General features: G+C 39.0%; 5 protein-coding genes and 4 non-coding genes across 9 annotated transcripts; 1 reads left to right on the plus strand and 8 right to left on the minus strand.

Moving 5' to 3' along the window:
- Positions 1 to 14,566: 14,566 nt before the first annotated feature.
- On the minus strand, positions 14,567 to 21,592 carry LOC135465617 (toll-like receptor 4). The gene has a single exon (XM_064742894.1). It carries the CDS (start codon positions 21,303 to 21,305, stop codon positions 19,362 to 19,364), a length of 1,944 nt encoding a protein of 647 aa, XP_064598964.1. The 5' UTR covers positions 21,306 to 21,592; the 3' UTR covers positions 14,567 to 19,361.
- A 10,320-nt stretch (positions 21,593 to 31,912) lies between these two features.
- On the minus strand, positions 31,913 to 32,019 carry Trnai-uau (transfer RNA isoleucine (anticodon UAU)). The gene is made up of 2 exons: positions 31,982 to 32,019; positions 31,913 to 31,948 (listed from the first exon to the last, which is right to left on the minus strand). It is a non-coding gene; the product is annotated as a tRNA-Ile (tRNA).
- A 1,539-nt stretch (positions 32,020 to 33,558) lies between these two features.
- Trnai-uau (transfer RNA isoleucine (anticodon UAU)) lies at positions 33,559 to 33,664 on the minus strand. Its single transcript has 2 exons — positions 33,627 to 33,664; positions 33,559 to 33,594 (listed from the first exon to the last, which is right to left on the minus strand). It is a non-coding gene; the product is annotated as a tRNA-Ile (tRNA).
- Positions 33,665 to 36,172: 2,508 nt separating this feature from the next.
- On the minus strand, positions 36,173 to 36,279 carry Trnai-uau (transfer RNA isoleucine (anticodon UAU)). The gene is made up of 2 exons: positions 36,242 to 36,279; positions 36,173 to 36,208 (listed from the first exon to the last, which is right to left on the minus strand). It is a non-coding gene; the product is annotated as a tRNA-Ile (tRNA).
- A 6,458-nt stretch (positions 36,280 to 42,737) lies between these two features.
- On the minus strand, positions 42,738 to 42,844 carry Trnai-uau (transfer RNA isoleucine (anticodon UAU)). Its single transcript has 2 exons — positions 42,807 to 42,844; positions 42,738 to 42,773 (listed from the first exon to the last, which is right to left on the minus strand). It is a non-coding gene; the product is annotated as a tRNA-Ile (tRNA).
- Positions 42,845 to 55,806: 12,962 nt separating this feature from the next.
- Positions 55,807 to 59,456, plus strand: LOC135466041 (chymotrypsin-like serine proteinase). The gene is made up of 6 exons (XM_064743439.1): positions 55,807 to 55,877; positions 56,945 to 57,144; positions 57,455 to 57,541; positions 57,996 to 58,164; positions 58,918 to 59,066; positions 59,256 to 59,456. The coding sequence occupies exons 1-6, from the start codon at positions 55,817 to 55,819 to the stop codon at positions 59,394 to 59,396; spliced, it is 807 nt and encodes a 268-aa protein (XP_064599509.1). The 5' UTR covers positions 55,807 to 55,816; the 3' UTR covers positions 59,397 to 59,456.
- Positions 59,457 to 77,777: 18,321 nt separating this feature from the next.
- On the minus strand, positions 77,778 to 86,704 carry LOC135466055 (phospholipase A(2)-like). The gene is made up of 5 exons (XM_064743464.1): positions 86,201 to 86,704; positions 83,505 to 83,653; positions 82,940 to 83,099; positions 81,553 to 81,693; positions 77,778 to 78,047 (listed from the first exon to the last, which is right to left on the minus strand). The coding sequence occupies exons 1-5, from the start codon at positions 86,395 to 86,397 to the stop codon at positions 77,945 to 77,947; spliced, it is 750 nt and encodes a 249-aa protein (XP_064599534.1). The 5' UTR covers positions 86,398 to 86,704; the 3' UTR covers positions 77,778 to 77,944.
- Positions 86,705 to 92,094: 5,390 nt separating this feature from the next.
- LOC135465428 (carbohydrate sulfotransferase 11-like) lies at positions 92,095 to 94,927 on the minus strand. Its single transcript, XM_064742667.1, has 4 exons — positions 94,915 to 94,927; positions 94,397 to 94,419; positions 92,363 to 93,450; positions 92,095 to 92,182 (listed from the first exon to the last, which is right to left on the minus strand). Exons 1-4 carry the CDS (start codon positions 94,925 to 94,927, stop codon positions 92,095 to 92,097), a joined length of 1,212 nt encoding a protein of 403 aa, XP_064598737.1.
- Positions 94,928 to 136,685: 41,758 nt separating this feature from the next.
- LOC135465429 (uncharacterized) lies at positions 136,686 to 138,410 on the minus strand. Its single transcript, XM_064742668.1, has 3 exons — positions 138,305 to 138,410; positions 137,421 to 137,614; positions 136,686 to 136,901 (listed from the first exon to the last, which is right to left on the minus strand). Exons 1-3 carry the CDS (start codon positions 138,408 to 138,410, stop codon positions 136,686 to 136,688), a joined length of 516 nt encoding a protein of 171 aa, XP_064598738.1.
- Positions 138,411 to 144,179: the final 5,769 nt, after the last annotated feature.

Consider the following 144,179-nt stretch of genomic DNA (forward strand, 5'->3'; position numbering starts at 1 on the left):
TTCAGGACTGCAATGCAACAAAGCCTGATCGAACGAAGGAAACATTTGATACTCGTTATACTGGAAGACGTTCCCAAATCGGAGCTAGACCCTGACCTCCGAAAATGTTTGGAAACTTTCACCTATATACAGGCGGGAGAGACGTTATTCTGGGACAAACTGAGATATACCCTATCAGTTCGGAGTAAGCAAAGATCCACCAGGCGTTCCTCTTCATCGAGCGCTAAGCCCAGTCAGAAGGAGATTCTGAAGTCATCAACCATCCAAAACATTGTTTGATACCTTGCAGTGGAAAACTGTTAGCTTCATATCTTCATATTCTGTAAGGGGCCTCCGTGGCTCAGTTGGTTAGCGCGCTAGCGCAGCGTTATGACCCAGAAGATCTCACCAATGCGGTCGCTGTGAATTCAAGTTCAGCTCATGCTGGCTTTCTCTCCGGCCTTAAGTGGGAAGGTCTGCCAGCAACCTGCGGATGGTCGTGGGATTCCCCCGGGCTATGCCCGGTCTCTCCCACCATATTGCTGCCGCCGTCGTATAATTGAAATATTCTTGAGTACGGCGTAAAACACCAATCAAATAAATAAATAAATAAATAAATGTTTGTTTTATAATGTCAGAGAATATTTTTGTGCATGTTTATTCATTTCGTGAGTGTTCTTTGCCGTATGCGGCTAACAAAGTTCATGGGTGGTGGAATCGTAGGCCAAACGTGCGAGAACGTGATAAGAACTTTAGACGTCTCAAGTCGTATGCCGACCCGCAGTTTAGATAACAACGTTTTATGCTAATGAAACAACGTTAGGAATTTCTGAAACTGTGTGTGGTAAACGGGTCAAACTTTATGCATTTAAATGAACAAACAGGCAGTGCACTGCACGTAGAGTCTTCCGCTCCCACTGGGCATGGGAGGCCATGTCCAAGCTGTGCAGGCCTATTCTGTGTTATTCATCTCTGTCATACTTCCCGTTTTTTTAATATGTCGTTTTGCTGATCTAGTGATTATGTAGCATAGACACGTACAACAACGACGGCATACAAAAGCTCATTGCACACGCCATTTTTTGGATGCGAAAATAGGTCAGTGCTACCAATAAAATTAAGACGTATAGCACAGAGAGAAAAAAAATGAGAAGAGACGACAGTGTGATATCTGGCAAATGGTAACTCGTAACCGGTGAAATTGTCATTTTATCGCATTTATGGTTTTATTCTATCTGTTCATGTAAATGCATAAATAGTACCAAAGGATACGATAAGGCGGAGAATCGGCCCCAGAGAGGTATGATAAGAAAGTGTAAATTTCAAAACACCACCACAATTTTGTAAATTTTCAAATCAGAATTATAAAACTTGGTCGAATCACCCATAAAAAGTTATAATGCGATAAAAGAGATGGTTGCTTATTAAAAAAAACGCACTCTCGATCAAAAACGCCAAGTTTTCGCTCAAACGAGGAACTGTGATTTTAATTTACGGTATGAAAATCAACGTTAACCGGAAAAAATATTTTTAATGAAACCTTCATATGTGTATTTCAACGTGTTGTACAGTGGGCTAACGAAGTTTCCAAGGAGAACAGGTTGCATATCGGGAAAGAGTTCAATCTATGTGGCTCTTCTTTTTATTCCTTTGGAACATACTTTTGTGTGAGTAAAGATAAAGGCCATCTTGCATTAGATAAGTGTTATTATGAATTACAAAGGATAAGTTATATTATTACGTAACATTTGGCAACTATAGGGAAATCATACCTGAATCCTGTTGAGAGCACGTGGTCCTCTGCTATCATTAACACTAGCACGTTATGCACACCGGAAGTATAAGGTTGAACATTTGTTATATATTTATTTAATTGATTGGCGCATAACTACGCCCTCAAGAATTTTTCAGAAAGTTACATTTTGGTGATTTTTATGAGCTGTACATCGCTTTAATGCATGTTTGGAGCTTTATAAGCCGCATTCTTGCTTTATAACAGGCAAAGACGAGTAAACAGAATTGAAAACATAAGAAGCCTTATGAGGGTGTAAGCAGCTGTCACTCACATCTATAGTTTCGCCACTTCAGGTGCACAGTTTCTTGCACTGGGGCCGATTCTCCGCCTTACCGTACCATGCCCTTACAAGCCCACTAGATTAAGCAGAATTAGGTAAAAAAAATTGTATTGATGTTATATCTAGTTGATTGCTTTCTTCGTTCACATCTTGAGCGTCTTTCAGAGTAACTAGAATGTGAATCCGAGTAAAAATTTCTGAGTATTTCCGAGTATTTCTGGCCACTTCTATGAAACTGACCTCATATTTACAAGTTACTTTTTTGCTGGAAAATGAAATGCCTGTATTTATTATTATTTGATATGACGTCTGAGTGTCCCGATAGGATAACATGTTTGTTATTTTGTGAAGACTGCACAAAAGTCACGTGGTTTACTACAAAGCTACGTTGAGGTATAATGACGAACAAAACATTCTGCACATGTTGAATTCGGTCATTTAAGTATCACCTCTTGGTGCAATTGCGCATGCGAATTAAAATTATCATATAAGTACATATATTAGCAAATTAGGAAATATATATACAATTCATATTCCCACAATCAGTTTGTGAGAGATTTTCATGTAATTCAGAATGAAGTGTTTTGTCAACGGAGGGAAATATGATCCAATTTGTCATGGGAGGATTCTTTGTCATCATTATGTTTTGACGGCGTAAAGCACCAATCAAATAAATAAGGAAATTATATCTGTTTTTTTTTAGGAATATCAGGATTTCTTGTGCTGAGCCATAGCAGGGGATGGTATTAACATGGTCTCCGCATATACAGATCTGTATATGTCCCAGGATATTGTTTGGTTTCATTATTATCTTTCTTGGAATCTGGAAAATACAAACTTTTGTTTTGTGTCTAGATTTTAGTTTTTTGGAATGAAGTTTAAATATGAGGATATGATAATACCTTTTTATAGCATTTATAGCATTTCTTCCAGCATCCCTCTTTCCGGATGTTGGCTGTGAATGGCTTCGGTAATCCAGGGTTATTTCCCTTTAAAAGGGTAAAGTAAAAATAAGTCTTAAACTTAGTTAATAGTTACACTAGTGACAATACAAGGCTTATAGTAATAGTAATTATAGTTATATTATAGTAAAGCTATATAGATGATACAAGGTATTCTTCCAATGAAAGCTCAGTGCGGCCAAAATATATTGTGCCAACTACATTTATTGTCCGTTCGAGTCGAAGTGCCAAGTGTTAGGTTTCTATTGCAGCTATGTTAGAATAACGTGTGGTTTACTCTGTAGAACTGCCTGTATAGATGGTAAACCCAGCTGGCGGTCGACATGGCATTGTTGGTGGAATTGTTGGTGGCAAACAACAGGGTGAAATGTGTATTGCTTCGTAATAAATGTTTATTAAACACAGTGCAATATATTCACGCTATAATTCGTAAGACAAAACTTGTTTTAAATACCAACGTTATTGAGGGAAAGGGATATTATCTTATGTATTTAACGGTATACACTTGGCTGATGGTTAGCAAAAAAAATGTTAGTTGGTAGACCGTCCGTTTAGGGAAGCGGTACATCTTGGGTCAATCCTGGGTCGGGTCACACCTATGACCTTAAAAGAGGAAGTTATAACTTCTTCGCTCGGCGTTCAGCATGAGGGGGATAGTGCAACGACTGGTTGACCCATATTGATATAATGGCTCGGGCGGGGCTGCTTACTTGCCTTCAGTAAGTCGTCTCATTGAAGAAGCACTAGATAAAAGAGGAAATCCGTCCTGCAACAAGGAGGCACATTACATGCACTCAACGACTCCTTCGTCGTCATATGACTGAAAAATTGTTAAGTTCGGCATTAACCCCTAAGCAATCACTCTCTTACGCAACAGATATTTTCAGCTATTTTTATCAGTTACACCTGTTACAAGACAGCTTCAACCGCATAACGGGGAAGCCCCTGCGTCATTTCCCAGAAAATCTGACCGTGAGCAGATTGGCAATCGGCCTGAACGACAGAGGGTGGGGTGTGGTGTGAGGGAGGGGGACGATTTTTCATCTAGTTGCAAGGGGTCCTGTATTTATTTAATTTTTATTTATTGGGGCCTCTGTGACTCAGTCGGTTAGCGCGCTAGCGCAGCGTAGTGACCCAGAAGCCTCTCACCAATGCGGTCGCTGTGAGTTCAAGACCAGCTCATGCTGGCTTCCTCTCCGGCCGTACGTGGGAAGGTCTGTCAGTAACGTGCGGATGGTCGTGGGTTTCCCCCGGGCTGTGCCCGGTTTCCACCCACCATATTGCTGGCCGCCGTCGTATAAGTGAAATATTCTTGAGTACGGCGTAAAACACCAGTCAACAAAAAATTATATATTTATTTGATTGACTGATGTTTTACGCCGTACTCAAGAATATTTCAAGATATAACGACGGCGATCGGCATTATCGTGCGAGGAAAGCAGGGATCCTTGAAATTGGGTGTGAACACTATTACTCCAATGCAGTTACCTACCTTGTGATGAAAAATCAGCCTTTTCAGTAGTTACCCAATGGTTACCCAATGGTTACCCAATAAAACGTCACATGAAACTCTTGGAATTATAATCAGTACAATAGGAGAGGAGCTTTTTAAGTATACTAAAACTAAAATGCGACTAAAGTAAAAAAAATGCTTTAGGTTTTCAGTGAAACGTACTTTAATTTAAGTTTTACTAAATCATGCATAATCACTAACAGTTGTTGTTGGTTTGTCCACATTTGACTTGAAGAAGTCTGGACTATACAGTCTTCTACACGATGCTAATTGTGATAATATTCTCTCCTAGGTAGCAGTGGTCCGACAAATGGTTCTTTATAGAGAAAAAGATTTTGAAAATAATTTTTGTAATGTGGGAACGTGGGACCAGTCTTTAGTGTATATTGCCTTTGTGTAACAATATTATAAATGATGATGTAACACATGTTTAATATATATCTTTGTACTAGAATCTGATCTCAGCCAACAAATGTGTTAAAGCTGGATTCTGATAATATTTACATTTTTAAATATATTCATAAATATTATCATAATTCAGATTAAATGCATGTGTTTTGCTATAAACAACAAAGGATCGCTTGTAGCTTAATGGGAAATTCGCAGCTAAGGCCAACGTGCTCACAGTGACAGATCGTCTGCGAAATGACGGAAGGGAGTCCCCGGTATAAGTAATGTAACAGGTGTAGCCTACGGTGGCTTATAGTGGCCATTTTCACCGCGCCTTTCGTGCCCCTCTCAACACTCCATACCCCCCCCCCCCTCCCCACCACCACTACCACACACACACACACTCCTTGTTTTGTCTCGCCTTCCGCGACCTCTGCGCCCCCGCGGAACACATATCAACGCCTTTCGCGTCCTCCACGTCTCCCTGTTAATTTCTGCACATGCGTATCAGTCTGACAGTTTTCTGCACTGCTGAGTAAAAACACACTGACAGACGATTATTTGTTATTGTCTCTTTCTTTTAGCGAGGCGCCTATGTTCTGCTGTCTGTAAAATCAATCATGCCTTTAGTCAATGGCACGTAACAACAAAATCTCTACACATTGATATGTTGAATATCCTTATTATTGCAAAGAAATTGCAGTTAAAATACTTTTTCTAAACCATAAGGTTAACCTCCATTAGATCAGTTTCGACACCAAAAACTCATTGCCTCGGGTAATTATTCAAAAGCAAGTTGCATGCTGGACAATGGGAGTGGAGAGAAATTTGTTTTACAATGGCTGCCAGCTCATGCTGGCGCTTCCTCTCCGGCCGACAGTTGCAAGGTCTTCAGCAACCTGCGGATGGTCGTGAGTTTCCCTTGGGCTCTGCCCGGTTTTCCTCCCACCATGATGCAAGCCGCAGTCGTATAAGTGAAATATTCTTGAGTATGGCGTAAAACACCAAATAAATAAATAAATAAATAAATAAATAAATACAATGGCTGCCTCAACAAGCGGTTAGAACAAAATCCGTGCAGCAGTACAACCTACACTTCTGTCTCTGCGAATAGACTACATCGCTTTAATGTCCCAAAATCCGTCTCTTAATCTATACTGCCGTGGCCGCCGTCGTGTAAGTGAAATATTCTTGAGTACAGCGTAAAACATTAATCAAATAAATATACTGCAGTGAGATCATATACTATAAGAGGTGAAATAAATTTCACTATCGGCAGGTTGCTGGAAGACCTTCCCACGTACGACCGGAGAGGAAGTCAGCATGAGCTGGATTTGAACTTACAGCGTCCGCATTGGTGAGAAACTCCTGGGTTATTACTCTGTACTAGCGCGCTAATCAACTGAGCCACGTAGGACCTTAACTTTGATTTATTACAGTTATATTAGACTAAAGCATGTGAACAATTTCAAATATGGCAGTGTCAGTAACAGGGTTTACCGTTCAGTCGATAGCAGTTTAGGTAACTGGTGTCGCCCTGAGTCAAAACATGCTGAGCTTCGCCCAAAATCCAGTTTGCCACTGGTTTCTTAAAATAATTATGACGTCACCCGAGGCAATGGGGTCTTGTTGTCAAAACCGAGGTCATGGACTTTAACATCATGAATTAGAAAAAGTGTTCTAACTTCATTATCCTTGCCACGATATTGACCTGCAAACATATCAATGCGTAAAGCTCATGTTGTTACGTGTCACAAAACGTAAACGTCACTGACTAAAAGCAATGTTGGTAGTTTTTTTTTTTGATTGGTGTTTTCTCAAGAAATATTTCACTTATACGACGGCGGCCAGCATTATGGTGGGCGGAAACCGGGCAGAGCCTGGGGGAAACCCACGACCATCTTCAGGTTGCTGACAGACCTTCCCACATACGGCCGGAGAGAAAGCCAGCATGAGCTGGACTTGAACTCACAACGACCGCATTGGTGAGAGACTCCTGGGTCATTACGCTGCGCTAGCGCGCTAACCAACTGAGCCACGGAGGCCCCGCAATGTTGGCAGTGAATATGACTGATTTTACACACAGCTGAATGTAGGTGACTCTCTGAAAGAAATGGACCGTAGTCAATGAACCCTGGGGCTTTATTTTGAAGCAAGGCAATCGGCAATGTGTTATTGTTGTTGATGAATATACTGGCTTCAGACAAGCTGGAGAACTGGAGTGGATGAAGCACTACAAGATATACAACACGTTGTACGGGGTAAGTGAACGATTAAAAGTATATGACCAGGTCCGGAAATGAGACGTCTTCCTGAAAGACGAACTAACACACTTCATTTCCCGCCTCCAGGATAGGCCTACATATTTGTGACCTGTAAAAGTGTTTGTACTACATTAAGTGTTTATGATATATTTGGTGCATTTAACTACACTGAAGATTATTTTACGATGATGAGACAAATACGTGGATGAACCAACCTCAGCTCTCCACGCAGTACTTGTAACGGAGTCTTTGCCTCAGATCTAGTTGTATCAAGTGAGAACCCAACAGAGTGGTTGGCCATTGAAATCGTTTAAAATAATAAATCAGTGCTGTTTATGTCCATAAATGCTTTATCAAGTTCTTTTAACATTTTGTTTCACGTGAGAAAAAGACAAACACTGCAAAAATGATTTTTCTCACATGTGTTGTCGTAACTTTAATTCTTTGTATCATTTATAAATCAAAAAATAATAAGCCTATTCTTTGTATAATGAAAACATACATGGTTTAATAGGTGGAATTCTGTCAGGTACGTATTGATGAGGATCCCGGAAGTACTGTTTCATTTTGAATATTGGTACTGGAATAATTGGGTATGCAAATTAGCAAATGGTAACTTCATATATGTTTTCATATATGCTTTATATATGAAGTACAGAGGCATGCCATTCAAACCAGTGTGTAAGGAAGGAATTATTCTGAGCGGACACTGCTGTAGTATTTAGCAAAGGGGAAGAAAACATAATCAGATGAAAACGCGTGAAATCTTATTTGTAAATACGGTCTTTAATATATTTGTCAATTTTTATTTCAGAAGAAAAGGGTATTTTTGAATGGTGGGTTTTTGGGAACACAATTTGGTATATATATCGTCTTTGCGTAATAATTTCTAAATAAGAATGTGATGCATGTCTAATAAATTTATTTGAGAGTAAAACACACGGATTTATCCGAATTATGATAATATTTATGAATAGTTTAAAAATACAAATATTATCAAATTTCAGGTTGATCACATTTGTTAGAGGAAAAGACCAAATTCTAGTGGAAATATATTTATTAAACATGTTTTACATACTCATTTACAACATTATTGCAAAAAGACAATATACCAAGAAGTGGCCTCAAATAACCACCATGCAAAGAATATTTACAAGTGTCTTTTTCTCTTGAAAGAAAAATAAACAAAATGTTGAAGACCACACTTAGAACTAACTTTTCGCCCTCTTTCGCCTGAAATTTATGTTTTCTCCACCTTTAACGAACACTTGTAATATCAAAACCCGAACACGGTATTATATACTATATCCGTGACACTCAACACTGTGGCATGGACTGCGATTGGTTCAACGGTAAAATCCACGTGATTGTTCACTTTACCAACAGTCTGTTACCATGGAGGCCCAAAATCTAGTTTCTGGAAATTAAGGTATCTGAAAGAATGCAAATAGAAAAATGGCGAATAGAACACAGTCAAACCTATGGGTTTTGGCGGGTTTTACAGCACTTCTCTGCTTTTCAGAGGAAAATTAATTCGTATGGCATACTTTACAAGTGTGAGATTTTCAAAGTTCTTGATTTCATTGAATAAATGTTCAATATGCACGATTAGGAAAGTTGATACGAAGAATTTTGATGGTATTTTGGTGATTTGTGTTGAACGTTGTTTCGGGTCCTGCGGTTATTTATTTACTTATTTATTTGATTGGTGTTTTACGCCGTACTCAAGAATATTTCACTTATACGACGGCGGCCAGCATTATGGTGGGAGGAAACCGGGCAGAGCCCGGGGGAAACCCACGACCATCCGCAGGTTGCTGCCAGACCTTCCCACTTACGGCCGGAGAGGAACTCACAGCGACCGCATTGGTGAGAGGCTTCTGGGTCATTACGCTGCGCTAGCGCGCTAACCGACTGAGCCACGAAGGCCCCCCTGCGGTTATTGATTGACATACAAATATCCTGGTATCGGTTGGTATACGAATGTTTTGACGCCTAGATTTGTCAAGAAGGTAGAGTACGGCAAAATAGTGTGTGTGTATTGAGACACTTTCTACAATGTACCAAAATGTCAATCTGACCCTGTTTACTCCATCCATAAAGCTGACAAAAGTGAAATATCCGCAAGCGAGACAAAGACCACCGATCAGATAAACAGCATTGTTGTATATATGCATGATATCACGTCTCATATATCGTGTGGCTGTGCGAGAAGGTTAGAGCGTGCCGGAAAGAAAAGAACGATCCCTAGGAGGCGTGATCTAGGGATAAGCGAACATTAACCTACTTGACTGGAGACGGAATCAGGGGGTGAGGATATAAAACCATACAGATGTGCATTTTGATTGGTTGACTAAAAATGAAATCAAAATAACAGCATGATATCTAAAATGGTGCCAAAGAACAGCAAGAAGATCCCCCCTACCCCCTAAACAAAACAACAAAATCAACACTAGAATAAGTCGATTGTGGCGGTGTTGAAATGTGTCGAGATGAAAATCCACATGGCATTTTCCAATAGCATCTGAATGAATTTATTTCTGTCACATCTTGCCTTTGCCTGGTGTTCGCGTGTTAAGAAGTTCAACTCCTACTCCACCAACCTGCAAAATGACTATTGAAAAGTTATACTTTTGTGTGAAAGATTCGGCGACAAGGTAGCGTTTATGAATCAAATGACACCAAGATTAAAAAGCGTTTTTGAAAAGAGTTGCATATCGGTTATAAGAAGCTTAAAGAAATTTAGCTTTTTGGAAACCGGATAAAGCTGATATTTTTTACTGGAGGCTGACCTCATGACTCCATGCCGTCACAAATGACAGCCATGATGGCTAAGCCCGCAGTGTCCAAATGCTAGGAGTAAAGTTGGGAAAACATTTACAGTTCTCAGGGACTCAAATTAAGAAAACACGTCTGAGTAAACAGTGGTTACACAACATTCAGACACAGGTAGTGATGACATGACGACATAATTTTGACGGCCTATTGCATTGAGTGAGTTTATTTGTCCGGCAGAATTTAGTCTTTTTTCTTATGATATATACACATAAAAACTTATGGTCTCAGAGATTTTATTTGAATTCGTAGTAACTTTTAGCGAGTTACAGCAAAAGTTCTTGAGTTTACCTTTAAACTCTTTATTACAAAAAAAAAGATTAATCCGGACGTGGATGCATGACACAATTCATACCTGTAAAGTACGTACATATGGGCCTATATTATATTTACTTATTTGCTGTTGACTGCCATAATCAAAAATCTTTTGCTCAAGAGATGGCGATCGTTTTTTTTCATTGATTGATACGGCAGTGACCAGAATTGAACAGACCAGAGTTTGGCAAGTTATACTTACGGTTTGTCACCATAATATATAAGTGACAAAGTCTTGAGTAATAATTGACCTCCTTGCATAAGTGACCAATTCTAGAGTATGGCGTTAAGCAAAAATGTCATAAATATTTAAATAAATAAAACAATAATCAAATCAGTCAAAGCTATAGGTAGGGAGCGTTATGGACGTTCCGCCCAGTTATCTCAAATGACTATGGGCGTCAAACCTTCTTGACTTCACAGCGAGGAAACCTGCGAGCTTTATCGTCGAGTTTGCTCCTACAATGATTTGCTACATGCCATAGCTTGAAACCAGTCTTTGTCAACGTTTACCAAATTGTTTAAATGTACTAATATTTTTAAAAACGAATAGCACAGAGAGTAAGACAGAGCACTGGCGACGGTGTTATAGCTGGAAAATGGTCACACGTTACCGATGAAACACGACCTCTTGTTAATTTATTTCAGACAGGGTTTTATTCTGACTGTTCATGTAAATGCATAAATGGTAACAATTTGCGCCCTCTTCCCCCTTACTAGAACCATGGCAAGATGAATTAGGTAAAAAATATAGTGATATTAATTACAATTTTTTAGACCTTACTAAATTCGTTTCGAATTACTCAAAATGTCATCACATTTAACATACAATCACATCAAAGCTTATGAACTTTACGGTATATCACACCACTGTCAAACAAGATTACACACCGAGTATATAATATTATGATCGCACAAAGTGGTTTGCTAGGTCAAATTGTCTGCCAGATAGGACAAGCAGGGGCCTCCATGGCCGAGTGTTTAGCGTGCCACCTCGGCGCACTAACCCCACAGCCTCTCATCAAAGCGATCGTTGTGAGTTCAAGTCCAGCTCATGTTGGCTTCCTCTCCGGCTGTACATAGGAAGGTTTATCAGCAACCTATGGATGGTCGTGGGTTTCCCCAGGGCTCTACCCGGTTTCCTCCCGCTGACTGCCGTTATATCAATGAAATCAAATAAATAAACAAACAAACAAATAAATAAATAGGACAATGATATTCCCACTTTCACTGTTCGTGGTCTCGGTGATAGTAAGCTGTCCATGACGCTCGTCTGTCCGTATGAGCAGTCAAAAGTGGGTCGAAGATCACCTGTCTTTCACCAATATCTGTACGTCACACATGGGGAAAGTTCTTTAGTAACTTGCCAAAGAGCGGTGGTTTAGCCAGAACAGTCGTACAGGTATTCCCGCTACCCTCAAAAGTGGCTGCCATCATCTATATGAAAAATTCGTTTGAGTAAGCAAAAATCTGAATAACCATGATGAATTCTCGTCAAATAATGTACGGGACCTGCGTCGTGAGATTTTGAACTTCCGATCAATTCGTTGAAATAAAAGCTCAGAAACAAGTTTCAACACACCTTCAACAGAAATAGTTTATTCCTTGAATTGCGTTGTTTTTTTTAGAAATCTGATGAAATGTACATATAACAGTGGATATACCTTCTTGATTTCCAGCACAAGAAGTTTAAGTTTCCAGTAAATGCGTCTATGACATTCAACGGCACTAAATCTCTGTACCGTACGTAATTTCCTTGTTGCGGTTGTAACAAAATCTATATCGGCGAGGCAGGCGATACATGAGGGAATATGGGTCGAGTAGACATTCCACAGCTCCAATTTCTTAAACCCTATCAAGAGAACAGAAATAAAGTGCCAAGGGAACACGGTGGCCCCCTATATAAACGCCTTACACCCAACTTACAGGCCTATCCATAACCAATTTGAATTCTTGTTTACTCTATTCGCATGTGCAACTATTCGTTTGCATTGTTTAATGTGATTACAGCATGATACAGCATTTTGAGTAATTCTAGACCAGTGACGTCTAATAAATTTCAATTAGCATCACTGGATTTTCAAGACATGGTTCAAGGGTGCGTGTAAGTGGTTACTTTTTAAGCATTTGTATGAACAGTTAGAATAAATCCCAAACTAGGGTAAATTTACAAGAGGCCATATTTCACCGGTTACCTGTGACCATTTGCCAGATACCACACTGTTATCACTGCTCTGATTTTACTCTCTCTGCTGTACATCTGTAATTATGTATGATTGGACTATCAGTCGTTTACAGAAAGAAGACAATGAATATACTCAAGAATATTTCAGTCACACTCTGACGTCCGAATTCAGAAATAACTGATCCAGTATTAAGACTCACTCAAAGTTTAACTGGGGTAGACCCAGACTCGACACAGTCTATGAGTACAATGTTTGTGTATATCACGTACAAGTATTTACTTGATTTATTCATTCGATTGGTATTTTACGCTGTACTCAAGAATATTTCACTTCTATGACGGCGGCCAGCATTATGGTGGGAGGAAATCGGGCTGAGCCCGGGGGAATCCGACGACCATCCGCCGACCTTCCAAGAACTGCCGGAGAGGAAGCCAGCATTATGGTGGGAGGAAATCGGGCTCGGGAAGCCCACGACCATCTGCCGATCTTCCAAGAACGGCCGGAGAGGAAGACAGCATGAGCAGGACTAAAACTCACAGCCACCGCATTGGTGGGAAACTCCTGGTTCACTGAGTCGCATTGCCGTTCTCACCCCCTCGACCACGGAGGCATGGAGATTCAATCTATGCATGACAATGTGTCTTTAGAAATATTGCTTTAGGTTGTTACTTCCTGCGACCAAGTACGTGTTAACGACGTTTATCATACTGTTCCAGGAAACTGGGTAAAGAAAATAGCTCTTGTTATATATTATAGCAATCTTAGCTTCCACAGATCATCGGGCCACGTTTTATTTTCGTTGAATTCCGTTGAATTACTAACAAACGAAAAATGAGCAATATTTCTTCCTTCTTCATATAGACTGAGTAAACGCTTACAGAACAGATACAGAACACAATGGGAAAATGATTACAGTAAATAATGTATTAAACGATTTATTTATGTATTCATTAATTAATTTGACTAATGTTTAACACCGTGCTCAATAATCTTTTACTTGTGTAACGGCGGTCAGAATTATGAGCGGAGAAAAGGGAGTCAAATCGCATATAATTTGTCTTCCTTTTATGTATCTAAAACGTCAAAATTTATAAATAACCATTTCATTCTTTGATAACATTATTTCTGTTTTATCCCGTCGGCGTCTGATTGTACTAAACAGTTCCTGGGCCGTTTTCACAAAGCTGGTTTTGACGAAAGTCAACATTTTAAATCTGATTTTAAAGCTTATAAATCTGTGGACCTTAGGGCATTAAAATGGGTAGGTCTAGCAAGTGTTCATTTAAGACAAAGCCTTCGTAATTTCAACCTTCTGAACCAAACGCTATGCCCAGTAATTTGAACTTTCAAAGTTTGACTTAAGCAAAAAAATCGCTTCTTGGACTCAGCCCCTATGCATTGAACCTCACCGTACTACCTAACTACAAGATGATGCTGAAGACACCAGACTTGAGACTTATGCCATATATATCTGATTTTTATTAATTTAAAAGATAACTGATACGGCCTACTGAAGAATATGTCGCTTATACGACGGCGGCCAACATTAAGGAAACTGAGGCAAAATTCGGGGGAAACACATGACCATCTGCAGGTTTCACATGACCATCTGCAGATGTTCCCACGTACGACCAGGGAGGTAGCCTACATGAGCTGGATTCCTGACTCACCCTTTAACAGGGAACATGTCTTAACTGAGGTAAATCAGATCAAAGAAGTGTTGCCATTGAGCCTAAAACGACATTCAACTCAATGATGATGTGAGTGCCAGTAACGATATGTGATAAAGGCTTTGGTATATTCGACCTGGTACTGGGTAGAATTTATCTATATAGTATTTCTCACGCCGTATTCAAGCACGTTTGACAGACACAAAACTGGCTTTTCGAAAACAAAAAAAGAAGACAGTAACAACGTGTGATTATACTAATCTTTCATTTATTTGCATATTTAACAATATATATATATATATATATATATATATATATATATATATATATATATATATATATATATATATATATATATATGTGAGTGTGTGTGTGTGTATATATATATATATATATCAAAAATACAGTTTAGAATCCCAAATATAACAATGATATCATGTAGATATAACATACCAAAAATATACATATTATCAAATAGTCTGATTTCGCAGATTTGAACAATAAAACTTTTAAACTTGTCAGAACTATATATTATATGTGGACAATGTGAATGATTGTATGAAAACAGAAATCTACAAGAGCTGATGATGCTGTTGTAACATATATACTCAATGACAGTTTTAAACCGCTGATTAGGAAGCTGTTCAACTCATGCAGCTTTCTGTGCTACATATTATAAAAGATTATAGGATTGCGCACGGTGAAAAGTTAACTGATAATGTTAGATTGATTGGGGTTTATAGCCGTACTGGAATATTTAACTAACACGACGGCCAGCAGGTTTATTGGCGAAGGAAACCACCCCGAGACTAAAGGAAACCACCCCGAGGCTAGAGGAAACCACAGTCCCTCACCAGGTACCCGCGGCCTATCCAGCGAGGTGTTCGACGTGCAAACTTCGACGTGGGAGCGAACATCCGATAAGTTGTAGAGAGAATAATCCCCCAAAATAAAACTGGAGATCCCATGGTCCATTATCACTAACCGAGATCCACGCTCTTTAAAAGAATATCATATAACAGTTTTCCAGTGAATTCAAAACAAGTTTAGGGTCACCAAGGTCCCACACTGAAAGACCTTAGGCTTGTAATTAGATCACGTGAGAGATTAGAGCTTGAAATACAACCCAGGGTCCGCCCTTTGTGACGGATAAGGATTTGTGCCAGCACTGGTACAACAGATGTCGGCCTTGCATACTTGTAACAAGTAGACATCCGCTGTACAGGACCGCCACTTCTTCCTGGACATCTGACAATGAATATTCATTGGCTAAGAGAATTAGGTCACGTGTTAAGTTCTGGGAAAGCTGACATGGTATGGATGATCTCGTGAGAGTACATACACATAACGACAATGACGTGACCAATCTGAAATGGTACTGATGATGTCTTGAGATCACACATAACGACAATGAAACCACCAGACATGATGATCACGTGAAAACCACACACGCACAGCGATAGTGACGTCACAAAACTGACATGACCTCTCAGGAGGCATAACGACAATGATATCACAAATCTGACATGATACTGATGTAGTTTGGTTCCCTGGCGTATTCGGCGTAAGTTGAATGTGAAGCTATTAGCGCCATCTAACGTCAGGCGGAGGGACAACGACAATAACGTGCACAAACGTGCACGCAAAACGTCACAAAACAATAGTTCTTCGTCAAAGCAAACATTTAGTATAAGTATATAATATAGTATAATATTATACACATTTATATATTCATAAATAACAGGCAGTTTAAAGCCTATTATATTTCATGAAAAATACACAACTATTGTCTACATGATACAGGTGATAGTCACAGATCTCGCCTCTGTAGTCTAGTCAGACTCACATTTCGTTGCGTCAAATTTTAAGTTTTACATGGCTAACTTTTCATGTACTTTCTCGTGCTAAGATGATTTACAATATATTATATCATACCCAGTTTAAAAGGACAACATCAATGTTGGTATATACAGAAAGCGCTAACCTAAAATTCTTCGACCCACAGCATGAAAGAATAGCAATTTAATCCGCACTGTACTGAAATGCTAAAGGCTTGAGAATGTGAAAAGACCTATAAATAGGAGCGACACGACGACAGCTGCCATCATATCGTCGACAGTTTTAAATGTTGACACACTTCCACAGTACAAACCAGATGTACACGTAATACAAAACGCCCGCATAGAATGTATGTAATGCATATCATAGATTCATAGCAGGGCCAGGTGGGGCATTCATGTTGTCTAGCGTAGGACTTTACTTACATTAGAACAGACCTATGTGAAGTACCCATATATGCACAGTAACGGGTTCACGTAAAGCCTCAGGCGACTGTACTATAGTACAGAAGTTCGTCGGGTAATTTTTCGTGTTTTTTTTTTGCATATCTCAGTTTACACAAGAGGGCGTTTAGAAATACTTAGTATGTCTACTTTGGCACAAGATGGCGTTCGGACATACTTAGCATGTTTAGTTTTACACAAGATTGCGATCAGAAATGTTTAGTATGACCAGTTGTGCATAAGATGGCTTTTAGACATACTTAGTACGTCTAGTTTTGCACAAGATTAGAGATTAGAAATACTTTGTGTGTCTAATTTTTTTACACGATGGCGTTTAAACATATTTAGTGTGTCTAGTTTTACACATGATGACGATTAGAAATACAGAGCCTGTCTAGGTTTACACAATATTGCGACTGGATATACAGAGCATGATTAGTTTTACAAAAGATGGCCAAATACTTAGCGAATCTAGTTTTTCGCAAGATGGCGTTTAGAAATACTTTGTTTGTCTAGTTTTTCGCAAGATGGCGTTTAGAAATACTGAATTTGATTTAACTAACATACCCAGCAGAATAATTTGTGTAAAACTGCACTCCATGAAAATACAGGCCTGAAAAAAACTGTGCAAACATATGTATGTGGGCAAACAGTACAGGGCGTGTCTGACAAAACGAATGAAAGGTGTACAGCCCTGAAGAGTATATAACACCTTAGGTATTATGTAAAGGACTTATAAAGATTGAACAAACAATAAAGTATGTCACAAGCAATACAATTACATGAAAAGGCGTTTCAAAAAAAGCTATCAAAATGCAAGTGGCTTGAATAGTGTATAACACCATTGGCATACATGTGCTGGGCCCACAAGGGACTTTCTATACATAAGAGATAGAGCTGACCCGGAAGCTGCCGCTCTTATTCACATATATAAATACCTAATAGTCAAGTCTATATCAATCTTTTCTTTAAAATCAAAAGTAGGTTCTGAAAAAATCTTTGGAACCCCACTTGAAAATATTTGCACTTTTCCTTTTTTTCACATTAGTAAAAACAGTAAAATCTATACTTAAATATGAGCTTTATGGACCATGTCATTTGCTTTCGTTTCGACGACGTCCTATTACATGCATGTACGCACTTTTTTCTTCACTTACTTCAACATTTGAACAAAGTTTACAGTGCACTTTTTTCAGCGTTATGTTAACTACTTTGTTACAAAATTGCTGTTTCATCAAAAATAGAAAGTGTAAGGTTAAAGGTCACTGTGACGTCACAGGATCTAATGCTGTTAATACGACCCACATTATTAACCTTAAAATATATGCAATTTAATTGTAAAAAAAAAATAAATGAAGCATGCAATAAATTTCAATTTAATGTTTTCCAGTGGTCTATGAGACTACTGACGTTTACAAGATAATTAAAGACATAGAGCAATAAAAGTAAAACCGGAGAAGCGACGAAAGTGTAATAGCTCGCAAATGACCACACGTTACCGGTGAAATATAGCCTCTTGTCAATTTAGCTCAGTCAGGGTTTTATTCTAACTGTTCATGTAAATGCTTAAACAGTAGCAAATTACACGCCCCTTAGCTTGCCCAAGGATTAAGCAGAATTAGGTAAAAAATGCAATGTTGTTAACTGAAGTATATTAGACGTCGCTGATCAAAGAATTACTCAAATTGCTGTGTTGTCATCATATTTAACATACAATCACATTAAAACAATGGAAATGGGCCCATTTGTCATTATAACCTAAATAAGGAAGAGGCTGAGACATTACTGAGATCATTTCGTCAACAATATAGTTAACAATCGGTGCTACGATCAGTCTGTTTTCTGGAGTTCACTTCTTAACAATGCACTCGCCATTGTTCACGCTGCAGGTCACCAGTTTTGGTGATTAGGGAGAATTTGCCATTCTCCAAGTTTTGCTCTGCATTTGAAAATCAAATGTGCGATAAAGGATTACTGTCATTAAGCTCGTATAGGAGCCAGCCAAGAATAAAGGACACACTGTATCCATGAGGAAATGAGTAGGCATGTGCTAATACCACAGCAACTACGGTTATACGTTGACGCTTTCATCAAACAATTGTCTTGTTCAGAAATACCGATTTTTAACAGCCAAATTATTCATTACACATCTCTAAATACTGGATTTAGCACAAGCTCTTGTGAATAAAGAAAGCATACATATCATCTTTATAGCATAGATATAGTGCGGAGAAATATCAATCTACAAAAAAATGTTTGTAAAATTACAGTTAACCTTGATAGAGATCTTAAGGATTTCAAAACTTTCTTAAAGTCACCGTTGGATATTAAAAGAAGGTTCTCAGGCATGAAATACGCTGATGACCAGTAAAGAAATCTGCATACCACTACAAGTAGTACATTCTTCAATCAGAGAGAAATCAGGCACATGCTGTTCAGTATTATCCCTTTCAGTATGACAACGCAAAACCGTCATAACACGTAATAACTTCCGAAGAACGTCACAGAAAACACGAGATGAGTGCCACAGAGACTAGCCCTTCACAACTTGGGCCTAACCCCGTAAAAAGCTCAGTTTGTAGCATGTTACGTCACAGCTAAACTCTATAACATCAGTCTCAAATTTTGCATTATTTTGCTTCTTTCCGTAATAGCATACTTCAACGCTTTGTTAAACAAAACATCAGATCCTAAGTATCAGTGCTGCCAACGTTATAATGAAAGTAGATGAAGGTAGCGGAATTGCAAAGCACCAGATAGGTAATCTTCTACGCCACAACAAGCGTCTCTGGCTTGACGTCCTATGCAGGACATGTAGATGCTGCAAATGGAATGAAATAACACCCACACTTAATATATATACGCGATATGAGATCATTCCAAATCCAAGTTATACAATATTGTTGTTGGTTGATGATTTGAGAATCTCCGTTTCACTGGGCTTGCTGCTCGATGAAGAGGAACGCCTGGTGGATCTTTGCTTACTCCGAACTGATAGAGTATATCTCAGTTTGTCCCAGAATAACGTCTCTCCCGCCTGTATATAGGTGAAAGTTTCCAAACATTTTCGGAGGTCAGGGTCTAGCTCCGATTTGGGAACGTCTTCCAGTATAACGAGTATCAAATGTTTCCTTCGTTCGATCAGGCTTTGCTGCATTGCAGTCCTGAATTCATAGATACACCACTCACTCTCAACGAAATTTCTCGACAGCACCATAACGGTGTGACGACTGGACTCCACACTCCTCACCACGTTATCTGCAATGGCCGCCCCAATCTCGAAATCTCGATGATGTACACAGAGTTTGAAGCCTGACCAACCATCCTCCTGATTTTCCAGTTTCTTCACCAGCGTCTCCAAGACCCAATCGTCATCCTTGCTGCTATAGGAAATAAACGCGTCAAAATCTTTGTTTCCCAAATTGTCCTCAGCCTGACAAGGCAACAGTATATTAAGTCTCGTGTAGACGAGAATCACGACTTCCCGCCTAAATCTCCAGAGTAATATGACGATAATAGCAAGAATTAAGACGAGGGAGCCCAGCACACCTGTCAGAGCGAATAGGCCTTCTGTACACTGGGCCTGCATTTCTGTCAGGTCGCTGACTCTTTTGCCGCTATATTTCTCCGGCCAACCACAGCGCAGATCTCGCAAATACTCGTACCTTCCGAGATCTGGAGCTTTTAGAAACTCGTGAAAATCTTGTAGCATTTCGCAGGAGCAGTTGATCAAGTTATTGCGGATATCTATGGTGGCTGATTTCATTCGCCGAAGAGTGTCTAAATCACTTTTCCTCAGTTGCCTAATCTTGTTGAACTGAAGATTGATAATGCCGATTCCGTCTTCGGCAAACCCAGAATCAGTTAAATCAATTTCAGATATGCTATTGTGGGAAAGATCTAAATAAGCCATTTTATCCATCGAGCGCCTCCATTCTCGAAGCAGAATAGGTATGCCGTCGAAGTCCACGTGAGACAAGTTATAAAATTCCAGCTTGGGATAAAACGACTTTGCTTGAATTGAGAAAATATGTCTACCTGACATACTCTGGAAATAACTTTCGTCAAGATAACGTAACTCTTGGAAGTCACATTGGTGATTTAGCTTTCGATATTTTTTCCAAAGTATCTCGCTGTAAGAGTCCAATTGATCATACATGTCATAATCAGAAATCTCAATGAAGAATTCAATGTTGCTAAACGCAAACATTTCCAGACTCAGGGGGCCACATTCAACATCCCTTGAGCTGTTTTGTAGGTTTCTAATGCGGTAAAATATTTCCTCCAAAGTAGTTTGAATCACACAGTTTTTGAGATCTAGTACACGTAATTGATCTGGAATAGTTGTTATACTTTGATCGAAGTACTCCGAGTAATAATCTAGTAATAAACAGTTACGAACCTCTAAGTACACTAAATTTCTGACTTTCATTGGCCAAGGCACGTGGAACGCACTGCTGAAATTTTCATCGCACACAACTTTAATCGCCATCTTCGAACGACCCCGTAACGTGAGGGTCCAGTTACGAAAAGCGGTAAACATCAAATGATCGCCTTCTTGGAGACGGCAGGAAATCTGAGTTATCCCGCTTACTTCATCAGGCGACAGTGTGCTAAAATTCCAACTCACAAAAGCCTCTGATGTCGTACAGAACTCTTGCCAGCTTTCTGGGAGGTCAGCAGTTGTTGTCGTTGGAGTGGAGACAGTTGTACTGGTAACAGTGGCGTTCCCGGCGCTCTTCATTGCCGCTGTGGTCAGTGAAAAACAACCAAATACCATTAGTCCCATCCATAACACACACAGTCTTTTTCCACGGTAAGATATCCCCGCCATTATGATACCGACCTATCAGGCTATGCCTAGGGCAAACTTATATAGACAAACAAAGAACACCGTGGCTATGAATTCTCTCGAACTGTGTCGCTCTGGCTACAGCGTGTCAGTCCGACTCTCTCTCGCTCTACATGTTGTCTGTCTCACACGATTGTCACTCATGGGACCTCAGTTATCGATGAAAATTTGGATGAAGCTCTGTCCACTCATCACTTTAATCACCTATAACTTTTTGTGACATAGGCAAAGTGATACGTCTTAACTCTCTGACCGCCGTCTCCCTCCTCCCCACAGCCAACCAGCTGTATATAGTGACGAAGGTTCTATGTGTCACACAAACAGAGCCTGACCCAGAAATAAGCGAGTATCCGGGTCATAGTGTAAACACGTCGTGATTTGCTGGTTAAGTTAATCTAGGCTTCACTCACGTGGTGTAGCGAACAATCCCCGTTGGCTTAAGCGTGTATATAAACTGTTCGGTCCACAAATTTATGCAGTTGGCCTTAAGGCTGGGCTCGTGCATTAGATTTAAAAATGTGCGCAAACCGTACAGAATATAATGTCCGAGGGCCTGAGGCTGATCATATAAACCCGTACGTGCCACACAGCGTTATTTAGTTGCTGGCTACAAGACTCTAAGGCTCTAAGGTTGTTGGTATACTTCAATAAAGAAATCGAGGTATCTCCTTGTAAATTTACGTGATGATGACTCAGCTTCACGATAACAATTTATTTTGTAATTTTTTAAATTTATTTATGTGAATTGTGTTTAACACTGTACGTACTGAATGATTTTTCACTTACATGAGGGCGGTAAGCATATTGGTGGAACACAATTAAGTTGTCTTCAGTTTATTTATATATTTGATAGGTGTTTTACTCTATACGTGGGAAGGTCTGCAGCAACGTGCGGATGGTCTGCGAGAAACCTGCTGATGGTCGTGGGTTTCTCCCGAATTCTACCAAGTTTTCTCCCCCCACAATGCTGGACGCCATCGTATTAGAGAAATATTCTTGAGTAAGGCGTAAAGCACCAAACCAAACGCACAATCGGTCACACGGGAGTCGTCAACCTCTTACTGTTGTTCCTCGGTGACCGAACATTGAAATTGAGCCTACGTTGAAACAGCAATCAAATAAATAGGCTAAAATAATGCTATAGTCTGTTTCTTTTAATGTGTGGCCTATATTTAGATCGCTGTAAAATCATTCGCACTCACTATCAATATTTCCTTTTGTTAGTGACACGACCACAGCCTTTACACACTGATGTGTTTGACTACATTATTGTAAAAAAAAAATGCAGTCAGAACACTTTTTCTTATTCATAATGTTAAACTCCATAAGCTTGGTTGACACCATGAACGCATTCTAACTGCATCTAACTGCATTTTTTTTTAAATTACATGAACGTTCAACCGATCAATGTGTAGACATGTAGTGTTACGTGTCACTAGCGAAAGGCAATTTTGGTAGCTGGTATGACTGGTTCTACAAATAGCTAAATTTAGGCGACAGGTGAAAAGAAACAGACTATAGTAGGTAAAATATTGAATTTCCTGATGTAGAGAAAAGGTATAAGAAAAAAGAAGCAAGAAACCGCCTCTGTTTTTGGTTACATCGTTGCATTTCAACTGTAATGTCAAATTTTGTTTCTCATCAGGGATATTAAACGCTAGCAGTGTAAAAACCATATGATTATATATAATACGATCAGTGTTTACTTAACGACAGTGGTGGCTAAACAGTGTCAGGCAGTTTTAGATTTGTACACGTGAGGGTAATTTTTCACTACAGTGAACAATAACTATGACGTAAATACCAGATAAACAATTGACATTTGAACCCCAAATCTGAACTATTAAGCCACGACCCTCATTCCTATATTTACTGGTCCAGTAAACAAGGATTAATTAATTAATTTATTTATTTATTTGATTGGTGTTTCACGCCGTACTCCGTGAAAGAATATTTCACTTATACGACGGCGGTATCATGCCGAAGACACCAGACATGACAACCCACTCAATCACATTAAACTGACACCGGGCCAACCAGTTAAATTTTCTTCCTATAACCTCTCAGTGCTGAGCGCTAAACCTTCCCAGGTTTGATCCTGGGACCTCCCAACTTCAAGGCGAACGCTCTAACGTGGTGATAGAGTGTAACATATGCAGGGGAGCGTCTTGTCAAATTTGACCGTGATACAGGCGTAACATTCATGTAAGGCGGAATCAAGGTTTAGATTTGCATGTTATCAGGTAAACTCGTGTTCACAAGGCCATGTAAACTAATATATGTATGTATGTGCGTGTTCACAAGTCATTCGTTTCATTCGTAAGAAGCTTCAGGCTAAGAAGCGGACATTTATCAATATATGAACAGTGTTCTATGACAAATATGTTTTTGCTGATTTGATCGGTGTTTTACGCCGTACTCAGGAATATTTCACCTATACGAGGGCCTCCAGCATTGTGATGGGAGGGAAACTGGGAAACCGCATGTTGATGGCAGACCATCCGCATGTTGCCGACGGACCTGCCCACGTATGGCCGTAGAGGAAGCCAGCAGGAGCTACGCTTCATCTCACAGCGACCGCATTGGTTAGATGCTCCTGGGCCATTGTGACGCGCTGGCACGCTAAACACCTCGGCCACGGAGTCCCATAGAGAGAGAATTTGTATACACAGACAGAATTTGAATACCTATTTGAAATGCAACATGGATGGTCGCGATTTTTCTCCCACCAAAATGCTGGCCGCCGTCGTATCAGTGAAATATTTTTGAGTAGTGTGTGAAACTCCATTCAAATAAATAAATAAATGATCAAAAGCGCCACGAACACTGGATTGATGTCAGAATAAGCTTGCGGAAGTTATTCTTTCTTATTAATTTCAAAGGCGCGAGTACATTAGCTGACATAGTGATTGTTGAAGATTAAGATAGAGACGTAAGATAGAGATGTAAGATAGGGGTTATGTATAAGAGATATAAGATAGAGACGTAAAAGAGAGATTATTAGAGATTAAGTTAGTGACGTAACATAGGGAATATTAGAGATGTAAGATAAGGCTGTAGTGTCGCATTTAGGCATAAGCTCAAAAAGTTATTGCTTATTTTAAATTTTTGTGTAGTAATGTTTATGTGTAGTAATGTTCATGTGTAGTAATGTTCATGTGTAGTAATGTTCATGTGTAGTAATGTTTTTGTGTCGTAATGTTCATGTGTAATAATGTTTTTGTGTGGTAATGTTTATGTGTAGTAATGTTCATGTGTAGTAATGTTTTTGTGTAGTAATGTTCATGTGTAGTAATGTTTTTGTGTCGCAATGTTCATGTGTAGTAATGTTTATGTGTAGTAATGTTTATGTGTAGTAATGTTTTTGTGTCGTAATGTTCATGTGTAGTTATCTTTATGTGTAGTAATGTTTATGTGTAGTTATCTTTATGTGTAATAATGTGTATGTGTAGTTATAGAATGGGATTATGTGCATTTCACATTATGCTCGACACTGGGCTTCACTGAATTCTCAGCAACAAGCGGGTATATAGAAAGGGGATTGGATGAACGATTGTGGAGAAAATCAAAGGGTAGACATAAACAGTCATATATAGATTACTCTGCCCTTTATATCCATAAACCTGCGGATGGTCGTGGGTTTCCCCCCGGGCTCTGTCCTGTTTCCTTTCACCATGACGCTGGCGGCCGCCTTATAAGTGAAGTATTCTTCAGCACAAGGTCAAAAGTCATTCAAATATATAAATAAATTTATAGGCAGTGTTTAAGCCTAAACGTTTATTATGTTTTAATGTTTATGCACCTTTGTGAGGCCTCCTGTGTGGCGTAACTTTTTAACTAGGGACCTCCAGGCTTTGTATAGTTAAGGGAGTCGCCACCTCTAAATGCAGCCCTGGATAAGACATAATCACGAGGCCTCGTTCTTTGCTATTGGCTAAGATATTCAATAAAACGTCTCTGCGAAATTTCCTCCACCATGGCCAGAGGGAATATTATGGAGGAAATAAAAGTTTGTAAAGAAACAAAAATACATCTCACAGGCAACAAGTCAAAGGTTGCATTTTAATTGCTTCTTGTGTGATGATGCAAGAGTCATTTCTCATAGGCAGGGTAATTATGCCTATAATTTCTCATAGACATAGTTAAGCTTATTAAGGTTAATAAACTTGTTAGCCAATACGTGACTTTCATTACTAACCGGACGTATATGTGTGTGACACACTTTTCCACTTTTAATGCTGAATTCCAACAGCTATACTTTCTTAAAAATGAAACGTTATATATAACTTTAATAATGTCAAATCTAAACATTTTGCCCTATTGGCATGTTAGGTTAACGCTAAAGTGTTAAAAGTGGTAAAATTGGTATCCTCCTTTCCATAATTTTAGATGAAATTTGTTGCACAATAACTTACATGTCAAGCACTGTTTCCCCCTTGTTACGTAAGAAATAGCAATTTTAGCAAGTAGCAAGTGATTAGAAATTTTGACTCAAGTCTTATATTACTTCGTGATCCCGTGGCAGGAATTATAAATATTAAACATATCGTAGTCTGGCATCATGTTGCAAATGATATAAAGGGGATCGTAACATTTTAAAATGTTGGCACCCATATTTTACAGTATTGAACAAACTCTTTAACATTTACACATTTTACAGAATTTAACATTCGCCTTCATATAAGTGAAATATTCTTGTATATGGCATGAAACACGAATCAAATAAATAAATAAGTAGTATATCAAATCCTTTATTTCTTATATCTTAAATAATCCATTTTAGGATTGTTTCTGATAGACGGAAAAGATAGGGGCTTGAAGTACAACATTTTCCCGTATGACCCCAAAGGCGGAGACCCTAGTCTATATCAAGCACGAAGACACGGAGGGTAAAATGTGTTGACCTTTTGCCGGTATTCTATTGGCTTTAGTTCCGGGTGCAAACAGTGCAGACTTTCTAATCGCCATTTTGTCCGCCTGTGTGGAATGTTTATAAGGCTGGTGGCATTAGAGCTTACATTGTGACGTCTGTCATGAAGAACGAAGGTTGCGTTAAACAAAGGACAGCAATGAATTAAATACTAATTAGAAAACAGTGTTCAGAATCTTCCACTGAATTACTGAAAAAAAATTAAACCATTTAAAAATATATTACTTTCATAGGCCAAATAGCTACATATTTCAAAGGGTGCATCACTATGCACGCGCAAAACACTCAAATGGCGATTTATGACTGAGCTACAACATTACAGGCTGTTGCGTCACCCCAGGTTTCCACTCAATGTTAATTCTTTTGTATATACTTTTCTACTTTAAACTATGATCGAGTTCTAATCAAGTTTTATAAAGATTCTGTCATGTAAATGCGCGAAATTTACTGAATAACTGCTGAAGTTTACTATGTTTCACTTATCATGAGCAGACTGACTGTTCTTTACACCTGTTAAGACTCTGCGCCCAGTTGTTCAAAAGCGCATTCGCTGTTAAAGGAATACAAAATCGACACTGGAGATTGGGTTTCCTGGGTGAAATCGTCTAGCCTTTGTCACGCTTGAATAAACCTACTATACATACCTAAATTCAGCTTAAGCAAGGCATAACCTGGTCTTACCTATTTCTCAAACCAGCCAATCAGAATCGATTCTGTATCCGTTTAAGACCCGTATTAACTTTAGTCCAGACTAAAGTTCAGTTGGTTTTGTATTAGAATAAGAATGGTATTAAGATTTAAACCTGGCTTATAAAGTTTCTATACACTTTTGAACAACCACTATTTATCTTATTATACACAACCCACGGAGACCCATACGTGAAATGCACAGAATAGCTACTTTTTTCCTCCTGCCTGAAATACACGGTAGTTACTCAAGGGTCAAATGATGTCGTGAATTCGATATACTATTTATTTATTTATTTATTTGATTGGTGTTTTACGCTGTACTCAAGAATATTCCACTTATACGACGGCGGCCAGCATTATAGGGGAGGAAACCGGGCACAGCCCGAGGGAAATCCACGACCATCCTAAGATTCCTTGCAGACCTTCCCACGTACGGCCGGAGAGGAAGCCAGCATGAGCTGGACTTGAACTCACAGCGACCGCATTGGTGAGAGGCTTCTGGATCATTACGCTGCGCTCGTGCGCTAACAAACTGAGCAACGGAGGCCTCTGAATTCGACATACAATGAGTTATTCCTGATCAAGGACATGTTATTGTAAGTATATCTGTTCGCATCCGCTTGTGGCACACATATGACGTCATCTCACGTATTTCCTAGAAATGGACATGAGTGCCACGGATATTACTACTTGGAATGGCTGACTCATATCGCGACACCTACAAACCTGTCTATCCAAATTCTTTCGCATTACTAGTGCTGAGAGCAGAACTTTACATTTCCTTCCCAGCTTTTTGAAAAGTAAAGATATGAACATGTTGTTCATTAGATGGTCTAACCACGTGAGAGAACGGAAACTAATTATTCCTGCTGCGGTTACAGGTGTCCCAAAAATTAGAAGAATTAAGATAAGTTCTTTAAAAACCACTTTCCTTCTAAAGTAATATTGTATACTTACTGAGATCGCTCTACTGGTAAAGACATGTTTTCCAGAAGGTCGTCAGTTAATTGTCAAAGGCCGGCGATTTTCTCTCATTTTCCTTCACATATGAAAATGACGACCGTCGTTTAAGTGAAAGCCTTTTTTTAATCGAGCGGCGATAGCTGCTCAGGCTACTTGTATGCCATCAGTTTTGTATTCTAGCATCACTCAGACAACACACTTTCTGTTAAATTCAACAGATTATTTTTTTTAGTGTACCGTGCACCGACTATTCATGCGAACATTAAACAGTGGTTTTTTTTGGTCATTTTAAAAACTGATCATCGGTTTATTTTGCAAAAACCCATCCGTAAACCAAGGTTTTCTTTTACCAGTTTACATTTGAAGCATTAAATTCTGTGGAATTGGAGTGGATAGGGATTGTACTTAAATAAATAAACTGTATTGATATAAAGCGACTTAGCATTGAGTGGGCTAACAGTGAAGACAGTACTTTGAACTGATAAGCAGGGAGTTAATTTGAACCGGTTGGTTATGGAGATACCTTTAATTACATTGTATTCATGTACAGCGAGTTAACTTTGAATTACTTAGTAATGTTGTATTCATATGGTATGAGTTAACTATGAGCTGGCTGGTTACAGAGATACCATAACTAAGTAATATTACAGAAAATTAGCTTTGAGTCCGTTAAGTGAGACACCCTTAGCTACGCTGTGTTGATATGTATCCCAGTTATCTTTGATCTGGCTAGTTGTGCAGACACCCTTAACTACGCTGTGTTGATATGTATCCCAGTTATCTTTAATTTGGCTAGTTGTGCAGACACCCTTAACTACGCTGTGTTGATATGTATCCCAGTTATCTTTGATTTGGCTAGTTGTGCAGACACCCTTAACTACTCTGTGTTGATATTTAGTTCAGCTATCTTTGATTTGGCTAGTTGTGCAGACACCCTTAACTACGCTGTGTTGATATGTATCCCAGTTATCTTTGATTTGGCTAGTTGTGCAGACACCCTTAACTACGCTGTGTTGATATGTATCCCAGTTATCTTTGATTTGGCTAGTTGTGCAGACACCCTTGAAGTCCTCATCCAGTCAAATTACATGTCAACAAAAAGTAAAACTTTTATATATTATATTGTATATTCTTTTTAAAGCGGGAAGAGTTAAAAATGGATGTATGAAAAAAAATTAATGATTATTTTTAGTGCTTTTGGCAACTTTGAAATTTGAACCAAATCCTGTTTGGTTTTGGCACTCGGTAATTTCTGTCAATAGAGCCTTAATGACGTCACAATTGGACATTTGAGTTTGTTACTTGTGACGTCACGCAATCCATATCACGCTCTACAGGTAAGTTCGGCTATGTTCGGCCCAAGTGTTAAACGCCCTTAAAAATGCCTCATATACGTCACCGGAACACCAAATTAATCATTTTCATATTATTTTAACTCTTCTTGTGTAAATGTGTGTAATGATAGTGAATTGGTCATAATGACATTTTCACTGAAGTAGGACTTTACGTTACCCAGTTAACTTTAAGTTGTCTAGTTGTGCAGACACCCTTAAGTAAGCCGTAGTGATATGTATCCCTGTTAGCTTTGGGTTGGCCAGTTGTGCAGACACCCTAAAGTGCTCTGTATTCATATTCAAGAATAGAGATTCTTAAGTACATTATATTGATATGTACACAGTATCACACGAAAGACGGAGAGCAGGAGAGAAGACATCTGAGACGACAAAGGTTGACCGGGCTAAGACAATTACTTTAGTGATGAATGAATGGCTAAATCATGCTAAACACACATATACATACGTACATATAATTAACACAAAGGCCATAGTAAGCACAAACCCGTTGTAGTAGTATAACTTCAATATTTTCAATATCAAAGCTTTCAGCTTACAATAACAATACAAAAGCAGAATTTCACTTGTGGCATCCGGTTAGTTTCGTGTTGGCTAGTTGTAGAGGCACACCTAAGTACATTGTATTGAAATGTATCCAGTTTGTACGAGTTGACTAGTTGTTTGAGACACCCTTGAGTACATTGTATTGAAATGTATCCAGTTTATAGTACGTTGTACTGTTCTGTATCCACTTTGCGCTGAATTATCTAGGGGGCCTCCTTGGACGAGATGGTGAGCACGCTAGCGTGGCGAAATGTATCAGAAGCCTCTCACCAATGCGGTCACCGTGCGTTCAAGTCCAGCTCATGCTAGCTTCTTCTCCCGCAGTACACGGGAAGGTTTGTCAGCAACCTGAGTCCCTCCCGGTTCTCCCCAGTTTGCCCCCGCCATAATGCTGGGTGCCGTCTTATAAGTGAGATATTCTTGAGTACGGCGTAAAACACCAAGAGCTGTCTTGTTACATGTAGGTGCATGAGACACCATTTAAATATAGTGCACTTTTGCAGAGTAATGCACACAATTTATTGTCTCACATTATATGGTAATACATCTAGTGTGAGCAAGATGTACAAATTACCACAGGTTCTAGGTGGGCCGCTTTAACAGCGTACGGAACCAAGACACTTCTCTGTCACCTTCATGACGAAATACCTCCGATCCACCAGGAAAAGACAAATGCGCTGGACGATAATACATTGGATTTCTGTCGATGTTCGCCATTAAAACACCCCATGTTTGATTTTTTGGAGCATAATTCAAACAATGTATAATTTTTCAGAAAAAAAATTGTTTTAATTACTTGAAACTCTCGTTCAAACAGAGTTTTACAGTGTAATCGGGTCTTTCAAATTGATCACGTGGTCTCATGAAACTCTGAGATAGAGGCTCGGCCGTCTGGCTTATTCATACAGGCTATGTTTGGGAATAAAGTGAAACCATCTTAAATGAGATTCTTTAATAAACATTCCCTTGAATTTTCTATTTATTTAACTTCCTGCTTTAATAATGAAGGAAAGAAAATGATCACAAGAGATGGTTAGTTTCGTAAATAAAAAAAGAATTGGATGATACGCATGTAAAGTATATGGTAAGAGCACATTTTAGGCTATTACTAGGTCAAGCATGCTTATACATTAGTAAACTATTACGTTTTGACGTTGTTTGTATTGTTGTATGCCCTACTTTGGGAAACAGCTTTAAAAAGAGAAATGGAAAATTATACTAACTTGGAAAGGCGTCATTGTACTACAAACAAAAAGTTTATTTTGTTAAGGTGGGAGTTGGGGTGGGCGTTAAACTCAACCTGTTGAAGGAAGTAAACCACTCTCTTAAAACTGAAATGTAAACATGTATATAGCTTTGATAATTTTAAATTCATCATTTTAGCAGTGGTGGAGGAGGGAAATCATATATAATGGTAGGTTAACACTTTTTAAAGAGAAATCCACCATTTAATGAATGAATGAATGAATGAATGAATGAATGAATTTATTTATTTATTTATTTATTTATTTATTTATTTATTTATTTATTTATTTATTTATTTATTCATTCATTTATTCATTTATTTATTTGGGGGGCGGGGGGGGGGGGGGTTGGAGGGGTGAACACTTGACCATCCACAGGTTGCCGGATAGGAAGCCAGCATGAGATGGATTTGAGCTCACAGCGACCGCAGTGGTTAGAGGCTCCAGTGTCACTGCGCTTCTGACACTTTAGAAAAGGATTTTAAATGTTGTAATTTACTACTATTACATGCCCGACAGACCACATTAACTTCATTCGTATCTGTTGTGGTATCTTGGACAGATTAACGGCCATTTATCACTTCTAATTCCGCTGAATACCATGTTCTTTATTAAGGATTTTATTTCATTCTTGGTTTGAAATTTACAGTTACCATACTGTACCCACGTATGGGGCGTGTGTTTTTTTTGCATGGATTCCGTCACGCCTCCACCCACACGACTAACCAGGTGGGGCAAGGGAGAGGGGGGGGGGGTGTTGTATACGGAAGTAAATAAGAATCAGATCAATGTAGCGACAAATCATTAAAGCAAGTCATCAATCAATCAGACCAAAAACTAGATAGGTTGGATAGGAAAAATTACTGCTCCAGGTGAGGATCGAACTCACGACCTCCGCATGCCTCTTGCCATGTTACACCTGATTTTACTGTCTATAAGTACGGCGCGCTAACCGACTGAGCCACTGGAGCAGCTGCAAGAAATATTAAATATTGCGGAGGAGATTATCGAACGGCTGTATACAGATTGTGCAATGGTTTTGTATTTCAGTGCATTGCCTAGCCAGACCACTGGACATGAGGTTTGTCAGGTCTATGACGTTAGTTTATCCCATGGACTCAGGGTCTCTCCACCCATATAGATCCGGATGATACACAAACTGTAATTTACAGGTGTTTGGGTCAAGGCAAAGCGATTCACAGTTTCAGCAAATCTGTTGCTAGTCCTCGGAGTTCCTGACAGACATTTGGCAGTGGAAGAAATGTTACACAATTTCCGGGATCGGGTACTAGACAAAGATTATTTTCAAAACTGAATGGATTGTGGTTGTCCAAAAGTTACACAGTACGCCAAATTTATCCAAATCCGTCCATAATGTTTGTCCACAAAGTTGCAGATATTCGGATAGAATCCCCTTTCGCACAGATAATAACATAAGTACGACACAGAGGTATTTGTTCTTGTTAAATTGGCTATACCGGAAAGTTTTAGTAAAAATCTATAATCGCAACTCAAATTTTCTGCACTTCCCAAGAAAAAAAGTCACATTATTTCTTCTCAACAAATATCACACTCCTTCCTGACCTATTAACAGTGTTAAAATGAACCAAAGTTTGAAAACGTTATTAAGCGGCCCGCTTTATAAATTTCTGTTATTATTTATCTATATATAATTATTTTTCTATAACCCTGTATCTCCAGTGATAAGTTCCACGTAATACACAAGTATATAGTGTAATTCCAAAAACCTAAAGCTTCATATTGACCGAACAGTTCAGCATTTTATTCCACCCTCATTTAGGAATATTATAAAATGGACAGCAACGACATGCACATGTTTTCCTGTGAAGCATGTTCGTCTGAATACTTGGTAAAGTAGAGATGACTCATCACGAGAATAAAAGAACATAGTAATATTTTCTAAAGACAGTGAAATATACAATCATCTCACCAGCTTAATCTGTCTGCCAGATAGATAACCTTAACAATATTAATCCACCAAGCCTTTGTGGTATTGTATACTTAGCAAATTATTACGTATCAGTCTTGTATACAGTGGTCCGATATTTTGTTTAAGGAGGCCTTTTTTGTATTCGTAGATGTAGGCTTAATCTGAGTGATGGGTTATGGGCATCTAAAGAGCTTGTGTTTGTTTTACTAGCCCCTTCGCATTGATCATGTTCTTACTTAGCCCCTGTCATGTCTGACTCATCCTGCTGTGAAACCTGTATATATAGCATATCATGTAACACATCGGTTTCCTCCCACTTTAATGCTGGTAACCGTTGTATAATTGAAATATTTTTGAATACGGCGTAAAACAACAATCAAATAAATTAGTAAATATCTCCACTGAAAAGTAACTCGTACACAAGCGAGGCTGATAGTTTATGAAATATTGTTTGGGTTACATAATAGCAGAAAGTTTGCGCTAACCGAGTGTTTGCCCAGAATCTACGGTAGAACCACTTCAAACATCTCAGTATTGTCTACATGTGACAAAAAGTGATTGCTCCAGGTGAGGATCGAACTCACGACCTCCGCATGCCTCTAGCCTGTAACAGCTGGCGTTACTGTCTATAAGTACGGCGCGCTAACCGACTGAGCCACTGGAGCAGATGTAAACACTTGTTACCATTTCAGAGCAGATTATCGCGTCGTTGATCAGGTAAACTGTGCAGTGGCTTTGTATTACTCGACATTACCTTGACAAAGTACTGGTAAAGATACTGCACAAGGCACAGGTGAGGAGGTCTGTCAGGCACGTGCCGCAGTTCGATGGTTTATTCCATGGAATCCGGGTTCTTACCTTTTAAACCCGACTGCCACCATAAAAGCAAAAAATCCTTGAGTATGACATTAAACTTGAATGAAATATATACATAAATCATAAAGATAAAATCTACACAATGTAGGGTACTTAATGTCATTAACTATGTTCATTTTGTCTACATGTAACGATAACAATTTGTCTAGGTGTGACGAAAACAAATTGCCTAGATGTGACGAAAACAAATTGCCTAGATGTGACGAAAATAAGCTGTCTAGATGGGGTGAAAACAAATTTGATTTCTTTTAGAAGAAAAAGGCGTATTGTCCAGACAATTTTCAAACAACGTGTATACTTTGGCCGAATGTTTAATGTTATAATCACGGGTCCAGACTATGAGTTTCCTGCACCCAGAAATATGATCACAGACATAAATGTGAAACAAAGACATAAAAAGCTACCCTATATCTTAATGTTATTCTTATATACATATATATAAACAGCAATAAATCAAGTAAACTAATTTTGTCTGGATGTGATGAAATGTATCTGTTCCAGGTGAGGATCGAACTCCCGACCTCTGCATGCCTTTAGCCATGTTACGGCAAAAGTTGTAATCGTATTCCAGTGCAGAATGTCGCACCACTGTACAGTGTGCCCGACCACATTGCGACACATGTACGTGGTCAGTGTTAACCCAAACGTTAAGTACTACATGTATATTACGTTGTTGTCAAAGTGACTGGGCAAATCGATGTTTGATAAAGCCATAATATATATAAATATACAATCTAAAATGATCGATGAGCATCCTGGTATTAAAAAGCTACACAAACGCGTAAATACACCTCTTCCGTCATCTAAAAATAGGAATCCTTAGAGGTGAACCGCAAAGATTTTTGATCAGAGTAAGTACTATCAGACTCGGGTCCAAGCTGACCATAGTTCTCTTGCAATGTAACAGTAGGACACCGACCCCCCACCACAGCTTCCGTTTTTCGGGAATGTAATTCTGTGTTTTTTAGGGTGTAAAGTCTTTTTTTTTTGCTGCCAGCCTGCCGTTTTTGGTGTACAGGTGTATGTTTGGTATCAAAATGGTGGAAATTGTCTAAGCTTTGGGCAGGTATGAGTTATAGTGATGAAAGTTTGAAATTCTGAGCGAGAGTACAAAAGCAGAGAGGTGGTGATGAGGTTGCGAGTGACGTCTCCTTGTCTGGGACTGAGCTACAGCGCTAAACGTTAACATTGCCGCTCATGGAAAATTAATAGGGGTCTATGGCCAGTAACACGTTTCCATTTTGCACACAGAAGGTCATCACTTCTACAGGTACGAACGATAGACTACACAGCCTCGGCCCGAATTTCTGTAGGCGGCAAATCTTTCCCATGTGACCGATCGATCCATCAGGCAACCGAATGGGCTACCGAATTCGCGATGAAATACATGGTAAGTTTACAGATAATAGGGTTATGGTCTAAAGAAATCTCAGGTTCCGCAAGCAGCAGCCTGATAAAAGGGAGATAATTTCATGATTGCCTTTACCATAAAGGTTACGCGGGCGCATTGATTTTCCTCACTATTTATGCAGTAAATTTGTCACCTTCAACCTCCAAAATATATATGCCCTATCTTTCGCGTGGTGGCATGACATAGCACCACATGTAACTTGCACTTTTCTCTACAACATATAAAAAAAACGACCTAGCTTGATCACTATTTTTGGAGCTATGCTTGGTGGAAGTGAAGTCATAATGTTTTGTTACCTTGGAAACCTCCAAGAGGGTGCGTAATAACACTGGGCAAAATGTTTTCAATTCTTCCCAAGACAAAAAAGTTCTGATATGTTTCAGCGAGGTACAAACATTTATAGTGTATTAACAACATGGATGTCTCTTTGGCACTATTACCCATTTAGTGCTGCTTCACACTTCAGTTCGGGGACATATCTTGGACCCAATTGCTTGAATTGTGCACGTGTAACCTGAAGTGGCATCCCTAATATCTTGGGTATTATTGGATAATATTCAATTATCTCTCTGGCATTATGCCAAAAAAATGCAACATTTGTAAATTCGTACACCATTTAATGCCGTCTACATCGGCTTCAAATGAGGACCTAAATTTTTCATTCAAAAAGAAACAGATTAGCTACACATGATACTAAGTATGATACTACATGCAGAATTTTCTTTCGTAAAGTTAGAGAGATAGGACAGACAAAATGAACGCCGGTCAAATCACAATCTACTTTGTGCACGCATCAAATTCTTCAAGAAGGTAAATGAATACACCAAAGCGGCACCTGTCTTTGTCAACTGTGCTCATATTGTCTAAAAAGTTCAGCAAAACGTTCTGCTCCAGGTGAGGATCGAACTCACGACCTCCGCATGCCTCTCAAAGTGCTAAGGCTGACGTTACTGTCTATAAGTACGGCGCGCTAACCGACTGAGCCACTGGAGCAGCTGCTGCCAAAGTTTGTTATTCCGGAGCAGATTATCGTATTTCAGAGCAGATTATCGTATTCCAGAGCCGAGTATTTGATTTGATTTGATTTATTCACCAGAAAGAAAGTAGAAAAGGAAGGACATCTCAATACCTCTCTGTACCTAAACCTCTTGTATCCGCATGGTTATATATAAATATATATACACACACATACACACATACATATACATACATATACATACACACCCACAAACACACAGGCACACGCATATGTATGTACATGTACGTATATTCATACAAATACATCTTAAATATTATCGTAATGTGCAAAGTATAAGTAGGCCTATATAATAATGGTTTTTCTTAGTCAAGGTTAACACAAACAGGTATACACACACACACATAATTACATATGTACGGATACATCAGTTTGTCAACATAATACAACTTATAGCACTCTGGCGGGAGCAGAAACCCCAAAGGGCTTATTGTATCCCATAACATGTTTAAATTTAATTGACAAGAGATGCTAACTGGTTAATACTCATATGTTGGAATGAAGCACTTGCACATACGTACACGTGTACCTAATTATGCATACACATAGTAGTTACTACAGTAGCACCCACTCCTAAATGTAAGGATATACAGACAGTAAAGAGAATTTACATTCGTAAATATGTGTACAAATATGCACACGCACACATGTGCACTTATGTATTAATATTCATATCAATCAAGGCGACAACAATATACTATCAAGAGAAAACGTTAAGCAAGCAACTACGTGTCGCAACTGAGTTAATTCAAAACGTATGTACAATTGTGGATGACTTGGTGTAGTAATGATTATAGCTATATGCTTCATCAGCTGTATATTTTTCTCAGGAGTAAAGTTTTCAAAGACGATTTAAATAATGATAAAGAGGTGATTTCTTATAAATTGGAGGGCAGTTTATTCCATTCGATCGGTCCTTTTATTTTACAAGTGTGTAGGGATAGATTGCTTCTATGAAATGGTCGGTGTAAGTTAAAATATGATGTTCTAGTTGGATAGCAGTGAATATCAGACTGTTTTATAAAGTAAGTACGGGTGTATAATGGAGTAATGCTAGGATTGTAGAAGTATTTGTGAACTAACTGGAGTGTCTGAAAGGTGTTAACCGCGGTAACAGGTAAGATATTATACTCAGTAAAAATAGGCGCGGTGTGTTCGTATTTATGAGAGGAGGTAATAATGCGTAATGCTCGTTTTTGAAGACGGATCAGGGGAAGAAGATGTGTTTCATAAGTATTTCCCCACACAGCATTGCAGTACGTAATATATGGGTTAATAAGTGCATAGTACAGGATGAACAGAGTATTTTTCTTTAGGGCATATTTAATATGATTTATCACCCCTAAATTACGGGATATTTTTTTGCAGATATTATTTATGTGGTTTGTCCACGTTAATCTTTCATTGAAAGTTATACCTAAGAAATTGAAGGTCTTGATTTTTTCGATATTTACGCCTGCTATAGCCAGGAAAGGAGTAGCATGATTATTTATTCTGCGATTGGGAGCGATGTACATAAATTTGGTTTTCTTAATATTAAGAGACAGTTTATTGCAACATAGCCAATCGTAAATTTTTTCAATTTCACGATTAAAAGTTTCCAGGAGGTGTGCTGGATCATCATTGCAAAGGACAGCACTAGTATCATCAGCAAACAATATGATATCAAGTAGAGATGAAACATCTTTAATGTCATTAATGTATATTAAAAAGAGAAGGGGTCCTAGGATTGAGCCCTGAGGAACACCAATATTCATGTATTTAGTAGTTGATCGGCAATCGTTGTATAAAAGGCAATGTGATCTGTTTTTCAGATAATCATTAAACCATGTATTACTAAGACCTTTGACACCATAATGGTCGAGTTTTTTCAACAATACATTGTGGTCTACAGTATCAAAAGCCTTTGCAAGGTCTAGAAAAAGAGTGATGCTGTACTTATTTGTTTCTTTAGCAGTTACTAGTTTATCATATAGAGCAATTATTGCATGTGTAGTAGAGTGATGCGATCTGAAACCGAACTGTTGACTGTATATAATATCGTTCATTTCGAGGAACGTCGTCAGACAGTTAACCACCAGTTTTTCGATGATTTTGCTGAAACACGGTAAGACAGATATTGGTCGGTAATTTTTAAACTCCTTCATTTCACCCGATTTATACACTGGTGTGAGTTTAGCACTTTTCATTTTATCAGGGAATATTCCAGTTTGAAACGATAAGTTTATTATATGGGTCAGCGGTTTCGCTATTGCTGTGGCACAATACTTTACAACTGAAACACGAATCTCATCTAGGCCAGGAGAGCTATTCTTCAGTCCCATGATAACATCTACAACTTCTGCTGAGGTACAGGGATCGAGACTGAAATTTGGTACTGATGGTGTTTTGAGAAAAGTTTCAAAATTTTGCCCCATCTGCGGTATCTCCCCAGCAATAACACTTGGGGCTGTGTTAAAGTAACCATTAAAACTGTCTGCTATGTTCTGAGGATCACTGTCTTCAATATCATTTATATAAAAAGATTTAGGTAGTACATTATTACGTTTCGTCTGTATAAGTTCATTTATTATTTTCCATGTGCCCTTTATGTTATTGTTGACCAGATTAAATTGATTGTCATAATAAGATTTTCTGGAAATACGAAGTGTGTGATTTAATTTATTTCTATATGTTCTGTATTGCTTACTTATCGTGCTGTCATTATGCTTCAGGTGTAGTTTATACAATTTATTCTTTTCTTTGCATGAATTTAAAATGGCTGAGCTTATCCAAGGTTTTGTTTTTTTATTGCTATGTTTAAATTTACGGAGTGGAAAGCACTGATCATAAATGGATTTAAATTGCTCTAGAAAAGAGTCATATGCGACATTGGTATCGCTTTCATTAAACACGTGATTCCATTTATAATTATTCAAACATGCTTTTAAGTTAAGCTTATTATTTTCAGAAAAAAGACGTTTATAGATTGGGATAGGTTTGCTTTCGTTCATATTATATAATGGCTGACTGCTAAAATGGAAAATGGAAAAATGATTGGCTATATCAGTCAAGAGAATGCCGGAAGTCAATGCACTTTGGTGATGATTCGTAAATATGTTGTCGATCAAAGTTGCAGTCCTATCGGTTATTCTTGTGGGCTTTGTAATTTTGGGGAAAAAATGGAACGATTTAAGGTTTTCTAAGAAATACTTTGACGGTAGGTGTGTGTCTGCTTTGAATAAATCAATGTTGAAATCACCAAATATTGTACAGAGTTTGTTTTCAGGCTTGATGGTCTCCAAAATTGAGGACAGTTGATCGTTGAAACACTTTTACCCGGTGGCCTATAAAAGATACCTATGATTTGTTTATTTTGTTTTTGAGTAGTTCCTATGAACAAACTCTCATATTCGCCATCATCATCAACAAGACTGAGATCTTCTCTAATAAAACATTCACCCAGGCTGGTATGGACAAAAAGAACTAGGCCTCCCCCTTTTCTTTTAGAGCGAGATGAGAAGAACGATTTATAATTAGGGATATCATAAAGGTGTTCTGTTCCTGGGTTGAGCCAGCTCTCAGACATTCCTATGATTGAAAAAGGATAATCTAGACTTATGATGTAGGACAAAATCTCAGAGTAGTGTTTTTTAAAACTTCTTGCATTTAAGTGTAACACAGAAAATGGTTTGTTTTTGCTATCTAAGAAAGGTCTTGACAAAGTCTTAAAAGACTCTTCAAGAAAACAATTAGCCTGGTGATCGTGGATCTCTCTCCAGTAATCTTGTTCCTCGGAGGAATCGTCAGTTATATACTGGGTGCCATCGATTACATTTATATGTATTGGGTTAAAACAAAGATTGTCAAAGTCTAAAACTGCAGAGGTCGATATTATCACTGGGTTTACAGGATTGTTATGCACAGTGGAGTCAGTAAAATCTATGCAATCATAAAAAGGTAACTGTTCAAGAGTCGATGTGCCCTCATCGTTGTTATTATCAGCCATAATATTGCAAGACAGATTTCAATGATACGGCTGATGAGAGGCATACATACTTTAAGGTCCCAATTTGAATATACACAATAATATAACAACAGTAGTGAAATAAAAAGGTGCAAATATATACACAGTGATCAAAGTGCTTACTGTACATCCTCGCTGATCGATGACTCCTGTAGGCCATGTGCAGGGATAAGATTTTAAGAGGAATAAAAAAGGAATGAAACAGGAATAAGTAAACAAAACAAAAATATAATAATTGATTACTGGAGTTTAGATTTTCTAAGACATAAAAGACAGAATTACTACAGTATGGCAGATGAGACATTCAAGTCTAACATATTTAGAAGTTTGAGATCCAATTTACAGTACTTGTGTTACACACAAACTGACACTCTGATCAAAGGGAGATTAACGTATCACATGGTATTAATAAGAGTAATTCAGATGAATACTATCAGAACAGGTTTTCTCATTGTTGGTCAAGTACCAAGATATTGAAATGCAAGATCTGTACGTCATGGTCAAGCAGGGTGTACGTGCAAATACATAAAGGCAGTGGCATTTAATATATGATATTTATCTAATTGATTGTAATAGTTGTCACTCACAGGTGGTCAAAGGGAGATAAATGTAGTGCAGCAAGGAAATGCAATACACGCCATGTAAATGATATGAGTTAAGTATCATCATTATTAAGTACATAAATGTGGAACTGAGATAAACGTCTGCGTGACACTGTTCAGTAGTGGGTGAAAGGATGTGTTCAATTACCACATGTATAAGGAGCAAAATGATCTGATTTGTTTGTCAACTGAACTCACTTTGTCCCTGGCACCTGACAGATGACCTAACAATGCACAGCAGCAGACTGAGGGGTGCAGTTTTCAGATGGTTCAATCTCTCATTATTTTCCATGGACCAGTGCCGTTCATAGGCCTAGTTTCCAGGATAACATCAGTATCAACCACTCTAATTCGTGTCTGTTTATTTTCAGTGGACCTAATTTTGTAGGCAATGTAAGCCAATCTTCCTCGTTCTCTTTTCAGTTCTGGTGGAAGATCAGTTCTAACTGACATTTTCTTTCCTCGCAAAACGGACGTCGCCTGTAAAATCTTGTCCCTGTCACTTGTGTGCACCAATCGCATTATGATGGGCTGATGTGGGTTGGTATTACTTGGATGACTTGATTTTGGTAATCGATGAACATTGCCGATTTGCAGTTTTTGTGCCCATTCTGCATCTAGCCCCATTTCGGTTGATAAAAATGTCCTGATAAACTGATGGGTATTTTCGATTTTGGATTTCTGAGGAGATTATCAAACCACTGTACTGACTGCCTGACCCCAGCGTGTCACATCACTGACATGGTCAGTCTGTAGTCTTATGTAACAGTGACTAGTAACCAGAAGAAACAATTTTAGCGTATATGCATGTATTATATTTATGTATTTATTAAATTTATGCATTTCTACGTGAAATATCTTTATTGAACATTTCTCACCCATTCAATTGCTGATCTTAACGTATGTTTTTTGAATGCCTTTGTCATTACATAAATGAGTACTGGTACTATGATCTTTGTTCCAAACGGACTATCATCGATCATCTTGAAATTTCATAGTGCAACTGTAGCTATACTAATCTACGGATGGTCGTGGGTTTTCACCGGGCTCTGCTCGGTTTCCTCCTACCGTAATGCTGCAACTCCAATAAAATAAATAAATAAATTTAGCTATACGCATTGTTGATTCTTTCGTCAAGGAAACCCTCACTGACTCAGTCAAACAAATTGATTCACCCTTAGTTCGGCGTTTAACAGCATTGAAATAAATATATTAATATCAAACCAAAGAGATAATCTGAGGAAGCCTTTGTAGTCTTCTGTGTGAGCAGTAGCTGCTCATACCGTCCTGTTTTTGCAATGTCACTTTAATGCTATGCCTCTGCCCGGTTTCCAACTACCATATTGCTGGTTGTCGTCGTAGAAGTGAAATATTCTTGAGTAATGAGCAAATAAATAAATTATTGCTATGTTTCGCCTGACGGATGAATAAACCACACACATAGATATAACGCAAATCCAAATCTTTCATTTGTGTCTATACCGAATGTTGTATAATCTACTTTACTTTCAAGCAACGTCTATATTTTACCTAAATATTTAACGTTATTATTTTTTAAATGCAAAAGGCTTTAGAGTATACAGCTGTACACTTTGAGTATTTGTTTAGTGTTATTATTAAGTACCCCGACCACGGTTTCCCTCCGCCAATAAAGTTGATCAATACCGCAAATATGAATAAGAGACAAAACGCTATGCATTATAATGATACTCTTGAATACATAGATAACAGAAATAAGTTAATTAAAGAAACACAGAAAAACAATTCACGTACATATCTCCATATTGTCTAGATATCATAAAAAATCTGCTCCAGGTGAGGATCGAACTCACGACCTCCGCATACCTCCAGCCCTGTTACGGCTGACGTTACTGTCTATAAGTACGGCGCGCTAACCGACTGAGCCACTGGAGCAGTTGCAGATAATAGTTTTAACTACAGATTATCGTATCCCAATGCAGTCTATCATACCAATGTACATATATATAACGTTGTTGGCAAACTGACTGGGTAAATGGATCTTTGATGAAAACCATAAGCCATAAAATATACCATCAATAATAACTGATACATTGCGGCAATAAATAGCCGCACAAACTCCTATGTCTTCCAACACCTAACTGGCGGAGAGGGTTAGCACGTCAGCGCAGCGCAAAGGCCTGCGGATGGTAATGGGTTTTCCCCGGGTTGTGTCCGGTTTCCTGCTACCATATAAGGCTGCCATCGTATAAGAGAAATATTCTTAAATATGGCGTAAAACCCCAGTCAAATCAAATCAAACCAAATACATTACCTAACAATGTGAAACCTTAGAGGTGAACTGCAAAGATTTTTGACCTTAATCTCAAAGTTATAAGGGTGGATAATATCAGTCGCTGGTCCAAGCTGGCCATAATTATCTTGCAATGAAGCAGTAATACGTAATGCATAATACAAAGTGACGTACAGAGCTGCTTGCCACAGCCAAGAATGACGAAGAAAGAAATGGCATGGGAGAGATAATATTGTTAAGGGATGAAGAAAGTTTTGTATTCCCGCCCATCAGACTCAGCAATCAGCAACCTGATAAGGGAGATAACTTCACCATTGCCTTTTGCCTAAGGTGACATCCCCAGTTAAATGGCTAGTTGTACTGTCACAGCGTGGCCTTTATTTTACTTCTGAAGCCAAACTGGCTTCCTTTTTGAAATTTTGTTTTGCTTCAGAAGTTAAACAAAGACCAGTTTGTGACAGTACAACTAGCTCATTTAATTCATTTACGATTTATTCACATGAACTTACATTAAACAATAATTTACAACAATAAAGGCGGATGTGTTTTTGACTATGATTTTTGAATTTTTGGAAAAATTCTTGGGTTGCATAGCCTGTTAGTGGATGCCGAACATCTGCCGAGTGCTCCTAAAATATGGCTTCATAAGCACGGAATATTTAATTATCTTTCCGGCTTTTTTTACCGAAAAATGTATCATACGTACACATGATACTAAGTCTAATAGCCAGATATTCACAAAATGAAAATGCCCTATCCCTGATCAGAGAATCCAGTTATAAACTGACTTAGTCATTTCATGAGCATGATAACGCCTTTCATTGTGCATAATTTCAATGATTGCCTTTTGTAGAAGCAGAGCTTCCACTATATAAATGGAAAATATTTCAAAAAATATATGCACTGCATTGAGAGATTAGAAAGTCTACACGAGAGATAGGGAGTTCAAACCCTAATTAATACTTCAAAATGGGCAATCTTGGAGCGTACAGGGAGAAGGGATAGAAGGGATCAGATAGTTAGTCTTCCAAGCTGAAAGGTGGGAGCATATTGTTTTCGTATGAACTGCTAGTTTTCTTAAATTTTCGTTTTTCTACAAATTAACAAAATTGCAAATTAAAGTTGTTACATCTACACCGCGGTTTGAACCACTGACCTACTGGTCGCCATACTAGACACATAAAGAAATGTAGACTTTTTTTTCTTCTGCAGAATCTCTTATCCGATTGCCATGAAATTTGACATGTATGTGAGCATATATATAGTGTGGTTACAAGGCTACAAATTTATTACAATCGGCTAATTTTGAATTTGAAACAAAACGTTCGAAGGTATAATATATAGTTTTGTATGCTCCATACCATATTGCAGGTGTGCTGAAGACTAATATGGTTTTATTTTTCCTCCCAAGTATAGTTTTTCCAGTAAATGACCTTTAGAAGGCGAAGAAAAGCGGGTTTTTTTTCACGTTTTTCACGTGATAGTTGAAAAGCTGAAAAATCAGTGAGCTGAAAGGACTACATATGTGCTATCTGTATGCTGAAAAGTATTGAGCTGTGTTGATAAATACAAGACATATATGCTTGAAGAATTTTTAAAAGCCGAAATTTCCGTAAATTATAATACATGCATTTTATAATACATGCACATATAGGGACTGTAATCCGACATCATTGCTAAAGCCCTACAAAGCTTCTCCATTTACGAACATTGCATATACAACACCAGAGTGCTTATTATTGGCATTGCAAAGTGCACTGGCAGCCCTATACTGACGGAGAAGCTGCAAACCGTGCGTGAAAGCATATTGGTAACCGGACTGGGGTCGGCCTGCAGAATGAAAGCACCGTCGTTGTATGACCTAAATAATGTTGAAAACTCAGCGCTAAATTAAATCTTCAGCAAGGTATCATTGTACAATGATGGACAATATTAACATGACACAGCGCATGCGCTGTCCAGACTGGATTCTGCACGACACAGAAGTCTCACTGGTCACAGGTAGATGAGGTTTTGTTTATTTATTTGATTAGTGTTTCACGCCGTACTCAAACATATTTCACTTATACGAGGGTGGCCAGCATTATGGTGGGAGGATACCGGGCAGAACACGACCATCTGCAATTTGCAGCAGGACCTCCCCACGTACAGACGGACAGGAAGCCAGCATGATGGATATCAACTCATAGCGACCGCATCGGTGAGAGACTCCTGGGTCATTACGCTGCGCTAGGGCGCTAACCAACTGAGCCACGGAGGCACTGAGGCACTGAGGCACTTAGGCTCTGAACACAGTGCTTAGAAAAGTCCTCCCGACAGAGCCCTTGATGTTTGTAACATTTCAACAACATGAGATCGTTACAAGTAACGCTTCTTCTGCATCACTCGTACACAACCCTTATCAAGCAAAGTCTTTAAAGCTGTCTTGTTTGTGCATGTGTAATACAATACATCCTCCCCGACTGTGAAAAGATTCCAGTCCGTATGATACTTGTCCATGGCGCTTATGACAGCTTCTATGCCGTTTGATTGGATAACAGCGTTTTGAATGACATCAGCCGTCTCGCTTGAACATAAACTTCTTAAAATCTCACAGCCATTTAGGTTAACGGAATATTGAAATGTTTGTACCTGGTTCATGGCTGCTATCACATTTCGTACCATTGTATTTACACTGAAATTCCTGCGTAGAAGGCCAGTGCTCCTCTTTAGTTTAAATGACAGGGGCCTAAACTCTTCAGGCGATCTCTCTCCAGCCAAGAATTGGTACAGACATCCCCGATCCACGTGTGACAAGAGTCTCCCTGTGTTCTCTACAAGACAAGCCAGAAGTTCACTCGCCATTTCCCGAATATTGTCGGGGAATTTAGAATTGCCTACGACGAAGGAAAGGCAATTTCCGATTAATGGGTTGTCTTTAAATTTCCTTGAGATTTCACCTTGTGCTTGCCAGGAATCCTTTAACAGGCGACACGCCCTTAGTTGAGCATCTACATTATGGCGGTAATTCCACATGAAGTCGCCAAGGATGTCCACCCCATTTTCGACTTGCACAACAGCATCTGAGCCGCGCGACCGAACATTCTGTTGTATGGTTTCAAGTATTTGTAACGAAGTTCTGAGGTTTTTCATATCAAGCCTGATTATGTCAAAGCCTAGTTCAGTTTGCGTCTCTACAGGTATCAGGGCATCTTCGTGTTGAAAAAGAATATGAAGAATGTTGTACGAAGCTTTGTGCAAACGGTCATTGCCGGTGAACTGTGCTACAGACCTGAGAACGCGACTAACGCCTCCTGAGTTGGCGAAATGTTTCAGCGCTTCTTTGGACATTGTACCAACCGAGCCTACGATTTCCAAAGCCAATGTGTGAGTGTCTACGCAGTCTGCGCGCAGAGCCATTGTTTGAAGCAACACACTGACAACACGGTTTGAGATAAATTCCAACGAAATCATACCTGAAGCTCTGACAACTAACGCGGAATGGCACAGTTTGACCCCTAGGGCACTAAGCTCGGTATCACTGGGGTAATGTTGCATTGTCGAAATAACGTCAAACAGAACCGATACCCAGGTTAATGCCACACGTTGGTGGGATCTACTTACATCATCCAGGGCTGTCAATACGTGGAAGCAAGACGTCTGAATCTTCCAGTTGTAACGAAGTGAAGATGTTGCCACTGAGAGATATGCAAGCCCGCCAACATCAAAGAAGTAAAGACATATGTTTTCGCTCATCGCTAGACAACTTTTCACAACATGCCAAACACAGGAAAGAGTTGGAATGTGGTGATTGTAAGCTTTTAGGTAGTACAACGTCCAGTCAATTATTCGGTATCCATGTTCGACTTGCTTTGAGTCCAGGAAAGGCATAAGGAGTGACACTGAGTGCAGAGACCAGATTCGCACTCGTTCGCATGTATGATGTCTTCTCGCTGCTTGAAGAATTGTCTCCATACAGTTTTGTACCTCGATCTTTAGACATTCCTGGATGGCTGACATCTTTGTCACAACAGCACATAGAGCATGCATTCCAGCCACTTGAAAACCACAATGTTCCCCGAACTCATCCATCGCAGTTAAGATATCCTTTGTAGTCCTAGATAGCAGCTTACGGTCAAAACATAAGTCGGGTATTGCTTCACTGAGGGCAAAGAAAGCGTAAAGAACCGCTGTCGCAGCTATGCGTTTGCCCTTACAAGTTCGTATTGTCCATATTATGTGTTTTAATATATCCACGTGGACAAAGTCAAAGTATTTAACCACTAACTTCCGGTACATAACCGCCACTGTGTTGTAGTAATGTTGCTGGCATACTTCGTTAGTAAATCTTCCGTCCAGCTGTACTATGAAATGTCGTAAAAACTCCAGACTGATCCCACTGTCTTCCACTGGACCTTCGTATTCCCAAGGCACTGGAATGAAATATAAAATAAAATGTATAAAACTACAGCATAGATAGTAAAACTAGAGCAGTGACGACAGCGTAACACTGGGCACATGATCACACGTATTACCGTTAAAAAACCGACCTCTTGTCAGTTAACCACAATTACGGTTTATTCCGTCTGGTCATTTATTTATTTATTTATTTGATCGCTGCTTTATGCAATACTCAAGTGCATTTCACTTATACGACGGCGGCCAGCTTATGGTGGGAGGAAACGGGACAGAGCTCAGGAGAAACCCATGACCATCTGTAGGTTGCTTGCAGACGTTCACACGTACGACCGGACACCATCTGTCCATGCATATGCTTAAAGTAGCAACATATAAGCCCCCTAGCACTATGGCTTAAGCGGAGCTAGGTAAAAATAAACTCATTGATGTTAGGTGCAGTTTATTAGGCACTGTATGTCTACAATTACTCAAAACAGTGTGTTGTCATCACATTTTATACACAAACATAGACTTTACCACACAAGGCTACAAAGGAAGCTAGGATGAGTAGTAACCTGGGGATCCCGAATTATTGTGGTGCGCTAGCACACACACAATTTGGCCATGTAGGCCCGTTCGTGATTTCAATCTATACATTGTACATAGCTTCTGTATTTATGAATTAAATCTATGATTTTAAATCTTCTGACTTGGATCTTTGTTGTATTAAAGTTGTTTCAAAAACCTCAGAATGTTACGAACGACCATAAGAAACAAGATCATGTACTTGCCAACCCACCTGATACAAACAGCGAGAGCTGGATTCGAACACGCGGCCTTATTGGTGAAATGTTATTGTTAAGAACTGCTGTTTAGATTCCGACGACCATTTAAATCTGACTCGCATGAACCCCTCGCCTGCTTATGCCCAGAAGCTTGAACACCTAGATTTATTTCCCGTCGATAAGATTAACCATCTCTTCCTGATATAAAATCGTTTGATTGATTCACTGTTCCCTGTATAACTAATACAATTTTGCTTGTATGCAAATCAACCTTTGTAATTCCTGATATAGAATCGGTTGATTGCTTCACTGTTCCCTGTATAACTAATACAATTCTGGTTGTATGCTAATCGACCCGTGTAATTCGGTATTATACACGAATAGTTAGAGTAAAACCCTGAGGTAAATGGACAAGATTTATTTATTTCATGGTGTTTTTCAAGAATATTTCACTTATACGGCGATCGAAAACACTATGGCTGTAGGAAGCCGGGAAAATTGTCCGACAAGACGCCATATTTCATCTGTTACTCGTGACCATTTTCCAGTTATCGCACTGTCGTCGTTATTCTGGTTCTACTGTCTATACTTTAAACTTTTTTAATACTCTGTTTGCCTAAAAGCGTGTGAACATTTACTGTTAAAACCATAACACATACAACATCAACATAGAAGCCTCTGTGGAGGAGGTGCTTAGTCTTGCGTGAAAGGCGCAATGACGTAGGAGCCTCTCACAACTGCAGTCGCCGTGAGTTTATGTTCAGACAATACTGGCATCCTCTCCGGTTGTACGTGAGGTCTGCTACCTGTGAAATATCCTGTCGCCCACCCTGACCATAGTTAACTATAACTATAACCAAATATATCATTTCTATACCGATAATTATTCATTAATTACTAAATGATTAATTCTAAAGCCCATATAGTTTTAAGTCTTCAATTATTTCGTAAGTTATATGTGCAATTTTTCATTATATCATTCGAATGATTTGTCTTACATATTCACATTTCTGCTATATTAGTATTGTATGTTTTTTTTATATATTCACCGATATATGTCTGTACAGCTGTATCTACACCCTATAAGTCACCGGCTTACTGTGTACTTTTTCAATAAGCCTACGTTTAAAACAAAAGAAATAGATAATAGTTACGTTATATCCTACCTGTACAACACGGATCCATGGCGTCACTCCAGCTCAATCCTAAGAAGAGGAAGATTACAAACAAATAAATAAATGGTGAATTTTCTCTTGCAATAGTTAATCACACTGGGGTTTTATTAAAAACAGAATCCAGAGGAGAAAACCTATTCCTATGTTAAAGGCAAATGCTATCTATGTCAAAGATAACCTCAGTTGAGTACAGCTGAGGCTACGTTGCGTATTGTGTAAATTGCACTACGCAATAAATGCATATACTTTGCAGGACTAATTCACGGTTTAGATTGATTATCGCGTACAGACCCTGGTTTCACTGAGCGTGACCAAACAACGGTCGATGGTGCTTCGGTGGTGGTTTGCGAAGCTTAAAGTTCTTTGAAAACCACGTGTCTTAATTAATTTATGTATTTGATTGATGTTTTTACATCGTACTCAAGAATATCTGTCAAGAATATTTCACTTGTACGGGAGGAAACCGAACCCAGCGGGGGGGGGGGGGAAACCCACGATCATCAGCAGAGCTTCCCATGTACGACCGCAGAGGAACCGCACTGCCTGGACTCACATTGACTGTATTAATGAGAGGCACCTGGACATCGTGCCGCGCTGGAACGCTAACCTCGACCACGCTAACCACTTGTCTTAAATCATTATTACGTGCATATATCTACGTCACACATTGCCTAAGTCCGGTGTTTTTCCTCCAGCTGACAAACTGACCGCCATCACAGTAAATAACAATTACGTCTGTCGATGAATTTGTCTTTTACGTTTTAGTGTGGCAAGACACAATTGGATTTGAACGGGCGACCTCACTGGCAAAGATTTTGAGACCTAAATGGAGAAATTCCTTAATTACTGAGTAACGCTCTGAATCTGACTAATGATCATTCTTTCTATATATGTACATTGATCTATAATATACGAACCAATGGGATTCAAAGCTCTGTACGTGGTAGCTGCTTACTAGCACCTTCTTCATAAAATATATCAGATGTGTGGTCGACACTGCGTCTTTCGTGGAGAAACTGGAAGTATGCCTGTCTGGAGCAAAACTAACGTTGATACAGCATCCTTTCGTCTATATTAAACAGAGAATTAAAACATATCACGCTTAATTTTATAGGGAAGCGATGGGGCAACCCCGTGTGTTGCCACAAGCCGCGAGCTATTTGAATGCATATTTATACATCTCTGTTACAGTCGAATGCGTACTGTTACAGGAGTGTAGACAGCGCTATTCTCCGAATGGCCTGAGCTGCCAGACAGCATGACGATAAGGGTATTCATGTATGAACTGCATGATACACTTTTGCTGTATAATCACTGTCTATTTCATAACATATCTAACCCGTTGTAAGAAGAAAAAAGAGCCACTGAAACACGACTATAATTAGACTACATGTAAAGAAATAAATTTCTCAATCTAAATATATTTTTTTATTTAACACACTCTGGCTTCGTTAATATCGGTTTCAACCAGACTTAAACCCACTGGATCACAGCGATAATTACTACATTTAAAGAATTAAATTTCAGTTTATATGTGTTTATTTTGTTGAATGTTTGGCTGCCTGCTCAGGGGCTTTCGACAAATAATCCGGTAAGCATAGCTTTGGTTTATTAAGCGCAAAAAGCCGATATTAAACATATAGAAGTGTTATATAGTGTTATAAACATGTCATATTTGCTATGTAAATATGTGGCATTTATATAGTAAACTCTTTCACATGTCTGGTATATACACTCAATAACATAAGTTATGGACTATTTATGTTTACAGAAAATATGCACCACATTACCATTTAAGTATTTCACATATTTAGTGTAATAAAAACATCGTTTCAATCACTAAACATAGTCCTTAACATAGCAGCCATAAAATAGATACCAAGACGAGTTTATAAACTGGAACAGAAATGCATTTATGAAGGAAACACTATTTTTAGTTTATAGTATGAATTTTGTAGGATGGCCTAGAAGTTAGCACGCGCAATTACCCACGAGCATCTCACCAATGCGGCCGTTTGAGTTCAGGTCCAGCCCATGTTGGTTTCCTCTCCGACCGAACCTGGAGATGTCTGGCAGTCATATGCGGATGGTCGTGGGTTTCCCCTTGGCTCTGCCCAGCTTCCTCTTTTCATAATGCTGGAGCGGTAGTGTTAGTCAAATATTCGTGAGCACGGTGAACAGCAAAGAAATAAATAAATATTTGGTATAGTATTGTCTTTTTTCAGACATTATACGTTATGTTTATCGAATGTAAAGTACATCATGATTTGTCGGTTCGAAGTTGAAGCCAACGAACTGAAAAGTGGAAAACAAGGGTCGACAACTCAAGTGGTGACCAAAAATAAAGCATGGTTTGGCGTGAAGACCTCGCTGGGTGTTAAAATCCTGATTTGCTGAACCTCACGTGACGTGGCATTATCCAATTAGGGGAAAAGGAACTAACATGGGATAAAATAATCGATAAGTTAACCAATGAGCTCAACATAAAATATTAACGGGCGTATAGGCATGCTAAACATAAAAGCCGTGAGCAATAATTCCCTTTATAAACCGACAATTGTCTGATCATACATTTTTATCTTACAGATACACCTAAATGTACCCAAATCTGAGCTATAATGGAAATGTTAACATGGCTCCGATACAGTGATCTTATATTCTCCAGTGGTCTTATTGTTTGAATACGCCAATGCGGTCGCTGTGAGTTCAAGCCCAGCTCATGCTGGCGCTCTCTCCGGCTGTATGTGGGAAGGTCTGCAGGCAACTTGCGGATGGTCGTGGATTTTCCCCCGGGCTGTGCCCGGTTTCCTCCCACCATAATGATGGCCGCCGTCGTATAAGTGAAATATTCTTGAGTAAGGCGTAAAACACCAATCAAATAAATAAATAAATATGATTTGAATACGTGTACTCAACAAAAATAAAAACGATAATCACCGTTCACACGACTCAGTACCAAGTGTGTCCACCGTTAGCATCACGAACTGTGATTACAGGTCACTCACTTTTCACGCTGCCATAACTCCTAAACCATTGTCCTAAAATGTAAAAGTTTTTTGGATATGGATGCCACAAATGGTAAGAAATAGCTGCCCTAATTGTTGAGTTAGCACGTTATTTAATACTGAGTAAAACAATATAAAATTGTTTCTTGCGTTTGTATTTTTTATTGAGTATACTTTGTTATATGGAAACATTAATGAGTACGGCGTTAAACACTCAAAAAAAACAAAACAACAAAAACAAAATGAACAAATAGATTAATAAATCTATTGCCAACCTTACTAACAAAATTCCTCACGTGTGACTACAGATTGGTCTTCAGCATTGCATTGGTCTAAAACAAGTGGTCTTCATCTTAAGATTAGGCAAACGGCCAAACGAACGAGCACAGGAATCAAGAAATTCCCTTCCCATGTTCGGCGTTGAACTCGCATTTAGTGTTCCAGCGGTTGAGACTGATTAAAAACTGACTGGTGCTTAACGCGGTGCTCAAGAGTTTTCCAGTGATATGGTAGCTACAATAAGTAAACTACCAACCTAAGTTTCAACCGAAACAGCGAGGGCTAGATTCGAACTTCTTAGCGACCATATTAGTCAAATGATTGATAATCGTAGCGAAATAGTGCTTTAACCACTTGAGCCATCGTACCTTAACACTGAAGATTTAAATATGATATGATTAAAGACGTACAGCATAGAGAGTAAAACTAGAGCAGCGGCAACAGAATGATAGTTGGCTAGTAGTTACACGTAATAGTTGAAATACGGCCTCATGTTTATTTATTTGAGTAGTGTTTTACGCCATATTCAGGAATATTTTATTTATATAACTCCGGACAGCATTTCTGTGGGGATAAAACCGAGCAGAATCTGGTGGTGGGGGGTGAATCCACGTCCATCCAGACAGGCCTGCTGGCAGGCCTTCCAACGTACATACACGTTCAGAGAGGAAGCTAATGTGAGCTAGTCATGAGGGTAAAATGAGTAAACTCCATGGAGAAGGCAGTAAATAAGCTGATATCTCAACTAATGAAAAGATAACAGGTGAAGACAATTTTACAACGCGAATAATTTAGATGCCGTGAAGTTGATAACCTTACAGGTCTCCATATTGCATGAAGTGCATATTTATGGGTACAAGCATACTGGTATTCCCATGGTTGACGCGTAACCCACTTAAGCTGACACATCTCCAAGTTATCACAATTTTATTACGGTTATTAAGATGTTAGACAGGGCGAGACTCTGTCTCCATCTTCATTTTCATATTATATATATATATATATATAATAAATAAGCGCCTTCTTAACTTTCTACATCCTGTTATATTCCAACTGCAGTTTCAAACTTAATGTTATTTCCAAGGAATATGAATATGAATGTCCACAGAGGCCTTTATATAGGATATGTGTTGCCAGTAACTTAGGGACATGTTACGTACATGTCAAAACAGGCAGTGGTTTAGTAACATGGCATAATACATGGATAGACTGTTGCTGGGAACATGGTCGTACATGTATAAAGCTGTTAAGTAGCGAACAACAGATTAATCTGTACCTGAGAGTGTCTATCCGCAGGGCGACTAGTGACGATGCGTCTTTATTAGCATCAAACGGATGACCCTGCAGATAATCTGTGACATAATATTTGTAGATATACAATGAGTAATATATACAATGAGTAATAAAAATGAACTGGTTTAACATTCCACAAAATGGACATTCCTTCATTACCATCTACATGCTTGATTCCTCTCCAGTTGTAAGTGGAAAGGTCTGGCAACAGCCTGCGGATGATCGTGGGTTTCCCCCGGGATCTGCCCGGTTTCCTCCCACCATAATGCCGTATAAGTGAAATATTATTGAGTTCGGCGTAAAACACCAATCAAATAAATAAATAAATAAATAAATAAATAAATAAATAAATAAATAAATATTACCATCTAGCCCTTTTCTTACTTGAAATAATATGATTGGTGTTTATTTTCGATGCTCAAAATATAATTTTTAAAATTTTTATCTCAATTTCAAACCACTAGCAATCAAACGACATTTCATATTTTAATTTCTAGCATTATATATTTTGAACAGTCACAAGACTGAAAAACAGTTAGGACTTTTTTTCACAAGGAAGAATATTCTGTTCGCGGACTTTGTTTTAATGAATGGAAGCAAGTGAAAATTTTTGTTTGATATTTAAATTTAAAATAGATTTCTTACCAAAAAATTCTGTAATGAAATATAACAGTACAAATGACACAATGTATGAAGATGAGTGAGTGAGTGCTTGGGGTTTAACGTCGTACTTAACAATTATATGACGACGAAGGAATCCTTAGAGTGCACGTAATGTGCCTCCTTGTTGCAGGACGGATTTCCACCGCACTTTTATCTATTGCTGCTTCAGCCGAGCTATTATACTGATACAGGTCAACCAGTCGTTGCACTATCCCCTTCATGCTGAACGCCAAGCGAGGAAGTTACAACTTCCTCTTTTAAGGTTGACCCTGGCTCTACCGCCTCCGAAGAGAACGGTTGCATGAAGGTGTTACAAGAAACTGATTCTATTGCTTTACAATTAAAGAATTGCAGCACATAGCATGTAGAGGGAAAACAAGAGCAGAGACAATAATGTGTTAACTGGCACGCGTAGCCAATGAAATAAGGCCTTTTGTCAATTTACCTCAGTTAGAGTTTTTGTTCTATAACTGTTCATGCTTAAACATTATCGAATTATCGAATTATTCGTCCTGTTTTATAAAACATTGCTCTCTGTCTAATTACAAAATGACATATGGTTACAACAACAACCAGCAGAAATGGCTTGTATTGGCGTACACACAACCAGAAACCAAACATTGTTCAGAATCTCGCTTTGTCGACTGATCATCTCTCTGGTCGAAGTGTCGTTTCCTTGTTCAATTCTTGACCATATCTTGACTGATTTTGGGTGATATTTTGCACTGTTTATTGATATTCCAATTTTTCCAATGGTCTAATTTTCGAAAGTCTATACAACATTATTCAACGTCTGTCTAGCACGAGAATGTACGGTACTAGTAGGTCATAAAACTTTTAACATTGCATGAAAAATAAACACACTTAATAAATCTATCCATAATTACAGAAAAAATAAAGAACCCAAGAGCGCCATAAAATTATTTTTTCTAAATTATTGTGGGAAAATCTCATGATGTGAGATGTTTTATCGGGTATAAAAGTCCCTCACTTATTCTTCGGAGCACACTCGCTTGTGAGAACATTCCAGAATCAAAATGGTGTCCAAACTGCTCCTCTGCTGCTTCCTCGCCTTTGTGACTGGTAATTCCATTCCAGGTAAATATTCATCAGCAAATCTCTCGTCACTAGTTAGTAGTGTCGAAATAATAATCACCTATTTTTTTAGGTTGGGAGTTGTGAGCAAACTACTGTCAAAGCTTACACCCATAATTACATGTATAAGACTAGGCTCATGTTTATCAACGGTCTTAAGATTCAAGTCAAATATTCAAACACAACTACAGTTAGCACGTTTTGCTTTAGAAAGTTTAAAGACAAGGAAAACTTTAAAATAAAGTATTTTTCAGAAGAAAAACCATACTGTCCAGGAATATAATTTAAAAGATTTATTTTTTTACAATTTTTGTAACCGACTAAATGCATTTTAAACATAGGATTGTACGATGGTTTGTTGGGACCCAGAGGGTATCACTGGCGCCACACCAATATTTTTGGCATGGAAAAGTTCGTTTCAAGGTCCATTGTTGAATGCATTCATAGCTCTAAATGAAAATGCATAGGAGTGATGAAATATAGCAATACATCAGTGTCAAATGACAAAAAGTTGAAGTAACATCAATGGTCCCAATATGGTCAGAAAAGGCAACGGTAGAATCCGGTAGAAGAAGTTTAAAATGCATTTTACCAGGTCAAAAATATTCTAAAAAAATATGGCCTTTCACCTGACATATACTTCATGCTAGTGTGTTCTTTGTTCTTAAAGTTTGTGCACTTTTTACAACAGAACAATGTACCAATCGCAATTTGAGGTCTTTCCAGCTCTGAATTTTATGGGTATGCAATTTATAACTTAAGCCTGAAGTTCCTTGACACTTATCACTGGCCACTGGTGAGTATCAGTGAAGTTTACTTGTTACCATCATGACTTATGGCTTACGAATCTCAATGATCCATCATTCCATGGAAGATTTTCAAGACGTGAATCATAAACTGTAGTAACTTTCTTAAACTATGGCTACCGCATACATCAGTTGATCAGTTTTCTTAACTATGCATATTTACCTGAAACTGCGGTAACTGCCAGTGGTAATCGCACACCGTTACATAATATTCTGTTCAAAACACACATCATTTTATGATTATAAAATTAATTAACTTTTCAGTTGAGTCGGACATCGACGACGAATATGACGACCCCGTCCTGAACTTCGACGACCCCATCCTGAAGATTGTCGGTGGCTCAGTGGCGTCACGTGGACAGTTCCCATGGCAACTACATCTGAGGAGAAATGGCGCCTTCACGTGCGGAGCTGTCTTGATCTCATCTACCCGTGCTCTTACTGCTGCCCATTGCCTCAGCTCTGTGAGTGAAAGGAAACCTTTACAGACGTTCTCTTTGCCTTGATGGGATGTGGAAGGACCGACTCTTTTTTTATAAAATAAGAGGACTTAAAACCCATGCGTTTTTGTTCTAACTCCTTTCCTTAATATTGGCAACAGTAAAATGTTGACCAAGCCTGTCTGCAACTCATATAATAGCTCATCTTTATACCGAAAAATGAATAAACTTTGCCAACGTAGATGTACGGCTTTATTTGTATATCAGTGCAATCCACGGTTGTTACAGTATAGTTTGAACCGTCTGATGGTTTGTCTTCAATTTTCGTTTTCAGGGAACGTACACAGCCACAGCTGGAGAACATAGTCCTTCTACCACCAGTGGTAACGAAGTCACCCGTACTGTGTCTTCATGGACGAGGGTAAGATGTTTCTCCTCTTTAAGATTTCACAAACACTGGGACACTTTTGTCTTAAACATTAGTGAGTACGTAAAATGAACTTTTCCTGAAAGTTTCCGCTGATATTACAAGCATTTTCAGTTGAAGGCATGAGACACGCAAAGTGTCAGCTTAACCACTTTTCTTTACGATGTAACTATTATCAGTTTCAAGGAAATTTGAATTTACTGTCTTTTTCTTATTAGCACCAATACAGAGAAAATATATAAAGAACTCTGGTCATATTATACCTGACAAATAATGGCGGCTAACTTCACACAACCGACACTAGGCCTATTTGTCCACAGATTTATTTGAATTTCTTGCACTTGAGAGTAGGACTATATGAACGTTGTTTTTATCAAAAACTTTTATACTTGTCGAACTCATGTAAAAATAATCTAAAATTTTTATTTATTATTCTTGGTGTTCATAGCACCCAAGTTACACTTCGGGATCTGGTTATCCAAACGACATCGCCATCCTGAGGTTCAGTTCTAGCTTCCCAAGCACCACGTACATCCAGACGATCACAATGGCGTCCAGCACAAGCAGCGACTTTACTGGAGTGACATGTACGATCTCGGGCTGGGGTAGAACGAGTGGTAAGTTCATTAAACCGCTCAATACTGCTTGCATACACATGCCAGGTGATGTGGAGCGACTGATTTTTGTCTTGCATGTGTAAACTTACACCTTGCGTCCAACTCCCTGTCTGTTTTCTGACGACGATGACAAATTATGAGCGCAACTAAACAGAAAAAAAACGATAGCATGTATGATAACTTCATCGTCTAATAGGCCACTTATAATTATTGTTAACCACAAGTTAACTATTATTAACCCTATGGACAGAGAGGCCAGATTCTCTGAAACTCTCGTTCATGATTGATTGTAATTCCGCCTAACCTAGGGGACCTAGGGGGCTAGGGGATGTATATTTGAACTACATCGCCACGTTGGATATATGAACAGTTGCAATCATAGCGCAACCGAGGTACATATTTTATTATTGACTTATATAGCTTATATTCCAGCATGGTGCACGTTTTGAATATTGATTTCATTCAGTCACCTAGAACATACTTTGCGCGTTATTAACATCACTGAAAACTGTTGACGGCTTCGCTTAGTATGATTCCGTCCTATTTTCGTACTTTAAACACGCTCTTTGGTAGTTTGAGTTAAACATCGTTTTGAGAATTGGCCTTGTGATTATTGGTCCTGAACGTCCATTTTGGTTGACGGCTGGTATACAGTTGTGTGTTTGGATGTACAGACAGATTAACGTCCTTCCAAATGATCTCACGAGTTCTGAAATAAAGACAAAAGAAAAAGAAATCGATTTGTATTATCAGGTGGTGGAAGTACTGCTTCTACGTTGAGATACGCGAACATGCCCGCCATTTCCAACTCGGAATGTGCCTCACGATGGTCAAGTATTTCCGGAGCTGCCATCAACTCAGGTCACATCTGTGTCTACCAGTCAGGAAAATCCGCCTGCAGTGTAAGATTTCGTATTTTTAGTAGTTTAATTTCTTTTAGTTCAATCGCATGCATAAAGATGTTTTATACCCGGTGATTTTTTTGTTAGTACCCAGCCACTAATGTCGTTTTTTTGGTTAATATTCCGACTTAGTCCACGAATATGTCATGACCCATCTTGGCTGATGGTTCGGTTTTTTCTGTCTGACAGGGTGACAGTGGCGGTCCGATGGTGTGCAGCGGAATTCTGGCAGGAATCACCTCCTGGGGAATCTCTTCGTGCAGCGGTGGTTACCCGAGTGTGTATTCCCGTGTTAGCTATTTCAGAAATTGGATCAACTCTAATCTGTAACACTAAGGAAAGCGATGTCTGAAGTTGTTTGAGATAACCTCCAAATAAACAAATTGTTTGTGGTTGAAAGACGAATTCTGTGTTGTTGTTCGCCTTGATTCCCGGCTGTACTAAAATCGACCACAACTATTTTTTCTGATGTCTTTTGTATAACTTTATAAATGAATTTTTAATCTAGAATTCTTTAGAAGCCATTGAGATGCTCCGTGTTAAAGCACCCAGAAACACTATGTTACGAAACTCGTTCCCCACGCACATATGGTTAAAAGGCTAGTCAGGGTGTGAATGACGCAAACAGAAACAGTTGCATGCTTGGGATTATGCAGATAACTGACGCCTGAATTGATCAAAACTACTAACGTTTATGTGATTGGGTGTTTTACGTCGTTCTCAAAAATATTTCACTTATACGACTGCGGCCAGCATTATGCGGGAGAAAACCACGACTATCAGCAGGTTTCTGGCTGACCTACGGACGGAGAGGAAGCCAGCATATAAAAAACTGATAACATATCAGCGCTTTCCATATGGTCAGTGTGTGATATTTCACTTTTTTTTAAAATTGTGATATCTCTGTTATGTAACATCACAAGAACAAAAATGTTTTGATTACTTTATCAATACACAAATACATTTAGTCTGTTGTAATTTCTTTGAAAAGTGAATGTTGAAAACATTTTTGGCATATGTTGGGAATATACAGGCGGGGTTTTATCGATAGTAATGTCAGATATGAATTGGGGTGTACTGAATCATAGCCTGTTTATGCCATTCTACACGCATGCGAGCATGCACAACCTCCTACATCGTCCTACTACATTGTTGTCCCATTAACAACAATGGTTCATGAAATGGCGGACTGACCTTTGAGAGCCGATAAAACCATTTTCCCCTTTAAGATATAAACTCAAAAGTTTATTGGTTCTCATAAGCTAAATGAAAGCAAGCGCAAATTCTAAATAGCTGCGCTTGTCCCAATCTTGGATTGCGTGTCGTCTAGTTCCCGGAACTTTCATAAGTGATTCTTCATCTTTAATTGACCAATGGGATCTAAGCGTCAGTCTTGACATTTGTTTACCACGCGTAGACTATGAAGGGTCGTTCCAAAGCCACAATGGCAAGACTATCAAAGGAATATGTAAGAGATAGTATAACCAAAAAAAAAAAAAAAAAAAGCAAACTGGTAACATGTAAGGGAAAAGCAGACTATATTCTAGGCATGACATCCACTTCAAATTTTAAACTTGTTGTCATTCTATAATTTGCAGGTCGAATACAAATGCAAAATCGCAGAGGCCCATGATGAAAGGTATAGAGTGTCAAAAATTTAACCGGTCCACTGAATGAGAGAGCGACTGAACCACCGTGAAGTGAAACTACCAGTTCAGCTTAGTTGAACAAGGAATGGTTTTAGTTACATTTCCACCTTATTCAGCTTTGTCCTCGACAATCTCTATACTAGTGTGGTCGCGTGTTCGATCCAGCTCTCAGTGGTTCGGCTGCGATCACCGGGCAAAGGTCCAACGTGTAGTCTGGTTTCGTCCAGTTTGGTGTAATTTTTCTCTGGAAATAATGACTAAAACACATACATAAACAGTTAGAGTAAACCTCTATCTCAACTGACAAGGGGCAATGTTTCATTGGTTTTCTGTGACTATTTAGGGGCTCTTACACGGAGCCGAGTTCGGCCTATTTTTAGTGACGAGTGCGTCACGTGTTAAATTCGTGAAATGTCGCGGATACTCAGGCGTTGTCGGCAAAAGGTCGTGGAGTTATCGTGACTTTGCCCTGGCAAGGTCATGCTGATCTGGCCCAGTCCTGTTGAGTCGGGACTTTTTTGAACATATTTGAAATTTTGAGTACTCGTGCAAAGTCGTAAATATATCGTGGTATAGTCGTAGAGCAGTCGTTGTATTTGGGGCTCTGTCGTACAAGTCGTGCTGCAGTCCTACTGTTGTCGTAGTACAGTCGTCTTGTTACTTTTGTATACTCTTTGAACACTCGTGGAGTAGTCGTATCGTTGTCGTTGTCAAGTTCTGCTGTTGTCGTACAATACCCGTGTGTATGTCACGGAATCTCATTATCACGTGATCAGACACACGTGATCAGACATTTGCGTTTAAAAGGGGAGTGAATTAAATTTATCGTTCAGTCTTAAGTTGAGTTGAGAAGTCAGTTGAGAAGTCCTACTACTCATGGAGCAGTCGAGCAGGTCGTGACTCTGTTCTACTACACTCCTACTTCACTCTGGTCTGGTCGTAGAAAGGTCTGGGTTAGTCGGGATAAAAGTCGTGGCAGTATTTTCCTGTAGTCCTACTACAGTCCTGATTTCCTCGTACCTAGGTAGGCTTTCATTCATTTAAACAGGACTGCAGTAGAACTATACCAACACATACTATAATTACCCGCAATCATTTTCGTAAAACTTACACCAGGGAGTAGGCCCTACTGTTTAAGATGCGCGCGCAACAAAATCGGCGATGAATATGATGCTGAACCTTGTGAGCCTTCTCATTAGCTCAGAGGCTACAGATCTAACGGATCATAGGATCTGGAATGAGAAAAGACTGACAATTCAAGAGATGTGCAGCTTTTGTTCCCTTTCTATTCTAAGAGCATTTAGCTTCTTATTTTAATTATCACAAAATTTACTGATTTACTGTTCTAGAGCATGTCTGCTATCTTGTCATTGCAATCTCCGTTTATGCCTTTTTTCGGCCAGTACTCGGGAATTTCCGGAACTGACGTCATTCTCATACGTGGAATCACAGTCTCCCTACAGCTGCTTTGACAGAGTTCACAGTCTAAGCCACTGGCCTAGCTCATTATAAAACCGTCGGACTAGCTCTTGTGGCCTTACGGAAACTTACCTATAAAAACATTTTTTTTCAGTTTCCATTCATGATAACATGTTAAACAATTTAAACAAACCTCATGAGAAACATTATATTTCATAAATCCTTTCAACCTATATATGTATCGGAACGGACATTCATTCACCAGAATTCAATCAATGTGGACGTTCCATCTGAATAATCGGTAGATTTTGCTTTGATCGTTCGATATGCCGTGAAAGCGCTTAGTAAACCTTAGTAAACTGAAGATAAATCGCAAGCAAACGTGAGACGGTTGGAGTTATCGCAAGTGCATTAGCTGCTATCAAAAGTTATCATTCGCTGTCTCATATCAATTCTGACTGGCCTTAGTCGGTCGGGAGCGTCGCAGGCGAATTTTAAGAATGGCACGAGCTGTTTTGTCACAGTGTGGTTCTGACTTCACGCAGCCACTTGACTATAGAGGATATGTAAGAGTTCTGTAAGAGTCGCAAGGCCAGATTAGGTGTAAGCCATTTTTTTGATTTCGATTTCGACGGATCACTGCGGCTGTAAAGTTCAGGAGTGAGTGGGCTTTAACACGGGAGTGTAGATCTTTGATCGAGTCAAGAATAATACGCTCTGACTAAACACTGTGTTTCAATCCCCATTGTGACATTTATTATAACATGAACATCTACGTATTCATAACCACCTAAATTCTGGAGGGAGTATTTAAAAAACACCAGTCTTTTCTCAAACAGAGGAGTATATCTGTACCTTCCCGTCAAACCGACGTACCAAAGCTTTACGGGATTCCAGCAGTGCGTAAATCCCCATTCTAAGCTCGCTTTGTTGAGGGATCAAAAAGCTCTACCATTAAACTTGTATCTACTGTGTTAACGAAGGCACTGCAAGAAGTACAGCCATTTTGCAGTATGTACCTCTGTGCAATTGCCAAAAAATTATGCGTCAACTGTATGTGGATAAGTAAAAACTCTAAACGTCTCACCAAAAAAAAAAACAAAACAAAAAACAAAAAAAATGCTCCCATTTTGGCCGACCTATATCTGTTCTCATATGAGTGAGTGAGTGCTTGGGGTTTAACGTCGTACTTAACAATTTTTCAGTCATATGACGACGAAGGAATCCTTAGAGTGTTATGTGCCTCCTTGTTTCCACCGCTCTTTCCACCTGAGGAAATCTGACAGAGTCGAGGGAAACCCACAACTATGCACAGGTTTGTGGCAAACTACTTGTCACCAATGAGCTCGCTGTGAGTTCAAGTCCAACTCATACTGTCTTCCTCAGCAGCCATGCGTGGGAAGATCTGTGGGGAGCAATATGCGGATGGTCGTGGATTTTCCGCGGGCTCTGTCCGGTTTCCTCCCACCATAATGCTGGCCACAGTCGTATAAGTGAAATATTCTTGAGTAGGCCTACGGCGTAAAATACCAATCAAATCAATAAATAAATAAATATAAAGCCATGTACAGAAATAGACGCCTTGGTGGTGTCGCTATTCGATTTCGTTTTTTAAGCACTTTATTTTTTTTAAATTTTGCGGCATATTTGCTGACACGTGTTTTGTGATTTCTTGAGAAGTGTTATTTCAACCTGAACAAAATGAAGTACGTTAGTTTTTTGGGAACATATTCACGAAGAGTTTGCTAGTATGAAATTGTAACATAATTTTGAATCGCCATCATTAATTTAAAAATATTTTCACAACTCATTACGTTTTTCTTGCCTTAGCAAGTCTTAGCTAACATTGGCGTTTACGTTTTCTTGAAAATATTGTTTTCTCTTATGTTCATTTCTGGATGTTTGCCAATATCTGTCACGTTTTCGGACAAATGCCTCGTATGCTGATATCTGGTCAGCCATGATATGTAAACGCGCAGTAAATGGATACAAACCGAAATTTCCTCTATATCTCTTTCACAAAGTATTATATTTTATTCTTTTTTGTATTGAAGTTTGACACTTTCTTAAAAATATGGTATTTTGGTCAAGCTAATGGATGGAGAAATCCCAGGCCACAGGTGAAATGGCCAGTTTCAAAGCCATCGTCTGTAGCGAGACAGTAGCTTTACAGAAACGTATTAGTGTGGGAGTCTGTAGTTACATATATACTCGCTAAAAACTGAACTGTTAAATGTAATTTTCTTATTGAGGAGATGGAACATTTAAAATGTTACTTTAACTTTTCTGAAGTTTTAGAAATTTAACACTTTACAAAATGATTTATTCCGCATTATAAATGTAAAAAATTTTGCTACCTGCTTTACCTTACTGCATGCAAACAGGAGCAGCGCTGCGTAACATTTTAATATTGTGACACGGCATTTAACAGTTTTGTGTCAGTTTAGCATTGAAAATGGTGATATCTTAATATGAATCAGAAATAATAATAATAATAATAATAATAATAATAATATCAGAAAATGTTTCTTATCAATAAAAACAAGCACTCGACTTTGTATTTCAATATCGTCAGTTTATTTTTGGTGTCACCAGTGGTCATTTGAATATGATTTTAAATGAGAAAGGGGAATTAAATAAGATACAATATCACTCTTTTCTCGATAAAGCAAGAAAAATGGCCACCCCACCTCATCTTAACATATACACAAACTCCAGCTTAAACAAAATACAGACTGCTATATAACTTACAGATTGCCAAATAAAGTTGTAGGCAGAGTCTCATCTTACCTAACACCGTTTATAGCATGGCAAATACATGACTAAGAATGAATGATTATGACTTAACGCCACATCGGCAATATTTCAGACATATCGTGGCGAGTATGACTAAGAGAGGTGTCAGTTCAAGCGGCTACACCTGTGTTTGTAACTACTTAAGGAGTTCATGTTATCATGTTAAGGTTATCACTAGCACGACACGTAATTTTTTTGTCGAATGAAATAGTCCTCACGTGTTTTCGTTTGACATATCCAACTATAATTTACTGCAAGTACTCCTACTGCCTTGTACAAATCACATTAACTGGGTTTCTGTCTATAGATGTCTGCTCTGGGATCGTTTTTTCTCAAAACGTCGTTCGGGAAATTTCAACCGCAAGTGAAGTCACCTTAACGTATAAAGTACAGAGATCCTGAGGTCTAATTTCACCACACATGTATAGGATCGATGTTTCTAGCTCTTAAAAAATCAGCGAAAGCAAAAAAATGTATTTACTGGTTGATTTCATTGAAGTTTAACGCCGTACTTACGAATATTTTTTTATTAATACGATTGGTGTAATGTAATTTTATAGGCAGGGCAAACCGCAAAGGAAAAGAGACGCCGTCTGGAGATATTAATTAATTCATTTATTTATTCGTTTGGTGTTTTACCCGTACTGAGGAACATTTCACTTATACGACTATGGTCAGCATCACAGTGGACGGAATCCCACCAGTATAAGCTGGACTTGATCGCATTGGTTTTATTTTAAAATTAGTTTATGTTAAATGTGTTATTTCATGTTAAATAACAGCAGGTGTTTTGAGTGATTCTAGACTAGTTGAGTATTATGAATGTAAAGAACATTCTAGACGAATGAATGACATCAGAATCCAAATTGTGTATCATATTTTCACAATTTTTTGTGTGTGTCTGATTCAGATGTTGATCGGCCTTGGAACGCCCTTTACGAACTACGAATGGTATATGAATGTCGGACTTGACGCTTATATTTGTGTGATTATTCAGGGTTTATTGATTTATACCTGGATCAAGAATGTCCACAGTCAAGTTCCCGTCAACGAGGATAAATGGTTCTATAAAATGAATATTATGGTTTTAAAAAAATGACGAAATCACGCCCCCCACCCCCCTCCTCTCAAAATGTGCAAAAATAAATTTCATTTTTGAGGTTTGTTTTATGATTCAAAATAAACCCTGTATTTTATGTATATTTTCCGTGAATGATCCCAGATATTCGGTAATAACGTAATCAATGAAAATACTGGGAACGAAGCACCAGATCAACGCCACCAATAGGTCTGCTCTGAATTACCTCCCTTGTTACATGACAGCGATTATGACGTAACACGAAATTAGTTTTTGTGGCGTGAAACTACTAGAGAAGTGGGACCTCGCTTATTAAATAATACAGTATGTAGGTTATGTGACAATAATGACAAATATTTTCTAGACAACAAAATGCACAAAAAAACGATATCAACTTTTGATCGACACAGAGAGATTTTGAACGAAGTCCATGTTTTCGGGCATATGAGTTCGCCAAAGCTGTCTTGTGCCACAATTTTACAATTACCTCCGAATGGATTAACAGTACGCAACGTTTTTCCTGGGCTTTCTGAATAAATATACAAAGTTAAACTCTGTTTTAAAACAATGTTTGTAACTACCTTATGCTGTTTTAAATACAAAACTTGCCATTAACCAACTTCTGAGGTTCCACCTAACCACAGCTTGCTCCTAAAACACATCTTTAAAACGGGAGAGTGACATTGTAGGAGGTAATTCCTTACGGCCCTCACAGGGCTCTCCCCCTAACAAAGTTGATGTTACCCTTGACGCCACGCGACATCAGGTTACTTAATCCCCCGGTAGATCACTACGGCATGTTTAAGCATTTTCTGCCTTAAGACGAAAGCTGAGAAGCTATGTTTGTGCTGTTGGGCCACATCATATGCTCCATATTAAGAAGTCTTAAGGGGTTTGATATATCCCCGGGACGTTAAATCATGATCTGATATTGTTCAGTAATCAGACTATACGACAAAAACTCTGATGTAAAATACTTGCAGACACTAAACAATTCAAAGACACTGACCGAAAGATATATGAAACAGATATGAAAGGTCCAATGCTATAGGCTACAAAACAGCTAGCCACGTGGGATTTCTCGACTCACTGTAATGCATTCTCTCATCAAGGCTTAATCCAGTGCCACCAATACGATCGCTCTGAGATCAAATCCAGCTCACATTGGCTTCCTCTCCGGTGGTACCTGGGAAGGCCTGTCAGAAACCAGCGGGTAGTCGTGGGCTTCCCCGAGCGTAGAAGTGAAATATTCTTGAGCACGTCTAAAATACCAACAAAATAAATCAATTCACTGACTTTGGAATCTTAATCACAATCCATTTCGGGGCGTTGCACGTTTTACAGAACTACACGAATTTCTGATCAATAGCATCTATGGGAAGTTCCACAGCGTTATACAACAATAACATACAGATATCTACATGGCTGCTAACTACACTCAACTATTAGCAGATCTTTATTTGTTTCTATATGCTTCGAAACATAAACATGTTGGTGACGTAAGTCTGATCAAAAGCAAATGCTTCCTTAATCGGATAAAACAGGAATCCTTGCTCCGATTTGTTTGTATACAGACAAGGCAGTGTGATACTGAGTATGTGCGTTAAACGCAGGGATGGGCAACAATGTTTACATGTTCAAGACACACGACAAACATGGGACGAGACAAGGTTAAGCAGGCGCTGGGGCGAGAGAAATCCAAGTCTGCATGTGTGGTTTATAACTGACATGAAGCCAGATATCACCGGTTACGTGTGACCAATTGTTAAATTTGAAACTGCTGTCGATGCTTTTGTTTTCTCTCCACACTTTTATAATATGGATCATATTAACCAGGTATGTGGTATGTAACGTCACTTAAATCATATAATGTATATCGATGCACAAAAAACGCGAATATTGACAAGAAATACATAAATAGGCCTATAGATTTTAGGGCTAGAAAAAAGTGACTGTGATTTGGGTAACAAATAACGAGTGTAATGATTCAGTTGTTCATAAATTTATTCCTGAACTTTTTGAAAAAGAAATTTGAACACACTGTTACAGATAATAATTTACAGCTTGAAATACCATGATTACTAAATAGTAAAATTAGAAATTTAAATTGTGGAAATTTGAAACATGTTTTAACCTTTTTCTAAATACATTTTTATATTTCCTTCCCTTTAAGGAAAGATGAAGTGCACTGTAGCCAATAGGTTGTCCAAGTCTCTAACTTCCCCGTCTTCGATCCCCACAACGACAGCCCCCTGGTGCAATATTTACTCCTCTGAGCCTTCCCTGTTTGTCCTCGGTTGCGTGATGTTGTCTCCGTTAGCGGGAGATCCTTCTCGTTCCCCGACGATAATCTCGCGTGTTTACCTTCGAGTGCCACCTGCCGGTGAAGGCGTTAACTAAACACGACACAGCAAACATCAACATCGATGTACAGGCATTTTCTGGCATAAACTTTGACAACCAACTCCATCAATGTTTCTTTTCAACGCTTTCAACCAGAGGCTGAACATCTGAGCAACTGTTACGAAAGAAAATCAAGTACACAGCACAGTACTCTGGCTGTTTTTGTGATCAGCTCCACGCAGGACGGGTAGACCTTATACGACTGGAATTTTACCGCCTTCCAAAATGTTTCTTTTCGAGAATTATTTTGCTTACAGACACTCAGATTTTGCCATATAATTCGAAATATTTTGTCAAATATTTGACAAATAGCCAGTTTGGTTTTTGTGTGGGTTTGGTTAACTCTGATCGTCACCAGTGGAAATCCCCAGCAAATTTCGTGTCCGATCCTGGTCAGCTCAACTAAACCTCCGATCTGTACATCTCGACCTCCAGACTACACAGCTCGATCTCCTATCTGTACAGCTCAATTTCCAATCAGTGCAGCTCGACCTCCCGTCTGTACACTCTGACACAAAGTCTGTACAGCTTAATTTCTAGTCTGTACAGCTCTATCTCCAGGCTATACAGCTAGACCTCCGGTGTGTACACTCCGACATCCAGTCTGTACAGTTCGACCTCCGGTTTGTACACCCCTACACTCCGTCCGTACAGTGCGACCTCCAGAATTTACAAAGAGATCTTCCGTCTGTACCAGTGGGTTTAATCTTTCATACCAGTTGAACTCTTCGTATACACTTGGACCCTGTTCTTCGTGTACTTACAACAGCGACCCCCAAAAAGGCAATGTGCGACCACGAGGCTTTACCCCATCCCTACAGCTCTAAGTCTACTACAGGGAAGTCCAAGGTAGCCTGTTTTGCTACAACGTCAGCCACCATTCTGCAGACTGTGGCGTTCGCTCTGCCAGACTGGCTGATCTATGTGAACCTTGAGGGTATTCATCATTACCGGGTCGGACTGTGGCAGTTCTGCAGAGGGACCGTCTGTGAAGAATACTCGCCCAAATTCTGGCCAGGTGCGTTATCGTATGTTTTGTTTTGTTTAACGTGTAAATGTAAGATGACCCCCCCCCCCCCAAGAATGTGTCCTAAAGTAAAATTACTGAATTTAATTGTACTTAAATTCATATATTTGATTGTCGTTTACCGCAGGTGAAACATTACCGAAGAATGTTTCACCTAAACAATGGCGAGTGTATGAGTGGATGCAACTGGGGTTTGGTAAGTTATTGGCGAACTAATCTGCACCCGATTGGCACCAAGGTGTCAAGAACAATGACAGCAGTGGAAAATAAAAAAATTTCTGTTCGAAATTAACCGGTTACAGGCGTATAGATGCCAATGTTGCCAACAGTTTTAGATGTTGTCCAGGGCTAAGTGAAAACGCCATGAGATGTCTTAGAGGCAGTAATATAAAATATTACAGAAAGTAAAACGAGATCAGTGAGCGGTGGTAGTGTGCTAGTTGGGTAAATGGTCATACTGTCTCATACATGAAATCGTTCATCTTTTTATCTTTTGTCCCCAAATACGAACACTAGCATAAGAGTAAAATCTAACACTCTGTCCACATGTGGACGTAACCAGTTGTCTGCGATGTAGAATCTTACTCTAAATGCAAAATTCTAGATTTCTAAATAGCATCGCAAAGGATTAAAAGTGAATGTAAACGCTATCAACCTGTCTCTGTACAAATAGTTTCTTGTGTAGTAGATTAACTAGCGTCCAATGTTCATTTCAAATGGCTCCATAATATAATAGACTATGATAGAATAGACTGCAGCATAAGGAGGGAAATCAAAGCAGCGACGACAGTGTGATGATTAGCAAATGGGCATACCTATAGCCGGAGTTTAATTCTAGCAGTTCCTTTAAATGCTTAATAGTAGCAGTTTGTACGAATCTAGCACCATGGGCTCATTCCGAATTAGGTAAAAACAAAACTTGCAGTGATGTTACTGAATTGCAATTTATTCAACATCACAGGTCTAGGATAGGTCAAAAGACTGTTATTCTCACACTGAGTGAAGAGTCACATGAAACACTGAAAATGAATTCCAATCTGTTTACGTCATCAATTCGTCTCCAGGATAGTTAATATAATGTAGAAGGCAAACATCTGCTCATCGGACGGTGTCTGAATAACGGGTACTTCGTCAGAATTTAAATGTGTCCCTTATCTGACTGCTAAATTAATCAAAAGCCAAATATATGCTCTTTAGGTGCCGTATATTCATCGTGTTAACTTGCACTGGGGATGTATGAACAGTTGCAATCAAAGCGCAACTGAGATACATATTTTCTTATCGGCAACTAATACCCTAGCATCGTACACAATTTGAATACTGATTTCACTCAGTCGCCTAGAACATACCTTGTGTCTTTCCAACTTCATTGAAAACTGTTGACTGCTTCTCTTTGCATGAATCCGTCCTATTTTCGTACTTTATATACTTTCTCAGTGGTTTGTGTTATTACTCGTCTTGGGAATTGGGCTTGCGATTATTGACCTGTAAAGTCCTTACTGGTTGACGGCTCGTATACGAATGTCTGTTTTGAAGCATAGATTCATCATTATTAAAAACTGTTGGCTGCTTTTCTTTGCGTTAATTCGTTAATTTCGTACTTTATATGCCTTGTCATTTGATGCTTTGTATTTAAGGTCGTTTGGAAATTGATCGCCCGATGTGTCACTCGGGTTTTAATGTGATATACGAATGTCTTTTTCGACGCCTAGATTCAAAGTCAAACACTATTTTCATAAAACTTTTAATACCTTAAGTCTCTATTTTAAGAAGGTTGGCTGCAATTATAGTTAATTTTATGATACTGCCAATACTAAATATGCCAAATGTGACTACAAGACAGCATTTTGAGTAATTCTATGCTTAAGCCATGGCGCTAGGGGGAGGTTTAAGCTGTTAACATTTGAACATTCACAAGAACAGCTAGAACAGAACCCTACAACAGAACCTTATAACAGAACCTAGAACAACACCCTATAACAGATTGTCGTCTCTGCTCTATAGTTTACTCTCCACACTGTACTCTTTTACATTGTAGAATCCAATAAACTAGGGCTTGGTTTAGCACTGGACATGTTCTTTGAGGATGCCGGTAAATTGCGGGGAGATGGGGGGATATTTTTTGTGATCAATAATTGGTTTGGCCAACACTAATATTGGAACAATCAATTACAGTGCAAATGGCAAATATACAAGTGGGAGTTGTGTCTTTTTGTGACGGTGGCATCCAAACTGGCAAGTTTGTCTTCGCCAAAAGAAGAAACCTCCTTTTTCCTGTACTTAAACGCTTCGCCCGTTTGTGTACAGAAGGATAGTGTTTAAACATTTTATTATGAAATGTAGTTTTATCCTCCTGTGTGCTTTGGTGTTTTGTGAAAGGTTCATGTAAACACACGTTCCTTTCAAGCTAAATGTCACTCACTTTTATAATTTGCAGTACTCCTTTCTGTCCAAATTGAATATGTAGATTTATTAGTTTGCAAGTGCTTCAGATAACGCTCCTTGCTAACTTGTACGTTTTGTCGTGTAAGGATATCGTAATGGGTGGTCTCAATATAATTTAATAGACGTAGTTTCTGGCCTTCGGCGTAGGAGTCCGTAGTTATTGTAAAATCAGTCTAGACTTGGAGGAGGAAAGTTGTTAGAAGCAAATTACGATCGATGTATTAGAGTGATATCTTTTTTCTTCTCTTTATCAAATTCTCCGTATGTATTAAAGTAAAATGTAACTGAACTAATGCATTATGGATGCATGTGTCTATGTATGTGTGTATGTATGTATGTATGTATGTATGTATGTATGTATGTATGTATGTACATGTATGTATGTATGTATGTATGTATGTATGTATGTATGTATGTATGTATGTATGTATGTATGTATGTATGTATGTATGTATGTACATGTATGTATGTATGTATGTATGTACATGTATGTATGTATGTATGTACATGTATGTATGTATGTATGTATGTATGTATGTACATGTATGTATGTATGTATGTATGTATGTATGTATGTATGTATGTATGTATGTATGTATGTATGTATGTATGTATGTATGTATGTATGTGTGTATGTATGTATGTATGTATGTATGTATGTGTGTATGTATGTATGTATGTATGTATGTATGAATGTATGTATGTATGTATGTATGTATGTATGTATGTATGTATGTATGTATGTATGTATGTATGTATGTATGTATGTATGTATGTATGTATGTATGTATGTATGTATGTATGTATGTATGTGTGTATGTATGTATGTATGTATATATGTACGTATGTATGTCTGCTTGGGCTTTTACGTCGTACTTAGCAATTTTTCAATTATGTAAGAACTAAAATACATTATGGAATAAAAGTTTATGACTGTCACTTTTAAAGCTAATAAAGTACCATTAGAAACGAGGCCGGTTGTTCAAAATTATATCAAGAATGATATAAACAGAACTGACACATTAGTTCACACAGACTCATTTGTTGTTGTCTCCCCTGTTTAGTGTGGTTTCTGGTCGTAGAGGGCCTGGAGACGATCGGGCTGGTGGCGCTGTTAATAGCGGCTCTCTTATTGGCCGCGTATGCTTTGCTGCCTCCGCGAACCCCCTCGAGGGTGCGCTGTACAGGGGTCGCAGGGGTCGTTTTGACATTCTTGGCAGGTAAGTGAATCCTTATTCACAAAACTTAAATCCACCCTATTTGTAGATTTTGATTTTACTTCACAAAGTGAAAGTTACTTTCAAACATGTCAGTGGGAAGAAGCTCCAGGAATATTTTTAGATTTTTTCCTGTTGAATAAAATGCGGTTTGAATTGGGCGATTTTAATTTTTTTGTTTTACCACATTGCCAGTGATGTGAAACTAAGTATTTGAACTTGAAACTTTTATTTTAGTTATTCTCAACATTATTTTCGTAAGCTCACTAAAAAGTAATCCGTTAGTTTTAACAGAAAGTGTGTTGTCTGAGTGATGCTAGAATGTATACTGCTATTATAACACATTATTGTGTCATATTCAACATAATATCCTGTTAGTCTAATAGAATCTTTATGTTCAATGACTAGAATATGTTTGTTATATTGAACAGAATAATCTGTTACAATAGCAGAATATATTGTAATGTCACTCAGATACCAGACTCTCTGTTAAAATTAGCAGATTATTGTTTTGGGAGCAGTTTAAGATTGCTGCTTACTAAGTCAACTTAAGTTGAAATAACTTGTCTGAAATATCAGAAGATCGTCGATTATTGTCATCAGATATAAAATACAAAATGTAACTTTTTTCACAATGATAGGTCTATTGTATATATACCAAGTTTAATAAAACATTGACTCCTTTGCCGTGTACCGTATATAAATCATAAATATTTGACAACTATTTTACTATTCCAGCTGGAACTATCGCATGTGGCATCATTCTCATGGTGGTTAAAATGTTCCAGGAAGGTTTTAATGAGGTTCTCGGCCCTGGTACCCTCACGCTGGATTGGTCGACGAAACTGGCCATGGGAAGTGCGGTTTTGTCCTGCGCAGGCGCAATAACTCTGGCAGTTGATCTCCAAATACAGGCCGAGCTTCAGGCTCTGAGATCTTTGTAGCCGCAGTCATGTTCAGTGTACAAGGGAGACAACTGTGGCAAACTTTGTTAGGTGCAGCTGCTTAAAACAGAACTGTCTGAACTAGAAGCAAACACTCCCGTTTGGGAGACTTTAGCATTGAGTTTGCCCATTTTCCGAGTGGTGAACAGCAGAGGAGCTGCGCAAGTGAAATTACTACTGAGGGGCATTTTTATAATGAGTAACATAAAGCATGAATTGATTACTTATTGAGCAAATTATTATTAAAATCTATCAAAGATAAAGTCTTTTTGAGTGGTAACACGATTACATAATTCATAGTTCTAGACCTTTGTATTTATAAAAAGTTACCTCTTGTGAGTGTTTCTTTTATATTTCATTCCTAACCAAGAGGTGGTGCGTAGGCTTTATTATGAACAATCACACTTATTACATTTGCTTGCTGCATGGGGTGGGCCGGAAGGGAATGGGTACGAAAATTAGCCATGTGGTAATTGCGGTCATAACTTAACTGGATTTTAACTGCGACCAAGATATTTTCAGTGATGCCTACAGTGATATCGTACACACATACCTGGGACCGATTCCACAAAGCCGTTTCTGACTTAAGTCAAAATTTCAAATACGATCCGTTAAAGCTTGTTTTTCGGCATCAGAAAGTAAAATTTTGTCCATCCCATTTTTGCCTTGTGTAATCGGCTCCCGACCTATGCTGGTTAAATATTTAACACCACCTTTTCTATATTATTCAGCATGAAGGGGATAGTGCAACGACTGGTTGACCCTTATCAGTATAATGGCTTGGGCGGGCGGCTTACTTGCCTTGGGTAAAGCTTCTCAGTGACGCAGCACTAGATAAAAGAGCGGTGGAAATCCGGTCTGCAACAAGGAGGCACATTACATGCACTCTAAGGATTCCTTCGTCGTCATATGACTTAAAAATGACGTTAAACCTCAGGCACTCACTACACTCTATGTTATTCAGCAATCCGATACATCAGTCGTATTCGATAACAAAACTGCCTATAGTCAATGACACATAACAACACAAGCTCTTCGCGTGGATACGTTGGAAATTCATATTCTTGCAAGGAAAATGAAGTTAGAACACTTTTTGTAATTCATAAGGTCAAAGGCCATAAGCTCAGTTCCGACAGCAAGAACCCATTCCACGAGTGATACCATAATTATTAAAAAATCAGTGGCATGCTGGATATTAAGCGGCGTCCATCATGTTTTGACGTAGGGCGACAACCATGGACCTGTTTCACAAAACTTTTGTTGCCCGTTCAACGTCTGTTAGTAGGCTAAGGACCATATAACCTACTATCGTAAGCCGGCTACGAAAGAAAAATTACGGGGATTAAAACCCCTCGTTTCACAAACGTAAAACTGTCTAAAGCTTAGCCCGCTTACCATAAATAGTTATGTGGGCGCTTTGCAGCAATCTGATTGGCAGAGTTCGTGAGGATAATTGTTAAATTGGCTTCAAAATGTTAATAAATTAAATCCCATCTACAAATAACAGGAAAAGATGATAGGTTCTTCTTGATTTTCGTTTTGATAAAATTTACCAACGAAGGATGATACCTCTCACAACAGACAGTCGAAGCAAAACGACAACAATGGATTATTTTTGGTGGTTTGTGAGCTTTCAAAGGCCTTAATTTGCTGACAAAAGCGGATTTGTTCCTATTTTTCTCCAGTCAATAAATGAAGTTTCAACAGAGGGAAATATTTGAAACATATTTGTTTATACATTTAAGTATAACATAACGTTAATAAATCAATTTTAGTTTATCACTTGTATCGTGTGATCTCGCGGCTGTATTGATTTAGAGATCGGTGTTAGGGAATTATAGAGATGTAGCCTGTTAGTAGAGACAGTAGCGTGGGCAAAATTACTGTCTGAAGTTTGTTGGCAAAGCAAATTACTCCCAACGCTCATTGTCCAACGTTCAACTTGCTCTTGAATAATTATGACGTCACCCAAGGCAATGAGTTCCTGGTTTAGAAAGTAAGCTAATGGAGTTTAACATTATGAATTTGAAAAAGTATTCTAACTGCATTTTCTTTGTAATAATATGGACGTTCAACATCTTAAATGTAGGGTTTGGGTTGTTACGTGTCACTCACTAAAGGCAATTTTGATAGCGAGTATGACTGATTTTACAGACAGTTGAATATAGGTGACTGGCTAAAAGAAATGGGGTATTAAAAGATGGGGCCTAGCGTGGCCGAGCGGTCAGCGTGCTAGTGCAGCACAATGATTCACGAGCCTCTCCCCAATGCGATGCCGGCCTCCTCTCCAGTCGTGCGTGGAAATAAGTGTGGGTTACCCCGGACTGCTCGGTTTCCTCCCATCATAGTTCACTAATCACCAATCAAATAAATAAATCAATACATAAATAAATTACAGCCGTAATGTAATGACCAAATCAAACTGACCTCGCCGACTGTGAGACAGTTTGAATCTCGAGCTTTGTTCAAATTTCTAGGAACGTATCTGGCGTTTGAAACACAAAGGTAAACATTTTGTTACATTGATTAATATCACACAAAATGACACATAAATCGAGCAATCAAACAACGAAGCAGTACGTCAGTTATTTAGTTGACAACACACCTTACCAAAGAATGAATATAAGAGTCAGCCGATTCACGTATTTTTGCGCACTTATATGTATTATGTATTTAGGTAGTATTAAACAGGGTGTCTGGAGGAATATTAGGGGATAAAGGGGACCATGTAGTTAGATCTGTAACTCCTTAGCCAAGGAGAAGACATTGGTTCCGGCTATCTTATACGTCACTGATTTGATTTACACAGCACGTTTTGGTGGCTAACATGTGGCAGTAGACACTTCCTCCAGGCAATGAAGAAGCTAGGGCCCAGCTGCATAGCCTCAGACTTCTACTAATTTTCCAAAACGTTTAGTACTGTTTCTCAGCTCCAAACATTCCATGATTGGAGCCTAACTTCACCATCCTGTGAGAGAGCAGGCTTAAAAACTTGACTTAGATTGGCTCTCAAAATCTGTTTCTTCTATGCCAGCAGCTGGGAATGGTATACCAAGTAACGCCAAGGGACGTCACTCACAGCCTCGACACTACCTGACACCTTGGGCCCTACCGGAAAGAATTTTGAGCTTGCGTCAATAAAACTCATAACTCCCGAAAGACCATTTCCATTATTTTCATACCAAGCATGCGCCCGTACTCAAACAATTGCACGCTGGTTTGCGAAAAAAGGACCTTACACCTTAAAATGCACACAAATACATTTTCCTCCAAAAAAACGGAAGTTGTAATAGGGCCGCACCGAATTACGTCCCTTCACACCACTTTGCCGTATACATAGATTCTACCAAAGCTAAAAAACATTGACTTCATTTACGATCTCTCAACATTTCTGCGAGGTTCAACTTCTCGTAATTTCACGTCTCCAAAAAACAATCTCGCGTTGCGTCATAGTCGCTGTTCAAAGCAGATCTACCGGGTCCTGAATCCACATGACTAGGCTGTTTGCTTTAGTCGAACATGGCGGCGCCCATGTATTTCTATTTATACTCTGTTTTGGGAATAAAATCTACTCGCTCACAAAATGAACTATCAAATAACGAATGGGCTCAGCAGTCACACATGTGTGGAACATGTTTTGAGGTGGCGTCGAGAGTGATTTTGAGGTGGCGTCGAGAGTGATTTTGAGGTGGCGTCTTGTCCTTGAGGCAACAGAAACCAGAATATCATTTGATAGTTTTGTTTTCTTTTAATATTTACGAAGTTCTGTACAATGGTAAATATACATTCGAGGCTCCAACAGGGAGGTTGAGATACAGGTATTTTATGCGAACTTAAACTTCTGAGTAGTTAAGCCGGACGGAGGCTACGACTGAACGCTGTCTGGAAACAGAAAGTCGCTTATTGCAGAAGATACACATATTGATAATCTTTATTAAAGTCTACAAGAGTCCATTTCTTCGGCACGGAATAATTCGGGGAACACTTCTTCCAGAACCAATACCTGCCAAAGTAAAAGTGAATAACACTTAATAAAATAAATTAAAATGTTTAAAATGTGTGAAGTGGAATCTGCAAGCACAAGACTTTCTAGATTAAATACCTCTATAAGGCTAATATCAGAAATGTATTGGATTGTATAAAACATAAACACGTATACATCCAATATGGCGGTTTATTCCTCGAAGCGTATATATATATATATATATATATATATATATATATATATATATATATATATATATATATATATATATATATATATATATATATATATATATATATATATATATCCCCTGCAGCCCCAGTGTAAGCGAAATCAGACACGATGATTTATGTACTTATATGATCGGTGTTTTACGCCATACTCAAGAGTATGATAGCATTCACTGATAGCAGCCCCCAGTGTAGATCGCATCGAATGGGATTCCCCAATATTTGTATGAATATGGTCTATAGCTTATGACCTAAATTAGGCTAACATAGTATTCTCCCTTAAATAGATGAACAAAGCCTATACCAACAAGTCTATTACGTGTTGTTAACAGGGCACACAACACAGTCCTCGTTGCTCTGGTTTTACTCTCCATGCTGTAAGTATTTTACTTTATCGTTTACATAGTGGCTGAAGTGGCAGATTTTCATCACTACGCCTAATCACTCCTATTCAAAATTTATAGCTGGTTCTGAATGACATCAGTTGTTGAGGTATCAGTCTAACGCCGAATTTACGGATAGAATAATTAATGAAATTTGAATGAATGAAGTCTGACATCTTCCCAAGAAATCTGAAGTCACATCATGCTTAGAAGGTCATGCTAATTATTAAACTCCTTGGAACACAAAGATGCACATCGTAACACTTCTTTGGTGCTACAATGCAGTTTTACTTTTATCCCATGGTATCCAAATTCCGTGATATATTGCAGCTGAAGGGGATAGTGCAACGACTGGCTAATCCGTATCAGTATAATGGCTCGGGCGGGGCGGCTTACTTGCCTTCATTAAGGCGTCCCAGTGAAGCAGTACTAGATAAAAGAGCGGTGGAAATCCGTCCTGCAACAAGGAGGCACATTACACGTACATGCACCCTAAGCATTCCTTCGTCGTCATATGACTGAAAAATTGTTTAGTGCAACGTTAAACCCAAAGCACTCACTCCCTCTAATGTTGGTATCTGAAACAAGTTTTGCCTTACGATTTGTACGGTGAATAAAAGGACAATGTCTTTAATTGACACTTATTACCTAGTTAAACTGATAAATAGGTGCACGAATTCTCGATGTAATTATAGGATATGCTGTTAGCTGAAACAAATATCGTTAAGCTTTCATTGGAAGAATACTGTATATAATCTGCACCGATTACAATAATGTGCGAGCAATGCGCTAGCAGGCATGAAATATTATGACGAATGTAGAGTTCCTCTATAACTGCATGAACCAACACCGTAATTCGTTATAGCTTACTACTCCCTGTCTAGTCACCAAATATATGGAAAAACTTTGGGTTCAAGTAATCATCTTTTCATTATGAGACGAATTCCTGCAGGAAAACACATCAAAATAGCATAATCTGATTTTGACCCTACTTTGTCTTTTAATAAAACTTAAAATATAAATCGCATCACTCCAATTTTTCACACATATGTTCTTCAGTAATTGTACTTCACATACAAGTAAGTTTTACTTGTTTTTCTACATAAAAAAATTACAACTCACTGCTGCACCGAAGTGAGAGGACTTCTTAATTATTTGCAAGGGGTCCTTTCTCCTACTGCATAAATAACTAAATGTTTAATTTTGTCTTCCTCCAAGTTTGTCAAGCAATTGATCTGGTTTTATCAAGCAATTGATCTGATTTTGTTAAGAAATTGACCTGGTTTTGTCAAGCAATTGATCTGGTTTTCTTAAACAATTGATCTGTTTTTTTTGGTGAGCAAGTGATCTGGTTTTGTCAAACAATTGATCCAGTTTCGTCAAGTAGCTCATCTATTTTATCAGGCAATTCCTCCAGCATTGTCAATTAGTTCATATAGTGTTGTCCTACAGTTCATCAACATGCATTCATTTATGCATTTATGTACTATCGATTCGCATATTTTCTTTCATTTTATCTTTTATTTATTTAGCTTTGTGGAAAACTATTGTCGACACAAGAGCATATGCCAAGGCCCATACCCTGTACAGAATTGCGGATATCTGTCTTTGTCGACACAAGAGCATATGCTGTGGCCTGTAACCTGTAAAGAATTGTGGAAACCTGTCTTTGTCAACACAAGAGCATATGCCAAGGCCCATACCCTGTACAGAATTGTGGATATCTGTCTTTGTCAACACTAGAGCATATTCCGAGGCCTATACCCTGTACAGAATTGTGGGTATCTGTATTTGTCGATACAAGAGCATATGGCGAGCCCTATACCTTTACAGAATTGTGGACACAAGAGCATATGCCGATGGCCCATATCCTGTATAAAATTGTGGATACCTGTATTTGTCGACACAACGTTGTATATCAGTAGCTGCACATCATTTGTGGACACAATATCGTATATGTCAATACCTATACCCTTTGCAGATTTCTGGACATATTTGGACAAAATAGCGTATGTCAGTATCTACCGTGTTCAGACACCTTTTGTTGACATAAAAATATATGTCAGTATCTACCGTGTACAGATATGTGGACATCTTTTGTTGACATGAAAATCTATGCCAGTATGTTCTGTGTACAGATTTGTGGACATCTTTTGTTGACATGAAAGCGTATGTCAGTACCGACCGTATACAGATTTGTGAACATCTTTGGTTGACATGAAAGCGTATGACAGTACCTACCGTGTACAGATGTGTGGACATCCTTTGTTTACCTGAAAGCGTATGTCAGTACGCAACGTGTACAGAATTGTGGGCATCTTTTGTTTACCTGAAAGGGTATGTCAGTACATATCGTGTACAGAATAGTGAGCATCTTTTATTGCCATCAAAATGTATGTCAGTTCCTACCGTGTACAGATGTGTGGACATCTTTTGTTTACCTAAAGCGTATGTCAGTACATATCGTGTACAGAATTGTGGGCATCTTTTATTGCCATCAAAATGTATGTCAGTTCCTACCGTGTACAGATGTGTGGACATCTTATGTTTACCTGAAAGCGTATGTCAGTACATATCGTGTACAGAATTGTGGGCATCTTTTATTGCCATCAAAATGTATGTCAGTTCCTACCGTGTACAGATGTGTGGACATCTTTTGTTTACCTAAAGCGTATGTCAGTACATATCGTGTACAGAATTGTGGGCATCTTTTGTTTACCTAAAGCGTATGTCAGTTCCTACCGTGTACAGATTTGTGAACATCTTTTGATTACATAAAAGCGTATGTCAGTACCTACCGTGTAGAAATTTGTGGACATCTTTTGCTGACATGAAAATATATGTGAGTACGTACCGTGTACAGATTCGTGGATATCTTTTGTTTACATAAATGAGTGTGTCAGTACCTACCCTGTGCAGCTTTGTGGATGTTTTATGTCCAGACATTTCAAGGACACCACATTGAAGTAAATAAAATGGACGATGTTTGAGGCGTCAGAATTTGCATCCTTGAGGCAGGCGTAAAAGGTCTTATCACAAACGCACGCTGAGCTGCAAAGATTACATTAAAGTATGACAATGATGAACCAAAAACCAATTTACAAACCTTAGGAAAGATGGTACAAATTGCTAATCATATGACACCACTATGACATTAAGTTATTTATTTATTTATTTATTTATATGATTGGTGTTTTATGCCGTACTCAAGAATATTTTAGTTAAACCAGCGCGGCTGGCGTTATGGTGGGAGGAAGCCGGACAGAGCTCGGGGGAAACCCACCCATGTCCCAGTCTTGATACATGGGGTACATGGGGTACATGGGGCTTGGACGTTTGGTACGGAGTAATGAAAATATGCAGGGATTTAGACTTTACACACGTTAAATGATAAGTAAACAAAGAATAACAGAAACTTAATATGAACGAAGGCCGTGAAAAGTACCTATCAGGCTTGTAATCACTATAGTTATAGCATACGTTATGCATTGTGTTCCACGTACCCTGTGTATACCTGTTACTTGTCAACCATACTTTAAAGGAGGAAATAGGTCTATATCAACTGAACAAAGCTCATAGGACAGGTTGTCAGAAGTTAGTTGTAAATATTGTCGGCAGGGTTTCTGGGTCAGGAGAAGAGGACATGTCAAATAATTTACGTACTGAGGGTATTTGAGGCCGCCTCGTGGTATAGTCCGAACACTTTTAAGGATAAATATGCTCTAAATGAGGTTTTCACGCATACCTAATAAATATATATATATATCCATATAATATATCCATAAATAATGGCCCAAATTCATATTAAACTCACTTTTTTGGGTATATTTATTTATTTATTTGATATAAACTGTGGACCGCATTAGTGAGAGGCACCTGGGTCATTGTGTGATAATTCCCTCGGCCACGGATGCACCTGTTTGGGTATAAACATTAAATTTAAATTTGGGGATAATGTACGATAATTTTTAGGATGGTTTTACATACTGTAATGTACAGTATATATTTTGAGAGTCCGCATTGGACGGGGGACAGGCGGGTGGTTGACTCGTACCAGTATAATGGGTCAGGTGGGGCAACTTACTTGCCTTCGGTAATGCACCGTAAGGATTCCTTCGTCGTCATATGGCTGAAAAACTGTTAAGTACGACGTTAAACCCCAAAACACTCACTCACCGGCATTAGGCGGGGGTATACAAGGTATACAAGGGATCTATATCCACGTGGCTACGTGCACTATTTTAAGGCATGTATGTTCACATCAGGCAGTCTGCAGTATCTGAGGATATGTACTTACACACTATACTCGCCATCGTTATATACCCCGTATTTCGTCTTTTTAGCAGATATGGATATAGAGCAGTGGTCATGAGCCCTACAGCAGCGGTCAGTGGACTTGTGCGTTCCTAAATCACCGTAGGATTTGGCAATATCACCAGCCCCACACCATTTTGTACCTGTTAATTATACTGGCCATTCTCAGCTTTACGATGTCGGGGAAGGGCATCAGCTAAGACATAAAATAAGACTCTGGGTACGGCAGTATGTAAGGTATGAAGTAAGACGTTAGGTGAGGCATAAAGAGGGCGTTGAAAAAAGGTGTCGCAAATACTAATTTAGTGTAGACGAAAGATCGTTGAAATTAAGGGGTTAAACGTTTGGGAGCTTGAGAAGTGCTTAAATGAAAGAGGTGTCATTTGTGTTTATGGAACAGTGTGAGACAGCTGATCAGTAAATTAATGTAAACAAAAGTTGTCTAATATTGATGTAACATGATATATTAAGACTGATTTTACCTTTAATTAACGATAAAAGAGAAACTCAACTGTTGACGGTTTATTTGTTCCCAATTGTGAACTCACCTGGGAAAATAAACCGCTTCCGGCGGACGGATCTGGTCATGTGAGGATCCATCGCTGAACAGCGCTCCACAAGCGCGTGAAATCTGTCCCGGTCCACGAGGAACTGATTCTCGCGTGGAATCATGATTAGCACACGCTCAGCTGACAGCCTAAAACAGATTCAACACTAATATAAACACTGCGAAAAGGGTCACATTTGGTAGTCCTGCGAGGTGAAAAATGTTTTAAGCCAGCTCATCAGTTTTGCTACTTGATATTTCAATGTGTCTATTCATCGGATTTTTTTTTTTACAAAGTTTGTGAAACTGGACCATCAAAATCATTTCGCATCAAAAATCATGTCATCACTGACCACTGATTGTGATTGTATATTTGTATTATATTATTTGTCAGAATATTTTAAAATTATTTTATTGCTTTCCTTCCACCATAATGCTGGCTGCCGTTGCATAAGTGAAATATTCTTGAGTACGACCTAAAACGCTGAAACAAATAAATAAAGATTTTTTTGGGCTTAGTAAAGTTCTAGTTTTTAGTTCTAGTAAAACTGATCAATTTATGAATATTATAGTTATACATGTAGATATATACAATTTTTTTTTTACAGTTGACACATTCTCATGCCGTGTCAGACAAAATAATCCGCTTTTCATTGGACAACAATGCTCACATGGGGTACAGACATATTCTCGAATCATACAGACGACGTCAAATATGTCTGCTGAGTGGGTTATCTCCCCTTTGTTGCGCTGTGTTATGTCACTTCGCTAAAGCGATTGACATATACATCGGTCTTCTGCACTGAATTCATGGGTCTCTGCAGGATAAATTCGCTACATGGTTACTCAGTGATAAGAGGCGCAAATACATGGTGTCAATACCCCTCATATTGGGCGAGGCGCGATAAAAGGCGCAAATATATAGTGTCAATACCCCGACGCGCAATATGAAGATTACTGACACTATATATTTGCCTATTCAATCACTGAGTAACCATTAAACTAATAACACGGATCAAGGAAGAAGGAAGTTGTAGATGCAAACACGGATTAGCAAACAATATTTCATAGAATACATGGTCGTTAAAATAGACTTTTTGAAACCATGAAAATGAAAGGAACTCAACTTTTTAGTTATAGAGTTCACGTCACTGAAGCCTTTCTGTAAATAGGCGTTTTAGCGACTGTGTGGGTAAAGTTTGATTCGGCGATAGTCTATTTCAGAGAAACGAATAAGGTGTTCTTTACCTGTACCATTGACAACAATTCTTTTCTGGTGACAGGTCATTATGTACCTATATGGAGGTGTGTCATTCGTGTTCATGATAGAGCGACGGGTAAGCACTTTATCATTTATGTTTGAATAATGGAGCCAATTCAAGTGCAAAAAAAAAACTTTCGGGAAGCATTCAAACATGTAACAAAATAAGCAAATATAGGAGTCAATTATGTCTACTCTATTGACAAAAACCACCACCCACTCAAAAATCAACATATGTAAGCTGCCAGAGAACAAGTTATTTATATGACGTTTTGAAACTTACGTCCTGTCCTAAAACCTCAAAACAATCAACTTGCACAAAAGTGATCAAAGTGTAACCACCCTCTTAAAAATTTTTTATGTTTTCATCAGTGTTTGAACGATTGTGAGAATCATCTGAGCTATGACTACTATTTACAGTTATCATTTATTTTTTTCAATGAAAATTTGATTCATAATCAACGCTTGCTAGGATAGCATGAACCTCTTTTCATTGCGTGTAAATTAATATCTTACTCCAACACTGATACTTCAGCAAAAATGCTCTTGGCCTCCGTGACCGAGGTGGTTAACGTGCCAGCGAGGGGCAATACCCAGGAGCATCTCATCAATGCGCTCGCTGTGAGTTCAAGTCCAGCGCATACTGGCTTCCAATCCGGTCGTACGTTGGAATGTTTGGCAGTGTCTGCTGATGATCGTGGGTTTTCCCCCTCTCTGCTCGATTTCCTCCCATCTTACTTCTGGCCACCGTCGTGAAATATTCTTGAGTACGACGCAAAACACCAATCAAACAAATCAAATAAAAAATGTTGCTCTAGTATAATGAGATGCCATCTACGTCCAAGTCTATATCATAAATAACAGTTATCTCATATCTTCAATCACGCTGTCTCATGGCATTTGCTGTTAGGTATCTTGGTAACCGGTGACTACAAACCTTAGGTTATAGATCAAAGATGTAACCAGAACAAACGTCAAAAAAACAGAACAAACGGTAAAGACAGAACAAACGGCAAAAACCGGAACAAACGGCAAATCAAATTGTCTTGGGTTAAATTAATGTTGCACTGAAGACACCGAAGAAATAATACAGATTATGTATAATACAGAAGAAGAAATTAGATTTGAAATTGTAAAATAGAGTGGTTAAACTTTGCACCATAACAATTACTAACCATCAAAGAACCGTGATTTTTGAAACATTTCTTTGATAAAATACTGAGGAGTTCTTGCCGACTGATTCGGCTATAGGTTTGGTCTCAGTATAAGCAATCAGCCCCAGGCCTGATGAGTAGTGTTGCAAGTCAAATGCGGTATATATAACCGCATATAAATGAAGAACATTCACCAGTCAAATAAATAAATACATTTCAATATTTTTGATATGAGCCTTTGATAGCTCATGGAACTATCCAGTTATGTATATTTTTTCTTACCGGTCGCCATAGACTTGACACTTGTACAGCTGACCGCTGGAATTGTACATTCTTTCCAACAATCTTCCCTCTTGTGTATAATGTGCTGTCCACGTCAAAGAGGTCGCTGGATGTCCAGCAAAACAGCTTTCAGATTGCAGGATGATTCCAATCACCACGCAGACTAGAAAAATGACTGTGCTGCCAAGGCCCGCCATCTTGAAGTAAATTCCAAAAGCGCAACAAATATCTGCCGACGATCGAGCAGATGTGAGTTCCACACACACACAATGAATAACTAAACTTCAGCCCCGTATATGTACGCTCTAGTAGTATCCGGGAGTTGAGAGTGTACTACACAAAGGGTACACACATTAAAAAGCTATTCAGTCAGGGCAGGACGTATTTTGGTCATCTTAACGACATGGGCTGAATTCTGAAGGAGCTGGTTAAGAAACGTCCTAACATAAAGATATCTGACTGTAAATTATGAAGACATCAAGTTGTCTTTCACCACTGCATGGGCGTCAAAATACAGGATGGTTAGCTGTACTTCGGCTGATTATGTTATGTATTCACGAGAAACCAAATTGTATTCAGATGACACACTTTCAGAGTTTTCAGAGCGTTACATCCTGATTCTTTGTCAATACAGACTAAAGACGGCAATAAAACAAAGAATTCCTGGATTTTTCAGCATTGTACTACCTTCCTGGTTTACGCGAACACCCAGTACAACACTATATAGCCTTCAGTTTTCATTCTGCGACACGACTGGTTTTCATTTTGTGTTCTGTCCACACAATTCAAACAATGGTGACGTGCGTATACAAATATGTTTCAAACGTAAATGGTAATTAGAAGCTTATTTTCAGTTCAATTTGCAGTACTTACAGGATAAGCCATCTGGCTCCTTACATAAAGTAACTATAAATACAAACGCTCTAGCAAAAGAATACTAAGTAATTCCAAACAACTACAGTATCTAAACCACTACATGTTAGCCAGAAAAGTACTTTTACTCGTCAAACCATAAAAAAAGCTTTTGCTAAACTTCTTACACTGTTCTTTGTTCTAATGTTCAAATACACTCATATCTGGCAAATGTTTAAATTACAACATTTTCTAAGAGTTAAAATGATGCAACATGTCACACATACTGTTAAGTTTGGCTGCTGCTTAATAATTGTTTGTAAGCTGTGTCTTGTAATTTTAGGTTTTGCTGATTTTTAACCTTTGTGAGGAGCATAAGACATATAAAAGTGTTAAATTGACATAATACAGCGATAGATTATAACGTTTTGTTAGTCATTTTGAAAAGTGTTGACTTTAACATTTTAGAAAATGTTAGCCTGCAACATCATCAATACACTTCAGACTTTTCATTCCCTAACCTTCCCAAAATATTGGGGCAAAGATTAACATTATTAAATTTATGTGTACTATTTCTGATTAAGCGTGTGAGAACAGTAAATATTCTTAAATAGGGCAAAGTTAAAAACATTTTTTTTTACATTTTTTCCATACTGAATACACGTCAGCACAACGGGCAGTAGTAGTAATGCAGTTGAGGTTGAGCCTATGATATACATGTATATTTGGCACAGTCGATAATTACGGGGGGCGTATTTTCGGTCTTGATCGTTATCGTCAGTCAGCTCAATGTAGCTCTGTGGTATTGGCAGCACTGGCATTCACAAACACAAAAGTATTGTATGTAAGATCTGACAGGCTATACCGTGTTTTATAAGAGTAATTTGATAATAATGAAGTTGACATCATCACCTAAATGTGACCACTCTATTTCAAATGATATAAATGGTACAAAGTGATTTTTGTGGTAATACCTCGAATTTACTACTGTCATTGAACCCTACGTACCACTATGAGTCTAAAGCTCTTTATAGGTTATTTGATACACTGTATTTATTTATCTATTTGATTGGTGTTTTACGTCGTACTCAAGAATATTTCACTTATACGACGGCGGCCAGCATTATGGTGGGTGGAAACCGGGCAGAGCCCGGGGGAAACCCACGACCATCCGCAGGTTGCTGGCAGACCTTCCCACTTAGGGCCGGAGAGGAAGCCAGCATGAGCTGGACTTGAACTCACAGCGACCGCATTGGTGAGAGAATCCTTGGTCATTACGGTGCGCTAGCGCGCTAACCAACTGAGCCACGGAGGCCCCTGATACACTGTAGGTGATAATCATAAATACGTGTAAATATGGGGCCGTATGCCTTTTGCTACCCTAAAAATTCAGTAATATTGCGATACGTTAGTTGGGGGCTCAAATCCAGTTGGTTTGTCTAATACACGAAGAAGAACTGCGGTTTATTAGTAAGTTCTTGGGTATGACAGTGATTTCAATCGCGATCAGATAAATACATGTAAATAAATCTATGTAGCATTATGTATTCTATCGAGTAGCCGCCTACCAATGCGGTCGCTGTGGGTTCAAGTCCAGCTCAAGCTGGCTTCCTGTCCGGCGGTAGGTGGGAAGGTCTGCCAGCAACCTGTGGATGATCGTGGGTGTCCCCAGGGCTCTGCCCGGTTTTCTCCCACCATAATGCTGGTCACCGCATATCAGATATGGATAGCTGTTATCAATAAATGCAAATGCACAAGTACAAAGACTTTTGCAGATTTGTAACTCCATAACATTTGTAAGGACACCATAATAGTCACAGACAAAAACGTCTGGTCAATATTTCCCTTCGTAACTACTTAACGGAAAAGAAGTTTCAGAATATATACACAGATTATACATTATTAAACCTAATCTGCTCTAGGCCTATATTGTTAACTTTCTGGCCTGATTCACTGGAAATACAACATTTTACATGCATAAATTTTGGTTAAGCAACGCTTGCGTTAGATAAAGCTTCTCCAAACTCCTAGAACCTGGACTGTTAAAAGGATATAGAATGTTAAAGGGATACAGAATGTTAAAGGGATACAGAATCGACACTGATTGACTGACAGTAGAGATAAGGTTTCATGGGTTAAACCCTGCAGCCTTGATCACGCTTGAATAAATATGCCATACCTAAAATTGAGCTTAGGCCAGGCATAGCATGGACTTGCCTATCTTTCACGCCAGCCAATCAGAATCGATTTAGAATCCCTTAAAGTCACTCATATTCACGTGGTTTGCCAAAAATACCCTCTGGGGTCGAATGTGATGACGAAGCAACTTTTACTTTTCATGTTTTTTTTTTTCAAAGGAAAATCTCATTTCTGTATGAATCGAATTTGTGGTAAAAGTATTCTTTCACACTTTCGTTTTACACACAGGCCTTTTCACTTCGTCCTTTTTTCTGACAAAATATGGCTGTCGCACGTAGTTCAGCTTTTTCTTTTCAGGGCATTAATGGAAGATGACAACAACTGTAGGACAAGATATGATGCATGAAAATGGTGCCTATGTATGTGGGATCCACGCGGCGAGAAAAAATAATTAGAAACATCAGACTTGCTTTCAAGAGAATTACCTCCATTGTCAATAACACCAACACAATAGCAGAAAACATGTCCTTGGCGACATTCAATTACATCATAAATAGATATTGACTAAATAACGTGGAGGGTAAAAAGAAATTATACTATATTTTTCGAATTTTGTCAATAAAATCATCCCTTGGAATATTCATAGTTTTGGAGGTGAAAACAAACCGAATTTAAACTAGGGGAGACAGGCCATAATTAAGATTTTAACATGAAAAATGAAAAATATAGCTTTTAGGTAAGAGTATATTTCTAGAAAAGTTATCAGGGTGTGTCTAACCTTCAAATATGATAGTTTCATTATCCTGTAGAGTTTTAATCATCAGAAATCGACAAAAAATCATCATCTCGCCCATTTAGCTCCATTTTATTTATCCCCTCCTGGTCCTTGTGAGGAACCTGGATGCTCAAACATATAAATAGGTTACTGACTGAGCAGGTCTATTCCCTTCTTATTCACAGCATGTGTATACTGAAACGACTACCACTCGTGCACAACCTATAACATATAGCCCCTTATTTTCTGTGATGACGCGTTCACACAGCGTTTTGTATGTTTTCTTCCGATCTGACCAGCCATTATCAACATTGCTGATATCAGGTCTACCGGGTGTCCCATAGAATGATAACCATGTTCAAATTTGTTATGTCATGGCGTCAAAATAGCTTTTACAGAAAATGAGATGAAAAATAAAGTTATCACGAGAAAGCACGCTGTGGGACATCGGATGTGTGGGCTCCATCCATTGATGGATTTGTGAGTATTTCTATATCTGGCGAGACCAGTTTCGGTATATTATATACACTGACATGGCTGACATGTCTAAACTCATGTCAAGCGTAAACCTCCAAAATGTCAGACATGACGCTTATATTTATATCCAGGACATGCCCAAGAGTACTGTTGTCTTTAATATCCCTCTGACTCTATTTTGACGATTCCGCCAGTTATTTGGCGATGTTCATAGCTAGATTTATACTAGATGGTTTTGGGGAACGGGTCGTAGTGTAGATCGCTAGGAGACATCAGTTGCGAATTCAACACCGGCTGTGGACAGGAAATTTACAGATTTCTCCACACCGCAGGTGGGAATTTTGTGACAATAAGCGACCACTTCTCTTCCATCAATATCGTGTGCATATCTACACGTCACACGGTAGAATGATAGCCAATGTCTTGCCAAAGGTTGGTGGTTTTACCCATAAAACTGACCGCCGTCGTATAAGTGAGAGGTTATTGAGCATGGCGCTAAACAACAATCAGATAAATACATGATTAGTCTCCTGTCTTCCCCATATGGTAGTCCCGTCGTTGTCTGGTGAAGATATTTGGTACTAAGATAGGAACAAGGATGTGAAAGGATACAATAGTTCCCATTTACGCCGTACTCAAAAATATTTCACTTAAACAACAGCGGACAGCATTATAGTGGGAGGAAACCGGCCAAAGCCCAGGTGAAACCAACGACCATCAGCAGGCTGCTGCCAGACCTTCCCACTTACTGCAGGAGAGGAAGCCAAGGCGGCGCCCCACCACCTGAAGCTTTCTTATAATCTTTGGCCTTTTTTGTTTGTAAACATACTTTTGTGTGAATAAAGACACAGGCTGTCTTGCATTAGATAAGTGTTTTCATGATTTATTTATTTCATTGGTGTTTTACGCTGTACTGAAGAATATCTCACTTATATGACGGCGGCCAGCATTATGGTGAGAGGAAACCGGACAGAGCCCGGGGGATATCCACAACTATCCGCAGGTTGCTGCCAGACCAGTGTTATCATGAATTGGAATGGATAATTGTTAAGATGGTATTACCTTATGTGTAACTAGAACAGAAGAGTAAAAGAGAACTGAAAAAAGAAGAGGCCTTAAAAGTGTGTCTGTAGATGTCATTCACAGCTGTAGTCACTTTCGCCTCTTGAGGTGCACAGTCTCTAGCACTAAGACCGATTGCCCGCTTTTCCATACCAAGTCCTTGATTTAAACAAAGAATAAATTAAATTTCAGATACCTACCACCAATCAGATACTGAAATATGGCGTCCCCATGGTTTTTAACCGAGAAGAACAAGGGCAGACATTCATCAAAGTTCAAAGGTCAACAAAACACTTTTTAAGCCTTTTACGATGGCCTATACGTATATACCGACATGAAATCCCCACGGCCTACAGAAGGGAGATTTGTCTGTTAGCGACTATAAATTTATCGAAACCATCAGTGGGAATCAGTGGGAACCCTTCTCCCGCCCAATTTTTGGCCAAGGCTTCGTAGTCTAATGTCAATGGTGAGGGTGGGGGTCTCCGTGGCCGAGATGATTAGCGTGCCAGCGCATCGCAGTGACCCAGGAGCCTCTCACCAATGCGGTCGCTGTGAGTTTAAGTCCGGTTCATGCTGCCTTCATCTCTTAGAAGGTCTGACAGCTGCCTGCGGATGGCCCTGCGTTTCCCCCGGAGTCTGCCCGATTTCCTCTAACCATAATGTTGGCCGTCGTCCTATAAATGAAATCATATAATCTTTAGTACTCCGTAAAACACGGATGAAATAAGCCTAAGAAAACAATATGGCCCACCTGGTCGTGGTGGGAAATGCACATCTTTTAGTTCACCTCAAGGTAGGAAAAGTCAGAGTGCGTTTTGTTGTTCGTAAACAAATCTTCCAGCTCTATCTCATACCTAAAAATGTCGAAGTCAGGTTTGAAAATCGTCTTGAACCCTTGCAGATCCTCTTGAGATACGCTTCTGTAGGCTTCTAGCAGAGCTTCATGCCTATTACGTCTAGCACGCTCGCGATCTGACATTTTGTTCGCCGCCAAAAGAGCATCAGACAAGTCTTCACCATCAAAATTCGTGATGTGTGCGAATTTTTCTGGCATCTCAATATTTTTGTCTATTATTCCATTTATCTGACACTTTCTCCATACATATTTTATGGCCATCGAAAGCGGCATACAAGTTTTAATTTTTTGACTAGAAGAGTTTAAATTAGTGACGATGTCCATGACGGTATCTTCGTCTACCCCACCACGGGAAGAATTGAATTCTACTGTATCGCTGATGCCTGTAACCTTTATAACATACTCGGCGTCTTCGAGAAAGTGCTCCATTTTGCCGATGATGTCATATCTGACTTGACATGGCCTGCAGTGGTCATACATCGGTACAAAGTGTCCATCTCTGCCGTCTCCTGTTTTCAAAGCGTAAATAACAAATTTTAAAAACTGTCTAAATGAGATATAAGGGGCACAACTGCTTTCGTTGTTGCTCACTCTCTTGTCTCCCATATTGAATATTTTCACCCTCAAGGCAAAATAAGCGTAATTTGGACTGAACAGCTTATCGATATAACACGAAAACAGTCTGGAATAGGGATCTCTCACAAAGAGGAACTTCGTGTAAGAAGACACGATATCCAGAATCTCGTCAAATCTCATGCCACGGAATGTTTGAAGACGATGACTATGCGCCATGTGTCCTGGGATGTCATACGGGTTCTTCTGGGATCTTAATCCCGTAGAAATCTGAAGAACTCGCTTCCAAAATGTACAACCAACCTTCTCTATCCCACAGTAGATCGCTTTGTGTTTGTGGTCCACGAAGAAATGATCTCTTACTACAACTTCTTGATTGCTGCCCTTGATGCTGCTAATGTTAGGGTTAGAACAGGTTGAGACAAGGTGATCGCGCCTGCCTCGATACACGTTGCCGAGTTTGTGTACAGGTTGTCTTCCCTCGATGAATCGCAAATCTCTCTGTAAAGGTATCTGGAATATAGAACGGCCGATTGATTAATTAACTACTGATTGAGTGTTTAGCGTCAAGCACAAGAAGATATGACAGAGGTTAGGTTCATGGGTGGAAGAAACTGGAGTGTTGGGTCAGTAATCACTGACCTTCGCCAAATACCAGGCAACCTTTCTGGTCTAAAGCGACTGCGAAAGCTGAGTTTGAACACACGACATCATGGGTCGGATAATGATGGAAGAAAAAGCTGGGAGTCAATGCTACCATCTAGACTAGAGAGCCCTCTGAGCAAAACCGACGACTATCAGCAGGCTGCTGAAGACCTTCCCACTTACGACCGGAGAGGAAGCCAGCATGAGAGAACGGCATAAAACACCAATCAAATGAATGTATATGCAAGCATCAATGTTTGCTTACTCAAGTGATTTGACAGAATCTACAGATGTGTCATTTAAGTTATTGGGATTACGAACATGGCAGCTTACCTGTGGTAAGTCGCTTTTGGACTGAATCTTACAGCTGTGAGCATATTTAAGCGAACGCTTTCAACATGACGCTTTTAACTATCGCCCTTTCATTAACATTCATTTGGTCACAAGCCGATTACATGACTGATGAAATCAGTTTCGGCTTCCTTTCATGGCTGTCATTTATCGATATCGCTAATTCATATATCAATATTGCTAGTTCATTTATCGATATCGATGAATGCCACTATTTTTCGATATCGATAAATGCCACTATTTATCGATATCGATAAATGTCACTATTTATCGATGTCGATATCTTTCGAGTAAGTGTTAAATTTGCTCCTCATATACAAGTAAAACACCAATCAAATACACAACAATCCCTACGACAGGTGTCAACACGAAGACAGCGAATAGATCGGTGGGAATCTCTGCTTGAGACTGAACCAACGAATACCACTTGGATACGGAAAATTCCACAACTCTTAACTCTTACCTGACACACCTTACCCAAATGACCTGAAAGAAAACAAACAACCATGTATAGTTTGAGAAATACCCACGCAAGCGGAGATAAGCAACCAAGTTAAATACACACCATTGCATTTTCTTCTACCATTTATTGTAAAACTTTGCTCTTACACGTCTATATAAAAATATTCCTCGCTTATCGTTCAGCACCATGAGGTTAAATCAAGGAAACAGGGCTAGTTGACACAGTGTCAGTATAATGTGACTGGGTGGAGTGTCATATCTGGTGTCTTCTGCATGATACGTCTGTGGAGGCGGCAACTTGGCGATATGGAATCGCCCAGCCACAAGAGACACAGTACATGAACACACCAAATGACACTTCATCGCCATATGACTGAAAAATGGTTCAGTACAACGTATTAACCGAAGCATGTGTAAAAATACTCTGTGCGTTAATTGTCGGTCTCCTATAGGGACCAGATTGCGTAGGCGACCCTACAACCCCCCCCCCCCAATACCCCCCCGCACCCACCCACTCACCCACCCCCACCATGATCCGGCTTATAGTCACAAAAACCCACGGAGAGCGAAAACGGATAAATCCTCAAATTCTTTGCTCAAAGCGAAAACGGATGAATCCACAAATTCTTTGCTCAAAAGCGTACGTGTACATGTACTTCCTTAATTATAAATAGCTATCAGGCGTATTTCTCTCTGCCTGTGACTGATCTAGATTGCCTACAAGCATGTTTGATAGTCCGAGACCGGTTTAGATAGTTGACATGTTCATATGATATATTAAAGGAGAAGAGGACATAAAAATGATTTGCAAGTATGGTCTTTAATTTTTTTTTTCGATTTTTTCTTTCAGGAGAAAGAAAATAATTTTTGTTTAGCGGGTATTTCGGACCACCTCTTTTAATATATAATCTTTGCCTAATAATCTCCTAAATAAGGATGTAATGCTGTTCTAATAAATTTATTTGAGTGTAAATTTGTTTATATCTATAAACATGCATTTAATAAAAATTAAGATAATATTTATTAATATATTAAAACATATTAAAATGATTAAAACTCATATTGAACACATGTATTAGCTGGAAAGAAAAATCCAAAAAAATATTTAAGCTTTTCACATTCTTTCGTCTGAACTTCATATAATTTTCATGTTTTCTGCACCTTTAACACTATAGATCGTTGTAAGTTGCCACGTCGAATAGGACTGTGGAATGCAGAGGTGTCGGTTTGACATCACGATGTACACCATTACCATTCAGATCTAATTGTTGGATTGGCTCCATCATGTAAATCGCTGACTTGCAGAGCTGGCAGTTCAACACTTCGTATAGATTACATAAATGTAGACCTTGCGACTTAACATCATGGTATGAAACACTTATGTATAGGGTTTCTGGTTTGACGTCATGGTATAAATCATCGCATAATGGCAGGCATATACAGCTTGGCTGCGTGGTTTAAATAGCTACAGTGACACCACACCATCGCGCACATATAGGCACACAGAACTGGTATTGGCGTTGTCGTATACAGGGCTGGTTGTTTGACACCATGATATAGATGCTTGACAGGCTGATGGTCTACACAGTTAGCTTGAAGAACTAGTTTTGACAACATGACATATATAGTTGACTTGTAGGCATGCACTTGAGTCATAAATTGGAAGTGCTTTAATAAACCAAACTCAAAACCCGGAAAGAATTCAAATTGTGGTTGGTACATTGTTCTGCAGTAAATACTTGTAACCAGTGCACAAATTTTAAACTTCCCAGTACAAAATGTTTTAATTATAGTTGTGCTAGTACTTGGCTTAATTCAGTTGACAAATATTGGCCAAGTGTTTTGAAACAAAGCTCCAGACAGTTACTTTGCACAGATGATGGTTTAACATCATGGTACAGATCACTGACAGCTACTATAGTCTGACACCATATTATGATAAGTATGTGTTAAAGTAGGATGAAACAGCTTCCGGTATGACATATCACAGTTGTTATGTAATGAAGATGTTGATTCTGAGACGCTAAAGGGATTGCTCGCGGTTCGAGAATGGTTTCTTGAATATTTACAATAAAAATTGATAGCACACCTGTTGATACTGTCATAAAGAGAACAGTGCAAATGGAGGTAATCGCAAGGGCCACCCAAACAACCAGGATTCGTCCACGACCACGACGAATTTCCGTGCACATTTTGGTACCTGTAAGAAGAAAATAACTTTAAATAATAAAATAAACTGAAAACTTATGGAAGGCCGGACGCGTCCATGCTCTCTGTTATATATTATTTGCTCCTGCCAAACAGTGTGTAAGTGAGAGACCGGCTTTGGTTTCGGTTTCCAAGACGGATGATCACTTAGTCTTGGCAAATCGACCAAGGTGACAAAAGACAGCTTCGACTGGATGGTCGTCTATCTTGAACATCTCAACCACAAGTAGTAACCGCAACGTATATTCTGAAACTATATACCTGTGTATAGGGACTCAGTTAGCGACAGCTATATTATGTCAGTGTGCAATACCTATAGGGACCGCCTGATCAGTAATTGCTGCGTATTGTTAGCATATGCACGAAATGTTTGTAGGAGTCAAGTCGGTGACTGTTTCGCCTGGCTGGAACTGAGAACCAAAGGGGCCTACTCAACAAGGGTTATCCTTATCTCTATATGCAATTGGGGGAGGGGGGATGGGGGTGGGGGGTGCGCTAGCGCAGCGTAATGACTCAGGAGCCTCTCACCAATGTGTTGGCTGTGAGTTCAAGTCCAGCTCATGTTGGCTTCCTCTCCGGCCGTACGTGGGAAGGTCTTCAGCAACCTCCGGATGGTCGTGGGTTTCCCCCGGGCTCTGCCCGGTTTCCACCCACCATTATGCTGACCGCCGTCGTATCAGTGAAATATTCTTGAGTACGGCGTAAAACACCAATCAAATGAATAAATCTATATGCAATAGGCCAACCACTTGTAACCCAGTATTCTGACGCCTCTGTGTAGGTCTACAATAATGGAATAATGATTGCTGAATATGTGAACCGAGAGATCCGGGTTGAATCTGAAACTGTCTTCAAGCAGGCAAGCGCTCTATCCTATAACACAAGATTTTCGCAGTGGGGTACTACATGTGCAGCGTATGCTTATAGTACTTATAGTGAAAGATATGACTGCCAATGATGTTTGTATTGTGTCTACACCATTTATGTCGTTTTTATGAGCCCCCCCCTCCCCGCTAGGTTATATGACCATAGTTAAAGATGGTAGCAAACAACGAAGTAAGGATATTCGTAAGGACATAAGGGACTGTATATAAAAATATGTTTAATAATTTTATAATGTCCAAATCGCAAGATTGGCTTAATGGCCCATTTTTTTATATACTGATTCAATGCATTCGTTTTTTTTTACCCCAAACTTCTTTGATATCTATTCATGCAATAGTAATAAATGCGTGTAACAAAAGTTATAAAACAGCTAATCTGACGTTATACCCAATTACGGTGAGATAATATAGGTGTAATGAAAAAATATTATACCAAAACATTACCCCAAAAATATAAAATGTCAGATTAACTGTTTTACAATTATGTCTACATATGTATACTTAAAACTACATAGATATACAGACTTATCCCCCTCCCCCCTCCCCCAACAGTTTAAAGTGACACAATATGTATATATATATTTGCCATATGTCAAAGTATGACTCACGAAGTCAAAGTGCAATCTAAACGTTTACTGCGATATAAAGAGCTTTAAAAATCATGTTAATCAACTGTAAATGACAGCAAATGGAATACAGTAGACAGATAATCATTCAAGCAGCGATGGCACTCCAGGCCAAATACACTTTATTCGTCGCTTCACATATAATACAGATTGACTTAGAAATAAACAAGAGTCGATACACGTAACGAAATAATTGATAAATCTTTATTCAAATTGTAAATGATATTGTTTCTGCAAGCAATTAAAGAAAAATTGTTCACGATCAATGGGGACCCGTCAGAACGTGGAACAGTCATATCTGAAACCACTGTTATGGCGTGAAACTTTGTCTTTTACTGGTATGACGTCAAGTTAGACTTTATTATTATGTGAAATTATGTGAAGTGTTTTCAATTTTAAATAGCTAGGGTGAGTAGCCTATGACCCAGATTAGAAAAAAGGCTGTCCTTTAGGAGACGGACAAACACACAGATCGACTCACAGAGCTGCTTAATTTGTCGCCAAGCTGGATTCGAATACGCGACCCTATATTCTATTTGGTCACAGGCTTCTGTTTTGAACGCCGACAATCTTTATCTTAATATGGTTACAAGTATAAAATGGGTGAATATACGACGAAGTCGGTCCTGTAACGGTAATAGTTCTGTATGTACTTGCTTTCATGTCCAGCAATTGCAGTAGAGTAGCAGCAGAGAATGATGTATCTTACATAATTAAGAATCGTTTTCTTCACACGAGAAATACTTACCAATCCCATTAATTTCAAAGCGCACGGTTAAGATTTGAGAAAATCTTCTGTCTAGTTCAGTGGTAGGTTTTGATGCCCTGAAATCCTACAATTTATGCTTGTTCGTGTGACAGTGATAACCCATATGCTGCCTCACCAGGTGAACAGAAAATACCACGGCTTAAGTAATCCTCTGCCTTCCACGAGAGAACAGTAACGATTGAAAAAAATCCTAAATTTATATAAAGAAAATTATGATTAACCCAATGACAGCCCGATCCAAACGTATTGATTAAATCTTTATTGTATATTGCTGTGCCACTCATGAAGTTTGTCCACGTCAAAAAGTCCAACAATCACACCGGAGCCATGGGGCTTTTGAACCAAATTCAATCGATATTCATATTGTGTTGGCACTTTACATACTTTGTTCGCATATAGTATCACAGCATAACAAAGAAACTCGGTTTAAACAACTGCGGCCCTTTTGAGCATCACTGCCTATTCACATTCGTCCTGTATGATGGTGACCTGTCTACAGGTTGGCCCATATACAGTGGATATTTCAGTGAATGGCCGGCTTTGGACAGGGAATCACCTGAGCACCTGGGTACAACGTATGAGTAGCGCTTATGTCGAAAAGTTTGACAAAACCTTACGATCGCTGGAGGCGTGGGATCAAATTCAGTTTCGGAGCGCGTAGGTGACTATGACTTAGCAACGTGACTGTCATGTGACCTGTTCATGATGACGGCGCCCTTGTGCACGATGCGCGGATGTAATGGATATAAAGTCTAATATACCTTTAAGATTCCTTTTTCTTTTCAAACTTTAACGGTTCTTGGAAAATTTTCCTTTCGTTCCAACTTTTCACTTGATACCCCATTTAGTGAAAGGATAGACAAATTTAATAATCATGACTAATGTGATGCAAACACGCGTAGATCGACGGAACTGGACACAACTGGACGTTTCGAGACGCAGAAAAGTTTAACATGTTAACATGTGCGGTAAGGCGGAGAATCGGTCCCAGAGAGGTACGATAAGAAAGTGCAAATTTCAGAAAGTATAAGCTGTGATATTAAGTAATGTATGGCAACTATAGCGGCATCATAGCTATCATTAACATCGACATGTTATGCATAGAGGAATATAAGGCTGAAAGTTACATTTGTTATGTATTCATTTAACTGATTGGTGTATAACTGTGGGCTCAAGAATTTTTTCAGGGCGTTACATTTGTAGTGCAGTGATTTTCATAACTTTGGAGTTTTTAATGCAAAAAAAATATATTTCAGTGTCACTGGAACCGTGCATGTTTGGAGCTTTATAATCCGCATTCTTGCCATATAACAGGGTAGGACGAGTAAAACAGAACTGAATACATGTTGCCTGGCGAGCTGTCACTCATAGCTATAGTCAGCTTTGCCACTAGGGGTCCACAGTTTCTTGCACTGGGACCGATTCCCCGCCTTATCTTACCAGGTCTAACATTAGTTAATGAGGAACTCAGTGTAGGTAACTTTTCTCGTCTCAACGAGGCAGTTCCTTCTGTCATGTACGTCGCGTTTAACTTCTCAGAAGTCTAAACCTGAAGATGAGTAGATAAATTCTGCACTGCGAACCCCCCGCTGTTTTCCTAATAGGCCCTTATCCACTAGACTGGCACGGATTTCATGCGAGTCATATAGCCTACTTGGCTATGTAAGGTTAGTTTCTACACAGGCAACAGGCACAGGTACTCGCCATCCTGGCCATCAACGTTCAGTCAATCCACGTTGATTAAATATATTTATTTATTTATTTAATTGGTGTTTTACGCCGTACTCAAGAATATTTCACTTATACGACGGCATTATGGTGGGAGGAAACCGGACAGAGCCCGGGGGAAACCCACGACCATCCGCAGGTTGCTGAAGACCTTTCCACTTACGACCGGAGAGGAAGCCAGCATGAGCTGGACTTGAACTCACAGCGACCGCATTGGTAAGAGACTCCTGGGTCATTACGCTGTTCTAGCGCGCTAACCAATTGAGCCACGGAGGCCCCTGATTAAATATATGATTCATGTTTAACGTCACACTCACGATTTTTCTTTAATGAGTGGAGGAAACTTAACTGTCCGTTGTAAACCACCGACCTTTGGCCTGTTCAGCTCGCGCGCGATATTGGCGGGAGACCTGGTGTATTTACGACTGCGCAAACGATCGGCGTAGACGGCTCACTGTCACTAAGCTACGGTAACTGAGCTGCATGCTGAGCTATCTGCTATATAGCCCTTGTACTTCAACATGAGTATGTACGAATGGGAACACACTTGTAAAGGTAAGGCTGTTAACTGGTTGGCAACCTGGAGCTGTTGAAGACATATATTAATATCACATACATGTATCACGTGACATGCATTTATCACGTAACATAGATTTATCACGTCACATAAACTTATCACCTCACATACATTTATCACTTTAAATACCCTTATCACGTCACACACAATGGCGACATATTAAATTACATACACTTATCACGACACATTCACTTATCACGTCAAAAGCATTTACACGTCATATACATTTATCACGTCACATATATTTATCACTTCAAATGGGGGCCTCCGTGGCCGAAAGGGTTAGCCTACCAGCGCGGCGCAGTGACCCAGAAGCCTCTCAACAATGCCTCTCAAAAATGCGGTCGCTGTGAGTTCAAGTCCAGCTCATGCTGGCTTCCTGTCCAGCCGTACGTGGGAAGTTCTGCCAGCAACCTGCGGACGGTCGTGGGTTTGCCCCAGGCTCTGCCCGGTTTCCTGCCATCATAATGCTGGTCACCGTGGTATAAGTGAAATATCCATATATCCTTTGTACGGCGTAAAACACCAATCAAATAAATAAATAAATAAATATCACATCAAATGCACTTATCACGTCACATACATTTACCACTTCACATACATTTATCACGTCACAATTATTTATCACGTCACATACATTTATCACTTTAAATACACTTATCACGTCGCATACATTTATAACGTCTCATACATTTATCATGTCACATGCACTTGTCATGCCGCTTTCCTCACCTTTACTTACACAATTACTTTTAGCACAGTCAGGTTTTGTAATCGTTGTTGCCTGTCGCCATCTTGCGCAGACGCATCCCTGACTGAGAGTTACTATACTCACATTGTATACGTAGACCGAAGCTCCTGCTCTCCATTGCTTGATCGTCGACATAAACTTTAAATTTGGAGGTAAGAATCATACAGAAGGGCAAATGTCCCTATGTGGTCAGTCGTGATTTGAAGGGGCATGCGGCAGAAATGTGGTCTTGTCAGAAAATCTATTGTCGAGTACCTTTTCGTGCTTAAAACCCATTTCCAAAGGGCCATGACCGTTATAGGTGTAATCCTATAGCGTGGATAAATATTGACAAAAGCGATTATCAGCACTTGTACGAACCTAGCTTGTGTCGTGACGATTGATACCTGGGTAATTCCACCAGGTACCTCTACCCCGTGGACGATTTATATCGGAGCTTAATCCTAAACATATGGCAGACTACCTTTCACTGGCATTGGAATGCTTTGAAATATACATATATATATACTTCTAAGATTCCGATAAGATAGTTTAAGATACAAATATACGGCTCTTAAACATACAGAGAGCTAGGATGGAATCGATATTCAGGCTGACATCCACATTGATTGTGCCCTTCAAACTTGGTAGTAGGTTGCATCGAAGTCATTGGAATGTTTTGAAATGTAAACAAAGAACTTAATTAAAAACCACCCCTGGTTTTCACTGTGGCGATTTTGTACACATACGATTAATGCCCTTTTGCATCAAAAGAGTGTAAAATGTGATTGGATGTGAACCGCGTTACCCTTTGACTAATAAAAAAACGACAAAATGATGGTATTCTATGTGTTTTGAAGATAACACACATGCATTTCTATCGTCACTGGTTTTGATGTGAAACATTGGCTTGACACGTATGATTCTGGAGTGAGCAGTGTTGAAGCAATGGTTGAAATTACTCAGTGAAAACGTCATTTGGTATCTCTTAAATCACGTCAATATCGGGTGTATCCCCCGTGCGCTAGGATGACAGCCTGAACCCTTCTCCTCACACCACTTGTCAGCCTCCTGATACTCTGAAGAGGAAGTAATTAAAACTTATAACTGAAACAAAGTCATACACGAACAAAAGTTAGGAGAAATTTGATCTGCGACGGTTTGAGAAGTTACCTCCAGTTCCGTATTCCGATACACCTGATATGTACAGCCGTATATCTACAAGCTTTGTACGGTGCAACTATAAGTGCAAATTAAAGTCCAACTCGAGTACGGCGTAAAACACCGATCAAAAAAATAAATAAATGTATACAGATATGTAACCTTTTCAGTTTAAGCCAGTATAGGATAAGCATGAATCTTACTTGTTACAGTACCCCAGTGAAGCGAAGTTCAGAGTCAATCAAGTATCATGTGGTTTTTCGTGTTTCCATGAGATTACGTCACGTGACCCGGTGACATAAAATGGTACATAAAACCTTGTATCACTGTACAAGTATGTAGATTTCCGTGCTGTAATTGGCAGACAGGGTTTCTCAACTTTCGGACTTCTGTCTTCCTGCACCGAAAAGGTATATTGTCAGTTCTTCTTTCGTATAAAAACGTGTTGATAATATTTGGAACTCAACGTTATCCCTGTAAACTGGCGTTATCATTAGCACAGTAATAGGGGGGCCTCCGTGGCTCACTTGAATAACGTGCTAGCGCAGCGTAACGAACCAGGAGCCTCTTACCAATGCGGTCGCTGTGAGTTCGAGTCCAGCTCATACTGGCTTCCTCTCCGGCCATACCTGCCAGCAAGCTGTGGATGGTCGTGGGCTCTGCCCGGTTTTCTCCCACCATAAGGCTGGTCGCCGTCAAATATTAAATATATAATGTTAAATATTCTTGAGTATGGTATAAAACGCCAATCAAATAAATAGAATAGTAAGAGAGTTGAAAATTATTGTAACCGTATAGCTGATGCACTGAGCAAGTTTCTCTGTGCTGTCACCGATGACTGATTTCTTCTGCGGTCTGTATATTATATACCCATATACCTACGCCTCGTGTATGCATATCATGCACAATTACACGTAAGTCCGCATGTAAAACACTGTATTAGAAAAGCAAGTATATATAATATTTTCTCACCCCATGTATTTAATCTGATAAAATATGAAACTTGACTCTGGCCTAACCGCTGTACACTGAAATTGATCGTGCATTTTTGGTAATCTGTGTTATTATGCATATTGCTCATTATATCTATCTGTTATTCATACGATGCTCACAAACCAGACATTTTTTTACGATTTATTATTATTTTACGATCTATTTATTTAATAGATATTATCTTTTTATTTCATATTCGGTGCTTCATTACAGCAAATGCATTATCAGCACATCACATTCAGGAATTAGACTTGATCACGTCAAATATTCATTTCATCGACCTCCGCGGTGTCCTAATGGTTAGAGCGTCCACCTCATACAAAAGACTTTAAATGTGATTCTTTCGCTGCCTCGATTGGCGCTCAGTACTGGAAGATCTGGTTGGCCTGGAGTCAGTATAGGGGACTGGATGGGGTGTCAAGTCTGGTGTCTTTGGTATAATACATCAGTGTCGGTAGCATTCTGGCACAGTGTATGTACACACACATCATTACTCCGTACTGTACAACGTAAAACGCAATACATACATACATACATACATAGATACAGCTATAAATACATGCACAAACCAAATATATTCTAAAAATTGTGGTAATGGATACATGTTGATATTATGTGCAACAAAAAATGCAGGCGTGTTCACGAAGAGGTGACAAACGTCCAAATGTTAAGCTTTTAGGTACCGATTTTATTTATTTATTTGTATATTGTTTAACGCTTATATGACGGCAACCAATCGAGAAAACTGGACAGCCCGGAATAAACTGCCGACCTTCGCTAGGTAGCTGCCAACCTTCCTCACTTAAACACTAAACCCAAAGGGCAAGAGCTGGTATGAACACTCGACCACATTAGTCACGGTCCCGATAAACTGAGTGAACCAGCCCTTCGTGTATGTGAGTCAGCCAGGCTTAGTACACGTGTATTTTGTATCAAGCGACTTTACAAAAACGTGATTGTAGAGACTTTGCTCACATTTTTCACTGTATTACATGAATGGTTTTTATTAACTGAAATTGAAAACATCTGTGCCAGGTCTACAGCTACAACTTTAGATAAAAATCGTTTTAATTGATTCTACTTTTGACTTTTCTCATGTACGATCCGAATATGTAATTAAACTTGGGCGTGAGGTCTTGAATCTCTGTTGCTCTTTAAATATTGGTTATTTGGTTGATAATTTCGTTAAGTGAAGCATATGTTTGACGCTTGTTATAGTGTTTTAACAGAATGGCGAACTTTGGTTGCAGAGGTGTCGATTTGACCTGCGTGGTGATCAGCAAAGACCACGTATGTTTGACGCAAGCCCAGCCTCACAAGCACGCAGTGTTCCTCAGCTTGGACGTTCTATAGCCTCCTTCTGTCACCATGCAGACGCTTAGGTAGCCTCTGCACCTAAACGCTTCTGTACTCTGAAGACGTACACGCTTCTGGGGGCCGTTTCTCAAAGAGCTCGTAATGTTACGCCGTCCTAATCACCATGACGTCGCATACTGACGGCATAGGCCGCCTTGGCATTAACGACCTGCATATAACGCTACGACCACTTTGAGAAACAGTACTCTGAAGACTTACACGCTTCTGTACATTGGACACGTAAACGCTTCTGTACTCTGGACACTTAAAGGCTTCTGTACTCTCGACACTTAAACACTTCTGTACTCTAGACACTTAAACACTTCTGTACTCTGGAGACGTAAGCGCTTCTGCATCCTCATCCACGTAAACGCTTTCGACTGTCAGCACGTAAACCCTTCTGTACTCTCAATACGAATATCCTTCTGTGCTATCCCTACGTAAACACTTTTGCATCCTCACCACGTAAATCCTTCTTGACTGTCAGCACGTGAACCTTTCTCTACTGTCAGTACGTAAACCCTTATGTACTCTCAACACGTAAACGCGTCTGTATCCTGACCATATATATTGTTTCAACCAAACAGATTATTACCAACGTAGTACAGAAAAAACAATGTATTTATAAGTCTACAATACTCTTGGCATAGCCTTGTTTCATGACTTTAGGTACACATTCTGATTATCGACAACTTATTTACGAGCATAACACACAATCAGAATGTTAATTTCGCTCATTTGCCTAGAACATACCTTTGCGTCTTTCCAACATCATTGAAAGGTGTTGACTGCTTCTCTTCGCATGATTCCGCCCTAATTTCGTAGTTTACATACTTTCCCATAATGAATTCTATTGGATTTCGTTTTGGACATTGGCCTTGCGATTATTGACCCGTGACGTCCATTTTGGTTAACGGCTGGGATACAAATGGCCTCTGATCGCATTTCACACATTTTACTGCTATTCGAAATCTTTCCATTAAGGTTGTGGTTCCCTGAGGTTCCCAAATATTATTTAACGGATCCTTTCGTCCATGCACCGGAGCATCACGACGTTTGTTTGATGTACATGTTTGATTCAACCAGCAAACTGGCTATGAGCTCTGTTCAGTTCCCTCCAATAAGGAATTCGAATCTGATCATTATACGAAAGAAGCCACGGAAATAAATGACAAAATTCAACATTATAGTACAGTATAAAATCTACTAACATGTATATCCATATTTTCCTAGCTATCAGTCTATCAACCTTCGTGGTCGAGCTGTTAGCGTGCTACCGCAACATAGTGACTTTAACCAATGCGGTCGCTGCCAGTCCAGCGAATGCTGTCTTCCTCGCAAGAAGGTCTGTCAGCAGCCTGCCTTGGGTTCTGCCAGGTTTCCTCCCACCACATAATGCTGGTGGTGAAAATGAGTCACCAAAGTCAGTCACCAAAATAAATGAAGAAATCTACCTTACGTGTCCTGTGTAATGAAATGTTGTTGTTCCGAGTTGTTGTTGCTGTTTCGACGCATAGATTTATAACCATTTTAGATCTCTCAGTCTTGTGTCCATGGACGACATCCCGCAGAACAGACGATTCCTTGTCAATCATAGTTCAAGGAGCTCGTTCTCACCTGTGAATCCCTCGGCACAGAGAGCGTGAACTATTATGTACCCAGGTAAATTTGCTGTTTTTTTCTAAAGAAGTTTAGAAAAAATGGCGTGCGTTTTTCTGGGACAACGCTAAATGTATTTTTTTAGCTCAGAATAGTTCTACACTCTCGTTAGATGAGTAACAATTACTGCCTAAGGCTGAAGTGCAAGACTGGGTGATCATCGTGCTCGGACACCGAAACCAAAGGCGGTAACTAACCTACAAAATGGTTTCAGTGTTTGACACGAGTCATTCGTTTCATGAAATCGCCATTTTAGATATTGAACTTGAACGATATTTTTGAAATCTTAAAATTCACCAATACATATGTGCCACATTTGTATAGGATAATAAAACTATGTATTTCCCTAAGTTTAGGAAGCCAAAGACGGATTATGAAACAATGTGATAAAACATTGACACCTTATAGTGTGAATACACCTGGGTGTATTTCTTTGAAGCTGTCGAAATGAGCTATGGCTCTTTGCGATATGGATGTGACATTATATTAAGCTCGTAAGGTGTTATCCATTACACTAGTACTGTGGCAAATTACATAGGTTTATCTCGTACGTTTACTTCGTATTATCGTTTATGTTCGCTTTAGCCAATTTAGAAAGTTTTTCAAACAGAATTTGAAGGAACACAAGAAGTTCCTGGTTACTGAACGAAGGCTGCAAATTTCTATATTTACTTAACCTTCAAACATACTTTCCCAGCAGAACTCGATCTGTTGAGGGTTTGAAGAAAAATGATATTTTCTCAACAATGTAATTTCTCTAACCATATACCACTGACACAAAAATGCCCAGCAATGTTCTGTGTGCTGCTAAAAGTAAATAATAGTACGCAGATACAGGAAGCAATCTCAGTTAGAAGCTTCCTGAAAAATTAAATACAGTAGTTTGTAAAATTTAAAATTTTAAACTGAAAGTACCATGACTACCCCTACTCAATCATTAGCTCTTTTATTTGGCATACATATATATATATATATATATATATATATATATATATATATATATATATATATATATATATATATATATATATAATTAAATATGGACAGAGCGTTCAGAATCTCCGGCGCTCTGCTTCATGATTGTGTCTAATTCGGCTTAACCAAGGGCTAGGGAACGTCTAGGGAACATCTGTTCATGGTGTTGAATTAGATCGAAACGTTTGATATATGATGTTACGGTATTGAAAACGGCAACAGAAAACAGATTCAGTGACTCAATATTACAATGTAAACAATGCTTTATATATAAAATGAGACATACAGTTTTACAGACAGTTCAACAACAACAACATACACATCAGTATTACCGGTCTTTACAAGTTTCCAGTTCACCTTTGCATCCCAAGGAATGTATTCCAGGAAATCCAATGTAAAGACCATGGGATAAACACACAATTCACACAAGTCACAAATTGTCCTAGACAGGTACTTCGCCAGGTTAGCGAACACGAACACAGTACACAGGTTACACAGAACTGGAACAGTCAAGCCTTGGAATGACGTCACACCCGCAGAGCACAACACAGGGTAAATACAGGCATGGAGGTATAATCCACTTCAGATCAGTCACAGCTCCCGCAGAAGCTCACAAACGAGCCGTTCAGAGACGTAGAGTAATGTCACCTTGTGGCTGAACGAACGTCCTTTGCAAAACTGAAAACTTCAGTTTAGAGTCCTTGACGACCTTGTCGGTCAGATGAGGTCAGCGTGTTAAACAAATTACACAGTCCACACTGTATAATCATAATCAAGATCCGAACACCAATAAACGTGACTTCCGCAGAAATTCACATAAACCAGACATCAGTACTACTGTGGTACACAAACGGTGCCGGCATTAAAAAACTGTCCTCCCAAATGAAACTGGCATCCCCAGCTCATATCAAAATAATGGACTCGATACGAGAGCGTCTCACACTCTCCTGGCTCCCAGTGGATGCAGCAAAAATACCTCCACTCTGCACAGAAAACACGGCTTATATACGTGCCAGGTGGATTCAACTATTCTTAGACACAGAATTAACAGCCAATGTACAGCCAGTTAAATAAACAGAGCATTGAACAAGGTGCTTTCGGCCAGGTCCGCGCTGTACATATATAACAGGGCCTGTTATGCTTTCACAAAGGTCCGCAGACTAACAGTACATGAAGACGTTAAATAGTCATACATAACACCCCCACCCTTCAGGGAAAGAAAGTTTTGCATAAAACTTTCTTTAACATATTCATAATTATGAATAATAAAAACGTTTACCACAGTCTATAAAAACAAAGCTGCAGAAAACCAACTAGACACGTGACAAACAATCAGCAATCACATTATCTTTCCCTTTTATGTGTCTAATCTCTAGATTAAATTCTTGCAAAAGCAAACTCCACCGTAACAATCTTCGGTTTTTACCTTTTAGTTTGTGCAAGAAGGTCAAGGGATTGTGATCTGTATACACAACAATGGGGTAACTTGACGAAGTCACATATACTTCAAAATGCTGTAATGCTAGAATCAAGGACAGACACTCCTTTTCTATTGTCGAATAATTTCTCTGGCACTTGTCAAATTTGCGAGAAAAAAAAAACATACAGGGTGATCAACATGATCTGTTTCATTTTCTTGTAACAAAACTGCCCCAGCAGATATATCACTAGCATCAACAGCTAGCTTAAATGGTAAATTAAAATCAGGTGCTACAAGTATGGGGCCGGTGCTTAGCATGGCCTTTAATCTATCAAAAGATCTCTGACACTCAATGGACCACAAGAATTTAGCACCTTTCTTTAACAGCTGAGTTAATGGCTCACTAACAAATGAAAAGTTCCTACAGAACTTTCGATAATAACCTGCCATGCCCAAAAAACGCTTTAATTCTCTCTTACAACTTGGCACTGGAAAACAAGAAATAGCAACTCCAATAGGATGTACAACATTGAGATCAGTGCTATCTCTGTCTACATATGGCTTTAACATGTTAATGTGACAAAGTTATCTAGATTTGCGCCGATCAGGAGTGAAAATAACATAATTAAGATCACTTAGCCTCTTGTCTACTACATAAGGTCCAAAATAACGAGCCTCAAGTGGCTTACCACTAACTGGAAGTAAGGCCAGTACTTTCTGACCAACTTCAAATCTGCGTCTTACTGTCTCTTTGTCATACTTAGTTTTCATACTCTTCTGAGAAGCTGTAAGATTCTCTCTGGCTAACTCACATACTCTGTTGAGCTTAGTACGAAAACTTGACACATACTGTAATAGGTTAACATTGTCACTATCACCAGACACAAACTTTTCCTTGAACAACTGTAGTGGACCACGCACAGTATGGCCAAACACAAGCTCAAATGGACTAAATCCAAGTGACTCTTGTACAGACTCTCTTACAGCAAACATTAGCAAAGGTACACCCTCGTCCCAATCTTTCCTTGTCTCAAAGCAGTAAGTTCTTATCATACTTTTCAGTGTCTGATGGAATCTCTCTAGTGCTCCTTGACTTTGTGGGTGATAAGCTGAAGATTTATACTGGCTAATACCTAGCTCATGCATAACTTGTTGGAACACACCAGACATGAAATTTGAACCCTGGTCTGACTGTACTGACTTAGGCAGACCAAACATGGTGAAGAACTTAACTAAAGCCTTAATTACAGTCTTGGCAGTAATATTCCTTAGTGGAATTGCCTCAGGGAAACGAGTTGAAGTACACATTATGGTTAACATATACTGATTTCCAGACTTTGTCTTAGGTAGCGGACCAACACAATCTATTAAGATTCTACTGAATGGCTCACCTATTGCAGGAATAGGCCTCAAGGCTGCCTTGGGGATTGTCTGGATAGGTTTCCCCACTAACTGACATGCATGACAAGACCTGCAAAATTCAGTAACATCTTTCCTTATTCCTGGCCAATAAAAATGACTGAGAATCTTATGATAGGTCTTATTAACACCTAAATGACCTGCTAACGGCGTTTCATGCGCTATAGTCAGTATGTCTTTACGATAAGACTTGGGCACAACTACCTGATGCTTAACTGCCCATTCATCCTCCAACGAAACATCGGGAGGCCTCCACTGCCGCATCAATATGCCAGACTTGACATAGTAGTAGCATGGGTCAGGTAAATATTCACCATCTTTAGCTGCATCATTAAACAAGCAAGAAATACTTGGATCACTGTGTTGTTCAGCAATCAACTCAGTCCTACAAAATGGCTGATCACCACTAACAAAATTAGTATCTACTTCCTGCTGGCTGTCTAATTTGGAAGAATCTCCATCCAACATGTTGTTGAGAAAAGTCTCGCTCAAATCAACAGTACTACCCTGGTCTGTACTGACTTTTCTAGACATAGCTCTTGTAACAACACAGGACGGATATAAACCCGCTATCTCGCTTTCAACTGGCTCTGTGACTGAATTCAGAGAAGGCTTATCAACCATTAAGGGATCAACAGTAACTTTATCATGTGCCAAGTCATTTCCCAACAACAAATGAATACCCTCAAAAGGTAATGAAGGCTTAATGCCTACCCTGACAGGTCCAGATATCAAATCTGATGACAAATAAATATCATGAAGGGGAACACTGACAAAGTCACTAGACTCTACACCTCTAATAAGGGCACGAACCCCAGAGTATGACTCTTCAGAAAAGGGCAGAGTATTCATCAACAACAGAGACTGAGATGCCCCAGTATCCCTTAATATCTTTATAGGGGTAGCACAAGACATGTCGCTTCTAAGCGACACTGAACCAGAATTGATAAACGGAGCGAAGCTATCCATAGAGCATTTGGGAATCTCATCCAATCCCATGTCAGCTAACTCAGATCTGCTTTTAACTGCTGATGTAACTTCCGGCAATGTTTTGTGCATTGCAACACAAAGACCTGTGGGCTTAGACTCATTCTCAGCTTCCCGTCTCCTTTTCAACTTGTAACATTCACTCATCACGTGACCTACCCGCTTGCAAAAATTACAAGTGACCCTATTTCGAGGACTACCATTCCAATCTGAACTACGTGAACCATGAGCTGTAGAACCATTGGAGCCTGGTGTGGAACTCTTCTGTGTAGAGCTACCTCTACCTGTTGCATGTGACTGGGTATTTCTACGTGTAAATGAATTAAATGGCTTACCCGTGTATGTAACCTTATGTGTCAAGGAATAATCATCAGCTAAACTGGCTGCCTCTTCAAGTGTACTCGCCTTCTGCTCATCAACGAACACCTTTACATCATTATGAATACAACGCTTGAACTCTTCTACCAGAACAAGCTGACGCAAACTTTCAAAATCCTTGCCTATTTTCTTGGCTATACACCAGCAATCAAACAACTGCTCCTTAGCTCGACCAAACTCAAAGTATGTCTGATCTCTACCTTTTTCACAGTTACGAAATTTCTGGCGGTAAGCTTCAGACACCAATTCATAACCCTTCAAAATTACCTCTTTCACATAGTCATAATTGGAAGCAGTCTCTACACTTAACTGAGTATAAATTTCCCTGGCCTTTCCAATTAGCACACTCTGTAATAACATAGTCCAGAACTCTTCAGGCCACTTCAAACTATTTGCAATTTTCTCAAAATGCAGAAAATACTTATCCACCTCTTTTTCCTGAAAGAATGGAACTAACCGAATGTATTTGGTCACATCAAATCCTGAATCCTGTCTACCGGAAGGACCCGGTTTCTCACCTCTCTCAACCTCTAACTTTTTCATTTGAAACTCCAATTCTCTTTCCCTCTCTCTTTCTTGCATTTCTCTCTCCTCTCTCTGCACTTCCCTCTCTCTCTCTTCTCTCTGCACTTCCCTCTCTCTCTCTTCTCTCTGCACTTCCCTCTCTCTTTCTTTCTCTCTTTCCTCTTTCTCCATTTTCAACTTTTCTATCTCATGTTCCCTCTCTTTCTCTCTTTCCTCTTTCTCCAATCTCAACTTTTCTAACTCTAACTGCTTAAACTTAAGCTCGGCATCAGATTGACTCTCGAACTCATAATCAGATAGTGCAGAACTATCAAACTTCCCTATCTCCACTAAATGTTTCAACAAAGTATGCTGCATATCTCTTTTCCTCCATGATTACTTTATGGACAAACCTAAAAATGTCCCTAACTTAACCAAGTCTTCCTTCTTTAAACTCTCAAAAACATCCTGATCGGGCGCATTAACAAACTGTTTAGGATCAAAATCTCCCATTGTAAATATTTAGCCACTGAATCATTCACCGTTAAAATTAAGCAATCGCTTCTCACTTGTTTTTAACTTCAAATATCCGGTGCAAAACAAAAGGGAAACAATCAGTTCCCGGACAAGCCCCCAATTTCTGTTACGGTATTGAAAACGGCAACAGAAAACAGATTCAGTGACTCAATATTACAATGTAAACAATGCTTTATATATAAAATGAGACATACAGTTTTACAGACAGTTCAACAACAACAACATACACATCAGTATTACCGGTCTTTACAAGTTTCCAGTTCACCTTTGCATCCCAAGGAATGTATTCCAGGAAATCCAATGTAAAGACCATGGGATAAACACACAATTCACACAAGTCACAAATTGTCCTAGACAGGTACTTCGCCAGGTTAGCGAACACGAACACAGTACACAGGTTACACAGAACTGGAACAGTCAAGCCTTGGAATGACGTCACACCCGCAGAGCACAACACAGGGTAAATACAGGCATGGAGGTATAATCCACTTCAGATCAGTCACAGCTCCCGCAGAAGCTCACAAACGAGCCGTTCAGAGACGTAGAGTAATGTCACCTTGTGGCAGAACGAACGTCCTTTGCAAAACTGAAAACTTCAGTTTAGAGTCCTTGACGACCTTGTCGGTCAGGTGAGGTCAGCGTGTTAAACAAATTACACAGTCCACACTGTATAATCATAATCAAGATCCGAACACCAATAAACGTGACTTCCGCAGAAATTCACATAAACCAGACATCAGTACTACTGTGGTACACAAACGGTGCCGGCATTAAAAAACTGTCCTCCCAAATGAAACTGGCATCCCCAGCTCATATCAAAATAATGGACTCGATACGAGAGCGTCTCACACTCTCCTGGCTCCCAGTGGATGCAGCAAAAATACCTCCACTCTGCACAGAAAACACGGCTTATATACGTGCCAGGTGGATTCAACTATTCTTAGACACAGAATTAACAGCCAATGTACAGCCAGTTAAATAAACAGAGCATTGAACAAGGTGCTTTCGGCCAGGTCCGCGCTGTACATATATAACAGGGCCTGTTATGCTTTCACAAAGGTCCGCAGACTAACAGTACATGAAGACGTTAAATAGTCATACATAACAATGAACAGTTACAATCAGAGCGCTACTGCGAACACTTTCACATGACTTTGTAAATCACTTTTTTAAACTTTTCTCGTAAATAACGTCGCCTTATGGCAGTATAGCCCAGACAGCATCTTTTACCAAAAAAGTTACGAGAAATATGACTTATGAAATTTGGTGAAAGTGGCCTCAGATATACAATTTTAAATATAACTTATATGACAACTTATATTCTAGCATGTTACACGTTTTGAATAATGATTTCATCCAGTCGCCTACAACATACCTTGCGTCTTTCCTACATCATTGAAACCTTCTGACTGCTTCTCTTTGCATGATTCCGTGCTATTTTTGTACTTCATATACTTTCTTAGTTCTTTGGCAATTTGTGTTTTACGTCGTTTTGAGACTTGGCCTTGTGATTATTGATCCTGAACGTCTATCTTGGTTGCCGGCTGGTATACGAATGTCTGTTTCAACTCATAGATTCAATGCTAATATACATGTATATCTCCTGCTGCCTCACTGGAACGCCATGTCCAATGCATCATGCGGAACAGGCACGCCATCCACTGAGAGCATACTAACACCGGGCCGGCCATGCCACTTCGAGCTATTTTCAAGACATTGAAGTAAACTTTACGCATTTGTTGACTTACGAACGAAATGACGTCGGGGTGGAAATACTGCTGATAACTACAACGACTTAAGTACGGCCGTAGAAGCGGACACGCGCTGTCGTAAGCAGTTATCGTGACAACTGCCCAAGATTCATTGACTCCCACAAAATAAAGTATGGTATAACCACTCGGATCCATTGCAGCGTATGTTCAACCATAAACAATGTGCATTAATAACCAAAAACTCATGATTACAACATATTTCTTTTTTCAATCTCTTATTGTTGCCATTTGTAACGTGGCTACGTCATACATTTATTTAATTATTTGATTGCCCGGTTTAAACCACAGAAGTAAGGCAAGTTACTTACAAACTTTCCCACGTGTGTCGAACACATATAGACACCTTATTGGTGGATGACAAGTGGTGTTCCACAAGCGTTAACCTATGCAAGCGACCGCACGAGCGCCGTCAAATCACTATTTGCCACGAAGGGACCACACTATAGTTCAAGTGTTGAAATTTGCAAATTTTCTGTCTAAACCTAAAAGTGTTTTTGTAAGGCTGAGTGTTGTTGTTTGTCTGTAAGAGAGTTATCAAAATAATGTTGATAACTTTGTGATATTTCACTCCAGATTATTTGGGTTAGGTAATTTTAATACAAGTGAGAGCCTCCGTGGCCTTGTGCTTAACGTGCTAGTGCAACACAATGACCTCAGATCAATGCGGTCGCTGTGGGTTCAAGCCCGGTTGGCTTCGTCTCGATCGGGCCGTACGTGGGCCGATAGCAGTTTGAGAATGGCCGTGGGTTTCTCTCGGGGCTCTGTTGGGTTTCCTCCCACCATATGCTGGCTACCATATAAGTGAATTATTCCTAAGTAAGGTGTTAAACAACAATCAAATAAATTAAGAAATCTAATAAAAATGTCCTCCTGCAATGTTCAGGGGCAAATGTTATGAAATACAGGTGTTTCAGGTTTTCTTTTCATATACAGAATGTTTTTGTTGCCGCATATAATTGCTATTATTGACCGGTGCCTGACACATTAGCTTTAAGTACCCTAACCATAAACGTAAAAAACACTTATTTATCGTTGCGTTCATGAGTATATGCAATACTTGATAAATACTGTAAGTTTATATTTGTCTCGCTGTATACAGTACTTTTTTCCGGCAACATGGGGAAATAAAGAGTTAAAAAACGCTTGTTCTAGGTGAAAAGTGCTAAAAAAATTATAAATATCAACATTTATTCTCGCTGTATATATTACAAGAAAAAAAGCCTGAAAATGTTAGAAAACGCTTTTCTTAGGTGGGGCGGTATTAAACAAATTATAAATATCAACATTTATTGCTGTGGACATTTCAGATTGATACTCATGTGCTCTGTCTCCTGCCCAAACCATTGATTCCGATAACAAATATGCTCCACTTTATGGTAATGTTGTTAAGAGATGGAACTAATGGGAAAACAAGGCCAAAATTCCAAGCCTGTAGACTTGAAAACGATTGATATTTTATCCGTTGAAAGGCAAATGTTAGTTCCAATAAATTTCTTCTCTAATAACTGGAAAGCAATATCTTTACAATGAACCGAAAGTTTCCTATGTATTTTTAGAATTTCAGTCATTTTCAGTAGTATGGAAAGGTTTCAAAATGTTAGTAATTAACAAACGACAAAAAACACTTTAAACATAGTGACCTATTCACAAGCTTTCGGAAGAGACTTCTTCCATCATCAGGTGTAGTGGCAAACCGCAAAGTGGCAATAATGTGACATGGTATATACAGCTTGGAAATTAAAAAAAAAAACAAAAAAAACACATGCTTTTATGTGTTTTTTTTTGTATAAATCCGTGAAATTGCAAACAGATAAACCTCAAATGTACCACCCTGTCTGTTTCCCTAATCGGGGTCCAACACATCCTTTTGAACTTTTCTTGACTTTTCAAACGTTCCTTCCTCTCTCTTTCTTTGGTAGTAAAATCGTGTATTCATTTCTGTTAACACGTGTGCCATAAAGCCACAAAGTACAACACTGAATAATCTGAACTGAATAACTTCAATAAGACTAGGATGTTTTCTTGTTGACTTACAGTTCTGTGCTCTTACTTTAGTCGTTATTACTTTTGTTTGAATAAACTCATGTAGGCCACAATATGTAGTTCAGTCGCTGATAAAAAAATTATTTATTTATTAGATCGGTGTACTCAAAAATATTTCACTTATACGACGACAGCCAGCATTATGGTGGGAGGAAACCGGGCAGAGCCCGGCTGAAACCCACGACCTCCGCAGGTTGCTGGCAGACCTTCTCACTTACGGCCGGAGAGGAAGCCAGGATGACTTTCTGTCTTGACTAATTCAAAACGTATTTTTCGTTTTGATGGGACTTCCATTACTGTGAATATTTTCTTTGTGGACATATTTTATTTATATGCACTAAAGCTGGTTTAATGTGTTTTTGTCAGTCAGACGTTTGCCTCTTTACGAAGTGGAAGAGCTAGACTGAGGAAATTCCCATAAAAAAACAGGCATACACCTGAAATAAACCTTGACTAAGTCGCTAACAACTGTGTCTCTTTGAATAATAATTGCTCATGGGGGGCAGGGGGAAGGGGGGGGGGTATTGCTATTCGTAATCATTTGTCACATGACGTCTCTATGCGTAAAATGAATGTTCCCAACACAACTATTACAACTGGTTTAAGTCTGTAAAGTGCAACATTCCTTGTCTGGCTCGACTGTCACGCTGTATTGTCCATTGGAGTACATAGAATGATCACCCGAAAAATGTCTTTGTTTATTTGATTGGTTTATTACGCCTTACTCAAGAATATTTACTCAAGAATACTCACAAGTGGACGTAACCATGGTACCCGATTAAAGCGCTTTCCTTTGACAAGAATCCGAGAAAACAACTGGATTAAAACGACAACGAAATTAGCAAGAGTTGGATTCGAACACGCCACCTCGTTGATCAAGGACAAGACAGTTGCAGTGAACCAATGGAGATGAAATCAGATGTCAGATCGCGAAGTCCAATGTAAAAATGTACAACAGTATAATTAAAAAGATACAAACACTGAATCAAGACAGAAAGATTAAGCGGAATATATTTGCTGTGGAACGTATATTCTAGCGAAGTAAGTAAAATTTGATCACACAGAGGCATACACAAAACTTTGGTTACGTGGACCACTGGTGTATATATGTCTCAATTTTCACAAAAGCAATGTTCCCAGCACAGCATATACAATCCGTTAACACTTGGAAACGTGTAGAACTGCTTGTCTGACTCGACTGTCACACAGTACAGTGTAAAATTGTCCCTTAGAGTTCACAGAATGTTCACGAAGAAAAAATACTTGTATATGTATAGATATCTTATTTTCTCGAGTGATGTCAGTTAGTTGTCTTTCAGGTGTCTTTTGAAGAAGTCTTTTTTTATTATTTGATACCAGACATAATGCACGAGAGGCTTTTCTCACCTTGGTGACAAATTGCGCGGTGTTCCCCCAGGTAACAAGGTAAAACCCATTTAATATATAAAATGACGGCTGCACAGGTGGGGAACTATATGAAGACAAGCTGTCTTAAATTAATCAGTTAATCGCAGTACCAACAAGTAACAAACAAAAGTAATATTCTAGACAGCACAGAAAATGTATCTATTTCTGGTGTAAAATCGACAAATTGCCTTAGGCGTTGAGTACATACGTGCATACCATCAGCTTTCATCAAGTAAAAGAAAGACTTTGTTATTGTAAAATAAGTCAGATACAAGAATCAGGCTAATCTAGTCATACCACAAGGGAAACTGTCCAAACGGTCCCAAAACGTCCCAGAACGTCCCACAACCACTCCCAACATGGGACATAAACTTTGACAGAGAGCGATTCATAATCAACAAATAGATAATTAGATAAATAACGAAGAGATATGTTGCTTAACGTCATCAGAATTATCATTAATATGAAATATATATTCATTCATAGATATTTTATGTATTAACAAAACTGAACACTGTATACTTCTGTGCATTTTTTACTGATTTGCGGGTTTTCGCGTGTGAAAAGATAGGAACGTATTAAGATGCTCACAAATTCGAAACATATATTTAATACCCCAATCACGCATGTAGACATAACGATGTAAGCATATAGCATGTGGCATGCACGGGGTTGCATACATATCCTGTACAGTCCCTTGTCTGTATATATTTTGGAAACAGGAGAATATCCGCAGTTTTAACAAGAAATTTCTGTTCCCATCACGTTTCACATTGCACTTTTCTGCACTTCTACACCCATTCAGTATATGGATGTAGATGGCTTCTGACGAGAGTTTTAGCCCCACATGCTCTTATAGTCTAACACATGGTAACTCAAATACCGTGGCCGCCATCGTATAAGCGATGTTCCAGCGTAAACCACCAACGTTTGGCAAGTTACTGACAGTCTTACGTGTGACATACAGATTTCACCAGCACATTGATGAAAGACAAGTATATACAAGTCTTCCATAAACTGCACAAGGAGCATGATGAGCCTTCTGAAAACATTGGAAGTGAGGTAATCTGTAATTTTCGTATTCACCATGTTCTATTCCTGAGCGTCATAATTATGATATTTCGTCGAGCTGAAGTGGGTGTCTGGGATGGTGTTGGGGCAGAAATATAACTATTTCAACATAAAATAAAACTTACCTTACATTTATATTGTGTATATTAGAGACAATCAACAGGAAAATAATTTATTTAAATAACTGGTAACGTCGAGGGTTGAGTTCATACTATGCCATATACATCATGTGATCGACTTATGCACACTGAACACGTGTGTAGCAAGCTATTCACTAAGGGAGATAATCAAATGCTCCGGATAATGGTTTAACGGGCGTAGATATATAAATCTTTTCGCATTTTAGCTCACGTCTTTCCCTAGGTGTTTTCAATCTGTTGGACAGACGCTGGGGGCCTCGATGGCCTCGAGGGCGCTATCCTAAAGATCACCGGTATAGTTTCTCACTTCCAGACAATGAACAATCAGGCTGTACTGCAAGCAACACCCTGATCTTCAGTGAGGAAGGCCTAGGCTTCCCAGCCTATGTGACACCGCAGTAAAAGCTAAGCAGCAGTATAGATGTTATACAATAATACAAGTTATTCAGTACAAGAAATACACAAGTACTAGTAATAAGCATACATAAGATACTGCAGCAGACGGTATACAACTGTACACGTTATATATAAAAGTACGACACATATTTGTCCTTGGTATTTATTTATTGGATTGGTGTTTACCGCTGTACTCAAAAATCTTTCGCCCACATGACGGCGGGCAGCTTTATATGAAGGGAAGGGAAACTGGGCAGAGCCAAGGAGAAAAGCTAGACCATCCGCATTTGTCTTTGATATACATTATAGGTCAGACTATTACCATATAGGAGATAAAAATTAAATGTTCATCAGCTACGATGCCTTCATAAGTTCATTTAATAGAGTATAAGAAAGAGTAGTCGTCATCGGGGTCTTCCCCAAGATTAAACTGAGTAACGCCATGTTTGATCTCCTCTGGGCTGATACTGCCATCTCCGTCACCGTCTAGCCGGTTAAACGTGGATTTGATGACAGCGTCGTCTGTCATCCCTCTGTTGTTGTTGAACACGCGCCATTCGTCTAAGCTTATAGAACCGTCATCATTGCGGTCAAGGCTTTCGAAGTAAATCCTGGCGATAGTGGGTACGAAAGTTTCCGCGAACCACTTCGTTTTACTGAAAGTCATATATCCCGCAATGAAGTTAGCCTTGGTTAATGAGGGGTTATTTCGGGGTAGGCCGATAGCTTCACAGATTCTCCCCCAGGCTTCGGTGTAAACTCTGCCCAGAACTTCTCCTTCCTTTACTTTCCCGTTGTTGATGAGTTTCCTTGGGAACGCCATCATCTCCTCTGTATCAAAAAGCCCATCTCTGTTAATATCAAGAAAATCGAACAGTATTCCCCATTTCTTCTTCTCGTAGTCTTCCGCTGATACCTAAAAAAAAGATAGGAGACCAAAAGTAAATAGTTGTGGACAAATATTGTTTCTAAACCGGGGGTTAGGGTCGAGAGTAAAAGTAGGTGAGATTACGTGGTTCATGGAGAGAAAGGGATTATTTTTTCTACAGATAATAATCTGAAGGCGTAAATTGTTATATAAGTTCTACGTAGCATAAGATAGGTTTAACAACAGTGTATTTTACTCGGATAAAAATGATTGAGTTTCGTTTTGCACTCCTCTTTGCATGGGATTAATTTTTTATGCTAGAAATGGTATAGAAATATGCTTTAACCCTCGATACTTACTGTTGATTAAAAAGCAAAGATCATGATATGCACATATGCCTTTTAATGAGATGTCAGGATTTCCGAGATTGAGGCATTTTAGGTATATATCTAATAAAATAGTAAGAAGATATCAAATGAGCAAAACCGTCGTCCGACCCTTTATCTTAGAAACAAGTGGATGACAAAAAAGGCGAAGGGCGATAACCGCACTAAAAAACGCACTAGGTCCCTAGTTATTGCCCCTTGATCGTGAGACATTACCCTGTGACCGTAGTGTTGCCCTGCTTCAGGCAGCGATCAGGTTTTTGCGGAATATAATTGGACGTTTTATTGGCAAATGAAAACTAAGAATCACTTTATGAATAATATACAGATAGTGTAATAATTGGCAGATCGAAAGAAGTGACGTTCAGGATGATACATATATTCTTATGCCTCACATAGTGATATTCCGAAAACATGATGCACAACGATAACGCGCTCAATCGAACGTCATACCCACAAAGTTATATGCAACGTTTAGGAGGCAGTAGCCAACGACCTCGAGATAATTCCCTGACCTTGCCTGAACAAGTGTGCGATGGTTAGCTTGGCCATTCAAACAAATCACCGTATGTACATGCTCTGGTCGACAAAGTGTCTATTTCACAACTTTCCTTGTGTGCAGCAGTCTCTACCTCTACGACAGACTGCAGATGTATGAATGAATGCTTGGGGTTTAACGTCGCACTTAACAATTTCAGTCACAAGAAGACGAGGAGTCATTGGGTGTGTGTGCATCTACTGTGTCTTCTTGTGGCAGGGCATGGGAGTCCATACCGCCAAAGTGCTGCAGCCACTGAAGATGTGACACCAAACACAGTCACATTATACTGACACCAGGCCGACCAGTCATGTTTCCTTACTCTAATCTCTCAGTGCTGAGCACCAAGTGAGGCAGCGACAAGTACCATTTTTAAAATCTTTCGAGAGGGACGCTCTATTAGGCCACCAAAACCGTCGCGATGTAGATGTGAACAATATTGTACTTATAATAAATATTTTGAGCTCATAAATATTTTTGACTTCATGAACGTCAAACATGTTTTTCCGATACTGGTTTGCAGCTGCGTTTAAGCTACTGGCACTTACTTGATAATAAAGACTAAAATTTACTGAAGCGTGAGAATAAGATCATACTTGTACAGCAATAGATGAGTTTCGAGGTCGAACTACTGCAGGACACATAATTATACTACATCATGGGCGTTTGAGAAAAGTAATTTAATGTCTACCAAGGTTGCCTAACATTTTTCATCAGTCACATGATACAGGAGGACTGTTTTTACCTTCAACGACAGAAGAGTTTGAACTTGAGACTTAGCTGTTCTACGACAAAGATTATACCACATGAGTTCCTGTGCTATGAAGGATATCACTCTTGCCGTGTACTGACTTTCAGAATCACTCACCAGAGGGTCGTGATTCTGGAATAAATACGAACACCGGCATACCATTTGTATAACCTCTTTGTCTAAATCGGGAGCGGTAGATCCAGGATCAGCCCTGGGTCGAGTCACACCTAAGACTTTAAAAGTTGTAACTTCCTCGCTCGGCGTTCAGCGTGAAGAAGATAGCGCAGCGACTGGTTGGCCCGTATCAGTGTAATGGCTCGGGTGGGGCGGCTTACTTGCCAAGCACTCACTCACTCACTCTTTTTCTAAAAGTGAACGTTTGACTAAAAATGACAGTAGAATGCTATGCATTACGTTTGAGAATTAATTCGAATGGCGGAAAGCTGTGTCTCTGTAAAACACAAATTATCTAGTCTCTAACAGACATTGTCTTCTCTCACCTTGTCCACAGTACTACCACTCATATTTCCTCTTCTATCCAAGCTTTCCTAAATCAAGTTTTTGAAGAAGAAATTCGTAGGCTCCAAGCAGAAAGATTCACTAACTTGTTAGACTAGGTTTATTCTCGTCTAGCATATGACACGCACATACCAGGACACAGGGCGATGACCCCGGCGAATTAATTTATAAAGAGTGCATCAACTGACCGACTAAGACTGCAGGCCGTATTGTTTAGTGACCCGTGACTTTTACCGAGATTTTTGTGACCGATAGCTTGTAACTAAAAAACAACTAAAGCCCTATCATGAGGCTGAACGGAGTAGTGAAGAATGACACCTTTAAGTCACCATACATGCAGTGAAACGTGACAATATAAACCATAAAGGGTGAGTGAGTGAGTGAGTGCTTGGGGTTTAACGTCGTACTTAGCAATTTTGCCTGCTTGTTGCAGGATCGATTTCCACCGCTCTTTTATCTAGTGCTGCTTCACTGAGACGCCTTAGTGAGAGGCTAGTGAACCGCTCGGCCCGAACCATTATACTGATATGGGTCAACCAATCCTTGCACTGTCCTCTTCCTGCTGAACGCCAAACGAGGAGGTTACAACTTGCTCTTTTAAAGTCTTAGGATTGACCCTGGATCTAGCGCTCTACCAACTGTGATGTGGGGGCCGGTGAATCGAAAGGAAGGAGTAAATAGAACTGATATAACCCCTAATTAAGTTAAAATGACAAGTGGCCGGATTTCACGGGTAACACGTGTGAACATTTGACAACTATCACAATGTCGTCTCTGCTCTGCTTTTACTTTCCATACTGTGTAGTCTTTTTAGATTTAACACCTTGCTTACATTGGAAAGAAAAAGTTTCAAAATTTAAATTAAAATTTCCGTGATTGATAGAATATAACGCAAAGTGGACAGTCCCAGTCTCACCCTACTCACAGAGGCATAACCCAATGAACATACGTGGGAAGGTTTGCAGCAACGCACGGATGGTCATGGGTTTCTGTCCGGTTTCTTCCCACCATAATGCTGGTCGCCGTTGTATAAGTGAAATATTCTTGAGTATGGCGTAAGACACCAATCACATAAATATATCAAACTCATGAACCAGACAAGTTACCAACCATTCACGACCCAAAGCGGCGGTTAGCTCTGGGGATAACCATTATCCCAAAGGAACACATGTTACAGTTATTAAAAAATAATGTCTCGCTCAAGAACATCTGATAGTAATCTATCACTGGCAATGTGGTCATTACTTAAAAATACATAGGATATCCGACGAGTGATACAGGAGTATCGAAATTATGTCAGTGAACAAAATTCGTTTGTTTCGATCCTCCGGAGAGATGCATGTTTAGTAACTTAGATATATACTACCAGGTCACCACTTTAAGATCCTCTATATCTCTTATTGAGGATGAGATTGCTACCAAAAAGATTGATTATACTCAGAAGTTCTATTTATTTTAGAATTTGTTTTTATCCCCAAATGCAAAAATGAAAAATGAATCCAGATCAACAGGATTATGTCTCTATAAATTAAATCATTCTTCTAAATGAACTGTTGTGGGCGCCAAAAGTTGTTCTCAACAATGTTAACCAAAGAGGCTAATCGATTTTTATCTTATAATATTTTAATCACACTCCTCCAACAACTGGTCAGTAAGTGTAAACGATCTGTAACTAACAATGTATTCGGGCCCAAATACATGTACCTTAAATGATGTTTTGTTCCAGTTGAATGACGTAAATTACCTATTTCGACCATTGTTTATCAGTGTTAAATTTATATCATGTCATTTCTTTTAAACGGCTAGTGACACTGTGCCCGTTTGCCATATCAAAACAGCCACCGCACCCCACCTCCCTTTGTTCCAACGCCAGTTTATGTATGTATGTATTGTGTATGTATGCATGTATGTATGTATGTTTGCTTGGGTTTAACATCTTGCTTAACAATTTTTCAGACATATGAGGACGAGTAGACATTAGGTGTCTGTACATATACTGTGTCTTCTTGTAGCAGGGTGAGTCCATGCTGCCACCACTGAAGTATCAAGCCGAAGACACCATAGAGGACACCTCACCCAGTCACATTACATATTTACCGGGTGAACCAGTCATGTTTCCTTGCGCTATCCTCTATCCTCTTGTGCTAGGCAGCACCAAGAATAATCTTTGGTAATGTCTTTAATTTCGAGATCTCGCGATTTCGAGGAGAACGCTCTAACCACCAGACCATTCAAGCAGCCTAGAAGCTATTTAGAGGGTTAAAATTATTCCAAACATTCAAAAAGCTATAATTTGATCCGTTTTATATATTTTAGGAAATTCATATACTATTTTGAACGGTAACACGTGCAGACACTATAATGAATGCTTATTTTTAACATGTTCAAGGTGTGTTTATTTTTCAGATACACGCGTATGTATCATAAATATATTGATTTATTTATAAATACTCACATTTATAGCATAAATGCAATAATTTATGTAGTAAATTGAACGGATTTTTTGCTTAAACGAAGTGATTTAAATTTTCAATGTATATGATCATGATTATAAAGCGGTCTTATTATCAGTTGTTGGATAAACATGTTTAAGTGTTTTAGTATTAAACATGTTATAGTTAAGCGTTAAGCACGTTTAATATCTGTTGCAAAGAGATGTTTAAATGTTAAACATTTGTTTTTTAAGTGTATAGAAGAACAAACTGTATAGAAGAACTAGTTGTACAGCAGAAAAAGCTGTATAGAAGAACAAGTTGTACAGCAGAATAAGTTGTATAGCAGAACAAGTTGTACAGCTGAACAAGTTATATAACAGAACAAGTTATATAGCAGAACAAGATGTACAGCAGTATAAGCTATACTGCAATACAAGTTGCGGAGAATTACAGGCTTACAACCAAGATTTACAGCAGGAGAACTATATATATATATATATATATATATATATATATATATATATATATATATATATATATATATATATATATATATATATACTGTATAAAACAGTTACGTTATGAATCCTAGAGCAGCAGAAGATATAGATCTCTATAAATAATACAGCGATAAAAGCTGTACAGTGGTAGAAACTATACGGTAGTACAAGTTGCACCTCGTATAGCACAGTTGGTAGAGCGTCCGCTTCGGGACCGGTAGATCCAGGATCAATCCTTGATCGAGTCACACCTAAGACTTTAAAAGAGGAAGTTGTAACTTCATCGCTTGGCGTTCAGCATGAAGAAGATAGTGCAACGACTGGTTGACCCGTATCAGTATAATGGCTCGGGCGGGGCGGCTTACTTGCCTTCGGTAAGTCGTCTCAGTGAAGCAGCACTAAATAAAAGAGCGGTGGAAATCCGTCCTGCAACAAAGAGGCACATTACACGTACATGCACCCTAATGATTCCTTCGTCGTCATATGACTGAAAAATTGTTGAGTACGACGTTAAACCCCAAGCACTCACTCACTCGTACAACCGTAACAAGCCATATAACACTACGTTTCAAATGTGTTATCTAAAAGGGAAATACATTATGGGGTCAGACTATTACTAAACAGGTGAATATCACATGAAAAAATGTTTCCGGTTTTAAGCATGTTCTCCCCACAGTATGACTGCAGTACTGCCGATGTGAAATCAGGACCCCAAGAGCACTTCCGTTTCTCGGGTGAAATTCTGTGTATTTTAGGGTGTAAAGTCTTTTTTCGATGCCAGCCTGCCAATTTTGGTGTACAGGTGCATGCTTGGTGTCAAAATGCTGGAAATTGTCAAAGCTTTTTGCAGGTATGAGTTTTCGTGACGAAAGTTTGAAATTCTGAGCGATAGCACACAAGAAGAGGTGGTAATGATTTATTTATTTTATTTGATTGGTGTTTTACGCCGTACTCAAGATATATGAACTCAAAATATATTACACTTATACGACGGCGGCCAGCATTATGGTGGGAGGAAACCTGGCACAGCCCGGAGGAAACCCATGACAATCTGCAGGTTGCTGTCAGACCTTCCCGCTTACGGGAGGTGGTAATGAGGTTGCGAGTGACGTCCCCTTAGCGTTGGTAGGCATTTCTTCCAGCTGCCCGCATAGATAGGTCCAAATTTTGACTATCAACCTGTGAGAAGGTTTTTATGGCTGCTTTCTCACAGTCTGGGCCAGGTATGCGCCAAAGCTTATTGGCCACAGATTGTTTGGGATTGAGCGACGGCACTAAACGTTAACATTTTCGCTGACAGAAAATTAATGGAGACTTGAGGCCATGTGGCGTTAAGCCATGATCATGCATTAATGTGGATAATAGAACTTTAAAGGTCCATTGGCTACGGTGCCTTCCTAGTTTGGATTGGTGTTTACCGCTGTACTCAAAAATCTTTCGCCCACATGACGGCGGGCAGCTTTATATGGTGGGGGGAGGGGGGGAGGGAAACTGGGCAGAGCCAAGGAGAAAAGCTAGACCATCCGCATTTGTCTTTGATATACATTATAGGTCAGACTATTACCATATAAGAGATAAAAATTAAATGTTCATCAGCTACGATGCCTTCATAAGTTCATTTAATAGAGTATAAGAAAGAGTAGTCGTCATCGGGATCTTCCCCGAGATCAAACTGAGTAACGCCATGTTTGATCTCCTCTGGGCTGATACTGCCATCTCCGTCACGGTCTAGCCGGTTAAACGTGGACCTTATCACAGAATCGTCTGTCAAACCTCTGTTGTTGTTGTACACGCGCAATTCCTCTAAGCTCATAGAACCGTCATCAATGCGGTCAAGGCTTTCGAAGTAAATCTTGGCGATTGTGGGTACGAAAGTTTCCGAGAATCACTTCGTTTTATACAAAACCATGTTTCCCGATTCGAAGTTAGCCTTGGTTAATGAGGGATTATTTCGAGGTAGGCCGATAGCTTCACACAGTTTCTCCCAGCATTAGTGTTAATTCTGCTGAGCAGTTCTCCATCTTCCACTTTTTCGATATTGATCATTTTCCTCGGGAATGCTATGAACACCTCTGTATCGAAAAGTCCGTCCCTGTTAATATCAATAAAATCGAACAGTATCCCCGATTTCGTCTTCATGTGATCTTCCGCTGAGAAAAAGGCAATAGACCAAAAATAAAAATTGCTCCCAGTTCCAGACTATGTGTGGATAAATATTGTTTATAAAACGTAAACTGGGAAAAAGTAAAAGTAGATGAGATTAAATGGTTCACGTAGAGAGCTAGCCCAGTAAGAATTGTTCTGTCTACAGGTAATAATTTAAAGTAGATCTCGAGCGATGTGACTGTCATAGATGTGACCTTGATAGATAATTTGATGTCTCGTGAATCGACACAGATCATTTAAAACGTCGAAAACGAAAGAAAACCCATAGCATTTGGTTATCAGACATTAGAAACTACGATCGAGCTAGGCCGTTGACATTATGACGTCACGGCAGTACATTTACCCTACAGGCATGTGCACGAGGCTTCTCTACGTGTACAACACATACCGTAAGAGACAATTGCTATACTTTTACAACTTACATCGAGATCAGCCCATGCCCACGTGTCACTTACGACTGCATTAATACAATGTAGGATACTGTAAAGGTAAACACATGACCTAAAAAGCCACAAGTTGAGACAACAAGAACCAGGATTCGTGTGAGTATGGAAGCCGGATGTGGTCGTTCGTGTTACTTTCGCCATTCTAAATATAAGGTCGAAAACACGAAAGGGCGAAGGCTCCTTACACATTATGCATATATCTGTACAATGGATGGCTTTTGACAATAAAAAAGTGTATGTCAGTGCTTTTCCTTTAGACTATATTTCGTAACTTGAGAAGTAAAAAAAGGAGATCTTAAAGCAAAGAAATCATGTTGGCATATGAAACTGACACGCGGTACAACGCACACAATAACAAACGGCACAAAACTGATGTCCAATATTTAATCTCATGGAAACGGGCAGCGGGACAGGAGAAAGTGGAGGCGACAACGGTCACTGTGTTATGAGAACGGTCTGGGGAACAATGAACGAATGAATGGCTAAATTATGCCACACGTGCTAGGAACGCGTCTTCGGGTTCCCGATACGCTATATAAAACCCGCCTAAGCCAGCCTGCGGGCGTCTCGCAAATAACAGTTGGAAGAAAACCGCAGAGTAAAAGACGATTGCTTAAAGGAGAAAAAAATTTAAATATCAATGAAATACCATTGAAAAGACTATGCATTTTCTCGCAGGTGCATGCCATAAAAAAAATTCTAATATGTACCTCAAGTTGATAAATTATAAATAAAGTCAGCGCCAACACCCACTGTGGGCGATTCCATTTTGCCTAAGAACTAGTCCTGAAGTCTTCTGTGTTAGAAGGAGAATTGCCGTCGGAAACCGCCGAAGTGCTCTTCCCAGAAAGTAGCGAACAGTACAGTTCGTTTTCCACTTGACGATCGGGAAACCGGAATGTTAGACGTACGTTCCGAGTTTACACGAACAAGCCGGCAGATTTAACGACTGTCACTGGCCTAGAGGCAACACACCCCCAGCATAAATTAAAGGGTTTTAAAGATGGTGGCCGCGATGGACTCAGCGATTTATGCCAGCTTTGCCTTATTCAGGCTTTACGTGTATGGCGAGGAAAAATTGCAAAATTTTGCAAAAGGAACTACCAAAAAGCAAAAAAATGTGCTCTTTTCAGTCTATAGTGTCATGTTTTTAAGTTTTCTTCTCCTTTAAGTACACTATCCATGGTCAGAAAAAGCAATGGAGAGGCTACTTCTAGAAAAATACAGATAAAAATATAACATGGCGAAGGGCAAAGACGCCTCATTAAAATAACAAGAAGGCATAACCGGCGAGACACCCTAAAAATAAAAGAGTTTGAAAATTAAGCGAAAGAGAAACAGAACGAAAGTTGGCAAAAATTATGAAATGAACAGAGATAAATGCCTACCTAGCCTTCAAGCCTATACTGCATGTAGTGAACAGTACGTATTTGTCAGTATAAGCAAAATCTTTAAATTTATACTTAAATGTAATATAAGTTAGACAACTTGAGGAATATCGTCACTCTACGTTTCGTGACAGTGTTGAAATTTAGGGCAAAACGAGGGAGAAATGTTATCTGGCAGTTCCTGCAATCTGTCTGTACCTACAAATGTACCACATTCGTTGTCAGACATAACAAAAGTTATCCTCATTGTTTCGTGTGGGCGCGGTTAACTGTCTGTTGTAAATTTGTCAGTTGTACTGGGATAAAACAAAAGGCTTTGAACATCACAAACCTTAGTGTTTTATTATACTGCAATATACTGGTCGAGAGTAGGGTAATACTTATTAAAACTGATTGAGAGCACGCCAGCACGGCGCAATGACTCAGGAGCCGCTCACCAATGAGTTCATATCCTACTGGCTTCCTCTCCGGCCGTATCTGGAAAGATCTTTCAGCAACCTGCAGATGGTCGTGGATTTCTCCAGGGCTCTGCCCACTTCCCTCACACCACAATGCAGGCCAGCGTCTTATAAGTGAAATATTCTTAAGTACGGCGTAAAATCTCTGTTTCCATTCAAGATAATTCAAGCTTTGTTTATTTTATCGCATTTACTTTTTTAAAACATTAAAGATTAGCTCGATTGCTATATTCACCGGTGTTGACCGAAGGGACTGTTCTCTTCACAGCCATTCGCAATCCTATTATGGACGGACTGCATGCTTCCTCGCGTCGCAGCCGGTATCGTTCGACTTGCCTATAAAAATTCATATCCTGTGGGCTACGAAACCGTGCCAAATTCTCCACAGGTATCGTATCATTCCCTAAGATGTTTGTGTCGTCTACTGTAACCGTTATATGTGAGCGAACATCGGTCATCGCCGCTGTGCTGTAAGCCTACACTCTTTTGCAAGGTCGTAATGTTACTACATTGTCTTATATCAAAATATCTGTTATAGAACTGTTTTATTTATATGCTTTTCTGGATGCTAATTAAGAGGTGTGCACGTAATGGTAACTATAGATTAAGTCATGCCATGGTTTCTGGAAAAGCACACAGTGGTTAATGCATGGATTGGTCAGTGCTTTACAGGGCTTTTCAATACATAATACCGGCAGATATTATAGAGATAGGCAGACGGTGCAACTTTGATGTGTTTTTTTTTAAAAATAGAACTGGTTAACACAATATTTTTAAATGCAGTTTACAGACTAAAATCATATAAATATTGTGTCTATGGAACATTTAATGTTAAATATCGTTGGGGATCTCCTTTAAAGGCGTAATTCTGTTACATAATATAGTAGACAGGTTTAACCAGTTTACTCATTTGAAACAAAAAATATTACGAGCTCCGAGTAACACTTTTCTTTTGACGAGGAATAATGTTTCATGCTGTAACGGATATAGAGATATCTTTCAGGCCGCGTTATCTATAGTCTTTGAAACCAAGGAATACAACATACATAGAGTCGTCCAATGGGAATACAGGTATTTTATTACACCAAAAATCAAAACATACTAAGAAAAAGTGAAATGAGCAAAGCCATCGCCTGATTTTTCAAACACGCGAACGACGGAGATAGCAAAGAGCGATAAATGAAGTACGTCTGTTGAACAAATGTACGAGATCCCTGGCTAGTGCCTCGTGATCGTGAGATATTAGTTCGTGAGCGTAACGTTGTTTTCTTGAGCCAGTGATTAGATTTTGCAGAATTTATGTGATAGTTTATTGGATTAGAGTGCTGTTGGATTTCATATCAGGAATTGTCAGGCCAATGTAGAAAAATCATCACTGCTAGAATTTTTGTGCTTATAACTGCCAGGTAGAGGGTGTAAGTGAAATTATAAAACATTTTATAGTACATTTTTTTGGGTGCCGGTTATTCAAAGAGAATATCTAAAACGAATTTAAAGATTTATTTAAAGATAAAGTATGTTTTGTAGTTTAATTTAAAGTTGATTTTGATGAAGCCAATTTTTCAGAACTCATATTTGTTCATTGACTTGTCAGTCTTATCATTAATTTTTATCAATGAAATATACGTTAGTCTTAGATAACCAATGAAATCTATACACTTAGGAAGACACGCCTGTTTCCTTTATTCTGCTTAAAACAAATATTTTGTTTACCGCCTTACCTGGTCTCACGGCAGTTTGGCCCTTCTTTTGGTCATACTACGGATTTATTCAAGCTCAGATTTTGTATGTATTAATGATTGCTCGGACATTTATATGTAAAATAATATTTAATGCTCTGATCGAAAAAGTCACCATATAACTTTCACAGCTTCCATCGCGTGCAACAGGTTCTACCGCTACGAGAAAAGGCAGGCATACTCATACAACAAGAATGTTTAGAGGAATTTGATAATTACCTTTTTTAAAGACATTTGTTGTACATTTAAACAATATGCGTTTCACTTGAATAATTAAAATATTTGTCCATGATCAACCTTGTTTTTATGGGCTGTGTTGTGTTACGTCATGTTTATGTTTTACCTTCAGGCGATGAAGAGGACTTCTGGCTCATAAATCAGTCTGACTTCGAAAAATCCCTACTTCCCTATACTGGCTTGAAGCTGCACTTAATCCACCGTAGTGCATATTTTTAAAGCTAAAATTTACTGTTGTGTCAGAGAACGATTATACAACTTGTGTATTGATCTTAAGAATAAATTGCCAGACGCTCGTGATTCTGCAAAATAAGTGATATCCCGACACTCAAGATGAATAGTCTGTGTTGTATGATTGTTGTACAATCTCCTCTACTGATTTTAGAATTAATATTCACACGGGCACCTTAGTTGTATACCCAGCTCATATAAGTCCAGCTCATGCTGGCTTCCTCTCCGGCCGTACGTGGGAAGGTCTTCCAGCAGCCTGCGAATGGTCGTGGGTTTCCCCCGGGCTCTGCCCAGTTTCCACCTACCGTAATGCTGGCCGCCGTCGTATAAGTGAAATATTCTTGAGTACAGCGTAAAACACCAATCAAATAAATAAATAAAATAAATAAATCCAGAATCCAGGGCCCGTATTCATAAAGATTCTTAAGATTCAGCTAAGAATTTATACTGAAGTATGGAAGTTACTCTTAGCTAAGAAAATATTTAAGAATGCATTCATGAAATTTTTTAACACGATTCTTAGCGAAGAAAATACTTACATCGAAATGTCGACACAATCTGACATGGAGGAAAAAAGGAAAAGAAAGCCGAACTGGTCAGACGACGAGTCTTTGAGCCTCGCCAATTACATGGCACAATACAAGGACATACTGAGGGTCTAGGATTGGCCTCAGAAAAGCAAAAAACTACATAGTTGTCAATGGACAGGTTGAATGCGTCGTTCACAGCCGTCAAGCGGTCACAAGAAGAAGAGGAGAAAAAGTGGCACAATATTTTCTCCCAAACCAAATCGGAAATCTTGGCCTACAAGAAAGCGCAGTGTGCGACGGGTATGTGAACTTAAATTGTTTTATGTAAAATATTTAATTGGAATAGTGTGACAGTATTTAATATTTATAAGATTAGACAAAGTCTCGCTAAACTTCAGTTTCGGTAGTTATTTTGTAAATAATCAACTGTCGAAACTGCCCTTGAAAACTAATCCAATTCAATTGTTTGTGCCCGGAATTCGACAGCTGTCGGCTCCATTATCTCTCATAAATGCAGCTAAACATTGAGCAGGATTCAAACATTGTACTAAAAGAAAAATGGCACAGAGTATAATTAAAACCGTAGTTCTTACTTGAAGTTGAGGGTGTATGGAGTGTAGTGCACTGAAAAAAATAATATTGCAAATTATCAAAGTGAACGACACATTAAATAAGCATGATGAACTTGGCCTTTATTGACTAGATTTTTGTAAAGTGAGTGAAAGCAGTTCATTTATTAAGCTTAAGAATATTTATGTGCGAGGGAAACTGATTTATTTAATTTATAATGCAAATGCAGGTACTTCTCTAATATATGTAGACTTCCACAGTGTGGAGACTAGATGTAAAATTTTCAATGAGCCAGGTAGCATTTTTATACTGAGCACTACCACAGACAAAGACTCATTCAAATAGACCTATATTTTGATTCATGTCATAATCAATTACATGTATAACTGAAATTTTAGAATATGTGAGGATTAATCTAATAACCAAGATGTTGTTAATTATGACATAAAACAAATCACGGGGCCTCCGTGTCTCAGTTGGCTTCCTCTCCGGCCGTACGAGGAAAGGTCTCACAACAACCTGCGGATGGTCGTGGGTTTCTCCCGGGCTGTTCCCGGTTTCCTCCCACCATAATGCGGGCCGTATAATTCACTCGCATAAGTGAAGTATTCTTGAGTACGGCGTAAAACACCAATCAAATAAATAAAATAAATCAAAACAAATCACTTTCTGTGTGTTACGTAAACAGTGATTTATGCATCATATTCACCTAGCAAACAAACCATTTAACCTGTCCCAACACTTGCACACTTTTTATTTTCTCATGTGTTCATTTTTCGAATTTTGACCCAGGGACCATCTATGCCCCATTGGCCTATTTGTATTATTTATTTTATTTCTAAACAACTCAATGTCAACTTTCACTGAATTGAAAGTTCAAAGTATTTTTCATAATAATTTTTTTTTGCAAGTTGACTGGTAGTACATAATTGTTACGTTGAAACATAATCTTTATTTATAACACAACCTATTGTCAAGATCATTGATTACATCATCGGCTGTAAGTCTAAAATGATTTGAGATCAAATACAATGAAAGATCTTATTATTTGGACATATACAATTTTATTTTACGGGTGGAGGACCATCACTAAAGCCATTAAGTGCTATAGCTGAGGTGGTAATGTCCATTCTAGGGGAGAACAATGTTTGTCTTGGGGGAGTTGGTGATGGCATAGATTCCACCTTAATTCAACTTAATGAATCTCAGTAAGTAATTTTTCTCAAAATGCAATGTGCAATGATAGATTTAAATGAATGAGTAAATGTGGTATTTATCACAGAGCTTCAGATAATGTTGTGTTAAGCAAATTTAAAAAGTTACTAAATCCAATTTTTGTTTTCTTAAAATAATTGCTACGTTTTATTCAACTTGAGTTGTATCTGTTGTTTAAAAGTCCCACCAACTTAAGTTTCTTTAAAGGGTCAGTTATAGTTGTATAACTGTATTCTTGATATAGTATGTGTGTTTTGCATAGGTGTATAAATGTATATGTCTACCTTTCAGCACAACTGACATACCATGCTTTCCACCAGCACCTTTGCCCATCACATATTTGGACGCTCGCCCTCGAAGCAGTCAGGCAGAGAACATCACCTACCTACAGGCTCTAGTGGAGGTACCTTCACCTGTCGCACCAGTGGTTCAGCATGAAGCACTTCCAAACCCAAGCAAGGCCGAGATTATTCAGGACCTTAAGATAAAAAAACTCAAACTTCAAATTCAGTATTATGAAATGAAATTGCAAAAAAGAAATCAGGAAGAATAAATTGAATGAAAATATTGCGCCACCTTTACTGCATTTCTTCCTCAGATCCTTGATGTTTGTGATAAAGGCATTTAGCATGCCTGTCACTACTTCTATGTAATATTTTTCTTTTTCAACTTGCACATCAAAATGTACTTGTATTCAGCCATGTATGTCTGGTGAGTCTCTTTCAGTTTGGCTTTCTCTTCTGTATTATATTAATTTAACATGCAATAAAAGGTATATTAATTTACCATGGGCTTATGGAATAAATTTTTTTTTCATGTAAGATGCTAATGAATGCCGATAGGAAGCAACACAGCTCCTGAAAGATTGGCCCTCTATATGTAAACAAATATGTATCTGAATAATTATAATAACAGATATTATTAGCATTTTTGAAGTATAATCGCAGGGGAAAATTGGCTGAGTCTTAAGCTCTCTTGTCAAGATCATAGTGCTTCAGCTTTGAGGATGTGAGTGTAAACCTGGATTCTGCCATTTTCTTGCAGATAATGGCTGACAAAAGTCAGTCAGTAACTTGTCACTTAGCTTTGGTGTCCTTGGATTACAATACTTGCAATCTTAGTATAAGTGAAATAAGGACAGTACAATTTAGACCTGATATTAAAGTGATTCAGAAAGAAATGGTGTCAGATATGCAATACAATTTCAGAAAATTGATGTACTGACTGTGGAACCTTCAGTATGTACTGAAACTGCAGGAAGTATAGTCATCTAGTATTGACCAAGCTCTGGCAATTAACATTAACTGAACAAGTGATGTAATCCAGTGTTGCTTGCCCTGGATATAAACTGGCTGCCATTACGTGGCTGGGATATCGTAAAGCAGTGTGCAAGACAAGCAGTGGAATCAAACTTAAGCATATTCCATTGCTGATATTTAGTAAACGTAAGTTTTTTTTTCTATTAGTAAAGTATCAACTATTGTGTTTATTTATTCCCAGAAAAAAATGATAGAGAGAGCACTTACATATTCATTCGACTGTATGTGTACAGCAATAACAGTTTAATATATCACTAGTATGATAACTGATCAACTCCATTATTTTCATTCTCCTCTTCCATACCTGGAAGAGGTATTTGTCTCAATTTGCAGATATTATGCAGAACGGCGCATGCCAAAATTATTTGGCAGGCTTTGTCTGGTGACATCCGTATTTCCCCATGCAATACGTGAAATCTTCTCTTCAACTGGCCTATACCCCTTTCAACTCCACTACGTGTCCGTGGGACCTAAAATGTAACAAAATGAGCAAATCATTTTATCCAGAGTGTAAAAAAAAGTTGCAAAAATATGAATTTTCACAAGTGAGATTAGATCTCAGAATATCAGCATTATGCATTATGTCCAACTTAACTTCTATACCAGTTACCCCTCCTCCTGTTGTGAGGTAAGATTTATGTCTTCTTCATCAAATTTTTGCGACGAACTCTTATAATGTTTTCATTTCATTAATTATGCATCTTTATAAAAACTCAAGTGTTTGAAATGAGGATATATTTTTTCCAAAAAAAAAAAATTCCCATCAATTAACAAGTACAGAAAAGTATGCGCCGCTAATGAATATCAAGGGAAACAACTCAATGTTCGCGATACAAAGCTCAGTTAGGTGATATTTTAGTACCTGTTGTAATTTGTTTGAGTATGAGTGGGTACCCGCTATCTCTGATCAGATGAGTGTGGATGGGTGTGTGGTGGTTTTTAAAAAGCTGTCTCAGTCCACTTTCAAAATTCGAGCGTCATGTGTTGACTCTGGCCATTTTGCGACAATTCGCATCCACAACAATCTGAACGTTAATACTGTGGTAATGGTGCCGATTAACAAATTCGTTTTCATATGTGCTAGGAGCGGTGATTTGTACGTGTGTCCCATCAATAGCCCCAACAATGCCTGGAAATTGGGCATCAGCGTAGAACGCTTCCTGTTTTTCACGGATTTCGCAAGCTGTCAGTGGAAAACGAATGAACTGAGCAATTATCCGGTTTGAAGATAGACCTCTTACCATTGCACAGCTGCATTTTCCCAGTTGCCAAAAAACAAAGAGTAATCAACACTTTCTGCATTGGATTAAGTGCACAGTTTCTATTCGATCCACTTACAACGTCACCCTTAACGAGTGATTTGATATACCGAATTCCTGCTGCATCGAGACGAAACCCTTCTAAAAGCTTCCTATTATTATATTTGTTCAAACAATCTCTTCTTTCCTTAAAGTGGCGTCGATTTGGTTGAGCGGCAGCCGTGTTGAATTTCTTAACAGTTAAGTTTTTTTTTATGAATAGCACTTAAGTAATTTGTAGCAATTTAAGAATTTTTTTAGCAATTTAAGAATTTTTTTTAGTGGGTTTAAGAATTTTTAGCGTTAAGAAAAGCTTAAGAATTGTAAGTACATTTTCTTGAATACGGGCCCTGTTGTATAACTTCTGTGTCTAAAAGTGAACAATTGACCAGCAATCGCTGTAGAATGCTACGCATATGTACTATCTTACGTATGTAAATTGGTCTGAATGGCGGAAAGTGATAGTTGTCTCTGTAAAACAACAATTATCTAGTGTCTTACAGACATGTCTTCTGGAACACACACTCCTTACTGCGCACGCGCCGCTCTCTACGCTCGCTTTACACCGTTGTTACGAGTAGCAAAATTTGCACAGAAATCTTGGACAACGTCCAGGTTACTGGGGTCACGGTGATGGCCTGTTTCAACCCTATTTTCTAATAACACTGTAAACACATGCATTCTGTTTATGTAAAGTTTGTATAACATGATTCTAACTAACTCCCGAAACAATTTTATTGATAAATGCTGATTAAGTAGTTCCGCGCGAGGACACTAGTGGCGATGCTAAACCGGCCTACATGCCTCGAACAGGCTCCAAAGGTCAAGCTTGTCTAGTAATTTATTTATTGATTTCAATAGTGTTTCACGCCGTACTCAATAATGTTTCACTAATACTTCGGCAGCCAGTATTATGGTGGGAAAATACCAGGCAGAGCACTAGGGAAAACATGTCTAGTGGCGGCAGTGATGTAAAGCGACAGTAGAGAGAGGCATATGGGTTAGAACATATATAAACCCTAATTCAAGTAAATTGACAAGAGGTCGGTTTTATGTGGGACCATTTGTCAACTATTACAGTCTGGATGTAGCTTTGGTTTTACACCTCATGGTGCATAGTCTTTTTGTATTTAACATAATTGCTTATATTGGTTCGGTGTCCAATGTGGTTTTGCTGGTTAGTGACTATGCACATGCACGTCTGCCTTTAAATAAAAACAGCAAGGTGTTTGCACATTAACGTATGTGTTTTTATAAATAAATGTAATGCGTCGTTAATATTTGCAGTGTTGGCCCTTGAAAACAACCCAGCCCAGCCCACCTCCATCTGATGGAACACAAATGTACAGCATCACAAGCCACTGTATTTAGCAATAGAAGATGTACACCATTAAAACTTAACATGACAAGTTCTCCGGCCGTAAGTTGGAAGGAACGAAAAATAAACGATTAGAGCAATGTTTAAGGCGATTTTATAAACAAAAGGTAAAACAATTACAATTATTGGGGGCTTCTTAAAAAATGCCATAGCTAATCAATGGACAGCACTTTGCAAGTGTTAAATCGCAGCTATGAAGCGCTAGCTCCCTTGTATTGTTTTATTCAGCGTGGCCTTTAGACATGGCGTATATGAACAAAAACTACAATCATTTTACTTTGCAAATATTGTGTAGCAGAATGCGGGCATAATGATGTTCAACTTCGTCAAGTGCTTTTCAGACTAGATGCGGTATATGTTGTTGTCGTAATGTCAGACTTTTCGTTCTCTCTGAATGTACGTCCACCGTTACCACAAGCAGTTAATATATCCAGTAGAGAGAGTGTTATCGTGGGCTCTGTGCGCATGTGTCACTCACGCCGCAGTGCGGTTCGTTGTGGGTTTCCCTTGGGCTATGCCGGGTATCTTCCCCTATTGTATATTAGGCCACTGCCAATGCAGCGCACATATACATGTTATGTTCACGTTAGACGGGAAGACGGGAAGTTATAAGCTGAGTTATCAGACATTACATGTTCGAAACACTTCCGCAAGAAAGCTACATATAGCTTTATCACTCAAATCGTTTTTAAGTTTCTTCCTGAATTTAGGATTGTGTGCAATCGAGTTGACATTAGTAGCCGTCTAATATAAATCCTGGAACACCAGACCGCTTTTCCGAGAGACTATTCGGTTACACACAGGACTGACGGAGAAGTTGTGATGAAGGTAAGCGGCATGTATTTAGAAGGACGAGTCATGATACTACAAGGAACCGTTATACAAAGGAACCGTTATACAAACTTAGTGTCCGAATGAGTGTATTTATTTACCTATGTGATATACTTTCATTTATAGGACAATAGCCAACAGTATGGTGGGAAGGATAGTGGGCTTGAGTTTTTGTTTCTGTACGTTAAATCGGCATTTTGAGTAATTCTAGAGCTATGACGTTTAATGAATTGCAAGAGACACCATTGCATTTGTTTTTTGCCTAATTTTGTTCGAGCCAGGGCAGGTAAGGGGACGGGACAAAAAAGGTCTCCTTTCACGCCGCCTTTACGAAAAAAGGGATAATTTCAATTTTGATATTGTAAATTATCCTTTTTTAGATAGCAATATACCAAAGGGTCCTGCATATGGCGTATACATATTTCGCCTTGTAGCATTTGTCAGATCTTGCGTTAATTGTGATGACTTTAATCTGCGTCACAAGTTGCTAGTTCAAAAACTAGTTTGTCAAGGATACTCCATGAAACGCCTTCATTCTAAGTTTCTCAAATTTTACAATGAGTATAACACTCTCGTTGGCAGGCATGGACAGAGCGTTCAGAATCTCTGGCCATCTGCATTGTGATCAAGAACATAGACGGCGCTGTTATCCCTATGTACATATCTATCGCGCACATAGTATTTAACAACATAGATAGCCCTGGTTGTCCAGTGTAACCGTCTATCTTGTATGTCATGTGTAACATCATAGATGGCCCCTCTTGTAGCATGAGATCGTTACATATTAACGGAAAAGACGTAATCCTCCCGTACTTTTGAATCACAATCTAATCGGTTAGGGTCTGTAACGCTTGTCATTTCAAACTGTATTTAATACTGCTCAACCTGGAGCTAGGGGCCGTAAAGGCAGCCATGCTAATTACATCAGCATGATGCCTTTATGAACAGTTGCAATTAAAGCGCGACTGAGATACTTGTTTAGCTGTTATTTGACATGGAACTCATTCACGGACTACGAATTTGAACTTTGATATGGAATTCATGCCTGGAATATTCATTGTCTGCCCGGCATCATTGAAAACTGATGACCGCTTCTCTCTTGTGTGTTACCGGCTTTATTGCTTATTTGTATACTTTCTTACATACCTTTGTCTTTGGGAGTTAGTGTTAAACGTTGGTTTTGGAAATGGATCTCGCGATTATCAACTTGGAACGCCCTTTACGGACTACGAATGGTATATGAATGTCGGACCGGACGCTTATATCCGTAGCTGTCATATTCAATCCTAAACCCCAATTTTTAAACTTGGAGCTCCACTGATAAACTTGGAACCACGGCAGTAGTACTGTGTTGGGACTCTTAGACACGCTTTTAATCCTATTTTTTGTACTCTTTTGACCTCCGGCCTCTGTGCTTCATGTCACACGTATGTCCATGACAATCTAAGGTCGCAGTGCCTCCGAGATCTAAGCAGCCCATGGACCTACGTCCAGAATGTGCTGGGGTAAGGTTTCAAAGCCATTTTATTTTCAGCACGTCAGTTTTACACCTCCATACCGAGCGGTGCACAATTAACGCAAGATCTGACGATTTAAGGCACTCTGGAGTCGCGGAGCTTCCTGAACCTAGGCGGCCCGTGGACCCTCACCTAATGTACTGTGGTAGTTGCTCGCTCCCCAACTTTTAAATTTTCTTATGACGCCCAGTGTGGCACGCGGGGCCAAGAAGGGAACACAACGACCGATGTCAGTGCGATTGGGAACGTGTATGGGCAAAGAAGCTAAACTCTCAGAGCACAGTGAAGTCGAAGAGGCGTTAATACGATATCGCGAAAAAAAAATCGATCAGTTAGACTAAGGCAGAGTCAGAAAATGTATTTCAACAACTAGCAGCGTGTCGGGGTTGTGATAAAAAAAAAATGAAAGAAAATAATACGGACAGTTTTCTCTTTAAAACACTGCTTACAAAAACACTATTACAGGAAAATTAACTCCAAAACAATCTCAGAAAAATTCTTGGGTGTAGCTCCAAGCAACAATCAGATTAATAAAGCAATGAGTTTCACTCTTTGGGTGAGGTTTGGCACATACGATCTTTGATTGACTACAAACGTGTCTTGATAAAACAGAATCGTGTGGCATATTTCCGAGCATTTTATTATACACTTACAGTTGACTCCATCTTTAATGAAGTCAGGTGTGCAATAGATTTTCCATCAAAGCAAACCGTCGTCTCTTGTTGAGGGAAGATGGCGTCATCTCACCCTAGACTTTCGAGTTTCTTGAGTAGAGAGGCGTTTCTCCCGCTCTCAGTGCTTGTGGGACCTTGATATCAATAAGCGTTAGACAAAGTCCGTATGACCCTTTGCGTTGTGTGAGATATGTTGAAATTTTTTTTGGTTTGACTGGCCGTTTTACGCTGTACTCGAGAATATTTCACTTATGCGACGGCGGCCAGCATTATGGTGGGAGGCAACCGAACAGAGCCCGGGGGAAACCCACGACCGTCCGCACATTGCTGTCAGAACTTCCAACGTACTGCCCTAGAGGAAGCAATAGTGAGCTGGACATCAACTCACTGGTTAGAGGCTCATGTGTCATTGGCACGTTAATCACGGCCACAGAAGCCCCCAACTTTATTTGAGGGCCACTTGCCACCAATGCAAGGAATAGTAACTTGACAGCGTCATGTCCGACATTCGTATACCATTCGTAGTCCGTAAAGGGCGTTCCAAGTTGATAAGATCCATTTCCAAAACAACGTTTAACACTAGCTCCCAAAGACAAAGGTATGTAAGAAATTATACAAACAGGAAATAAAGCCGGTAACACACAGGAGAGAAGCGGTCATCAGTTTTCAATGATGCCGGGCAGACAGTGGATATTCCAGGCATGAATTCCATATCAAAGTTCAAATTCGTAGTCCGTGAATGAGTTCCATGTCAAATAACAATTAAACAAGGTATCTCAGTCGCGCGTTGATTGCAACTGTTCATAAAGGCATCATGCAGATGTAATGAGCACGGCTGGCTTTACGGCCCCTAGCCCCAGGTTAAGCGGTATTAGATACAGTTCAAATATTACGAGCGTTACAGATCTTAACCGAACAGATTGTGATTCAAAAGTAATGGACGATTACTTTCCCGTTAATATGTAAGGATCTCATACTACAAGAGGCGCCATCTATAATGTTACACATGACATGCTGGTGTGTATAAAAGCTGTCCACAAGATAGACTGTTACACTGGGCAACCAGCGCCATCAATGTTGTTAAATACCATGTACGCGATAGATATGTATATAAGGATAACAGTGCCGTCTATGTGGTTGATCACAATGCAGATGGCCAGAGATTCTGAAAGCTCTGTCCATACCTGCAAAGGAGAGTGTTATACTCATTGTAAAATTTGAGAAACTTTGATGGAGTATCCTTGACAAACTAGTTTTTGATCTAACAACTTGTGACGCAGATTAAAGTCATCCCAATTTACGCAAGATCTGACAAATGCTACAAGGCGAGATATGTATACGCCATATGCAGGACCCTTTGGTATATTGCTATCTAAATAAGGATACTCTACAATATCAAAATTGAAATTATCCCTTCTGTCGTAAAGGCGGCGTGAAAGGAGACCTTTTTCGTCTTTGTACAGATATAGATCCAAATAAGATGTACCATCAGGACTATCTGTTATCCAATGAAGACGGATAGATTTCCTTCACCGTTTGAGAAATATGGGGGTTATTTAACGCCAGTAGGTCATCAATATACCGTTTGATAAATGGAAAGGATCGAGCTTTAAAGACACTACTTTTAAGTAATTTTTGCATACAGTCGTAATCACATGAAAACAGGTATAGGTCTGCCAAAAGAGGCGCACAACTGGTACCCATTACAATACCTATGCACTGTTTGGTAAATGGTATACCCGAATTTCACATAGATGCTATTAATGAGAAATTCAAGTAATTCAATAAATAATGTTACATCCCATAAGTGGTAACCTTTATAAAGAGTAGAACTAAAGAAAGCCTTATTGCTTCTGACGTTAATGTAACGGTGACCCGTTTTAGTAAATACCGAGACAATTAACGACGATATTCTTTCAATAAGATCTTTGTGAGGAATCGTAGTATAGAGAGTAGAGAAATCCCACGTGGATACGTCTCTGTACGGTATATGCATATGAGCATCAAGTTCTTCTGGAAGACGTTTGGAGTTTTTAAGGATTCACATGCA

The sequence above is a fragment of the Liolophura sinensis genome, chromosome 5 (genome assembly GCF_032854445.1).
Source record: "Liolophura sinensis isolate JHLJ2023 chromosome 5, CUHK_Ljap_v2, whole genome shotgun sequence".
Lineage (NCBI taxonomy): Eukaryota > Metazoa > Mollusca > Polyplacophora > Chitonida > Chitonidae > Liolophura > Liolophura sinensis.

What these genes read in the sequence shown, in the direction of transcription:
- LOC135465617 (XM_064742894.1), bottom strand. Translation starts at nt 21,305, where the DNA reads ATGGCGGGGATATCTTACCGTGGAAAAAGACTGTGTGTGTTATGGATG.
- LOC135466041 (XM_064743439.1), top strand. Translation starts at nt 55,817, where the DNA reads ATGGTGTCCAAACTGCTCCTCTGCTGCTTCCTCGCCTTTGTGACTGGT. An exon ending in CTGCCCATTGCCTCAGCTCT is followed by an intron (nt 57,145 to 57,454) that starts GTGAGTGAAAGG and finishes TTTCGTTTTCAG; the next exon opens with GGAACGTACACAGCCACAGC. An exon ending in GGGCTGGGGTAGAACGAGTG is followed by an intron (nt 58,165 to 58,917) that starts GTAAGTTCATTA and finishes TTGTATTATCAG; the next exon opens with GTGGTGGAAGTACTGCTTCT.
- LOC135466055 (XM_064743464.1), bottom strand. Translation starts at nt 86,397, where the DNA reads ATGGCGGGCCTTGGCAGCACAGTCATTTTTCTAGTCTGCGTGGTGATT. An exon ending in AACGATGGCGAGTATAGTGT is followed by an intron (nt 81,694 to 82,939) that starts GTAAGTACATAT and finishes TAATCTTTGCAG; the next exon opens with CTCAGCGTGCGTTTGTGATA. An exon ending in CATCCACAAAGCTGCACAGG is followed by an intron (nt 78,048 to 81,552) that starts GTAGGTACTGAC and finishes TTACTTTGGCAG; the next exon opens with GTATTGGTTCTGGAAGAAGT.
- LOC135465428 (XM_064742667.1), bottom strand. An exon ending in ATTTGGGTAAGGTGTGTCAG is followed by an intron (nt 93,451 to 94,396) that starts GTAAGAGTTAAG and finishes TCTATATTCCAG; the next exon opens with ATACCTTTACAGAGAGATTT. An exon ending in CCTGACTTCGACATTTTTAG is followed by an intron (nt 92,183 to 92,362) that starts GTATGAGATAGA and finishes TTTCATTTATAG; the next exon opens with GACGACGGCCAACATTATGG.
- LOC135465429 (XM_064742668.1), bottom strand. Translation starts at nt 138,410, where the DNA reads ATGCATGTGTTTACAGTGTTATTAGAAAATAGGGTTGAAACAGGCCAT. An exon ending in CTGTGCAAATTTTGCTACTC is followed by an intron (nt 137,615 to 138,304) that starts GTAACAACGGTG and finishes TTCCACTGACAG; the next exon opens with CTTGCGAAATCCGTGAAAAA. An exon ending in ATTGTCGCAAAATGGCCAGA is followed by an intron (nt 136,902 to 137,420) that starts GTCAACACATGA and finishes GTTACATTTTAG; the next exon opens with GTCCCACGGACACGTAGTGG.